General features: G+C 36.5%; 5 protein-coding genes across 12 annotated transcripts in view; 1 reads left to right on the plus strand and 4 right to left on the minus strand.

The window, feature by feature from the left end:
- Positions 1-40,213: 40,213 nt before the first annotated feature.
- Positions 40,214-80,855, minus strand: LOC113074162 (coiled-coil domain-containing protein 120-like). Of its 2 annotated transcripts, none has more exons than XM_026246914.1 (11): positions 80,593-80,855; positions 49,121-49,262; positions 48,932-49,013; positions 46,887-47,017; positions 46,587-46,703; positions 46,368-46,491; positions 44,809-44,865; positions 44,112-44,253; positions 43,009-43,110; positions 41,238-42,272; positions 40,214-40,329 (listed from the first exon to the last, which is right to left on the minus strand). In XM_026246914.1, the coding sequence occupies exons 2-11, from the start codon at positions 49,166-49,168 to the stop codon at positions 40,224-40,226; spliced, it is 1,944 nt and encodes a 647-aa protein (XP_026102699.1). In that variant the 5' UTR covers positions 49,169-49,262; positions 80,593-80,855; the 3' UTR covers positions 40,214-40,223. The 2 variants fall into 2 exon arrangements, with proteins under 2 accessions (XP_026102699.1, XP_026102700.1); XM_026246915.1 differs by lacking the exon at positions 80,593-80,855 and adding an exon at positions 62,821-63,080 and having other exon boundaries at positions 49,113-49,262.
- A 1,789-nt stretch (positions 80,856-82,644) lies between these two features.
- LOC113074163 (uncharacterized) lies at positions 82,645-102,253 on the minus strand. Of its 4 annotated transcripts, none has more exons than XM_026246917.1 (14): positions 102,131-102,253; positions 98,577-99,060; positions 96,517-96,583; positions 95,497-96,011; positions 94,972-95,048; positions 94,825-94,862; positions 93,675-93,746; positions 93,478-93,513; positions 93,212-93,265; positions 92,637-92,819; positions 92,242-92,535; positions 91,994-92,074; positions 90,582-90,830; positions 82,645-84,458 (listed from the first exon to the last, which is right to left on the minus strand). In XM_026246917.1, the coding sequence occupies exons 2-14, from the start codon at positions 98,816-98,818 to the stop codon at positions 83,997-83,999; spliced, it is 2,370 nt and encodes a 789-aa protein (XP_026102702.1). In that variant the 5' UTR covers positions 98,819-99,060; positions 102,131-102,253; the 3' UTR covers positions 82,645-83,996. The 4 variants fall into 4 exon arrangements, with proteins under 4 accessions (XP_026102702.1, XP_026102701.1, XP_026102704.1 ...); XM_026246916.1 differs by having other exon boundaries at positions 94,825-94,865; positions 102,131-102,252; XM_026246919.1 differs by lacking the exon at positions 93,675-93,746.
- A 745-nt stretch (positions 102,254-102,998) lies between these two features.
- On the minus strand, positions 102,999-109,316 carry LOC113074165 (CXXC-type zinc finger protein 1-like). The gene is made up of 15 exons (XM_026246920.1): positions 109,133-109,316; positions 108,340-108,452; positions 108,144-108,244; positions 107,829-107,956; positions 107,544-107,699; positions 107,283-107,426; positions 106,882-106,989; positions 106,202-106,389; positions 105,912-106,119; positions 105,611-105,718; positions 105,453-105,502; positions 103,944-104,040; positions 103,703-103,855; positions 103,372-103,519; positions 102,999-103,266 (listed from the first exon to the last, which is right to left on the minus strand). Exons 1-14 carry the CDS (start codon positions 109,133-109,135, stop codon positions 103,373-103,375), a joined length of 1,704 nt encoding a protein of 567 aa, XP_026102705.1. The 5' UTR covers positions 109,136-109,316; the 3' UTR covers positions 102,999-103,266; position 103,372.
- Positions 109,317-119,637: 10,321 nt separating this feature from the next.
- LOC113074166 (myoD family inhibitor-like) lies at positions 119,638-125,677 on the plus strand. Of its 2 annotated transcripts, none has more exons than XM_026246922.1 (5): positions 119,638-119,765; positions 120,805-120,955; positions 121,764-121,895; positions 122,152-122,358; positions 123,643-125,677. In XM_026246922.1, the coding sequence occupies exons 2-5, from the start codon at positions 120,826-120,828 to the stop codon at positions 123,900-123,902; spliced, it is 729 nt and encodes a 242-aa protein (XP_026102707.1). In that variant the 5' UTR covers positions 119,638-119,765; positions 120,805-120,825; the 3' UTR covers positions 123,903-125,677. The 2 variants fall into 2 exon arrangements, with proteins under 2 accessions (XP_026102707.1, XP_026102708.1); XM_026246923.1 differs by having other exon boundaries at positions 122,212-122,358.
- A 4,726-nt stretch (positions 125,678-130,403) lies between these two features.
- The window catches only part of LOC113074167 (transcription factor E3-like), an 18,782-nt gene continuing 5,006 nt past the window's right edge, over positions 130,404-144,179 (minus strand). For 2 of the 3 annotated variants that reach the window (XM_026246924.1, XM_026246926.1), the window contains 8 exons: positions 142,164-142,392; positions 141,844-142,068; positions 139,084-139,179; positions 137,345-137,462; positions 136,638-136,694; positions 136,364-136,439; positions 135,892-136,039; positions 130,404-134,279 (listed from right to left, as the gene is read on the minus strand). In XM_026246924.1, coding sequence (XP_026102709.1) covers positions 133,851-134,279; positions 135,892-136,039; positions 136,364-136,439; positions 136,638-136,694; positions 137,345-137,462; positions 139,084-139,179; positions 141,844-142,068; positions 142,164-142,392 — 1,378 coding nt within the window. In that variant the 3' untranslated portion in view covers positions 130,404-133,850. The remainder of the gene's footprint in view (positions 134,280-135,891; positions 136,040-136,363; positions 136,440-136,637; positions 136,695-137,344; positions 137,463-139,083; positions 139,180-141,843; positions 142,069-142,163; positions 142,393-144,179) is intronic. The other variant, XM_026246925.1, reaches the window with a different exon arrangement.

The raw sequence follows: 144,179 nt of genomic DNA on the forward strand, positions 1-144,179 counted from the left end.
ATAATGCCTTCCATTCTCACTCGCTCTGCAATAGCATAATGGAACGCACTGTTGACGGATTATGTCTGCGCGAACAGAGTGTGCAGAGGTATAATACATACATTGACAGGCAGGCAGGACAGCCTGTCATAGGCTTCGGATCAAGGGATATGACTGGACAAACATTTGATGGTCCCATGCCTTCCACCTACAAAATAAATTCATTTAGAGCACTTAACTTAGTGATTGAGAGAGACTTTCAACCAGCATAACAAAAATGTTTTTGAATCAAATCACCTACCCTGCCTTTAAAGTGACATTCTATTGCACTTTCCAAAGAAGGAAGTTGGAAACTCAGACTTTCCGGGCTGAAGCAGTCACTTACGACATTCCATTCGCGTTAGGATGCTCCCTAAGTGGGTAACAGACAGGAGTGCAGTTCACTAGGCAGCACAATAGAGCTGTTGAGTGAGTTGTTAAAGGGGTTCACTTGAACTTTATAGACAGAAACACAAAAGGCAAATTGCATTTGCAACCACGTGCCCTCTTGACCCTCGTTTTGTAACTAACAAGCCAAATTGCATTTCGCACCTCAAAAGGCAAACAGCCCTAACCACATGCTTGAATGCAGTAGGGATAGAGCAAACGAGTGAGTGAGACAGACAGGACGAGGGGAAAACAGGAGCAGACAATTGCAGGAAAACAACTCAGAGGCCCGGAGAGGAAGAGACCGGCAGACAAACAAAAGACGAACATACAGAGAGAGAGAGACAGCATGATGAAGGGCAGGGTTTTGCGTGGCGCACACAAACAGTCGCCGGTCTTTCCCATTTTACACAGCGGTTTCATTGTAAGCGTTCATGTGGCCACTGTAACCCAAACAAATAAAAACACTTCAAAACAACTGCGAAATCTATTCGCCAGAGTCCGTGCCCATAAACGAATGTGGGAGAGACAGAGATTATGGCCTTGTGGATTGGAAATGCATTTCTGTGCGATAAAAACAGCTCTAAGATTAGACTGCCGTGCCGTTATGGGAGACGGAGCTTTGTTAAACATTCAGAGTGGAAAAGCCCTGCCTTACCATCAGATAATATCGTGAGGTGGGAAGAAAAAGAAACAGACAGAACACAGTATGTTGTGTTCATATAAATATGAAACCTCAGAATGAATCACCACCCAAAGGGGCTTTGATGACAGAGATGACCTTTTAAAACTCGGGAGACTTCAATGAGTTCTTAGCTAAAATCAACATGAAACTATTGCATTGCAACCTACAGTATTTATCTTTTTATGATTTTATCCTTCAGTAATTGATTCATTATATACTAGATTATATACTAGAATGGAGCCAGATGGGTCGCCTATATGTGCTGTCCCGTCTTGAAACACCTCCTGCACCCACTTTTGAGGTGACTTTTTAACATTGATGTCTTGATTATCCCAACACTAGCCTGAAACCAGATATTACCATCTATATGGCTATTGATTAACATTAACCAATAAGCCACACAGCCTAGGAAAATATCATCTTTTTAACTTCAAATTGACTTTAAATGTTAATTTTGTCTTAAATGTTTCTCATTAAATATGTTTGGAGAATTGAAAATAGACCTAAATTTGATAATTGTTGGCATATCTAAAAGTATAGAGCTATAAAATATTTGATTGAAGCTCAGAACAATTTGATGATAATTTTTGTTTTAAATACTTTAGATTTTTAACTGCAGCCTTAAGCGTCTTGTTTCTTTAGCATATTGTAAGAGGACTTGTATTTTAGCTGGAAGCAATGGTTTGAAGTTAAAAATGTTTTGATGGATTTGGTTTCTTACAAACAAACAGCTTTTCACTGCACAAAAAATTAACTGATGGACTGGAGTGGTGTGGATTACTTGTGGATTATTGCAATGTTTTTATCAGCTGTTTGCACACTCATTCTGACGGCACCTATTCACTAGAGGATCGATTGGTGAGCAAGCGATGCAATGATACATTTCACCAAATCTGTTCTGATATAGAAACAAACTCAATCATCTTGGATGACCTGAGGGTACATTTTCAAGTTTACATTTTTAGGTAACCTAGCTCAATTTAACTGATTGTTTATTTGTTTATTTTCTTATTTACTGTGTGTTTTTGTAATCTTTTTTCTCTTTTTATCTACCATGTAAACCTCTAATCAGAACAAACTGTTACTGTACATACTATTATTTAAGCCAGTTTATGGCATGTGTGACTAAACTACATTTCCCATGATCCTTTGGGGCATCACAAGAATGATAAAAGCATAATTTAAACACCCAAAACATATCCTTTGCACTTTGTTTTGGGCCACAAAAGCATCCTGCCTTTGTCAGGAAGTGTAAAAGAGAGCATGAAATATTAACTTGTCTGATACATATACATATAGATACACAACAGGGGTAGTTGTGGCCTAATGGTTAGAGATTAGGACTCCTAATCCAAAGGTTGCGAGTTTGAGTCTCGGGCCGGCAGGAATTGTAGGTGGGGGGAGTGAATGTACAGCGCTCTCTCCACCCTCAATAACATGACTGAGGTGTCCTTGAGCAAGGCACCGAACCCCCAACTGCTCCCCGGGCGCCGCAGCATAAATGGCTGCCCACTGCTCCGGGTGTGTGTTCACAGTGTGTGTGTGTGTTCACTGCTCTGTGTGTGTGCACTTTGGATGGTTTAAATGCAGAGTACGAATTCAGAGTATGGGTCACCATTAGGGGTGTAACGATACGCGTATTCGTATTGAACCGTTCGGTACGAGGCTTTCGGTTCGGTACGCGGTACGCACTATGTACCGAACGGTTCGTTGGACTAATTAATTATATTTGAAAAAAAAAAAAAGTGAAATATAATGATATGCGTTCAACAGGGTAGCCCAATAACCCAAACGACGTCACAGGCAATGCCCCTGACACCCCCGAAGGAGAAAAAAACACCAACTTATATGTTTATGTTAGGCTACTCAGTCAGGCGCTCGCTCACTCAGTACGCGCTGAAGGCTCGTTTCAAAAATGGCCAATGCGTTTAACAGACCAGAAATAGAAAATCCTCCAATAACCAACAGGTCTGGTGTTTGGGAGCACTTTACCAATCGATCGGGGCATCCAAACAAGCACGGAAATCAAAATGGACTAGTACTGTACTGTGTTGGAATTTCCTGAGCAGTACGATACAATTAACAGGCCTGCACGTTATTAGATAGAAGAACTGTTATAAATAGAACGTATGCACGGGCAGTTTTGAAAACTCCACCTACTTTGCTCTTGGCATGGTGCAGCGCAAATCGCGTTGTATCTGAAGGGCAACGCTGAGCCCAGGGTCCAGCGCCGCGCGTACCGCGTCCTGTGTGAAAGACCCTTTAGCATATGCAACGAGCCTTCAGCGCGTACTGAGTGAGCGAGCGCCTATTGTGGAAAATGCAGGTTTTAAGAACATGCTTAATGTCATTGAGCTCCGTTACAATATTCCTTCACGAGCCCATTTCAGCCAGACCGTAATTCCTGCTTTGTTCCAAAAAACATAAGCCCTATAGATAACCAATTGAGTAAAAACACACTAAATATAAAGAGTTATAGAGTTCCATATAAAAGGTTACATCTTTGTATTTTTTCATAACTACTACAACAATATAACATTTTCATTTTTTTTTTTTTTTTTTTTTTATAAGGAGCTGTTTTTGTTTATACAGTATGCTGCTAAGAAAACACCATAGAATATGGGTAAAGAATAGCTCCATCATTGTTCAATGTAAAAAATAAAAAAAGCATACTTTGTTAGTTTTAATAAATAAAACATTTTTTAAAAATCAAGGAAATGTATCTGCCAATTTTTTCTTTTTGCTGTATCTAAAACGTACCGAACCGTACTGAATCGTATCGTATCGAACCGAACCGAACCGTGAATTTTGTGAACCGTTACACCCCTAGTCACCATACTTGGCTGTATGTCATTACACGTCACTTCACATTTATTTTGTTCCAACTAAAAACCACTCGAACACGCATGTCATAATTGCCCCCAATAGAAACTCTTCAGGATGACTTGAAGGGAGCAAAAGCATCCCCACTGCAAAACCAAGAAACTCAGCGCAAAATGTGTCTGTGTGCTTTTGGTGAGAGTAAATAAAGAGCCGCAGTCGGTAATGTGATGTTACAGCAGGACTGGAGAGCATTTAAAGCAGTTTCAGTTTGAAGAGCTCTCTCCATGAGAAGAGTGCTGCCATATTTCACAAGCACACAGAGAGACGGCATGAAAGAGAAGCGGCAGCTGAACGCCTCCGCCGGCTCCTACTCTAACCACATCGCAGCTATTTTGGCGACAGTGCAGAAGCCCATCAGGGGGATAAGTACCTTGTTTTTATTTCAGATTATTTCAGACTTAATCCTCAAACGGTGTGGTATCTCCCATCCTCAGATGAATGAGGGATTCTGGACAAAGCAGCCATGGGTCAATGGGTTTCTTACGTATTAAGCATAAAACAAAAACACAGAGCCTTTTGTTCTGAATATAATCTAAATAAAACTAGTGACCGCATACTCAAAGATACACTGGTATTCATCATAATTACATTTGTCTAAAATATAGTTTTGCTAACAAATTGCACCTACGACTTTGTTTACCAATGTTTGTACATTTTAGTGGTTTACTTTCATGTATGAACATATTTTTTTTTCTCTCCCTCCTCTATGTATGAAATTCATTTATTTACATTTAAATCATTTTTTCTTTTCATCCATCCTGTAAACCTCATCCAAATTATAAATACATCATAAATAATTAAAAAGGAATGTATTAACTGATAATTCATTTATGTTGCATTTATTTATTTGTTTATAACGTTTTGTTTGATCGTTACATCCAAAATTAAAGCTGAAAACATTTAACTGAAGTATATATTAACTTTTTTCCTCTGAAATAAAGCATATAAAAATATTTTTTTATTATTTAGGATTTATTTATTAACTGATTATTTATATATTATCTGATAATTCATTCATTCATTCAGTTGTTAATTCATTTATTCATTTATTTAAAAAAAAAATCATTTTAGTCTCGTTTTTGTTGTTTATTCATTCATTCATTCATATATATTTTTTTATTTTCCTCCATGGTGTAAACCTTATTAAAAAATTATAAATAATTACTAAATAATAATAAAAAAAAAGAATCTGTATTATTTTTTACAGAATACTAAATAAGATAAAAAACATATGGCTGCTGAAAAATCGAGACTCCTGATTCTAACACACACACACAAAAAAAAAACTAAAATAAATAAATGACAGATTATATGGAAATTTTGCTATGGGAAAGGTGCCCTCCCGGAAGCCCTGTTGGGAAAATGCATGGGATATCAAATAAAGTCATGCATGTTTAATGCCACCTTCAGCACACCCTCAACAGAAGTTCTGCGATTGTGCTGGGCGCATGATGACAGGCAATTGGGAAAGTAACGCAGCGGTTGGCATGATCAAGAGCCCTTCATGCAAACACACACACACACACACACACGCAAGTACACACCCCATCACCACACTTGACACGATCTGTATCTGATCCAGGAGCTTCTTAATCTGTCTGCACCCAGCGAGGAGGCCGGGCCTCTGCCTTAATCTCTCAAGGAGAAAATCCAGGTGTCCCTTTGCCTCTGAAAGACATTCCCAACTCACTGCCGCTCCTCAAATACACCGAGACACACACAGCACGCTTTGATCAGGGCTAATACATGCCACAGTTGATCAGTGAAGATAGCAAATGACCCATTATGACTCCGCAAAACAAAGACACGAGAGCTGCCACAATGACCCGTCGCAGTGCTATCAGAGAGGGGTCTGTAAATATGTCTTCATCTGAAATTCATGAGCCGTCGAGTGCCGACTTGTTCACTGAGGTTTTGTTTGTTGTCAAATTCCCGTCAAATGAATGTGTTTTGCAAACAATTATCACAAGTTTCACAAAAAAATGATAATAATAAATGTTTCTTGAACAGCAAATCAGCATATAAGAATGATTTCTGAAGGATCATGTGACACTGAAGACTGGAGTAATGATGATGAAAATTCAGCTTCACATCACAGGAATAAATTACATTTTATAATATATTCAAATAGACATCAATTATTTAAATTAAAATAATATTTTACAATATTACTGTTTTTTTTTACATGTATATTTGATCAAATAAAAGCAGCCTTGACAAGCATAAGAGCCTTTTGATTGTCACTCTATATCGGAGAAAGTCCAGGCTGCTCCATATAATGTAAGTGGATGGTGACCACAACTCTCAAGCTCCTAAAACTACCATAAAGGTTATATGAAGCTTGGTGTAAGGAACAGACTGAAAGTGCCATGTACGACACAGTTCTGATTCATTCTCATATTCAAACATGTAAAGTTCCCAATACACGTGCAATGCTGGTTTTATTTAGATACAAGTCCACAGGAGAAATATGCACATTCCATACCTTCCCCAAACTTGCATGTTTGTTTGTTAAACATTTTGGCAAATCTGATAATGCATTCAGCTACCAAAATGAGTGAAGTGATCTCTTCTCCATTTAACACACTTTACTATGCACCATTACACATTTCCCACCAAATGACTGCTGATTTCATCTGGGTCTAGTTACCAGCTGCATGGGAAGTAACTGCTACAAAAGCAGAGCGTAACTGTACTACTTGAATAAACTCTGACCAATTATCTGCGCAACTCACTGGACATCACAGAGGAGATTGTCTTATGTGCGAAACCAATTGATAGTGCGGTGTAGAAGTATTTTGGCTCTGCAGCATGAATTGATGTGCACTTTCAGCGGGTCATGCGCTCCTTCTCACGCTCACTGCAATTAGGCAGTTGGTCTGCTGTTATAGTGCTTTTGGGGAGGGGATGAGGGGATATTACTGCAAACATTATATATATACATATATATATACTTATATATATATATTAGTTTTTGATTAATACAAGAAAATACATATAGATAAATCATTAATATATATGCTTTCTATAAATATATAAAAGCACAAAAGCAAAAAGACTTCTCTGTTTAATGCACAAGAAAACAGATTTTGAGCAATGTGAGTGCGAGCAGATCATGACAGAATTTGCATCTTTCAGCAAACCAGTTGTCTAAGCTCCAGGAGATGATATCATCAAAGCCAACTCCTTCAACGCTTAACTTGCTGGATTCAAAAAGGATTATAAACCGCTGTCTGGCAGCTGCAAGTTGTGTTTTGTTCTTGCGAGGGAGCTCTGGGAAGTTTCAAACGCGTGCCATTTGTGCGCGCACACACAACACATGGTTTCCAGTAGCGCTAATCTCTAAACGGACAGAAACAAAACAAACAAAACGGCTCACGTATGCTAGCATGTTTCTAGGGAGAAGCCACTCAATAGTGAGGGTGAGTTAATCTTGTTCTGGAGCAGGTGTAGCAACACAAGCATGCCAAAATCTGCCCTCTCCTCCCTCCTCTTGCCCTTTGGCCGCTTGCTGAGTCTCGGTCTTGCGTTTTCTCTAGTGTTTGATGCACACCACCCCCATCCCCCTTCCCCGGCTGTCATTCACGACCTCTCTTAACACACACACATACACATTTGCAACATAAACACTGTCAAACACACACCGTTTGCCCGGTCAGACCTGTATTCCTGCTTCCTCTCCTAATTTGCATTCTTCATCATCACTATGGGATTTTGCATGCCTGTATGATTGTGTTATCGAATACTTCCCAAACAAACACAGTAACCAAAGCAATGTTAAAAGTGACACAAAATCACAACAATGGCAGTCAAAGACTCATTTAGCTCATCGAAAACTGGGTTATAGTCAATAAACACCCCATATCATGAGGATCTTCCTTAATTTAATTTCATGGAGTCAATTTCTGTGCCTGTGATCCTCGGGATAACCCTGAGTTTGTACATGACTGATTAACAATGCACTAACAGATGTCTTCTTTGTGCAGATACGACGGGTGTGTATGTATGCGTTCGAGCGGGGGGTGGGTAAACTGGTGTGAGCAAGCGAGTGTGTGTGTGTGTGTGTCTGTGTTTGTCTTCATTTGAAAGGAAATCCCATTATAATCCAGATTGAATGCTGAGAGCAGTCAATGTCAACCCCGTAACCTCTTCAGCAACTCCAGGTTTGGGCATTTTGAATGAAAGTAAAGCCAAATCTGAAAGGCTTTAAGAGAGGCTAAGGACACAATAGCAGCTAAATTAAATTCAGTTCAAATACATCACTCTACAAATAGATGTAATTCATTAAGCACATCATAATGACCAATTTTGTCTGTAAATCACTGCACAATTAAATTCCAAGTCTATTCTTACTCAAGTATCTTGTTATGACTTTCTACGTGGATCAATAATTTGGTTAAGGCACTTTGACACCATTCAACCAAGTCTGCAAGTTAATTTTATAAAGAATAGCAACGTTTTTGGAAATTGTTTGGAATCATTCCCTGTAAATTGCGTAAATTTTTTGTATTGATTAAAGGACGAACAAAAGCAAGCGCAAGCAGGCTAATCCATCAGCACAGACACATGGGGGTTTCTACATGCAGGATAAAGCGAACAAAAGGATTTCAGTGCTTATGTAATGCCCACATGGGCCTGAACTATGATAGAATCTGTATGGAATAAAACAAATAGATTGTATCTTAACAAAACTCCTCAGAGTAATGCATAAAAGAATTACACTTCCTATAGGGATGTAAAGATTCACTCAACTCTCGATTTGATTCGATTTACGAATCAGATTTCACGGTTCGATTCGATTCGCAAATTTTTTAACAAAATGAGATTTAAGACAAATGATAAATTAAATGTGTCCTTTTATTATTGCTTAGACAAAATGCTGCACGTTTCTTTATTAAATTGTAATATAACACTATAATAATATACTAATATAGCACTTGTATATTTTTTGATCACTTCTGTCCGCATTTGTATGTCGCTTTGGATAAAAGCATCTGCTAAATAACCAAATCTAAATATAATGTAAAATTGTAATTTTAAAACAAGCCCCAAATCAAATAAATAAGTAACACAAATAAAATAAATCTCTTCATATAAACAAAATAAGGCTTTTTCTGTGCTCTTTCTATTTAAAATGAGAGGAAACGACTGCATTTTAATCATGATCCAAACAAAGATTCTGCATACATGCAACATGAGCAGTTTTTAATCTAAATTACATTTTATAATTTTCTGAAGAAATCGGAAATTAAAAACAGAATGGTTTGACTTCAGTTTTGTGAAACTATACATAATATCTGCAGGAAACAGAAAGAGCAGACAAGCAGAATGAGATGCAGATTCACTCTCTGCCAGCAGGTGGCGCATAAAGTGTTTCTTTGGTTTCCGCTGTAAACAAAGCAGTGCTGCACTTATGAACTTTAATATGCATTATACAGAGGCAAGACAGTAAGTTCCCTTCAGACATACATTTATATGAACTATTACCCCTAATTGAATTGCAATTTGTTTAGCATCTCAACCGATTTGAATCGTCACATATTTGAATTGATTTTCAACAGGTTTGCGGTTAATCTTTACATTAAAATGTTTTTTACAGAGTAAAGAGTTACTAAACTATATGTATCCCTGTATCCACCAGTTGTAAGTCGCTTTGGATAAAAGCATCTGCAAAATAACTAAATGTAAATGTAAATGTAAACTAAATTTTTCAGACTCAATATGCTCTCAGGAATCCTTTTAATCATTAACAAAAGAACGAGCAATATAATATGTGTGGTTAAAACCGGCTGATACTGAGTCAACAACTATGTCCACATTTTTGATGAAAAAATTTTTTATTTCCTGTATCATTTGCATAATCTGATAGCCTTGTCAACTAATAATAAAAGAATGAGTCTTAAAACCCATAAACACAATGAAACAAAATAGGGGTCAAAGTTGAAAATGCTTTAGTTTCTGTTTTGTATGTCGCTTTGAATAAGCATCTGCTAAATGCATAAATGTAAATGAGAAGGTTTAACTTGACTTGGTGGGTGACACTGAGATGCATACTGTATGTACATAAATGAACAATTATTTATTTAGATATTACACATGCGTATCAGTGGGCGGGGCTAAACAGGCAGTAACGTTGATCTTACCCTGCCGAGGCGGCGCTTAGCCACACTATTACTTCATTTTCTGAGCTTGGTTTCAATAAAAGCCGTTTTTAGACTGACAAGAAGCTTTTGAGTTTTGTAACTTACAGAATGTTTTTATAGTACATTGACCTATTATATTTCAAAAGATCAAAGGAAATTTGATTGCTCAGTTCATGGCCCCTAAAAACCTATATTGGCATCAATAGTATATAGTGCACATGGGACAATAGCAGTATTGCAATGCTAAGCACATGATTGCAGTGCTACGCACATGAGAGAGGGGTGTAGATTAGAGATTATTAACACAAAACACAGACTAACCAGTTCAACAGAAAATCCCCTGAACCACAAGAAGAACCAAGGTAATGAGAGGACAAGAGAGAAACGACAGAAGGGAGAGAGATTATTTAAAGAATTAGCAAAATATTTGCAAAGAAAGAAAGAAAGAAAGCTGGACAGCTATTGAGAGAAAAAGAATCATTTCAGTGGAACAAAACAGCAATTATTCTGTTGTTATGCTGTTGACAGTTTTCATAGACAGTCATGTTACAGATGCATAATGTGCTGGAGAAGGCAATGCAAAACAGAGTGAGAGAGAGTGTTTCTGGCACTGATGAACTCTACCCGTGTTCATGCACGCTCGTGGAGTGTGAAGGACCGACCACGGTGTTGATTTGGTGAAAACGAGTCAAAATTCTTCAAGACATCCCTGTTTGATACAGCAGCACATCTGCTCAGCGATCACGAAGCCTGCTGAAATCATCTCTTAGTCTGCTGCACCAAGACACTATTATTAATATCTTTTGTCTGAGATGAAGACTGTTAAAACCTCACAGATTATAGGCTGCTACTAACTAGTCATTCAGCAGATGCTTTTATTTAAAGTGACAGTGCACTTATTACAGGTTTATCCTGCTCATATAATGTGTGCATTAACCTTTAGACCTGCTTGTCTAACATAAATGGTACTGCTATAGCGCTTTAATATGTACCACAGTTCTAAATAATTACAATGTTCCATGGTATTAACATCATATTACTACTAAGAAAACTATGGTACAGTTGCACAAAGTACCAAGTTTTGGACAGGTACTCAGTTTTTAGTCCTTTATATGATTGCGTTCACACACACTTCAGTTATATATGGCAGTGACATGTGCGTCTAGAATATTGTGAGGTTACATGTGTAGTTTCTGTAACTTACAGAGACGCAGATATGACCTAAGTGTCATCTGAAGGTTTAAATTCAGTCATCAAATTGTTTTGTGGTCTGTATATTAGTCTCTTAAATGCTCCGGTCTTTACACAGGAATCAAAGCTGTCGTCTGTCAATTAACAACTGACAGATAAAACCACACCTCAATTGAATTTCCATTGTGTGAAATGTCGGGGCATCGCCATCTTTGATATTTACTTTGGTTACAGGTAATAGTCACAAATAGAATACAGGCTTGACTTCCGTTGTACGTTCGTCCATTTTTTGCATTCTCTCTGAACCAAAGGACTCTTTCGTTATAAGGGGACTCAACTTTCCTAACTGCAGTAACACACATCTGTTGCTCACGCACTGACAGGTGGAGAGAGTCAAACGCTGACACGCCAAAGCTCACGTCTGGCTCTACTTGATTCAGAGCTTTGAAATAACAAGATCTCGCTGACTTTGATGCTGCTTAATTACTTCCACGAGAAATAGCATTTTATCATGAACGAATGAACCAGAGCTTGAAAAAACACTTGGAGCCACCGGCCATGTAAGAATTCAAACCATTCCGAATGAAGGAACCTTACAGAGCAGCCGATGGAGCATGACATATTCAATACAGCTCTACATCTGAGAGACATATACATGTAAAATGGACATAAACTAATATGGATTCAAAATTTTTTGAATGCAAGTGGATACGTAAAAGAACGTTTATATTGCAACTCACTTTCAATTGTTTTAAACGCGTAATGGAGTTATCTAAACCTCTATGGGTGATGATCTTTGACCCTTTAACATAACTCTATTTGACAGTCTTCTTTAGAGTTTTTTATACTCAAAAATGATTTAAAGTGTCAAAGCATTAAGTACTTATAGAATATTTACTCTGGTGTCTATTAAAATAGCCTGTTTTAAATAAGTATGTTGAAATACATCAGTTTGAATATCTATCTATCTATCTATCTATCTTCTTATGAATTCAGGTAAATTGGGAAACATTTGACAGGGAAACAATGCCCCAGTTACCCTATATACATGCAAAAGTCTCGCTATCAGAAATTTTCAAGCTTATCAAGCTCCTAATTTTAGAAGAAAATTTCAGAAGGCACTCAAATGCTTTTGCATCTGAACTCTTCATATATATATATATATATATATATATATATATATATATATATATATATATATATATATATGCCAAAACTACATGACACAGTAGTTTAAAGTAGTTTTAGATGTATAACATGTCAAGTTTTAACAGACAAGTCTCAAGTCACCTCGGCGCAAAGCTACAAATGCACGTAGCCTACTGTAAGGTGTAAGATATAACAATTCGCATCCATGACATGCAGTTTGTTGAGTTGAGTTTCTTTGGCTGGTTAATATGTGTTAAACTGGCTCGCTGTGAGCACTTCACTGTGATTAAACACAACAAACATCAAATGTAACCTCAACATCACAGCCATATGTTCGTCTTCTTACCTTCCGCAGTTTACAGCGTTCCTTCACTCTACCTGCCTCACAAACTCTTCAGCACAGTCTGGTCTCGGTTAATGTCTGTCAAACAGGGAAAAAACAGGTCCGCTCTCAGCTCCTGTCAGGGCTCTGCTCTGTGCTGTTATTCCCGGAGCATCGAAACTTCCCGGTGATGAAGCTACCGACAGGACGCGAGACGCGCAGCGCAACACGTGGATGACAGACAGACAGGCAGACACACAGACACACAGACAGAGGCACTGAAACACTGGAGCTGAAAGTCATTTATCTTGGGAATAAAACTGAGGCAGGGAGCGGTGCGTAACATCTTACACAGACCCACAGCGACACCCCTCGGCCAGAGATGAGATAGATAGATAGACGATCTATCGTCTCTGTATCTATCTATCTATCTGTCTATCTATCTATCTATCTATCTATCGATCGATCTATCTATCTATCTGGACACATGGATAGAAAGTCATACAAGTCACCGATCTGTCCCACTATCCATCTATTTATCTGTCTCTGTCTATGTGTGTAATAGAAAAAGAAGCTTCCTAAGCCCAAATATAACTATTATGCAATGAGGATTTCAGATTCACTATAAAATCTATTCGAGTGCAATGGACAGATTATGTTCAGAGAAAGCACAAAAGCCATCTGAAACAAATTTGCAATTTCCTTCTGAATCCATATGTTGTAAAAGAAGGCACATGAATGGAGAGTTTTTTTATTAGAGGAAATGTTTTATTAGACAACAGAGATACATTTGTTAATATTTCAGGAAAATGTGCAAAGGGTCCAATACTGAATCAATTACATTGCAATCGCTTTTTGTCATACCTAAAGGAAACACAATACAAAATAGTTTGCCTTAGCAAAGGTAATGTCACGTGCATTATTTAGGCAAAATCTCACATTATTAAATATTTTAGTAAGAAATACAGACATTGTGAAATTCAATATCATACGAATATTGTGGACAGATTTTTTTAAATGGAAATTTCTTTTAAAGCAGTAATTAAATGTTACAATCGTCAAACATCTTTCAAGTGACTGACCTTCTGAAGTCAACACACGATAAGAGAACAAAAGCACTTTGAAATGTTACAATTCCAAAGACACTGAAATGTCTCAGCTGCACGAGGTCTTGTTAATGTTCAGATCAACTCTAGTGGTCATCACAATACACATATCAGACGGCATCACCTTAGGCTAAATCTGAAATGATTTAATAATCATGTGTCCATGGGTGCTCCTTCAGGCCCTGCGCTCAGACCAACAGAATCAAGCCCCTGTTTTTATTTAATAAAAAGTCATATCACATCTACCCTCTGGCTTTTTGTACAAAATTAGAGCAAGTTTAATTATTAGAAAAACATAATCTCCTCTAATGGACATAATTAGAGATTAAAGTTCAACTGATGTCTGTCTTATGAAGATAAAAGAGAATTTGAAACTTTCCTTTTAAGGTGCTTTTTATGTAACTTGTTTTCAACACATAATGAAAGTAAATAAAAATGTGACTTTTATCTCACAATTATGACCTTTTTCTCCCTCTCAATTATGAATGTATATTTCGTGAATTGAGAGTTCAGTTTATATCTCAGTTCTGTTTTTTTTCTTTCTTGGACTTGTGAGTTTACAATTCAGAATTACTCACATTTGCAAGCTTGCATCTCGAAAATATGACTTATTTTTTCAGAAATGGGTTTATATCTTACAATTGCAAGTTAATTAATTGTAACTAATAATTTATAGAATTGCATATTTTTATCTCTCAATTCTGAGTTGATATCTTGCATTTCAGATTTTTTTGTCTCTCAGAACTGCAAGACAACAAAGATGTTAACAACATTTTATTGGGATATTCCCGTATACATGTAAATAAAGCATTCATGTGCATGGAAATTTGGACATTGTTTAAATATCTAGAACTGGATAATAACAAAAACGCATATCATCTACACTGAGGACTAATTTACCCTTTTTGATTTTGCATTAAAACATGGCACAGATTTGAACTGTAGTACTTATGGTGACTCCTACAAGTTTGAAAATACCACCGCTGAACTGATACAAAACAGCAGAGCCCTAACTCCCTTTCCCTAAAGACACACGCCGCCTGGGTCCCACAGATTTCCAGAAAATTCTTCAGAGAACAGTGATAACGAGCAAGAGGAACAGCTTTCATAGGTGCTTTCATCATTGACTGCACCTGGTGGAGTTGGCAGCTGTCTCCCACCCCCTCCAAAAAACACCCAGTTTTCAGTACTACCCTCACACACACACACATAAACAAACAAACACACACACACACACACACGCTAACTGCATTGTCTTTGTACAGCTAAAAAAAGGCTTTGAAGTGTTCTAGAGACTAATGATTGGGATCTGATTCTGATTCCTTAATGGTTCTGTTAATAGTCCTTTTAGTAATTTTGAAGCATAAAGAATTGATAATGATTGGAAAACTACTGTATTCTGCATTCTGTATACTGTATACTGCATTCGCTATTCTCAGAAGCCTATTGTCAAATTATGAAATAAAAATTAATGTATTATGCAATTCTTGGAAAAAACAACTTCACTTTTTTGGGCATTTTATCTGTTCCTTATCTCACCTAAGCTTATATAATTTATTAATTCAGAATTTAAAAACTGCCACACTCTCAAATAAGTTAAATAGAATATCTCCATGTATCTATTATTCATTCTTTTTTGTCTTTTTATTTTACATTTTTCTTTTTTGTCTGTAAGGCCTTTTAAACCTCCAAAAGTATATATATTTTTTATTTTTTATTTTTTTTTTTCAAAACTTTCTTGACAATTTCTATATAAAAATGACAGCTACATTTCTAAATTCTAAAATTCTTAATTTCAAATAATTCTAAATAAACTCTCTTGCATTCAAATTTGAATTGGATTCTGATTCAATTAGCACAGGTTTTCTTTTTCTTTTTAGAACTGATTAATTGTAGGCCATTATCTACAAATAATGCTTTTTCACTCAAAATCGGAGGTGTTTTTGCTTAGATCAAAAAGGCCTATGATCAATCAGTTTGAAGAAAGATACACATAATCTGTGCTGATTGAAAGAAAACAAGTTGACAAAAAGATTAAATCCAAGATTTGGTGAAAATACAGCATAACAAGAATTTTAAAAGCAATTATTTTAAAAATCCAGTCATTTTCTGGCCTAATAGGTAAAGGATTTTGCAGCACAAGGGTTAAAAACATTCTGAATTCAGTTCTGAATGACTCACAACCCTAAATATAATCAGTCTGTGAAAAAGGAAAGGTTATAGCTGTTTTTCACTGTCGACAATTACACACTCAACCTTTGATTGCTGATTCTCACGCAAGCTAAAAAAAAAAAAAGATGCACGTTGATCATCATGACAACAGCAAAGGTGGTTCAAGGCTGATACATTCATCTGTTTTGCATATTTTAGTGCTGTATTTCTTCTGAATCGTTGCTGGACTGCAAACATTCTAAAAACGTCAACAGAACCAAACATCCTTAAAATGATTCCCGCTGTGGTATTTCTTTTAAAAATGAAACAGGTTCTGATTAAGTTCTTGATTCCCAACCCTATTAGAAACACATTCTGATGTGGGCAGATCAGATACTGTATGCACACACACACACACACACACACACATACATGCTCACACCTGGCCTTGTATGCATCCGTCATCTGTCTGCAAATCACTCCATAAGTCACTCCTCTTTTCTACCAGATACCACATCTCTCTCCTTCTCCTCCCCCTCCTTCTGGTCATCTTCCCCTGGGTTTGTCAGACTGCTGCCGCTGCATCTTGGGAATTCCCGAGAGCTGGGTATCGAGTCAGAGCTTCTCGTCCTGCAGGGACATACGTGTGGAGGAATCCAGCTTTTCAAAGCGCCAGCCGACCTCGCCATCAAACTGCAGCAGGTGGAAGTGGTACTTCCTGTCAGCAGAGGAAGTTTAGGACAAGGTGTGTCATTCTGACTGAACTGAAAGTAACAAAGTCACTAGTAGAGAAATTTCGGGATGAAACCATGTTTAAAGCTGTACGGTGTCCTCATATGGGCTTTTCCCTGAATGTTTTATAGCACTATGAGCATATTGTACACTTCTAAAGTTTATTGTTATTTATTTGATTTCTGCAATGTCATTTTATAAGGTAATCAACATTTCTTTCATGCAAATTACCTATATTGTGTCTTGCTAAAATCTGTGTAATGACATAATTCTTTATTCATCAAAGTAAAACCAGTGGATCACCAAGGATGCATTTATCTGATCAAAAATACAGTACAAACAGTAAAACTGTGAATTATTACTCTAAATTAAATTGTCATTTGATCAATTTAATGAATCATTACTGAATGGAAGTATTATTTCTTTAAAAAATAATAAAATCTAACCAGTCTTGTGTTAGTGTGTTAATGGATGCAATGTCATGAAGGACATTTGAACGATTCACCTGCTAACTTCTGCACACCCTTTCTCCATAACCTGAAGGCATGTCATGATTCATCGTGGCTAGTTTTCAGATCAACTAAAAAAGCGTGGGCCGTTCCCTTGACTTTTTATTTTGCCTAGTGCAATCACAGTGACAGGGCATCAATTTGTGATTTTATGCCATGTATTCGGCACCTTTAACAACCCATTACTGCCTCTTTGTTGGATAACTAGTCTGTTTTTTCTTACAGTTTGTCTACTTATCAAACTCCCACTTCAAAACAGCAAGAAAAATCCTGTTTTCCATCATATGAACCCTTTAATCTTATGTCTTTATGATTCAGTGCTTGACATAAATACACTCCCACTAGTAATAAAGCAACTGCTCTTCATTTTCATATGATTGAAAACCCACCAGAGAGAAGGACGGTGTGTAATAGAGAGAAGAGCAATCCCAGCATCCTTTCCAGCTTCAAAGATTTTGCCCTCCACATCAATACTCACAGCACTCGTGCACTCATCCAGGAGGGCAAATTGAGGCCTGTAGAGATAAACCAGAGATTTATCAGCTTTGAAAACACACAAGTTGTTGGGGACTTTTAAAAAGAGAACTAAAAGCAGTATTTGGCAATAGAATTGTTACATTTTTTTTCTCCCCATTAATAAATATCTCAGTGGTTCTACAATAATCTCCCCTAAAACAGCTGCTCACTTCAAATGCAAATTGAGCTGCATAGTTTCCAAAAACACCCACTGAATCCAGTTAAATGCTAATAATGTTCAGTAATTTAATATTTATCACTTGAATGACTTCAAGGAAACCATGAGCAGCTTTCTTACATGTATCAAAATTTAGTATCTTTAAAGTGTTATTTTTATTTTAGACAGAGGAAGTCATTCTACCAATTATCTAAAGCAACTGAAAGATCATTACTGAGAAAATATCTCAGTAATATTCCTGATTATTAACTTATGGATGGATCTAAATGGATGTTAGTCCAGTATTAAGCACGGTGTAAAAAAAAGGAACTTTCATTATATATGTGTCTGCATCAAATTGTGTGTGTCATATTTAATAAAATGTCAGTCAAACAGAACAGACTTACTTATGGTAAAACATCCTGGCCATGCCCATCCGCTGCTTCTCTCCTCCAGACAACACATCCTTCCAGTTGCATCCCAACCTGACAGTATTTAATGTTTAAATACTTACAACATGTTTACTACTAATACAGTTTTGCTTCTTCCATATTACTGAATCATTTAAACATGCATTATTAATTATATGATATTAATATCTTAGCAAAAAATCAGTTGGTTCAACGCTTTACATCCAGTACAGTAAATGTGCTCTGCTTGCTTTTATCTTGCAAAACTGGTTGAAAGAAGCATTCATATATCAGATTGTGTGCACTACTGTTCAAAAGATTTGGGTTGATAAGATTGTTTTTGACGTTTGAATGATGATTTCAATATTGTCACGTCCAATAACGTAGATACTTTTATGTTAACTGCATTGTGTTTATATTGTTATAGTTTTTGTTGTTATATATTTCTGTGTGTCCTGGGGCCCATTTCAGAAAGAAGGTTAAGTGAAAACTCTGAGTATGTTAACCCTTATATGAGAGAAACTCTAGGTTTTCCATTTCAGAATAGGAGGTTTGACAAAAACCTGTTTCTGAAGGAGAGGTAACTTATACTCAGAGTCAGTTAGCATGGTAACTTACTCTATGAACCTAACCGGGGGCCTGTACCATGAAGCTGGATTAGGTGGCTAGCCAGCTATGTTTCAGCTTAGTTTCCGCCAACCCTGAGTTTTAGGTACTATGAAAGTAGCTCGGCTTTAATCGGTGTTCGTTGCCATGGTATCTTACGCTGCATGGCTAACCTGCTCCAGGGCAGGTTATGTTCTGGATTAGAGATCTCAAACTGAAGGTGAACCAATCAGATGTGAGAGAAGTGACACACGTCTGACACAAAGTAACTCCAGTTTAACTTGCTCCAAATTAAACGTCACTTATGCTTAAAAAAATAAATAAAATAGAAGTCTGGCTTTAATGATAATAACATCATTTTACGAATTATATTATTATTGTGATTCAAATTATTATTTATCTCTTACACACAAGCAATTTTAGTTTAACAGTTATTATAAATTATTTTAAATAAATATTAATGTATACAGATTATGTAATATAAATAAGCTGTAGTATCAAAAGACTGAACTATTAAAAAAATTACAAATCTGAACTTACATGTTCAAGTCTCTATCACTATATATTTTCAAATGTATAAACTAAGTTAACAAGTTCCACTTGTGACTACACTGATAGAGCAAGATCATTTATTTTATTAGTCCTCCTTCATTTTTCAGATGACATTTAAATTTGTCATATTCTTCAATCTCTTAACCTTTGGCAAAACCTATAACCTTTTGGGTCTCTCGCGAGAAGTAAATCAAACTTGCTATGTGTTGAAAGGCTCGTGATTGGCTGTTCGCCAGCGATGTCACACATTCATGTGCACGCGCTCCACAAACTCAGGATCAAAGCCTGAGTTGACAAAGAAAGTTGATGAACAGCATCATGGTACCAACAAAGCCGGATTGGAGAGGTTTGGTTTTGTCAACTCAAAACTAATCCTATAACTCTGAATTTGTTCAGCTACCATCATGGTACAGGCCCCTGGTCAGGAGCAGGTTTTCTTCAGTAAACCCAGAGTTTCTTTCGTTCCCCTCCCCCTTTTTAAAGAGCAAGTGATGTTTAAATACTTCATTCATTCATGCATGCTGCAAAAAGGCTTTTCTTACTTATTTTTGCTTACAAACAGTATTCTCGTCGCTTCATAACGTTATGGTAGAACCACTGATGGCAGATGGACTACTCTGACATCATCTTTCATACTTTGACAGTGTATTACTTGGCAGTCTATGGGACAGTCACAAGCCTCCCGGTTTCCATCCAAAATATCTTAAATTGTGTTCAGAAGACGAACAAAGCTTTTTTGGGTTTTGAACGACGTGGGGGTAAGTGATTAATGACAAAATTTTAATTTTGGGGTGGAGTATTCCTTTTAATGCAAATGGAAAACAAGATTATTCGGAGTGTCTATTACTAAGTGAAAATCTGCTGTAGTTCCGCCATCCAGTGTCACACAATGTTAATTTGACGCATGTGAATAATGGCTTCAGTGGTATAGGCAATAACATGTTGGGTGCAGAGAACTAACTTGTGTGACATGATTGATTGGGTTCAAGTCTGGCTTTTGTCGAACTTGTTCTTATCACTTTTCTCATCACATATCACTTTAGAATTTATTTTCTATAAAAATGAAGAATATGTTCTAAAAGTGGAAGTACAGTGCCTAATGAGTATTTTCATAATTATAAAAGTATTTATAATTTTAATAAATATAATAATTTACAATCTGTTATTATTGCATCCTGTTAATGTACAACAATATTGAGGTGCAAATAGTACGTATCTGCCAGTATAAAGTATAACTAGCATGTAGTTATTATTTACACTTAGCCTATTGCAAAGAACTGCTTCTTTTACATGGTAAATACAATACATCACGGTTTTAACTAAATGTAAATAGAATCTAGAGCTATTTGCACTTAGCCTACTGTAAATAGGATCTATCGATAAGAAAGTAGGTTAATTGGAAAATGACTTTTCATGGTCGTGGTGCACGGGCTAAACTCAGGGTCAACCTACTCAGAGTTGCCTGAATTTAACACAATTCAGATGTTCTGAACCTGAAAATTCAGAGTTTCTCATCTCAGAGTAAGTCAACTCAGAGTTCAAGTTTTAACTCAGAGTTGGTTGAACCTCCTTGTTGAAACAGGCCCCTGCTCCTCTGGCTCCATATTGGGATATAGTTTCAGTATGTTACACAGTTGATCCAACCACAGAAAAAGTAATTATATATGCAAAAAGGCAAGGCAAGGTACTTTTATTTATAGAGCACATTTCAAACAGCCACTGCTGACCAAAGTGCTGTACAATCAGTTCAGACAATATAAAATATATAAATATGTCAGCAGACACAATCACATTGTAACCCATAATAAAATTACATTTAACCAAAAGCCAAAGAGAAAAAATAAGTCTTTAGTGAAGATTTAAAACTATCAACAGTGGAAGACAACCTTAGGTGTTCCGGCAAATCATTCTACAGACACGGAGCAGCAACAGAAAAGGTACGATCGTAACTGAACATTGTAAGAATGCCCATGCCTTCTTTGAAGAGGATATCGGAAGAGATTCCCGTGATGTCTCTCACCTCCTTCTGTCTCCTGGATGTAGCCGTTTTGAGGATGTCCTCCTTCTGCTGGTCAGTGATGCCTTTCTCCTGCATCTCCTGAACAGAGTGAAGATAGATGACCTGATTTCTCAGCATTCCCACCGACATATAAGGCCTGAAAAGAGAAGAAAAATAATAATGAATCCAAAATGTTATTTTCTAGTTCTTTTTGCTCCAGATGAGTTCAAAGGAAACTCGAGTCCACATCTTTTTTTAGTGGATTAAAATAGCAGGATTCTTTTGATGAAAAGATATTACTTCTGAATAACACTCATATTCCTCATTGTGTATGTAATGCTGTTTTCACTTTGTCTTGTTTAATCTATCTTTGCATCCATCCTCTGTGTTTCACATTTTGCATTAATAATTCTCATAAAGGCAAAATGAGCAAAGTGTTGCAAAATGTAGTCTACTCAAAATCAGTGTGCATTAGGCACATCCTCAAAGCAGTTGAAAGTCTTATTCAATCTTTTTTTCTCTTTAACAGTCCTGATATACAGAAATGTCCAGTGAACTGCAAGTGGGCCAAATGGCAAGCAGCTGCCGTTCTGTAAGTGATGTCTGACACGTCCCATTGTGTATGCATGATCACGAAGCCATGCTGTACTCCTGTTGGGTTTGGATTGAAGCCGTCATGTAACACAGTCACAGGAGTACCATATGTGCTGACTGCTTTTTGATTGTGCTCCTCATATACTCATCAGCGCTAATTAACCTGGCACGGTGTGGAAAATTTAAATAAACACATGCACGCAAACCCACTTCTCTGATTTCTAATTGATCTTAACTCTTAAACTAAATTTAGCAGAGCGTGGCTCAGAAGTGGGTGCTGAACCGGTAAAAAGAGAAATCAACAGCCTTCTACAGTCATAGTCCTATTTATACACCACTGGCATGCACATAATATTCTGTATGCAAGGTTATTATTAGCTCATCTCAAATCATAGTACAATGACAAAAACTCATCAAAGTTGCCTGGATGACATATTGGTTTTCAAAATGTTTTGTAATGCATGTTTTTTTTTTTTTTTTTTTTTAAATGCAAGGATTACGCTGCTATGTTGCTTTTATGAAGCCAAAAATCAATCCATTTAGCCAAATGTTAACTCTTACATGACAAAAATATCTGTGTTATCAACACACAATTTTATTACATCTGTAATGTCTCCCAATTATGACAAACTCTTTTACAACTAAAGCTGGGTAATGTAGTGTAACAAGAAAAAATATATAAATATCTTAATTTTCTGTCTTTTTATGCTCAACATTTTTTTTATGTATTTCCTCCTAAATAGCTATTGTTTTCAAATTACTAGATTTTAAGATTTTGTCCCCATTGAAAGCAACTATGACACTTTGTTCCCTTTATTCTGATTTACAGAATTATTCAATATGATCAAATCAAATTGTCAATGTGATTACATCCTTCATCCTTCCAGTTACATTTCATTAAATAATGATTTTAGTTTTTAATTTTGAATAGGAACAATATTCAGACATTTTATGTACAAAGATTTAGTAAAAATAAAAATAAAAATAATAATCTAATGATATTAACAATAAACATCATTAAAAAAATTATAATAATTATCTAAAATATTTAAACACACAAATAGAAATTTGCGCATGGAAAATATACACTAAGTGATGATGCAAACAGAATCTGAATCAGATTTTTGAATCAATTCACTGAGATTTTGCTACTGAAGTTTAAATCAGAGCATTAAAAAAAAACAATGAACTGTAGATCACAATTAAAAGAGGGATTGCAAAACTTATATAGCAACTGATATTCACAAACATAGCTTCATTTAACATATAATTTGACATAATAAACCCCAGGTATAAACCCTAGTCCTACTTATTACATACATTTACCTTCTTATCACCAGTGAAGTGCATGCTTTTATTGCACACTTTTTAGGCCACAGTGTGCAGTCAGTACCATTGAGTTATGTAAAACATGCTTGGGTGATGGCTTGTAAAGCACTCCGCTGTAGACAGGCCAGAGGCTGCTCAGGATTCTGAACAGAGAGCTTTTTCCACAACCGTTGGGGCCTGTGATCAGCAGATGCATGCCTTCATCAACCTGGAGAGAAAGACCCAACATCCCCTTTATATGTTACTAAAACCGCATACATGCAGCATATCACATTACACCCCCACAGAGAGAGAGAGAGAGATTTGATTTTGAAAAAAGCTTTATTTACAAATACTCAAAACACACTGCACAAATGACTTAAAACAAAACATACGGCAAACCCATTAAAGAAAAGAGAACACAATGGGATTATAAGAAAAAACCCAACTCATCTTCAGATAATGTGCACAAAGCACCATGACTACACCAAATTTGTTCAAACGTTGAAAGATCATCCATGGCTCTATAAAAATTAAAGTCAATCAATACCCTCGATTTGACCAAAGTCAGAAAACACACATAAACATCATTACTAGACCTTTGCAGAATCTTATTTTTCCGGCTAATGTACACAGCCAGCTTTGCTTGTCCTAAAATGAAATTCAACAATTGACAAACAAACCGTTTTTTCTGGAAATATTTAAAACCCAAAATAAAAGTCTCAATTGAAAAATTTTCATTAAACCTACCAAACAATTCTTTTAGCTTCACAAATAAAGGTTGTAATCTAAAACAGTGCATGAATGCATGAAAGATAGTCTCTCTTTGGAGACAAAAAGGGCATCCAGGATCAACTTCTGGGTTCATCACGGAGATTAAAGAATTAACAGCAATTGCACCATGCAAAACTCGCCATTGTATATCACCTACCCTCTTTGACAATGGTGGCTTATACAAAGATCTCCATTCGGGTTTTACATCATTTTCCAAACTGAAAACAGAACGCCATGGTGTATCAATTCTGCTGACCAAAGACTTCTTGTTAAAAACCAAAACACAAGCTCTATACAGTTTTTTACCTTCACATGATAAGAAATCTAAAATCAAAGATTCATATGATTTTAACAGAAAATTAAGGCCTATATTCTCATCAAGAATGGGTTGCACGAATAAACAAGGAAAAGGATCCTCAGTATCAGGAACACTAACCCCTGCAAAAAAATCCTTCAACATATGTTCTTCTTCAACTGTAAAACAGAGTCTTAACTTTGTTAAAAACTGTGCGAGCAAGCGGATAGATCTAATACCCAAACGCTTAGAAGTTGCCTCCACCTGCTCAAAGTGAGGCCCAGTTATAGTCAGTAAGTGTCCCAAAGTAAAAATCCTGGATTCCCGAAGAGAGGTGCTGAATCCTTGTAGGTTAAAACGAGCAGTAATATCCAAACGGGCCCCCAGAATCAAAGGCTCCAGTAATAACCAGTGAAGAGAGCAAAAATTCTCAGTTTGCCGGACCCGAAAAAAACTCCACACTTTGAAGAGATTCTGATAAAAAATAGGCAGTTCCGATAAATCCAACTTTGTAGGATCCATTAAAAAGAGTGATTTATCCAGTCCAAAACCTCCAACAGTACGCAGAATGGTGCAGCTAGCAGAACGCCAGCTACAGTTTGTTGAACCATCCAAAAATCTTTTTAAAAATTGTAAACGAAAGGCAGCAACTCTACTTTGTAAATGGATTAACCCTTGTCCACCTTCTTCTTTGGGGAGGTATAAAATACTCTGTGGAACCCAATGTAGTTTATCCCAATAAAAATTCACAAGAGTGGCTTGAACTGCAGATAAAAACTGTGAAGAAGGGTCTACACAGGCCAATCTATGCCAAAGTGAGGAAGCAACTAGATTGTTGACAATAAGAGCCCGCCCTCTGTAGGACATATTTGGAAGTAACCATTTCCATTTATCCAAACGCCCTTTTACTTTTTCCAATAACCCCTCCCAATTTTTCTGTAAAAAACTATCATCTCCTAAATAAATTCCTAAATATTTTAAGCCTCCCCTGCCCCAACACAACCCATCAGGCAGACAAGGTATCCCATTAGACCACTGACCCAACAATAAAGCATTACTTTTTTGCCAGTTTACCTTAGCAGAAGACAATTTTCTAAAATCTTTAATTAAGTTAAGTAAAAAATGTACATCACTTTGTTCACAAATGAACACCACAACATCATCAGCATAAGCTGACAGATGAATATTATTATTACAACCCGGTAGACACAAACCACTTAACTGTATTCTTATCTGTTGGAGAAGTGGCTCAATAGCCAAAGAGTACAACATTCCAGACAAGGAACAACCTTGTCTGACACCCCTAAGAACCCGAAAAGGAGCACATAAGCCACCATTTATTTTCAGTGCACTCTCAACGTCACAATAGAGTACTTTGATCATATTTATAATTTCTTTACAGAAACCAAAAGCAGCTAATGTGTTCCACAAATAAGAATGCTCAACTCGATCGAAAGCCTTCTCCTGATCCAGAGATAACAAGCCACAATCTAGATTTAACAATTTAGAAACATGAAAAATATCTCGAATTAACGAAACATTATCAAAAATAGATCTACCTGGGATACAATACGTCTGGTCCGGCTGGATGACCTGATCCAACACTCCAGCCAACCTATTAGCCAAAACCTTGGAAAGCAGTTTGTAGTCACTGCAAAGAAGCGAGACAGGGCGCCAGTTCTTAATGTCAGTAAGGTCTCCTTTTTTTGGAATAAGGGTGATAACTGCCCTCCGGCAACTCAGCGGCAACCTACCCTCTAACAAGCTGGCACTGAGTACCTCAAGCAGATCCTCTCCCAGTTCCAACCAAAAAGCCTTATAAAAGTCAACTGGGAGGCCATCCACTCCTGGAGCCCTCCCAGACTCCATGCTTTGAAGAGCCTTAAAAAGTTCTCCCAGTGTCAACACTCCTGAAAGCTCCACATTAGCCTCCACAGAGACTTTAGGTAAGCTTTCAAAGAAGACACTTTCCACACAGCACCCTGAATCAAGCTCGCTTCTGTACAGATTTTGATAAAAAAGAACTGCTCTCCTCCGAATATCAGCAGGGTCAGATAACAAAACGCCATTTTCAGAACGCAGTGCATAAATAAAACGCCTCTGCCCATTCTTTTTTTCCAAGCTGAAGAAGTATTTGGATGGTGCATCCATCTGGTCAAGGCTTTGAAAGCGTGAACGAACCAGAGCCCCCTGCATTTTATACCCCAGTAGATCTGCTAACTGTGCTTTCTTCTTAGAGCAATCTTCCATGTGTCTAGTTTCACCAGTAGAATGAGCTAAGTTCTGAGATTCAAGTATTTCTCTTTCCAAAAGTTCTAATGACCGAGCCAACTCCTTAGTGACATTGTGAGTGTACTGTTGTGTAAACTGCTTTATCTGGATCTTACCAAAATCCCACCATTGTTGTAATGAATGGAAAGAAGACTTCATTGTTTTATAGACTTCCCAAAAAGACTTGAATGATTCCTTAAAAAAATTATCATTTAGTAGTTTAATGTTAAAATGCCAATATGCACTTTTGGGTTTAATTGAGCTTAGAATAAATTTACATTGCACCATACTGTGATCCGAAAAACTTACTGGTGTAATATAACACTTACTAAAAATGTTAAGATGAAAATTAAAGCTATAAAATCTATCCAGTCTGGCCAAAGAAATAACATTATCACGTGTGTGAACCCAAGTGTACTGCCTTTCACTGCCATTCAAAGATCTCCAGATATCACATAATTCATATTTTTTTATAATATGAATAAGACGGTTACGAGAAGATAAATGAGGCTCAATGTGATTCCTGTCTAAATTGAGCTCAGTACAATTAAAATCTCCACCTAGAAATAAAAAATCTTCAGTGCAACAATTTTGCAAAGTCGAGCACAATGTGTCTAAAAAAACCAATCGTTCAACTGGTACAGCAGGAACATACACACAAATAAAGACAAACACATAATTTTCAAAAACTGCTCGAACTTTCAAGAGCCTACCTTTAACAATTTCATCAACTACGTAAGAAACAGGACTAAAATTCTTTGCAAATAAAATGGCCACTCCCCCACTGACAGAAGTATTATGGCTTAGCACAGCAGTGCCATCAAACTCTCTTAACCAGTCAACAGCATTTTTCACATCGCTGTGGGTTTCTTGTAAATAAGCAACATCAATATTTTTCTGTTTGATTATTTCATATATTGCTGTTCTTTTTCTGATATCTCTAGCACCATTGACATTCAAAGTGGCTAAATGCACTTCACTCATGACTAATAAGAAAGAAAAAAACAAACCAAAAAGCAAAGAAAAATTAGCATTCCTGCTGTTTACGTTAGCCAGTGTCATTATTCAGGGCATTGTTAAGATTTCTCACGATTTTCTTTAATCGGTAGACCTCTTTGTTCGTGAAAGACCCCTCTGCCATTAAGCCCTTCGCTTTTTCAACAAACTGTTTTAAATCAGGAAAATATTCCTGCACTTGCACACCTCTTTTATTTTTAGTCGACCTGAGAAATAACTTTATGTCATCAAGCTCATAACTCCGTCCATCAAACTCGCATTGAGAAAGAGACACACTAGAGTCAGAAGACTCACCATCACTCTCAGTATCCTGCTCTTCATCTCTAGGCATTTCACTTTTTTTGCTTATTTTAGCATCCAGTACTTTGTCACTTTTCTTCCTTTTTTGGGGTATTTTAAAAATGGATTTCTCTTCTTCCGTTCTTACACAACTACTCTCCTCAGACATTTCTTGCAATACAGCTGAATTATTTCCTGAAGCTCTATCATTTTGCTCAACACTACAGACTGTAGAGCCTTGTGACACACCTGCTAGATCCTTCATACCCGCATCCGAAAGCGTTTCAGTGTGATCCGAAACTGAAGGCGGTTGTGACAAGGTCGATCCAGTCGCGATCTCGCTGGATATACCTGTAGCCGTCACTAGCGCGCCTTCCCCCGGGGATCCCAGCGCCGCTGCACCGGCAACATCCGCCGCATCACCACTATCAGAATTCTCCATTACACTCCTTTCATTCGCTGCAAGTTTATCTGGACAGTTGCGAACTAAGTGGCCAAAACTATTGCAAGAAAAACATTTCATCTTTGCAGTGGTGACAAAAACAACATAATCAAAATCGTCGATCCGAAAATTAAGTGACATATCCAAATCAGCGTCATCCTTAATAATCATGTACACAAAACGCCTAAAGGAAACAATATGTTTCAACCGAGGAGAAACACTGCTGATTGGGATTTTTTTGATCGGGGAAACTAATTTACCATACCGAGATAAAGCTTGGGTTAAAATATCATCGCTCACAAATGGTGGGACATTTGACAATGTAACTCGCTTAGCCGGTAGAGAAAGGGGCAAGACAGGGACAAGTTCACCGCTTATAATTATTCCGTGCTCAACTACTTCATTAGCCTTATCAATACTATCAAGAAAAACTACCATAGCACCATTCATTCTCGAGGCGGAAAGCACACTCTCGTGCCCAACCACCTCTCCAATTGCCAAACAACAATCTTCCACGCTCACCGCGGACGCCACCTTTACACCGTGTCGCCGCGTAAGTGAGCTCAACGCCTGCATGCGTGGGGCCGACATGCTTCCTCAAAAGAGCGGATAGCACGCGGCCCGAGAAAAACCCCAAAGAACCAACTATAAACACGCCGTCAGGGACAGATATAGTAGAGAGATGGAAAGAAAAGGGGGAAAAAAAGTTTGACTCACAGCACAACACTCCGCCTCTACACGCTCACGCTCGCACCGGAAATGACAGTGACAGAGAGAGAGAGAGAGAGAGAGAGAGAGAGGGAGAGAGAAAGATCCACAGAGGGACAAACCACGGGAAATAGCTAAATGTGTTTACAAATTCAGCAAAGCCACAGGGTTAAAAGGAGCCACTGTGATGGGAAACGCGTGATGGTTTTCAAAGGCCTTTCTGCAGCACAACATACAGAGAAAACAAAATCACTCCCTCTCTACACCCTGTCATTATGCTAAAGCCATCTATTCACCAGACACACATAAACACACCAGCACGGCCTCCTGCTAGAGCATCAATTACTAGACCTTCAACACAACACCAAACCAATGTGAATCATCGGGTTCAAAACATCTGGACGCGGCGCTAATGATAATTCTAAGTATAGAGACAAGCTGGTCGAGTGACTTCAGTGTATTCTGATGGCAGTCTGGAAGCAAAATATAAATTTAACCAGAGAGAGCTGACTAATGAATCTTGAAGGAACAGTTCATCAAAAAATTTAACAACCTCAAGTACCGCCACATTCCATTTGGCAGCCGTGATACGTTTTTTATCTGACATTATTGTCTACCGTGCCTTCTTCCTCTTGGCTTGGCTGCTTTTGACTGCAAAAGCGATCTGAAAAAGGATTGTGGGTAATGTTTATTGTGTCATGAACGCACCGCATGACTGCAACATCAGGGCCATATGAGGGTATTAACACCCTGCAAATCGAGGCGCTGTTGTGAAAACCCTGAGAGCACACCAACGTGTAAACAGAATATAATCAGCACATTGTCCGGGGCAGACCAGACAGGGGTCACACTGTGGTACTCATGACCCATTTCTCAGAATTTAGCAGGAAACATGAATTAATCATTCGGGAGCACATACTCAATCCAGACTTAAGAAATGTATGCAACACTGCATTCATAACTAGTGCATTCGAGATTTGTTCCATGAAATAATTCTCACTGAAATAGTAAGAAAGACAAACGATGGGTCTCATACTAAAATAATTGGGTGTAAGCTGCATACTGATGCATACAGGAATTTTCAAAAATCGCCCTGGATTTACAACAGGTGTGCAGACATACATTGTTTTGTACCCAAATTCCAAATTTACAACGCGAAGTATGATTATGAAGTTATGTGTTTGTTTTCTCCCGAGCGTCTTATCAGTATGTGTGCTGTCTGCAGCCTGTCTCTGCGCTGATCTTCATTTACAAAAACGTCATTAAAATGAAGTGTAACTCCGTGAATACTCAACAAAAAGACATGAGAGAGATATCTATAGAAAGCTTGACATGTCTACTTTAAAACTAAACAAGTGCTGCCGAAAACAGATATTCTGTGATAAAGTAATCCATATAAAAAAAAAACACAGCGATGTCTGTTTTTCATGTCTCATGAACGCGCTTCAGTTTGAATCTGAATAGCACGTTCAGCGCGGGGGCGTGGTCACATTAGATATAACGAAGGGAGACATGAAAAACAGACATCGCTGTGTTTTCATATGGATTACTTTATCACAGAATATCTGTTTTCGGCAGCACTTGTTTGCAGCTTGAATACACCCACACAGAAGAAAAAGCAGCGAGACTGTTCAAGTTTTTTATTTTACTGTTTGCTTCGCGATGAGAGGAATAAGACATAGTTCATCCCAAACAGATGCTAACGCATAGTTTACCGTGGAGGTGTGTGCGGAACAACCAATCAAAACTGACTATGTTAGTTGACCAATCAGAACACAGTATGCTACCGAAAGGTGGGGTTTAAGGAAACTGAATCTTTTGAATCTTCGCGTGAACCGTTTGGGGATCTCTGAGAATTGAGGTAATTTTAAAATGATATTTTGACAAAATGACAATGTTTTTTAATCTTGGATGGATTTAAACCTAATGTACAGGACTTATAAACAGTGATAGGAAGCTTAGAATTTTCATCTTACTGGCTCTTTAATATAGTATATATCAATCATATATTTTAGAATTCTAATTAAAAAAAGAATGCAACTGCTGCACTTATCTTGCTAGCTTTAAAGTTTTACTGTTTCAAGTCCTGCCAACATGTTTTTGATTGTACAGACTATATCTCTCAACCAGCACCATAGGTGGGGAAACCTAATTAAAAATCCATAAAGATAAGCTAATGTAATATAACAGGTAATGCAAGCAAAAATTGACACCATAAGAGTGAAAGAGCAAAATACCTAAATAGAAATTCTCTACATATAGGTCTCATAATATATCTTCAACTAAATCCACTTTAAACTGTCAAAGGTCAGGCATCGATTAGCAATGCTGTATTATCATAGAAGTACTCACAGACCTATGCTAGAGAAACAGATAACAACCTCACTGACATATTCACACTTCACAGGCACATAAATCATGCAGGGAACAGCATGTTGCATCAGACCACTGACTCATTTACTCTGCATGAGCACGAGATATTGCAGCATAGAGATAGAAATTATTTAATATATAGTCTCCTTAGCTGGAAAATGGAGAGCAGTTTTAATTGGATGTACCATGTATGCAATGCCTACAACATCCGCATACCAATTTTGCACTTGCAAAAAATAGATTATGAACTAAAATGACTCAAGAAGGGTTTAAGATGGGAATTTACCTGAATGTTCAGACTAGGGGTTATTATGGGCAGGTTTTCACATTTGATGACACAAACACACACAAACACGACAAGACAATTACGTAATGTAAATGGTCAGTATACTGTAGTATTTAAAAGTACTGATTACTATGTACTGTTCAGTATGTACTTACAATTTACTTCTGTTCAAAAGATTGGAATCTGTAAGATTTTGTATATACTGTCACTTTTGATCAATGTTCTTGCTGAATTTTTCTTAAAAAATAAAAAATCTTGCTGACCCCAAACTTTTGATGGGTTGTGTACTTTAATAAATGATGCGCCTGCTACGGTTTAAACAGTAAAATGCTATAATGTTGATACATGACAATGGCGTCCTGTAATTGCATTGAAAATTTTAAACCAATTTTGGTGAAATTCACAGTTTAAATTGCTTCTAGTTTATTTGTCACACTGGAAATGGAAGATGAAGTTGAGCACATTGCATTATGGGATACAGAATTCCATGCAGTATGTACTGACTGTATAGGATACATTTAATCAAATCTGTGCCACCTGCATATTACTTGAATATAGAAAATTGGGTCACACTTTATTTTAAGGTGCAATTCTCACTATTAACTAACCATTAACTATGACTTTTGCCTCAATTAACTCCTTATTTGCTGCTTATTAATATTTTATAAGGTAGTTGTTAAGTTTAGGGCATTGCGTAGGATTATGGATGTCATGCATTATATGTACTTTATAAGCACTAATAAACAGCCAATATGTTAATAATAGACATGCTAATAAGCAACTAGTTATTAGTGTGAATTGGACCGAAGTGTTACTGAAAATTGGTATACTGTGCAAATTAAAGATACTTTCTTAAGCTGTATATTATACACTTATATAGGAAATTATGTATTTGGATGCACAATGTTTAGGTTTGCTACATTTACATAATGCATATTGGATTCATACTGTAGACATTTTCAGATTTACCATCCCAACAGCTGCAACATCTTGATCTGCGCAGGGCACAGACGCATGCACACCAAACACACACGCAGACACGCATACACACAGATACACAAGCAACAAGATAACATCAAACTGAGGAACAAGCAAGCTCACACACAGATTCGTTTCAAATAATAACCTGTCAAATCAACTTTTTTTTACTAATAGGAAATATATATTTTTAAGCATCAAATCAGAGAATATTAAAATAATCATGAAGGTTAAGAAAATGAGTTAAGTGCAATGTGTGTGAGTGTGAGCCTCAGGTCAGAGAGGTGAATACAGACTTTTGCCCCAATTCCAGGGCTTTCTTTGTATTCAGACACATCACATGACCTCTCTCTATGAACACTTTCTCTGGCCATATGACTGTGAAGTTCAGGAACATTTCCCATTGCAGGCATGGGTGCTGTTTGTTCAGCAGGAACATTTGTTTTGTCATTGGGACACATGGACAAAATGATCCTAACCCTAACACCTGTTATAAAGGGATAATTCACCAATAAAATAAATCTCTATTATCATTTACTCACCCTCACCTCCAAACCTACAGTATCCACAGAACACAAACAAGGATAAAGCAAGGGTTTTAAAACGAATGATTATCTCAAAATATGGTATAAATATCTTTTTGCAAGCGATGCCTTTTTTAAAACATAAATTCTATTCAGGTCACCAAGGCTGAATTTATTTGATTAAAAATACAATAAAAAGGTGTGATATAGTGAAATATTATTACAATTTAAAATAACATATTTTAATTTGAATATATTTCAAAATTTAATTTATTCCTGTGATGCAATGCGGAATTTTCAAAAAGGTCATACTGTTTAATATTTTTATGAAATATTTGCTAATTTTTTTTAGATTCTTTGATAAATAGGAAGGTCAAAAGAAAAAAAAATATTTGGAATATAAATCTTCTGTAACATCATAACTGTCTTTACTGTCACTTGATAAATTTAATGCATGATTCCTAAATAAAATCTTAATTTCTTTCAAAAACAAAAATCTTACTAACCCCAAACTTTTGAACCCTAGTATATATATTTACAAAATTAAATAATTCACTTTTATATTGTCAGTGCAATAAGATCAAAAGAAGTGATTCAAACTGGAAATGCAATTCGTGATTGTTTAACACTATTTACAATGAATTATTCTCTACAAAAAAAAGTGCTCTACCAATCCTCAGCAAGCAAGCCAATTGAATTAATATAAAAAATAGATTATAATATAATTACATATGTTGTGTAAGACAATATTACATTAGTTAAATTTGTTTAAAAAATAAAAAAGCACCACAAAATTTGTTTTATTTTTCAAATCTTTTGAAGCTATAAAATAGCATTGTGTGAGAAGCAGATTGAAATGTATTTACTGAGCAACTCGCTGCTGGACAGTTTTCATGGTATGAAAAAGAGCAAGGTGAACATGCTGCTAAACATTTACTTTTGTGTTCCAAAGTTCTACACATTTGTAAAGACATGAGGGTGAGTAGGCTAAATGAAGACCGAAAACTAACCCAAGAGGCTCTTACCTTATGTCCTAGAATCTCCTCTGAATTGGCGATAATGCATGAATGCATGTATCTCAGCTACCTTTCCTCCTGGCTTCCTCGGTCACCAGTTTACCAAAGTGAGGCGAAAATGGAAAGGCTAAAATATACTAGACTCCTCACGAATCATTTGAATCAGTTCGGGAGTTCAAAGCGGGTTCGCGAATCATTTGAGTCAGTTTGGGGATCACGAATCATTTGAGTCTGTTCGGGAGTTCGTGGCGGGTTCGCGAATCATTTGAGTCAGATCGGGAGTTCGTAGCGGGATCGCGAATCATTTGAGTCAGTTTGGGGATCGCGAATCATTTCGCGAATCATTTGAGTCAGTATGGGGATCGCGAATCATTTGAATCAATTCGGGAGATCGGAGTGGTTTCGCAAATCATTTGAGTCAGTTTGGGAGTTCGATACGGGATCACGAATCATTTGAGTCAGTTCGGGAGTTCGTAGCGGGATTGTGAATCATTTGAGTCAGTTTGGGGATCGAGAATCATTTGCGAATCATTTCGCGAATCATTTGCGTCAGTTTGGGGATCGAGAATCATTTCGCAAATCATTTGAGTCAGTTTGGGCATCGCAAATCATTTGAAACATTGGGAAGACGAATCATTTGAGTCAGTTCGGGAGTTCGGAGTGGTTTCGCGAATCATTTGAGTCAGTTTGGGAGTTCGATACGGGATCACGAATCATTTGAGTCAGTTCGGGAGTTCGTAGCGGGATCGCGAATCATTTGAGTCAGTTTGGGCATCGCGAATCATTTGCGAATCATTTCGCGAATCATTTGCGTCAGTTTGCGGATCGAGAATCATTTCGCGAATCATTTGAGTCTGTTCGGGAGTTCGTAGCGGGTTCGCGAATCATTTGAGTCAGTTTGGGCTTCGCGAATCATTTCGCGAATCATTTGAGTCTGTTCGGGAGTTCAAAGCGGGTTCACGAATCATTTGAGTCAGTTTGGGGATCGCGAATCATTTCGCGAATCATTTGTGTCAGTTTGGGGGTCGCGAATAATTTCGCGAATCATTTGAGTCAGTTTGGGGATCGCGAATCATTTCGCGAATCATTTGAGTCAGTTTGGGGATCGCGAATCATTTGCGAATAATTTCGCGAATCATTTGCGTCAGTTTGGGGGTCGCGACTAATTTCGCGAATCATTTGAGTCAGTTTGGGGATCGCGAATCATTTCGCGAATCATTTGAGTCAGTTTGGGGATCGCGAATAATTTGAATCAGTTCGGGAGTTCGTAGCGGGATCGGGATCAGTTTGGGCATCGCGAATAATTTGCGAATCATTTCGCGAATCATTTGCGTCAGTTTGGGGATCGAGAATCATTTCGCGAATCATTTGAGTCTGTTCGGGAGTTCGTTGCGGGTTCGCGAATCATTTGAGTCAGTTTGGGCTTTGCGAATCATTTCGCGAATCATTTGAGTCTGTTCGGGAGTTCAAAGCGGGTTCACGAATCATTTGAGTCAGTTTGGGGATCGCGAATCATTTCGCGAATCATTTCGCGAATCATTTGTTTCAGTTTGGGGGTCGCGAATAATTTCGCGAATCATTTGAGTCAGTTTGGGGAAATCATTTCGCGAATCATTTGAGTCAGTTTGGGGATCGCGAATAATTTGAATCAGTTCGGGAGTTCGTAGCGGGATCGCGAATCATTTGAGTCAGTTTGGGCATCGCGAATCATTTGCGAATCATTTCGCGAATCATTTGCGTCAGTTTGGGGATCGAGAATCATTTCGCGAATCATTTGAGTCTGTTCGGGAGTTCGTTGCGGGTTCGCGAATCATTTGAGTCAGTTTGGGCTTCGCGAATCATTTCGCGAATCATTTGAGTCTGTTCGGGAGTTCAAAGCGGGTTCACGAATCATTTGAGTCAGTTTGGGGATCGCGAATCATTTGAATCAGTTCGGGAGTTCGTAGCGGGATCGCGAATCATTTGAGTCAGTTTGGGGATCGCGAATCATTTCGCGAATCATTTGCGTCAGTTTGGGGGTCGCGAATAATTTCGCGAATCATTTGAGTCAGTTTGGGGATCGCGAATCATTTCGCGAATCATTTGAGTCAGTTTGGGGATCGCGAATCATTTGAATCAGTTCGGGAGTTCGTAGCGGGATCGCGAATCATTTGAGTCCGTTTGGGCATCGCGAATCATTTGCGAATCATTTGAGTCAGTTTGGGGATCGCGAATCATTTCGCGAATCATTTAAGTCAGTTTGGGAATCGCGAATCATTTGAGTCTGTACGGGAGTTCGTAGCGTGGCAAGATACGTTGTATTATATCGGTCTATAATTCAGTTTAGTTTAAACAGCTTGGGCATGACTGCAGGACAGATATTACACCAAAGTAGGCCTACACCATAATATCACCAAATATGGGAATAATGCAAAAAAAAAACCAAGCAATTATTTTGATCAAACAATTAAATTAGGTCCCCATTATGCCAAAACCAAACCACTTGTCAAAATACACCCTTGTAGTACAATATCAGGAAATTATGGTAATAGCCTACTAACTCAACTGGTAATAGCTACAAGTTTAAGTTATCAAAAAGCATTGAAACGTAACTCTGGTGAGAAAAAATGTGTTTTAGCCACTTCTTTAGCTGGTCAGACTTGGAAACCAGCTAAGACCAGCCAACCAGCTTAGGCTGGTTTTTGCTTTTTTTCAAATTCTTTCATGAGCTCGGCCTCTCAGTCATTCAGTCAGTACATGTAGGCCATGATAAATAACACAGATGACTACATACTGTATGACCAAAACGCTTTATTAAAAAGACACTTTGTACAGTCTTGGATTTTTTTTCCAATAGAGATATAAAATGTTGAAAACCAAAGAGAAAACAGCAAATTAGCCTATATACAGTTGGAAAGGTTTCTTCCAAAAGTGATAAAAGATTAGCAGGAAATATCAAAGAGTTTTTGAAAAGGAATTTGGAAATGGTAACTGGGGAAATAGTGTCCACAACATGGAGGGAACATCTTCATAAAGTGTTAGCATTTGGTACCATGATGAAGACAGATATAACAAACTTCACTAGGTTTTCAACAGTTATTAAGTCTTTCATCAAAAATAAAAGGCTGTTATCCTTCATATTCATCATCCTTTAGATCTTTATGTTCTCAACAGAAATGATCATAATTCACATAAGTGTAAGATGATCTTTCAAAACATTTGATTTAGATTACCTAAATGTCCTCAGCAAGGTTTTACAAGCATCATAAACATCCGGCAACAATAATGTATTCTCACAGGTCTCTTGTGTTAAAGTCTGTGTTTATTAAAAAAAAATGAAGGAAAGAAATAATTGTATTTCTATTAGTGAAACTTCCATGCATCAATGGTGTTGGATTCAAATGGACAGATCACAATCAAGCAGCTTTCAGTGTAGTCCTGAGACAAGCACGGCAGCATTTGCTGACAAAGTATCTGAGAAAGTTTGGATTGCTTCAGTAAGTTATATTCTACAGATATATTTGTGGTGAAGGCATTTGAGATGTAGAAGCTTTTCAAGACCTACATCAAGATGCCTACATAATGAGAACACAATGAGCCAAATAAAAATCAAAGAACAATAGAGAAGAAATAAAGACAAACAGATAGCCACATGCACTGGTGTTTTTTTTCAGAAGGGAGCACGAACACTTAACATAGCAGACTATATCTATTATTTTGAGTGGATTAGCCAGAATTCCAAATGCCTGTTTTGTTCGTTTTTTTTTTTTTTGTTTTTTCGGTCATAAAGAGAGAATAAGATCTGTAGTTTAATAAGCAGAAGCCTAATTCTTTATTTAGACTGGCTGTGAGAACTACACATAGTGATAAGTCATTGTCTCTACAAGTCTTCCGCCACATTTGCTAGGCACAATGGTCAAAAGTTGGCATCATTAGTAGGCAACACCTCATTGTGAGTATCACAATTCAAATAAATTCTAAAGGAGGGTGCTGGAAAATTACTAGTCTTGGCAAAGTCCTGATTTGGTTAATTAATCCTTTTCATTTCATGCAATCTAATTATTGAGAGATACAGTAAATATTGACATCTGCAGTGAAACCGATAGGAAGAACAATGAACAATTGCAATTAAGGCGCCATACACAAGAAACTGGTGCTTCTTGAGACAAGCACTGCACCTGGCAGGACGCTGTGCATGCATCTGCAGTGGATGCTGCTGATTTGAGTGGATCCAGAACCCCCTCAAAACAGATCATGGAGCTCCCCCTAGAGCTCATCTCTAAAAATTCCTGATGGTTTTAGAAAGAGGAAACATGTAAGAGTGATATTTCAACCCCAAAATCTAAATAAAAACAAGATTATATTTTTCTCAGTATTTTTAAAAAAATCTTCTCCTTAGATATTTTTTTAAAAACCTATTATTTTTATTATTATTTTGCATTGTGGCATTATTTTCATGACAACTAAGCGCCTTTCCCTCTCAATTCTCATTATCATAACGCATCCGGTTGTTTTGCTTTTGAGTGTCTTTATATTTTTCATTATTTTTAGTGATCATGCACATTATATTTGTATTACAGTAATTAAATTTCATCCTGTCCAGAAAGGATTCTTTTAAATCAGCATAAATCCAGCAAAAAAAAGAACTATGATGATCCTTAAATCCATAAATAATGATTATTTTCTTCTTTTACAGTAATGAGAATGATAATTCTTGTCATGAAAATGTCATAATGCAAACCTTTTTTAATATATATATATATATATATATAATCCTAATCTTAATATAGACCTAAAACAATTGTTTTAAAAGACAATTTTTCCTGTGATTTAGGAGTTACATTTATTTTTGACAGAATTCTTGAGATTCAATCTTTCATTCTGGTTTAATTTTCATAAAAAAAATGCTATTTTAAAATACATCAAATGTCAGTTATCCTTTATTCTACCTGTTAATGTCTCTGTTTTCTCTGTAATTGTGGATATTAATACTGGTCTACAAATACAGCCTGAGGAGATAGAAACCATCATAAATATGAGTGATACAGATAAAGATGTTGTTGGAGCTGTGCCATTCTTAAAGTCATCGTCCTGAAGAAACACACTTATACTCCTCCACATTATGATTAGTAATAAAGATACTAACTTAATTATACATTTCATGAAATACTGCGAGTCCCTGACTCTGAAACAGTACACCAGAGTTTTAAGATTTGGCTTTTTTTTTTCTCCTACATATTTTTAAATTGCTACTCAGAATGACAAAACCAAAACTCAAATTATTAATTTTGTCTAAACACAGTCTTCTTGATTGTAATTTGCATAGAAATATTTCCATATAACATTGAGAAGATCCTGATTTGTTTTTTCAAAGGGTCTTAAATATCTAGTATGACCTATGGAAGGTCTCATGGATTCTCATGAACAACAAGAACTCTTTGTATATACTTTGTGACAAATCCGTATCAAGGAAATAGTGACAGAATGAACTCACATTGTTCCCTGATAGGAATGTGCTGACATATTGTCTCTTTTGCCAGAGCTTGCTACTACTTTTGCTGATTAAAAGGGAAACTACATAAGAAGTCTGCAGGAACCCAGATATGATCTGAAACTTGAAGACAGCTTGATTTCATGCTGAAAAGAGTCTTGAGTATGAGTATTTGTCCCATGTCAAGGGTTTCTTAGCATATGTTAGTATAACATTGATTACATTGATTTCCGTCAGAATTATTTAATTCTATAACCACTGAAAGTAGTCTCTTTAATAGTCCATCATGCATTCTCTTCACCCATTCCATACACATGTAAGCTGGTGTTTGCTGTAGTCTCTTTTTGTTTGGGTCTCTTTTCTGTTTGTGCGTCAGACCAGCGTGCCTGGCGTGGGTCTGTCATTACTGCTCTCTTTAAGTGTCATGTCCTGCATGTTAGATGAAATGGTATCTTGGTACAAAGAAAGCTCCTTCGACCTGTACGTGATAAGAAAGAAGAGGTGACAAAATCAGTTATGATAGGTAATATCTAAGAAAAGGAACTCCATATATATTTATATATATATATATATATTTTATTCAGCAAAGATGCATTCAATTGATCAAAAGTGACAGCAAAGATTATATTTTTTGTAAAATAAAATAATAATAATAATAATAATAATAATAATAATAATAATAATAATAATAATAAAATAAATGCAGTTTGAACATTCTGTTCATCAAATAATCCAGGATAATAAATTGTATGACAGTTATCACAAGCTCAACTGTTTTTTAAAATGACAATAATAAATGTTTTTTAATGATTTCTGAAGGATCATGTGACGCTGAAGTCTGGAGCAATGATGCTGAAAATTCAAGCGTTGCATCACAGAAATAAATTACAGTTTATAATGTATTCAAACAGAAAGCAGTTTTGTTAAATAATAATATCTCACAACACGGCCTATATTTTACAATGTTTTACTTTATGTGTGATCAAATAAATGCAACCTTAGTGAGCATAAAAATACTTTTTGCAAAAACTAGATTTAAGAGATTTAAATTAGATTTAGAAATGTATTCAAATAGTTTTTTATTTTCAATTTAAAAATAAAATTTCTATTAAAAATAAATAAAAGATTAATTTAGAAACATACTATTGGTCATTCAAAATATATTATTATTCATTCAAAACATTTTAATGAAAATTCATTCAATACATTTATTTGTACAACTTAAAATGTGAAATGCATAAGTATGTATAATACCTAATGCATTCATTTTATATATATATATATATACTGTATAATGCATTTACATTACATTTATTTAGTAATTTAAGATTTTACTGAAACATGGGCTTTTTTATAAATTTGTGTTTTTATTCAGTCTGCAATTACCTGCCGTGTAGAGGGAGTCCATGAAATGTGGCTGACTGGGGGACGTGTGGACAGGACGTGTCTGTTTGGAAGGACTGTGGCTGGTGTTTGAGCGGTGGATTGGGGTGTGAGTTGTGCAAAGAGGACGTGGTACGCCTGCGCTGGGTCTGCGTCCCCTCTTTGCCCTTTCCTCCGCTGGCCGTCTGTCCCAACGCATTCCGCAGATACCAGTCTCTCAAACCCTCCAGTGCCAGGGCCTTGTGCAGGCTGCGTGTGGGGTCGTCGGGGGTCGTGGAGGAGTCGAGAGGGTAATGAGGTGGCCTGTGGGGGTGGTCGATCTGCTGGTTATGTGTTGCATTGGAGGTGTTGTTTTCGGTGTAGGCAGTGAGCAGGATGGACTCTTGCTGGTGCTGCTGTAAGGGAACGATCGGGCCGCAGGATTTGGTGCGTGACACTTTGACCCTCCGTGGCTCGCCGGGCTTCCCTCTCAGCATTAGAGGACTGTAGGCCGGAGGGCCGTTGCCTAGGATAAGCTGCTGAGACTGGGCAAAGCCGTTCCTGTAAGGAGGTGGTGGAGCATTGGGACCATCCGCCCACGGCCGGGTTTTTGCATTACTTTGCACCTGCAGTCTTTGCTGTTGCTGAGCTTGCATCTTCTGCTGCTTGCCCCACACATAATCCATGAGGATCTCACTGTAACCGACACCTCCGTTCATTCCCCGACCTCCTGGGGCCAAGCGAACGTGTGCCAGTTCAGTGTGCCCGTTTACCTGCCGCTCAGGACTGCTACGCTGTACCTGTTTTAAAGTCGAGTCCATGATGGCTTCCGAGCTCTTGTACGGGCCGTTCCGTACAGGCATGCCTGACCTTTGACCTCCGTCCTCCGCTGTGGAGCCGTGCCGGTCGAGTAATGTCTCAGAGCTATTGCTACGTCTGTGCCCTTGCTCATAGGACCCTGAGGACGACCCCTCCTGAGACTGCAGAGGCACCTGATGGGACGCCTCGGGATTGTCTGACCACTGCTTCACAGCAGTAGAGCCGCTAGAGGATTCTGACCTACACAAATAAACAAGACATTACAATACATACACTACCTTTTTTTTTTTCAATTACATTTTTTTTATTAAATATTAATTCATATTTAATTTTAATATTTAATTTTATATTCAATATTTTTTTTTTTAATCCAGCAAGAATGCAACTGATTAAAAGTGACAATAAAGACATTTATACATTTTATGTATTTTTAGTCGTAATGTTGTTGTCATTGCATACTGTGTTTTTGTGTAGAGAATGATATTTATTGCAAAAAAACTAAAGTGCTAAACAAGCACATTTAATTACATGGGAATTATATACACTAGTGTTCAAAGGTTTGGAATCAGTCAAATGTTTATTTTTGAAAGAAACTAATACTTTTATTCAGCAAGGATTCATTCAATTTATCAAAAGTGACAGTAAATGATGTTACCGATTTAATTTATAATGTTAATAATAAATGGCTGTTTATAATGTTAATGTTAAAATGTTTGAAATTTAAATTTTTAATGAATGCTGTGCTTTGCCATCACATCACATAAATTACATTTTAAAATATAGGACAATAGAAAACAATTATTTTAAATTGTAAAACTATTTCACAATATAATAGCCATTATCAATTCAGGAGTTTAAACTACTATATAAACCATTAGCCAAGTGTCCACATGGTACTGATCGTAGTCAGCATTCAAGCTGATGTGTGCAGTGTTGTAACAAATATTTGTGTATGTGTGTTTTGTGCATTTGTAACCTGATGTGCACTCCTGTTATTCCATTGCGGGACAGAAGTGGAGTTGCCGGGACACTTCTACCTTCCAGATTCGACACACTCCTTGGAAGAGAGTGACTCGGGCTGGCAAAAAATTCTAAGTTTAGTCTTCTAGCACACAGTTAACAAACCTAGATTGTTGTGAAATGGTGTCAAGGACCACTGTATAAAACTGATGGACAAATAATGTTGCTGCCTTATTATTTTGAGTGTTTAGAGTGCCCCATTATGGATTTTTGAAAATTACCTTCCATGTGATGTATAACACAGCTTTAAGGGAATGAAAACACCCTGGCAAGTTTTAAATCCGAAAGTGCACCGTGTGTACAGTCACTGTCTCTCAAAAAGATTTGACTCTGAAGCCACTAGTTGCCGCTTTTGGTGCGGTAAAATAGCGTTTTCCCCGGTAATGCTGTACACGAAGCAGCACTGTGCTCACAAACTCTTGATTTATCAGGCATTACAGGCTCATGATAAAATGAAAATGAGACCAATCACCGCAGATTAGCGTCACGTAAAGGATGGGTTTGGAAAAATGTATCTATAAATTAATCATTTGGGAGTTGTCAAGCACATAGGTAAAAATAAACGCATATTATAAGACAATGAAAGTGTTTTTTGACCTTGCATGCATGTCACAATGTTGTTGGGGACTCTGAAAACCAAAATATGAACCTTTCATTACCCATAATAGGGGCACTTTAAACAATAATATTTGAATAAAAATATTTTCTACATGATGATTACAGTATATTCACAGCTGGTAACAGTTGCTAATATTTACTTATAGCTTAAAACAAGTAAAAAATTAATTTACTCAAAAAATTTACTCAATCTCATCTACAGTGGGTAAAGAAAAGAATCACCCCCTTTAAAATAATCAAGTAATTCAATAACATTTTGTTGCTTTTCAGCAAAATTAAATTTTTAATGAACTATTCCTTTACTGCTATTATTACAAACCATTTAAACTGGTTTTCATCTCAATGAGGTGATTCCAGGCCAGCTAATTAATGCTGATTCAACTTTAAGTGGAAAAACAGCTGTTCCTTGCAACATCAAAGCAAATTGTGCTGAGTGTGTACCTGGCTGAGCTGGCCACAGAGTTGCGGCGTGTTTTGATCTCGTAATAGATCTCCACTGGGGAGAGTTTTCGAGAAAACCTGTTGTCTGGGCTCCCCGAGACCAGCCGGGGCTGTGAGGCTGACAGACCGTCAGAGGCATCTTCTGATGGAGAGAGAGAGAGACTTGTGAGGTTGAGACAGAAGCATGCTTTCTACTTCACAGAGATACACTTTTAAAGGAAACTACTACAGTTCAGAGGTTCAGGGTTGGTAAAGTTTTTAAAAGAGGCTTCTTATACACACCAAAGCCACATTTATTTGATCAAAAACAGTAATATTGTATGTGTTCTTTATGAATAAATGGATTAACTTTTGAACAGTATATAATACTAAAAAAAGTTTTGTATAATTTCATTGCATTAAATAACAAAATGTAGCCAGTGTGGTCTGTGCTCAAAAGCTGCACAAGCAATATTTGTGCTACTGTATATTACTTCGTTTGACTTTTTAGCATTTTGAAATGTGTCTTAAGTGTCTAAATAGAGGTTGGGGCCATTGAACATAAACAAGTGCTTTTAAAAGAAGGTAGTTATCATTTACAGCAGAATTCATTTTTATAATGCAACACCCTCAGGAACTAAGGACAAGTCCAACTCTTTAACCATTAGGCCACAACTGCCCGTGCCCATGTAACACAATGATCCGTCCCATAACTCACCAGTGTCCTGATTGGTTGAAACAAACGTGGAGCTGCTCTCGGTCTTCACTGTGTTATCTGAAGACATAATCAGAAGACATGGCTACATGCTGCTGATAATGGATAAAGCTATATTGTTGTTATTTTGTAACATTGTTCATATCATTTTTATACGAAAAAAAAAGTCCACTAAGTCTGACTAAATCTTCCTGCAGGAAGTCCTGTCCTCAAATCTAAAAGTAATGCTTTTGAAAAGGATGTTTATACATTATTCATTTGTAAAGAATGTATTTATTTATAATAATAGTCATAAAATTCCGGAAATATTTATTCATGATTTTATTCAGGATTAATTTGTAAATAATTTCTATATACAATTGTGGAAATACTTATTCAGGATTTTAACTTTTGTAAAATATAACTGTTATTATTTAAAGAGATTTGAATAATATATATATATATATATATATATTTTGAAAGGTTAGAGTTATTAAAATCTATAGTTTGTCCAGTGTTATTTTAGTATCAGATATAGTTGATACTTTTTGTTAATATCTGAACGAGTTTTTATTTTTATTTTTATATTTTCTTTTTTAATTTTCTTATTTTTGTCATTTTATTAGTTTTTTTTTAAATGTCTATATAGTTTTCACTCTATTAAATTTTATTTAAGTTTTAGTTTTGCTTACTTTAGTACATCAGGTTAAACTAATTGAAAATAAGAAATGCTGCCTTGAAAATTAGCTGTAATAAGTTTACGTTTTTTGTATTATATTATATTTGATTTCGGTTCAAGTTTATTTTATCTTTTTTTTTTAACACTTTAACAAGGTCTCATTTGTTAACATTATTTAATGCATAAACTAACATGAACTAACAATGAACAATATATTTATTAACCTCTGTGACTGTTAGTTAATAAAAATGTTCATGTTAGTTCACAGTGCCTTAACTAATGTAACAGACACTTTTTTGAACTTTTAACTAATGTTAAAAAATAAAATGTTATTGTAAAGTGTTACCATGGTTTTAGTTGCAGTTTAAGTTAACTATAATAACCCTGGTTTGTCAGTTTATTTTTCACTGAACCCGAGTTATCATTATAGTAAAAATGTCGGGAAACAGCAAGGTTCCTCAACACTTCCTGTTGCACTTCATCACGACTGTTTTCCATGTTTGCACACATGAGAAACTCTTTTCTAAATTTTCAGCACATACACAAACACGCAAACACATTCAAATGTTCCCATGCTCCAGAGTCAGACTTCCAGCTTGACACTAAACTGGTCTGATCCGTTGTAAACCAGTCTTCACCCCGTCTCTCCCGCCAAATCTCACCAAAGACAAAAGCCCCTTTCACACTGCACGTCGGACCCGCCATATTGCCGGAACACTGCCGGGTCGGCTTCTGTGTGAAAGCAACCACATCCCAGGATAGATTCCGGGATTGAACCCGGGTCGGGGACCTAGTAACATTGCCGGGTTCAACCCGGAACGAGGTTGATAATTAAAAATATTCCCAAACACAAATTTTGGCCATGTGATTGTGTTTAGTTCATCTTTCTAATCTTGAGGCTCACCTGTGTGGCATCCTCTATGAACCGTGCGTTTGCTGTGTGGAGGATGCTGTTCAGAATCGACGTGTCTGCGGAGGGCGCCGCTGAACAGAGTTTTCTTTGTCTTGCGTTGAGAGACGTCCTCTTCCTAAGCCAGCACAAACATTGAGCAGCTTATGATATTTATCTATCACGTATTCCATATCAAATAGTGGCCACCCATCTCATCTCAAATGCACACACCTCATTTTTGGTGTTGTGTTTGGACCCGCTGCGAGACAGACCAGCCCTGCGCCGCACATGAGGGACTTTCTCTCCACTTTCCAGAGGATATTCTTGAGGAACTTCTCCTGTTAATTCCTGAAAAATTCATGAGGAGCAAACATGAACAAGTATATTTTTCCTTAAAATCTCACCGCTGTGTGGTTTGGCAGGGACACCATGGTGAAATACTAAGTCGGTCATGTCAAGCTTTCTTGCACTAGTTCTTTATAAATAGTTTCATATTCTTTATTCAATCTTAATTTCTTCTTAGATACTGACCGCCTCCTGCAGACACACACGTTTGAGTTCTGCTATCCGAGTGTTGAGCAGCGAGTGCAGACTCCTCCGGCGCTCCTGCAGCTCCACCATCCGCTCCGCACGCTGCTTACTGTCCGCAGCGGCCTGCAGCTCTGTAGAAAACACACACGTGTGTCACGTCATAGCAAGGACCACAAATCCACTTATTTAGAAGTTTGGGGTTGGTACTTTTTTCTTTTCTTTTAAGAAACCCATCTTATGCTCATTATGAATGCATTTATTTGATCAAAAATATAGTACAAATAATAAAAACTGTGAAATGCTATACACATTTTAAATAACAATTTTCTATTCGAATGTATTGTAAAATGCAATTTATTCCTGTGATGCAAAGCTGAATTGTCAGCATCATTACTCCAGTCTTCAGAGTCACATGATCTTCAGAAATCATTCTAATATGCTGATTTGCTGCTCAGGAAACATTTCTTATTTTTATCAATGTTTAAAACAGTTGTGCTGCTAATGATATTTTTGTAGACACTGTGATACATTTTTGACATACATTCTTTGATGAATATAGAAAGTTTAAAAAACAGAATTTATTTGAATTATTTAGTTAAATCATCTTAAAGGCTGCGTTTACACTGGCACGCATGCGTTTACACATGTGTAAACACAAAAATACACAAGCGATCAGATTTTCTTAGATCCGATCTGAGCCACTTCCAAATGTGGTTTAAAAATCAGATCCATATCTGATATCTGAACATCCGATCTACATCTACACACAAATATCTGATTCCCCTCAGAACTCCAAGCCACCACAATGTTAGGGCGACACGTTTGACCATAAAGATAACATTTGAATGCAGGCGTGCTGTATAATATGCACTCGCATTTTATATAGGCGGGAACTTTATATGTAAGAAACTGCAGAACATTCAGGAGCTGGTTATCAACTCCTGCCCCATGAACTTAGCTCTTTTTAGATTTTGCGCTGCAAAACATCCATGATAGCTATTGTCCAGGCTTGCAAATAATAATGTCCACTCAACGTGAATTAAATCATTTTAATGGCACGGCCATTCAAAACCTGAGGGTCTACTACGATGTGCATAGTCTAAGTGATCAAGCGGGAATTAATTTAATCAGATATCGGTCATGTCTAAAAGTGAATGTGGTAACACTAATTCACTTTTAACTACGACTTTTCCCACAGTAAACTCCTAATTTGATGGTGTTCCAGTGGCTCAGTGGTAGAGCATTGCATTAGCAGTGCAAAACGTTGTGGGTTCGGTTCCCAGGAAACACACATACTTATAAAAAAAAAAAATTAAGGCATGAATAAAATGGATAAAAGCGTCAGCTAAATGCATAAATGTAAATGTTAATAGTTATAGCTATGGGGTTGGATCTAGAATAAAGTCATGCAGAATAAGGCATTAATATGTGCTTTATAAGTACTAATAAACAGCCAATATGCATGCAAATAAGCAATAAGATCGGATCGGTACATTAAGGCTTACAGTGTAAACACAGCTCTCTAATTAATCTAATAATCAAATTGTTCCTTTATTTTTCAACTCTCCAATTTTCTTAAAAATAACTTGTTTAAAATTTTGATTTCAAGTGCTAGAAAAGTAAAGAAACCTTTTTTTCTTAAATCCTTAATAGTTTAAGTAGTTCTATAAATCTTTTTTTTTTTATTCTTACCCAGTAATCATGAATAACTGGGTATAGGTAAACATACCTATAACCTTGCATGTTTGGGCAGCTCTTGGCCTTTTTACACGTCAAATATTTAAAGATTTAAAGGTACATTTCTCCAACACTCGCATCACCAAACAGCAGATGCAAACTGCAGTTTCAAGATAACTAAGATTTATTCCCTTTATAAAGATGTTCTCAGAAACCTTGCAAATGTTCCCACAGTAAAGGTTTTATGGTGTCTCTGTGAGGACATCTGGTCGCCACAAAAGACAATTTACAAAGTACAGTTCTTATGTAAAAAGACTCGTTCTTATCAACAAACAAACACAGACAGACAGACACATGGAGGTGCTCACCGGAGCATGTTATCAGGTGACCTTTGACCTCCATATCATACGTCTTTCGCATTGCCTCACTGACCCCTGATTGTAAGTTTACCTACATAGAGACAAACAAAATATGACACTGACTCATCTTTCTGGCAGCTGGAGTCTATTAAAACAAGAAAGGCATGTAAACAGTTTATGTGTTTCTTACCTTCTCACCTTTTGGTAAGAGTCATACGTTCTGCAGAGGTTTGGTTTTGTGGCCATGAAGCAGATTTGTGGCTGGGTGTTGCTGCAGTACTCCGACTGGCCTGAGGGGGAGCCACTGTGCTGCTGCGCAACGCTTCACAAACTCAATGTCCTGAAATATAAAACAAACCACATGAGACACTGAAGACCCTCCACACGTAAGAGCTCTGATCTAGAGAGGGGCTTTGAAGACTGACTACAAAGTTGCACTTAATCTAACTGATAGGACATGTGAGGTTTTGTAGATGTAACTGATTTCTCAGTTATGTTTCTATTAAGTATCTTGTTTCAACTTGTCTCAGAAATTCTATTGAAGGATAAAAATTAGATACAGATGCAGATACAGAAGTTTGACGTTTGAGTATCTCTGCAAAATGTATAACAGTTTTGAGACACTGAGATCTCTTTAAGATTAATTCATCTCAATGTATATGAGAAACAACTGAGATATTAAAGAGATCTCAGTGTTTATTATTTTGTTATTTTAATTTCTCGGGTGCACAAAATTAAGATATTTTTAGAGCCTTCAGTTCATTGCTGTTATTTTTAGCTAAAATGAAAACGAATAAAAATGGCTTCGGTTAATTGAAATAAAGATAAAATAACTCAAATGAAATATAAATATAAATATATTTAAAAAAATATGTAAAACCTTAAATGAAAATTTGAAATGTTACCAAATGGAAATAAGCCAAAGTACTTAAACTAACTTAAAGCTAAATATTTAAATAAACAAAAACAAATCAAATGAAAAACACATAAAACAAAACTAAATTAATATAACTGAAAACGTACTATTTAAATAAAATACTGCTTAAATAGTAGAAACATGCATAAGTGATTTGAGATCTTATTTTTAGCTTATTTTCACTTTCAAGATCTTTGGTTGACCTAAGTCACATTCACATGTGATTCACAGTGCGTTTCCCCCTTTTCATATTCACATGGAACTGCCTGTGGGAACTCCGGACAGGAAGTGGACTGCGGCGTGCAGGAAGTGGCTCACGAAGCAGGAAACGAGTGCAGAAAACAGAAATGGAAGGCTCAGACTGACCTATAACAACAATGCCGTCAGAAACCCTCACACACAAAAACACTCACGAGTCACTTCCTCAGATCAGCCATAAACAAGGAGGCACGGACAATGAGGAGAAAGGTCGAAAAACCACAAATACTACAACTCACATGGTTTCCTGTCTGCAACCTAAATAAACACCAAAAAGCCCAAATGTTTTCAGCTTCGACGCCCAGTGGTGATCTATCCATCTCAATGCCGTTTTTCATGCATCAGAAAGTAGTTATTATCTCGGCTGCATAAGAGATGGGTGGCTCTCTGGATGCCCCGGAGTGGCTCTATCATTGAGAAGCTGTGAATGATGGGTGTCTCTGAAAAATGCAGAAGGTTATAATTATAAAGAAAATCAATAGACCCATTTGAGTCATATGCGGAACTAACCTGGAGAATAGAGTAGCAGATGAGTGAAGCACGAGTCCAAATTAAAAGAAAGCAACAGAACAATGTAGCTATTGTATGTTGTCATGACCTAATCGTGCCCATCACACACACTCGAGGGTCAAGGGAGGACAAATGAAAGCGAGCGGGCCGATAACGTAATTGCAAGAGCAAACACGGTGTCTATGCCTGTCTTAGTTTGCCTAGTGTTGGGTTTCAGCTAATGGAGTCACGATGTTGTCAGTTTGAGCTTGATAAGTCCCCTGATCTTGACGAACTGACGTGTTTGCCAAATTCTAAGCATTTACTGTAGAGTTTACCTAAATCTTTAAAAGTTTTGACGAAACCCTTTCGCAATATTCATCCTTTCTAAGTTGGACATGAAGTCATTTCTCATAAAAGCAGCATGATATGTTGATCTCATATACGTACTGAATAGTTTTACTCATTATAAAAGTGTTTTTTTTCCCTTTAGAGGTAATTGCTAAGGATGTACTGTAGTCACTTTAGTATTGCTCACACTTAGTGTTCAACAATAAACCATGCAAACACATTTCATAGACTTATGCTCAATGAGGGATTTGAGCCAAATCTAGAGACCAGAATATAATTTTTGGACTTGGTCACCTAGCAAACACTCAGTATTCAGCCAAAATCCTTTTAGCAAATACAATCTATAGACAATCACTCACTACTCACTACTTAGCATCATGGCTGGAAGTTCTGCACAGCCATATAGTGTTTTTTGCATTGTCTGGAAAACATAAAAATCTAGGATAAAATCAGATTTTGCAAGCCAGCATTAATTTGAAACTATAAATATGCACCAGACAAGCTGTGCATGTGTGTGTGTGTGTGTGTGTGTGATTCACCAAACGTCATGACAAATGTTCTGCGGTCTTCACAAGGTTTGCCAGCATTCCACTCTCTCATGTCGGAGCCTGTATTATCAGCTCCGTTCAGATGTTCGTGGAATTATGATCTGTCCATTTTCGAGACTTCCCGCATTTGTTCTCTATTATGTTCTCTGTAAACCTGTAGCTCAGTTCTGAACATGTAAAGGGGCCTATATATATATAGATAGATAGATAGATAGATAGATAGATAGATAGAATGCTTACACACACGTTTGTTTTTCCCATAGGCGTAATGGTTTTTATACTGTACAAACTGTATATTCTATGGCCCTACACCAACCCTACACCTAAACCTAACCCTCACAGGAAACTTTGTGCATTTTTACTTTCTCAAAAAAAAAAAAAAAAAACTCATTCTGTATGATTTATAAGCATTTTGAAAAATGGGGACATGGGTTAAGTCCTCATAAGTCACCCTCTCCTTGTAATACCTGTGTCATACCCATGTCATTATACAGAGTTGTGTCCTGATATGTCACAAAAACAAGAACACACACACACACACACACACACACACGCTGCCTGTAAAAGACAGCACATCCATCATTCTTTTTTCTTTCCTCTTTATTTTTTCTCTCAGCAAGATTCTCCTGACTGATCACTCCAATAACGACCTTGATATTTCACATAACATCAACAATTTCAATTTGAAACAGAGTGGCAACTTTTTTTCCTCAGGTCTGCAGAACAGTCTCCTCTGGGGAGCACGGTTTGTACTGAATTGTATCTTCTCGCAGACAGCGCTGAAGACAGCAGTGGGGGGGGTCAGCAGATTTCTTCATGCTCCCTGGACTCTCTGCGACCTCTCTGATCCCGGCGGATCTGACAGACGTGTTCTCCACTGTTCCGTGTCTCCGGTAATTAATCCCACACTAACAAGGAAGTGTGGACACAGCTGCGTTTCCACATCACCGGACTGCACCGAAGCCATCTTACTTTCTTCACTGCAAAATTACATGCAGTCACAAAATGTATGGGTCACACTAATGACAAACACAAGTCAAAACAGGTTTTTCTTAACCAAAATATCATAGAGAATTGGGGTGGGCTCTTTGGATGATTTGGGCCTGTAAGCAACTACCTAGCAACTACCTAGATAACCATCACTCTCATTTTCTGCATAAAACATAAAATTCTATTTATAATTATCTGCATCTTGAAAATTACACAAACTGTGGCATATTCAAAGAAAGTGAGTGCACCTAAATACAGCTGTCAAAACCATTGCCTGAAGCCATCCTGATCCGGATAATTGTGCTAAACAGATGCATGTGTGGCATTGCTCTTTCGTATAAAGGACAATTGGGACCAAATGGCATCAGGTTTCTGGATGGCCTGGAACATGCAAGTTATAAGTAAAGGTCTTAAACGAATAGTACACCCAAAACATTTAATTCAGAATATTTACTCATACTCTAGTTTTTCCAAACCTGTATGAATTTCTTTATTCTGTTGAGCACAAAAGAAAATATTTTGAAAAATGCTGGTATTAAAAGGTCCTTTCATAGGTAAGGGAAAAATTAAAGTCAATGGCTAATAGCAACTGTTTGGTTACCAAACATCCTTCAAAATATCTTTTTTGTGTTCAATAGAAGAAAGAAAATCATACAGGCTTTAAACAACTCGAGGGAGAGTAAATGATGACAGAATATCGCTTTAATGTTGTCTATTGCTCATTTGACAAAATAAAAACAAACCAACAAGTCTCTCATAAGGCTCCGGGGGTGAACAAAGTCCTCCTGTAGCGAATTGATGCATTTTAGTAAGAATAAAATACAAACATAATCACTTTAATCTAGCTTGCGCTCACTGTTGTAAAGCAGTGAAGCAGTTACGGGGGAATGACGTATGAGGTCAGCATTGCGCATGCGCAGCTCAGAAGTGACGTAGGCAGGAACGCAGGGGAGATCAAAACAAAACAATGGTCATTAATAAGAAGTACAAAACAAGGGTTTGTAAAGACGATTGTCAGAGGATTTAAATATAGGCCAAGAGGAGACTGCATTTCCTTTGCTGAAGTAAGGAAACTTTGCTTCCTTTGATCCTGTAAACAAACGTTGGTTTTCATGAGACTCACCTGCACATGCCCAACGCTTACCTCATGATGTCATCAGTCCAGAGCTGCTTCCGTGTACAACTGTTGGCGCAAGCTACATTAAAGTGATTATTACGTTTTGAATATGGATATTTTTCTTACAAAAATGCATCGATTTGCCACAGGAAGCCTTTGTTCACCCCCCGGAGCCGTGTAATGTGTAACACTTTTTAAACAATTTTTTTTTATTTTTACTTATTTTGGACTGATGCATGCAACACCCATTGAGTGGCATTAAACAATTTGAAAGATTAAAGACAATTTTTAATATAACTCCTTCTGGACTCGTCTGAAGAAGAAAGCCATATACACCTAGGATGCCTCTGGGTTGAGTAAAACACAGCCTAATTTTCAAACTTGGGTGAACTAACCCTTTAAATGGCCATCAAGTCTCTCTGAAACCAAATTCACAGTATTAGCGACTAAATTTAATCTCAAGAGACTGGGAGTTTCCTTCAAAATGAATATTAAAATGCAGTGAAATGAAATCAAACCAACTTCCGAACCCCATGAGGCTTGTAATCATTTGTCTCTGCTTTACTCATGCATTTATCAGGTCCTGGCCTTTGTGCACAGGTCAGATGATGCAGATGAACCTTTTGGTCATGCTGAATTTTTGGCACATTTTACAAAAGAAACACAGGCCGCTGAATGCTCATTGCAATGGTTACATCATGCACCATGCGGCTACAGTTCCTGGGCATGATACCAGTCCAAGGGGTCTCCCAAGGGTCCCGAAAGGAAACACTAGTTAGATCACACCTTGATCACTCTTTGCTTCTCACCACACCAGCAACTTAATGATATCCCATATCCTTCTCTTCCTCACTACTCTCAAAAATCTGCTCCATCTCCTCTCAGCAGGCTGGGCGGAGGGCACATTTCCTCTGACTGGCAGCAACAACAGCTCCAGCAGAGAGGAGTCAGGACGGCCGCAGACAGCAGATGGCCTCGACATATGAACCAGCCCCCCCCCCATTTCACAATCTCAATCTGAACCTAAAGCAAAGAGCAGACATGAAAAACAGAAATGATGCAAAGATACTGTAGAGTTACAGAAGGTGACGGTATTTTTAGGAGCTGAGATGATATTTTCTGCTGATCCATAATCATCTGCAGCCGGACACTGCAATACTCCTCTTGGGTGCTGATTTCATAACACAGCTTATACTGTACGTACACTACCGTTCAAAGGTTTTGATTTAATTCTTTTATTCAGAAAGGATGCATTAAATTGATATGAAGTGAGAGTGAAGACATTTATAATCATACAAATGATTTCTATTTTAAATGAAATGCTGTCTTTTGAACTGTCTATTCATTAAAGGATCCTGGGGGTGGTGGTGGGGGGGTGCAGCACTGTTTTCAACATTGCTAATAATAAGAAAAATGTCTATTCAAGATGAACGGCAATCTGACATCACACAACATTCAAGCAAACAAATTCTTAGCTACATATTTTTCCACAATTTAAGTGTTAATTTGCTATAGTTTACGTTTTCGAATGTGTATGTGCATCAAATTTTTGGATCTGTTATGCAATTCTTGGACACACAGAAAAGGTGTGAAGATTTAAACATGGTGTCCAAATATAGTGTGAAAACAGCCAAAGCCCAATGTGCTGGCACTATCAGGATCAGATGCATTCATGGTCAAAGGTCACGTTCGGTCATGATGCTGGTTTTTTCATACTGCCGTTCAACAGTTTAAACATGCAACAACATACTGTATTGACCTGAATATCAGACAGCCCTGATTATAAGATGACCCCACTTTTTTCAGATGTACCTTTTGGAAAAAGGCTTTTTGAAAACCAAATCTTGTTTTTTCTCTCTCTCTCTCTCTCTCTCTCGCTCTCTCTCTCTCTCTCTCTGTAAAACATTTTCATATTGCATATTTTTCCTATTTGAATACTGATTTTGAAAGTATGGTAAATACTTTGTACCAACAATAATCACATTTAAAAAATATACACTTTTTGATATACCAAAAAAATAACAGTAAAATAATACAAAATAATACAAATAAAAATAACCCATTTAAATTACATAACATTAAGTCCATCATCTCATAGTACCCTACCAAAATTGTATTAACTGCAGTAGAAGTGAAATCTTATTGTAGTCTTCAAATCTGAAGTTTTATGTTTTAAAAATACTTACAGGGAAAATTTGTTCCAATCAGGCTAATGACAGTCACGACTCATGCCGCTGTAAACATTTTCTTTTTCTTTTGTTATCACTCGCAATCTTAGAGGACACTAATATAAAATAGGGCCGAAACAACAGATTGAGGTAAAAAATGTCTTTAAAAAGACTCTTATTCTGACGGCACCCATTCACTGCAGAGGATCCATTGATGAACAAGTGATATAATGCAAAATTTCTCCAAATCTGTTCTGATGAAAAGCAAACACATCTACATATTGGATCATGGCCTGAGAAAGAGTACATTTCAGTCAATTTTAATTTTAGAGTAACAGCAGCAATTGTTTTGAGGGCAAATGACCTTGATTAGCAAAGCTACAAAACATGAAATGCCGCCATTTTGAAATGATTCATAACTAGGGAGAGAAATATAGTCATTGTACCTTCAGATAATTCAATTATTTTATATTTTGCAAACATCTATTAACTGTGATGCATGCTGGTTACCTCAAGAGAGAAAAAGAAACATACACTGGCATCCTGGCTTCACTTGCATGGATTTAATCCACCAGAGCGCTCAACACATATTTCCAGCATGCTTGTAAAAGACAACAAACAACAAGTGCACCATGACAATTACGTCCCCCACATGAGAACCTAATCATAGTCCTTTTGTTAGGCCCTGGACGATAAGTGATGCTTTTCTCTCACATTCAAAGACCTCAATGCACATAAAACTCTTTCAAGTCAGATGATAGATAGGAAATGCAGTCCCATGGGGATAGACCGCAACAACTACCTGTACATCTGGAAGACACATGTTACACAAACATTTATCTGAGGGCGTCTACAACATCCATCCACTGCTGGGCAGCACGTTACAGCGAACCACACAGGAGGCTTTCACAGCAAAAGCTCTACCTCTGAAATCTGTTCCACATTGATCCACAGCCAAAGCATATAAAATACGCATTCTAGATAACAACACAAAGACAACGGCCTTCGATGACTTCTTTCTGGCAACGATGGTAAGCACTGCTGCAGTACATAAAGACCACACAGGGATTGAGAAATCTTTCCCAACCATCAAGAGTCAAATTCAGGGGTTCATGCAGTGGTTCCAAATGCAGAAGCTGCTCAAAAAAAGAACACTGTGTGTGTGGAAAAATGTTTTGGGTGCTCCTGATGGCTAAAAAAAAAAAAACAGCTTTCTTAGAAGTCTTTGAACTCAGGCTCAGCAGTAAAGATTTGAGCAATGAATCAGGTAGAGCAGAACATTATAAATGATGACGACTACTTCAGCAACAAGTAGTACACAGAAATACACATTTTAAATAATAATTTTTAAATTGAATTACTAATTTTGAAAGAAGTCAAAATAAAAATAATATTTACAAAATAATAATATAAATAAATATTTTAAAAAAATAATATAAAAAAAAACTAATAGAAATAAGACCAATTGGACAGTCAAAGTGAGAAGTGCAGATATATCCAGAAGGAGAGAAATGAAAGCACATTGAAAACATTAGAAAATTATGAGCAGATTAGACCTCAAAGAGAAACACGTGGGTTTTAAAGAGACTGGGCTCATTCAAGCAGCTGGAATCACACTGATGCAAACTGGAACCTCGTTTGGATATTCAAAGCCAATGGGTAGGATTTTGTATGTATGTTTGTGTGTCTGTGTGTGTGTGTGCGCGCGCGCGTGTTTGCATGAGTGTGATTGAAGGTGATCTCATCCCCTTTCAGATCAATGTTCCACTTATGATAAGCTTATGCACTACTGTTTAAGCATCTGAGGCTCATGATTTGGCCATGAAATGATTCAGACTGTGATGGTGGTGAGTCAAGAAGCCAGTTGGTTAATAGTGCACTCTGAGATCATTCTGGGTTGGGTTGGACTGCAGGCGTCAGCACTTTTGTGCAATGTACATATACACCCCATTGCTAAAAGACACTCCACCCACCAGAAAACATGCTTTAATTGAGGTCTTGAATTGGTGCAAAGGTGGAAACTGTCCTATCCGGAAGAGCTACTGACAGAAATACAGTCGAATATGACCGGTGATGTTTTCAATATTAAAATACCTAATATCCTAGCCCAATATGCAGAGACAGCTATTAGTAATCCAAGTGTAGGTTGATTTAGTTAAGGACAGGACTATCTGATTGTCCAGCTAATTTGTCCAGATGAGTAGAGTGTTCAGGTCTAGCTTTAAAGTACTCATGAGACCAAGTAATTTCATGACCTATTGAGACTCAAGACTGACAAGCACATATGTGAGTCAAAAGTAAATAACAATGCACTTTTATGTTTAACTTATGATATATATTTAATTCTGATTCCGCCACTTTGCTTGTTTGTCTTCTCGGTGCTGTGCTCGCCCACGCCTCCTTGATTTTGTCCCCCCTCCCCTCGCGTGTTGTCTCATGAACATGGCGGCGTCCGCAACCAGCCCGGAGGCTACAGAACTAGTATCAGAAAAGGACAACTGGCTCCATTATAAGTAGGGGTGCTCCGATCATGATCGGCCGATCGTTAATGCGCATCTCATCAGTAAAGCCGGTTAACTAATCAGCGGTAAATTCCATCATGTGCGTGATTTCACATAGAGCAGCTGTTACTACACAGAGCCATTGTTAATAGAGAAGATGCGCAAATAAACGCTGAAAATGAACGTGGATTTGAGCATTTTCTCAGTTAACAATGGCTCTGTGTAGTAACAGATGCTCTATGTGAAATCACGCACCTGAGGGAATTAACCGCTGATTAGAGAACCAGCTTTACTGACGAGATGCGCATAACGATCGGCCGATCGTGATCGGAGCACCCCTAATAAGGAGATACCTCGGTTTTAAGGCGTCGGACGAACAGCAGGCAAATGTCTACTGTAGTGCCCTATGATGTCCGCGATGCAGAAAATGCGCACGGAATCGAGGAATACAGTCATAAAAACAGAATTTACAGTTTAACGTGGAATGTCACGGAATTTGTCAATTTTTGAATGAATTAATCAAAAGTAGGTCATTGCACTCACATCAAATCGCAATATGAATGAAGTTGCAGGAGTGCAACTTCATTCATTACACACATGGAAGCGCGCGTGAAACTCGCGGTGATTTCAGGTTCTGTCGTCTCACTAAATGAGGATGTGAACACATGAAGAACATCTCCAGAACTGCACTGAGAGTCACTTTATAAGCGAGTGTTTGATTTGAGTAAAACCAGCGTCATATCACATCATAGACTGTAGCATCACATACACAGAACTGTAAAGGTACAGTTACCCGTCAAAATAAAAGTCTGGTTTAGTTTAAAGACAAGTATTTGCCAGAAATCTATTACTATTGTTCAGCAGAATGTACATAGCCTACTACTACCACTACTATTAAAATGAAACAAACATATTTTTTTAAGGAATAATAACACAACATTTCTTCCATGTTTTATTTTTAATAGTAAATAAAAAAAAATGATTTTACCAAAAAATAAAGTTTGCTTAATTTTCAATAATTAAAAGATAAATTAAATGAATGTTTTATGCCTTCATTTGAGAACCAGAAAAATGTAAATACACAGAATTTCAGAGGGGGAAAAAATATTTCATAAGGCTATTTTAAGAAACAAAATTAACAAATTGTTAATAAAACAAAGTTGTTTTATGCATTTAAATAATTACACATGCTAAAACACAGAATTAGGTAACAATAAAAAATATGATGAAGAAGAAAAAGAAATGTATAGGCCCCTAAACGTAAAATTTGGCATATTTGTTTTTGCATTAGTTTTTGGGGGGTTATTTTTCCTGTAAAGATATGGAGATATATATTGTATATCGAGATATAGCAAAATATATCAAGATACCGTAACATTATGAAGCGACAAGAATACTTTTTGTAAGCGAAGAAAATTTTCTTTCAAATCAATGCTAAATACATGTACAAACAGCGCATCCTTGTGGCGCGGCTGATACAGAAGAGCACAGGCAGTTTGAGTGATGTGGAGAGACACAGAGGAGACTGTTGACAAAGAAGTGTTGAATAAAGTCGCTATTTTTCGTATTCTCGTTGCTTCATAACGTTACGTTTGAACTACAGATGGCAGATGGACTATTCTGACGATGTCTTTCATACTTTTCTGAACCTTAAAAATTTAACTTACTTGGCAGTCTATGGGACAGTCACAGGGCACCCAGTTTTCATTCAAAATATATCTTAAATTGTGTTCCGATTTTTAAAGAGCGAAATCAACTGTTCTGTCATGCACTGGCATTAAACATTTTTTAAAGGAAGGGAAACAAATTAAACTGTTTGTTTGTTAAATTGTTTAATTTGAAGTCATTGTGATGCCATGTGGGGCATTCCCAAAGACACTTACTTTAGTATACTGTAAAGTATGTACATATTACTAAAGTAGGTGTCTTTGGGAATGCCCCACATGGCATCACAATGACTTCAATTTGTTTCCTGGTGTCTGCATAAAGTTTAATTTGCTTCCCTTCCTTTAAAAAATGTTTTTTGAAAAGAGAAATGACAAACCACAAGCTCTACACTGCTCAAAACTCGCGTTTGAATCATCAGTGGCAAAATCTTTAAATATGAAAACGTACTTACAGGCTGTGAGTATGCCAGACTGTCCTTGCAAAGTTGGAAATGCCCCACTTTATAGAAACAACCTTTGTGCACAGTAGGCTACTCTCCCAGGTTCAGGAAACAGTCCTCCATTAAATGCACTGCACACAGCTGAATATTTGGGTTGAACTGTTCTGGAACAGTGTTGTAAATACAACTTAACCACTGATTTCTAGTTGTGTCCTCTTTTGGAATTTACTATAATATATACATACATATATATATATTTTTTTTTTTTACTAAAAATTTACATTTATATATTAGGGAAACTATTGTCAATCTCAAAACAGTCAAATATGAAATAATATATTACATACTACAGTTGAAAACAAACACCATTACTAACACTAAACAGCCTCTGATTCACATAACTGCTTTCATGAACATAAGAGCATGTCATTAAATCAGTCAGTGGTCTCGTGTGGTCACTAGACTCAAGCCCATCACAAGCGACACATTTGCTGGCGATCTAGCGAGCAGCTGATTATGGGAGGTATGGAGACAACACTGTTATCTTGGCATCCTGGTAGTGACCCATAAACCTGACAGAGCTGGGGCTCTCACAGCTGCTTCTGACACATGCACACGTGTGTTGATGGTGCCACTGAGGCACAACAGAGAATTAACAACAATTACTTTCATCTACATGCATGGGTAGTATCAACATTGGGTTATGTACTATAGGGCCGTATATTATTATTACTATTATTATTATTATTACTATTATATTATATTATTTACGTTTGCATTTGTACACATATATAAACCATATTTCAAAAATATAAAATGTAACTATTACCTTAACTATTTAGAATATTTATTTAGTGTCTATTTATTTTTTATTATTACTACTAATATATATATATATATATATATATATATAACAAAAATACAAATAATTATACAAAAATCTGACAAAGGGGAAATAAAAAATGTACTGAAATACATTGACGAAACAGTTTAATGTTAACTACAAATGATATTTAAGACACATCAATATAAGATACCAAAAAAATTTTTTTTTCTCAACATTTTGCACAGAAGTTTTATATGTCCTTCAAATCATATGGTTTATTCAAATCACTAACTCTAAGTGTAGAAATTAGAAGTTGTAATGGTTGCCTTAACAAACACTAATAATAATAATAATAATAATAATAATAATAATAATAATGTGTTGTTGGTATCATCTGTTCATGGTCAGTATGGGTTTGTGGGTTATGGGGTTATAGTCAGATCTATCTTAGAAATGTCTTTTCTTTTTTCGGACACAAAATACATTATAAATAAATCAAAATTCAGCAAAATAACATTTGCTTAAAATGAGGAAGTGAATGGGAAGTTAAATTTAACAACATAGTGGAGCAAGGTTTATTTATGTTTATTCATTAACCTGATTGATTATAAAGACCTGTATTAAACCAAGGTTTGTTTAGGTCTTCTTTTAATGAACTGACTCTTCCTGGACTCAAGAGGTTATCAGTGTTTGTGTCTGTGTGTGTGTGTGTGTGTGTGTGTGTGTGTGTGTTGGGGATGTGACACAGACGGAAGCTGGTTTCTAAGGAGCTCTACAAACACTTCAATAATCTCCTTTAGCACAAAGCAACAATAAACTTCGTCAAGCCACACTCCAGCTCAAATCAAGTCAACTCAAACTCCACTGGCAGATTTTTGCCTGAAATGATGGCTTATAGACAGACCATTTCAAAGAGGTATACTGTGTGTTTCTTAGAGCTTAGATCACCTACACCTACAGCTAAAGCACAAATGATTAAACAATATATGACTGCAATGTCAGATGCTCAGAGCAGAAGTCAATGTACTTGCAAAAAAAAGAAGACCGCTATAAATGAGCCTATTGATAAGGTAATGCTAGCTGATCAATATTTACAAAAGCTAGCAGTCTAAAGTCTATTCTTTTCTTTTTCAAGATAAATCTTCAAGGAGGTTCACTGCAAACCAAACCACACAAAGGCTTTCTGTGTGAAAATCACCACATTGAAAATAGTGAGCAAATGCTTGCATGCAAACCGAGGACTGTCATCAAACTTTGCAACATATTCATCATCTCTCTATAAATTATGCCCTATAAACTGTGATTTTTAAGTGAGAAGCAGGTGCAGTATGCAAATGCAAAATACAACAATGCTGCCTTCTCATGTGTTTAACTGCACCACAAAATTATACATTATTGAAAACAATGATCACAACAAGCTGTTATTATGACTCTGGCCATAATGTCATGATAAAACGTCATGAAATCCAACTGATATATTGCTCCCTAGTCCCCTTACAAAAATGTACTGTGGTAATACCAATTGTGCTTCCACAGTGTGTTCCAAATAAAAGGTAAGTGGTTTGGTGTTATGCGTTTGAGAATATACTAATAAGATTTCAGACTTGTTTTATACAAGAAATCTTACCTGTAACATTAAAAGTTTAGTCCTGATGTTTAGTCCTGATAGTGATGTTCTGTGTTAGTTTAAAGAAAAACCGGCAACTGCATCGCTCAATGTCGAGGTGCAATGCAACGAAAAATTCAGCTGTCAGTATAATGAAATAATTCCGCTGACGAGGTTAAAACGGATAAGTCATCGAGTTGTAATGATAAACTAGTAGTCCAAAGCAGAGCCATTCAACCCGGAGACTTTTCATTGCTGTTTTTTACTCTGAACTCAGCGCACTCCAGCGGACAGATCCATTGCAAAAACGCGCACAGGGTTAAGCTTTAAAGACTCGGCTTATGAATATTAATTAGCCAACATGACGTCCACCGGACAGGTTGAAATGATTGGCTGAAAGGTGTGTAGGTGGGCTCTAGTAAGCGGGGCGGGTGGTATTATGAATATATAATAAGATTACGTAACAGGACGCTCTAGTAGAGTTACCAGGTATTAACTGAATAATAAAATTAACCTGCAGAAAGTTTCTTTTTATTTCTTTAAATGCATCTCCGGTTCTCGTCACTGAATTAAAGGTGTTCCGCTTGAATTAAATAGCATTGCAATAAAAAAAAATGAACTTCCTTTTCTTTTAGCTCTTCATATTGCTGTTATTAAAATTTAGAATTATAATAAAATATTTTGTACAACATAAATTAATATATAAATTAAATACTGCGATCTTGGATCGTTTGGATCGTTTAATATTAAACTTCTGAATCACAGTTTCTTCATATTCTGTTCATATTGCTCATTCAATAATTTATATTTAATAACATATACATATGATAAAAATAACTTAGTAAAAATAAACATGGCTGTAATTATAGATATTTGTGAGTACTTTTTCACACTCGGCCTCCTAATAAATTTCTCCAACACAGCTGTCGTGCTTTCGATTGAATGTGTGTTTGAATATCTCATGACTCTTGAGGTTTCAAAGATGTCAAAAAAAAAGAAAAGAAAGTAGAACAGCAGCCTCATGGTAAGCTAGGTGGGGAAAACTGAGACTGTGTTTCGGCTACCTTCAGTTTCCCCAAAGGGACAGAGCTGTGCCTTCATTTGCAAACCAATTGGCTTTAAAAAGGCATTGCTATTCACATGTAAAGGATGTCATCTACATGAAACAACAGTTTGATCCTTTAAGCTGCCCACGGCTTATATTACACTGAAACAACTGCAAAAAAAAAAAAAAAAGGGTAAATAATACACAGTCATGTAAAAAAAAAAAAATAAATCTCTCTCTCTCTCTCTCTCTCTATATATATATATCTAATGCAATTTCCAAGTTGTGATTTTTTATATATATTTTTATTTTAATATGCATTGACTAGAACCTTGTCCTTGTTACAGTATTGAGAAAACAGACACAGCTCAACATGACTGCTGTTAATGTTCCTGAAATGTGATTCTCATTATATTTATATTTAAAAAATAAAAAATAAATAAATAAACTTATTTGGGAAGATTCTGATATAGCAGTGATCCATAATTAACTATTCCTAAAAGGGTTTGGAAGCAGGTTTTCTGCCTTTAATCCATTAATTAGATGGTTTGATCTTAACCAGCTAGTTTTTTTATGCTTGTCTCTCACCATATAATTAGGCATGAAGTGAGGCAGGATTACAGATGACTTCTGGGTTCTAATGGTCAGTGTGGTGTGCGAGAGCTTTACTGTACAGGAGAGCCTGTCATCTGGGATTTACATCAGTGCTGCAGTTAAATTTGAGCGCGAGGATTTCAATGAAGGGAAGTTCAGCTGGAGATCAGAACAAAGTGCATCTCCTGCCCTTCCTGGAATTCTCCGCAAGAACATTCTCACAACGAATCCTGCTGGAGGACAGAGAGACGTAGAGAAACCCTGCTGGGACCAGACCCCTCTGCCTCTTCATCAATCACTCCACAGGACGGGACAACGGTCTCCTCCTAATGAGACTGACAATCCCGCACCACCGTCTGCGCTGTCATGGTTCCAGCTTTGTGCTTATCCAATTAACCATTATCAGATGCTCCAATCAACATCATGACAATTTACAGCCTGAAAATAATGTGACACTAATGCAACATTTACAGTACACACTCTTTTAAAAAAACACACACAAAAAAAAAACTTTTCTTATCCATGTCTGTGAGCTCTGAGAAAATCTGTATGCAAGTTTACTCCTAAAAATGAACGAATTAGCATGTGCATTTCAATTGCACTCTTTTGGGAATAAAAATTACAAAATAAGTATTGATGAGCCATCCTGCACTCAGTAGATTATTCCTGTTTCCAATCATTCCATATTTTATTTTAGTATCATTGACATAGTATTATAATTTTGATTTAATATTTTGAATTATTAATATATTTTTTATTTTAGTTAAAATTTTGGTATTGTTGCATGTTTTTGTAATTTTTTTGTGTTTTATTAGTTTTTGTTTTTATAGGTCTTTAATTTCAGTTTGTCATTTTTTTATATTTTATACAATTGTATTTAAAAATCTTTTTTGTTTCAAGAACCAAAATAATTTGTTATTTTTTTATTTTTATTTTTTTTATAAATTATTTGATTTGATTTAGAGAAAATCCACCCACAGGATTTAAATAATTAATGTTCATCCACTTAATAAAAGTCCCACTTTTAAAAAGGATGATTTACCCAACTGACAGCTCAAATAAAACTTTTTGCATTGGAATATTAAAATAAGCATTTTATTAAAAAAATAAGAGGATTTCTGGAAAAAAAAATTCTAAAACCAAGACAAAAACCTCATTCACTTGCATGTGAATTACTGAAAAGATCATTTTTTGTTTGCCAAAATCATTTAATGCAAGTCCAAAAGAATTAGAAACAGTTGTCATTGTCTTGGAAAAAACAACAACATTATAAATACATAAATTTCATAAGTATAAAACAGTACCTGTATACTAACAGTATGCTAAAGTGGTATCTAGTAATTATCAACTACATTATCACCCAGTGATTCACAATACACATTATTTTAAAGCAGCTTTACAAAAAAACAAAACAAAAAAAACATTATGTTATTGTTAATAATATTTTAATAACTTCATCCCTTTTAGTCATATTTAGTCAGACTAAAAAAAAAAAATAATAATAATAATAAAGTTTACACCTTATGACAACACAAAAATGTATTTGTACTCCCAAGATGGCAGCTACAGCCTCAGTGTTTACACTGTTGTGTCTTCAGTAGATTCAGTAGGTGTTAAGTAGATCACTGGACTCTTATCTGCAGTGCTGTGACCACACAGATAAACCCTGTCCTCTCCCCACTGTGAGCGTGAAGCTGTGGATTACTGTAGAGGAGCATTTAGAGTTTGGATCTGAGGGGCTTTTTTCCCTGGATGACTCCTGGAGAGGTTTTAGAAAAGAAAGATGGAAAGGGAAGCAAGCCAACTGGCATGAAACATAAAAGAGCAGCATTAAATATGTCAAAATCAGCTGCTACCCCAAGATCTCCCTCATATGATGCCTGGCTGCTGTGAAGCTTTTGTCTTAGACTCATAAATCTCCCTTGTTCCTATGAAAACTCAGACATCAAAGAAGTGCGAGTGCATTTGTTAAAATCCGCTTAAAGTGCAGTTTGAAAACACAACTTTACATATATTCTGTTCTTAACATTTGGTGTACCAGTATATGAATAATTAAAGTCCTTTCCACATCATTATGGCTTGGGATTTAGATGTTATAATAAGCAGTTCGGCTTGCAGGCCTGGAAGCATGGTTTTGTTTCATCTCATGCCAACGCTTAAGGAAGAACCATAGAATATCCCTCTCAGTCCATTTGTTTTGGTGGATGGATGGGCACTGTAGTCGTCAGTCTGTGGTAGTGGTGATATCATTCTTTGAGCACCGCTCTGTTTTATGTTGGGGTTCTTGAATGGGCAGCTGTTGGGTTTAAGGTCACTCCCTTTGGGCAGCATTTGTGGTCTTGGCTAATGACAAACACCTGTGAGAATCAGGAGGGGGTGGAGAGCGTTTATGTCACGATTTGTTAAACAGATGGCAAACATCTCCCTTCGGGTGTCCCAATCACCACGGCTCATGCCAGATTCTCTGTCCCACCTTAAATGAACCTCATCTCCTCTTATGACGTACAAAGACATCAATGTTTTATTGTTAAATCAAGTCAAATGTATTTTCTTTTCACACTCTCAGAAAAAAGGTGCACAAGCGGTCACCAGGGTTGTATCCTTTCAAAAGGCACAAAATTGCACTATTAAGGTACTAAAATTGACTAAATATGTACCATTTAAGTTACAAATATGCATCATTTATGGATAAATAGGGTACAAATAAGCAACTTTTGAAAAGCTACTACACCAGTACAATTTTTTGTACTTTTATGCCTGATAGTGCACAATATAGTTTCAAAGCAGCTTTAAAGACTATCATGATATTAATGTTTATAATATCTTAATATCTTCATGCCATATAGTCAAATTTAGCAGATAAAGAGCTGGGTTGTAATATAGTTTATGAGTTTACAATGATACAAAAATATATTTCCATCGCTGTTATGGTGTCAGCACTCAGCACATAAAAAAATAATAATTATGTAATCAACTAACAAGTATATAATGAGTCAAATGTACCTTAGCTTGTTCAGGAGAGGTGCATTATTACTTAGAAATATTGCCACCTGGTGGACAAAAATGCATAGCAACACCTTGGCAACCATCTGCAACACTTCAACATCATTTCCATGCCTGAATACAAATAACTATTATTTTTAAAATTCTGTACATATCCTGCATAACAGTAACAGATGTATTAAATTAGTAAACTTCTACCCATAGTGTCCTGTATCTATACAGAACTACGGAGTGAAAAGTCTGTGCTCTTTCTATTCTATGGGAGTAAAAAATGTTCAGGGATTGTGGTGTTGGAGACGTGCATGCCCTCAACTGCACACCACTCCACACAGGATGACAGTAAAGCGTTCGGTCATGTGAACATCCCTGGGCAAAGCTTCCTCTACTTCCTCTTAAAGTCATGAACCACTGGATGAACTGCCTGCCCCTGCGACAAAACATAAACATACATTCATCTCTAAGCCCATAAATGACTAGTATGAGTGTCAACATCCAATAGACCGGTGGTTCTCAAATGGTCAAGATCCGCAAATGAGTCACACTTCTGTTCTGAAAGATTGCAGACACCAAGGAAAAATACATCATGTAAATGCATATAAACTGCTAATTATTATTTAAATGCAAATAATTAATATAATAATAATTTATAATTAATTATAAAATATAAGAAAATAACAAAAATATATAAATTGTGTGTATATATAGAATGCAAATTAGTCTATAAATGCAAATTATAAATATAGAAAAAATATATATATAATAATTTATAATTAATTTATAAAATAGAAAAATTAAAAATAAATATATATATATATATATATAGAGAGAGAGAGAGAGAGAGAGAGAGAGAGAAATGTAAAATGCAACTAAACAACATATAATCATTAATAATTAAGATTAATTATTATAATAAATGTGCTTATCAAACTTTTACTCAAACTACTCAAGTTACTGTAAAAACTACTGTGCAATAATATCTAATGAGAATTTATAAAGAGATAATTTTCCTATTCAGTTTATGTGAAGATAATATTAATAATTTTAAGTCTTATTATAAAGCCATTGTTGTTTATTATTAACAAGCCTGGTACTGTTCTGGGTCATAACTTCACAAAATCTGGGTCATGAGCAAAACTAGTTCTGTGCCACTGCTATAGACAATTTCTGCACAATAGAAACTTTAGTCTGTGTCCACATTGAGACTGTTTGAATATATTAAATTCCTCTGATTAAAGCTTCTGTCAGCACCATAGCAGTCTCAGCCACACAACATTTTTCATCTAAGTGTTTTGATTATTATTTCATGCAGTGCCCCACTGCCCTGGAAGAATTTCTCGCTCTGGCTCTTGGCGGTTGAGCGTGCGATCCCGTTAGGAGTCAATGTAGACTTGTGAGCAGAGCTTCAAACAGCATGCGTTACTCTTCGCTGCGCTTTGATTCCGATCGGGAGGGGCGCGAGTTACCAAGAAGAAAAATCCAAACAGTGTGTCCTCTGCTCACCCTCCTCCGCCAGCAGCTGCTGCAGTGCCAACTTATCAAGCTCACATCTGCAGACTACATAACACAACATTATCACAAAGTATTAAGGCTAAATACAACAATAAAGATATCATTTTAGAAATCGTTCAAAATTTAAAAGAATATCAGTGTCCACATCACAACTATAAAGGTGTGATATTTAGAAAACATACTTGTTCAATGCTAGAGACAGTTATTTTACTTGGAAATGTGTGTTCCATGTCAGAACACCTGTTTTTGTTTTTGTTTGTATTAGGGATGCACCGATGTATCGGCCGCCGATATTTATCGGCCAATTTTTCCTCAATTCGCAACCATCGGCATATCAGCTTTATAAGGAAAAAGCGTTGGTTTGATAAAACAAACCGTGAAGGCACTGAGCCACTTATTACAGCTGACAGTAAACAAATATATACAGATCTCTTTGTTCCTGTTGTATTTATGTAGACCTGCTGAATATTAAACGGATCCAATCCATGTTCATTAGAAATTATTTGATGGAGCAGCAATAAAACTGCTAATATAATTTAATGCAGGTGTTTTAGAACTTTGCTGATTTAAAAACATGACCAAAATACTATTTAGATGGCAAAATTTCAAATGAGAGAAGAGGTGACAAATATCGGCATTGGTATCGGCCAATAATTGTTTGTTAAAATTGGTATCGGCCCCAAAAAAATCCTATCGGTGCATCCCTATTTTGTATGATTCCATCCAATTCCAGTTAACCCAGAGATATTTGAACACCCATGGGTTGCCAGTTGGTGGAAAACACAGCATATTGCAGCCATGGTAGCCAGCAAACAACCTTGGTTAGAGATCGAAGATTATACCTGACCTAAAAAGCATTGAAAACCATCTAAAAAGCTCTGTGACCAGAGGCCTCCATTCATCATCGTACAATGTCTAAGGCTGATGATACACGGGACAACTTTTTGAGCAATTTTGCCAATGTTGCTTGGGCGCTTTCACATTGAAAATGGATAACAAATGTCTATTTGGATACTTTAGATCGGTCAATGGCCCTGTGTCTCATCAGGTTGCCCGTTGGTGACAACATTGCTCAAAAAGTTGCCCCATGTATTATCACCCATTAATAAGGCTCTTCGCCTTCCATTGTCAATTGTGCTTGTTCCTGTTGTGTGTCCTAAATCTGGCAACCTGCATGAGTGTCAAGTCTGGGGAGGAGATGGCGGGAGAATCGCCCAAACGATAAAAATGGACAGCCAATCAGAATCCATACTGCTTTAAAAGCTCGAGCATTTAAAGCGGCAGACATATATAGTTAAAGATAATAGATATTGTTATTGTTATCTTAATAGTTGTATCTCTTGGTGTGCATGTGCCTAATGTTTGGATACAATCAGCACAAAGGCTGCACATAAAGGGGTATTGGGGGTTGTTTCAACCGCATCTGGACGCTATTAGCAGACAGAGATGTTAGTCATGTTATATTTGATGAGATGAAATGGCCGAACACACCTGCTTTAATCCCAGTCTGCTAGTGTTTGTGTGCTGCAGAGGGGCTGAACAGCTGGGGCTCATGAGGGAAGCTGAGATAACTCTGAAAAATAACCCAAACACTTCACCGCTCTGTTAACTTGTCAAGACCTGTAGTTCCCTCAGCCTTCAGAAGAGCTCTCTGGGCATCAGCACGGGGAATGCAGGTAATATGGCTTCAAATCAACAGCACTGATGATTATAAGCATGAAAAACAAAGACATCAGTCAACAGAACCATAGGCATACTGTGGAGAAAAAAGAAATCCAGCTTGTTCTGCGGTATTTTATCAGAGGAAATGTCTTAGCAAGCTTTAATATTAAAACTTAGGTTTCTGATTTGGTATCAAAGAGTCTAAAAATGACAGAATGTTTGATGTAACTGAATTATCTGAATTCGGAAATTGCCAAGTCATCTGTGATGCTCCATCACTGGAGGGTGTCCAAAACTCAAGGTAGGACAGATTTTGGTAATGGGCTGTAAAGCTTTTCACACTGTGATGGATCCATGGAATTTCATCCCTGCCAAGAATGGACAGATTACAGTATATCAGCAACCTCCTGAAATACAGACACGAGCAACTACAGCCAAAGACTGAATGAAGCACTGCAGTGCAGTAAAAAGCTCAAAGTAGATAATAGTAGTTAACACTAAACATCCCAAAAGCCTGAGGCAGGTAAATATTTTATACATTACAACAATACAATATTATGACCAGAATAATATAATATTGTACCACCAAGTTCCTGCTCATTCCATTTCCTAATATTTGTATTTTAGATCTGAAATTATGCTAGTAAATCCTATCGTTTTTGATGAGTGAAAAATCAAGTCAAATGTTTGTGTGCAAATAATATTTAAAGTACAAGTGCGCCCTCTGTGGCAAGGAGCAGCACTACAACAACCTGGCTGCAGCACTTCTAGAGGTGTGAACAGTCCTAAAATTCAGAACATGCTCAGAAGGGCGTTTTATAAATAGATCACCACCTGGCTTCACTCTAACAATAATTCACACCGCAACAACGAATCTCTACAGTCTACACAACATGTGCCAACTGCCAAGAGAAATTAATTGCTTATAATTAATCTTTTACAGCAGCATGCTGCAGCTAGAGAAAAGAATTTAATTAATTTGTCATCATAATTTAAGTATGATTTTTATGCAGCAAAACAAGAGCCATTCATAACAGAAATTCAAACAGAAAGATAGACAACCCGTTTACATGAAAATATTGTTATCTAATTTCTGTATCCATTGCTGCTGTCACGAAAAACCTGAACCCGAAGACTCTTTGCGAGTTAATTGTCTTTTTTTGCTATGGTCTTCCCATATTTAACTGTTTGGATCTAACTGAAACTATACTTAATATTGCAATAAGAGGGTCATGAGGAAAATCAATCTTAAGTACCTTTGAGTAGTACCTTTGAGTGCCGTCATTGGACTTGCATTTAAGACATTTCGTAATTTGGTACAAAAGTAGTGCAATCTATGGACAACTTTATATTGAATAAATGGAAAATTAGAGTTGATGGAGCAAGACCTAATACCTTGGAGGGCCTTAGTCCAATTATCTTCTGAAATATCTATCCCTATAGCTATCCTAGTTATACTTATCTTTAAGTATTGTGTAAAAGGAGTTCTATAATCATTCAAATATTTAACATATTTAGAAACAAAACCCTTCGAGCCGAGTTCAGAGGTCATAAATGAATAAAGATATTCAGGGTATTTGTAAATGTCAAAATTAGAGATATTACTTAACATAATTTCATACTTGTAAATACCTGAAAAAAATTAGAGGATAACCCAGATGTTTGTCTAAGCTGAGCAAAAGAAGCAAATACATTGTCTATAAATAAATCTCCTATAGACAGAACTCCTTTTTCTTTCCATGATTAAAAAGCTCTGTCCGACTGTGAGACAGTGCAAGATATTCTGTCTCCAACACATTCTGCATCTGCAAACGGAGGATGCAAGGACAGGATTGTGCAAGTCAGAGCACGTGATGAAGACATAACTGCATCTGTTTGTATCTGGAGGTGCAGGAACGCTTCATGTGCTACGCTTGCTTTTGTTTAACTGAGTGCCTTGTAACTGTGCTCATTCCTTCCTTAGTTCTTGACACTATACTGCACAGCATTTGAGAGGTTTTCTTTCCCTGCTACAGTCGCACACACCGTCCTGCTCCTGCTCATCCTCTGGTTCACTCCTTCACGATGCAGCCTACGGCAAGTTAGGAAACATCTTTAAAATGTGCATGCTGGAGTAGGTTTTAATGCCTTGTAGCCAGTCTCTCTGTCTGCCTCTCTAGGTGTTTGCTTTATAATATGACCTACATTCTTCTGCCTGAGTGAAGCTTAGAGATCCGTCACAGTTCTACATCACAGCTCTGCAATGCTAAACTGCACATTGAGCAGGAGCTACACATTGAGCTGAGAGCGATCGGGAGTCTAACTGCTGCATGGCAACAACGTGAAAAATCCCCTACTAAAAATAGTGGCATATCGCAGGCTGGCAGCTCTGACTGCACAGCCAATAACCTTTCACCCCTGAGGTGCTGGCACAGGGAGGGCGGATCTGGGCCGTCACCGTCATGTTTGGGTGACTGACTCTCATCCAGATGTCGGTACTGAACCGGTGAGGTCAGATTCATTCAATGAGACACTCAAATGGCCAAAACCGCACAAAATGGCAACCTTGCAAATCTTCTCAAGGAGCATGTTCAAACAAATAAAGCCACGTTTATAGATGTCTGTCCACAAAGTTACCCGCTTTTAGAGTTCGGACAGGTCATTTTAAATTCCCCTGAGCCGTCGTAGCCATTGGCCACACTGCCTTCCAAACTGTCTCCTCTATTTGCTTCACTCGGATGATTTCTTTCAACTATGCCCTTCTTTCTATCCCATGAGGCTTTCAGGAGAGCTGCAGGAATCAGTTTGTGTCCAACACGCCCATCAGTCAAAGGATTACTCTGGAGGGACTCTTGTTGTCCTTTAAGTGCAAATACATGCATCTAATATAAACCAGTTTAACCTGCACATTACATGCATGCTAGGCTGCATTACTCATTACTCAATTAAACATAAAGTGATTTTTTTCTTTTCTCCTATCTCTATGAAGTATATATTAATGTAAGTTATGTAATTAATGTAACCACTTTTTGAGCATAGACCTAAAATATCATATATTTTTAATGCTTTGGAGCACAGACTTAAGGTCTCGTTTTAAAGAAGACACTTGCCAGATTATTGAAGTGAAAAAAAAAGTTATAGAAGTTTAAGTTTAAATGATGAAAAATTTACAAAAATACCATTTTTAAATTGAAAAATTGTTAAATTGTTATATTTAAAAATATATATTTGTATATTTTTAAAACATGATTTACTGTAAAATCATAGCTATAAATCTAAATAAGTGGTGTTCCAAATTTGAGGTTGATATCTCAACAACAACAACAACAACAACAAAAAAGAGCTTTGAGCTGGGTTCTGGGAATTTGTAAAATAATAACAAATAAAAAATAAATAAAATATTTGCACAGCAGTTTAAAATAATAATAATAAAATAAGAATAAAAATAATTAAAATGTTTATAAAATGTATTATGCATATATACAATATATATGCCCAAACACACTGTGAACTGAGATTCTACACAGCACTGAACTGCTGATATGTATTCATATGAAATTTAAATTTGCATACATATTTACATATAAATGTAATTATATATTATTATAATGGCTGTGCATTCAGGTGTGTGACTCTCATCTGTAGAACGTCAGCGTGCTTTAGCTAATGGTGGGGTGTAGAAAACCAGCTTCAAAGCTCCTGTAACCCAAACAGCTAGAGTTAAGTGGCAGGTTTTGAGGCACAGCTCTGTCCTTCCAGGAGTTAATGCTCTAGAGGACGTGGGAAAAGCCCTTGAAAGCCACTAATCTTTTAAACTCTATACCACACACATCCATCAGCTGATCCCCTAAAACAGCAGTTAGACAACAGAGACTGCGTCAGTGTTTGGGCTCTAGTAAAAAAATGCTTCTCACCTTATTAAAGCAAACCTGCAGCCAAATAGTCAATGAAACATTTATTACTGTAGTTTACAACAAAGAAAGATTCACTGATCATTATTCCCCAGAAGACAATTCCATTTCTCATGAAACTAAAATAGTTTCTTATTAGATGCAAATGAGACGAATGTTGACATAGTAATATCTATCAAATAAATGTGCATAGCAAGCAATAGCTCATAGATTTGTTCTTAAAATAATTTAATGCAATGTTTGAGGTCTCCTTTAAATGTCTTGAGAAGATAACAGGGTCTTTTTCTCAGGAGAAAAATTATTTTTACCTACAGGGAAATATTTACCACACAATATCAGCTAATAAGACTGAATATATATATGCAAGCAAGGCAAGGCAAGTGATTTAATGCTGAGTACACACTAGCCTCATTAAAAATTAATCTCACCACATTGATATTCATGTATGTTACCACAGTCTAAGAGGATCCTATGTCTGTCTGAGTCCATTTGACTTTAGTTGGTTTCAAGATCATCACACAGTTTTTTAAGATTAAGATGAGCAATCGATATCAGCAAAGATGCTTTATATCTGTTGATTGAGATTTAGTTTAAATATGAACTTTGTATCTTGATATCCACAGTGTTGACATGATGCTTAACTTAATGAGAATGAAAACAAGGCAGTGTTTAAAAATAATAATAATAATAATTCAAAGACATATTTATAACGTTTCCAGGCTGAACAATCAACACCACACAAACACAAGAGTGTCTCTCAGAGTATTTTCATTCACTTCAAAGGGATAGTTCAGCTAAAATGAAAATCATTCACCCTCATGTTATTCCAAATATGCATGAATTTCTTGAACAAAACACTACATATGAGATTTTTTAAATTGGAGCCTATTGACTTTCAATGGATGGACAAAATGTTCAAAATAAACTATTATTATTATTTTTTCTCAAACCATCTTCTTTTCAAAACTATTTTTCTAATGATTACAGAATTTTACATTTTTAGGTGTACTACCGCTTCACATGAACAAACAGAATGAATGAATGAATGAATTAAAGAATGAATAAATAGTAGAAAGAATAAACAAAAACTAACAAGATCGAAGGCATATTTAAATAAACAAATATAAATAAATAAAAATGTTTAAGGAATGAATGAATAAAGGTATAAATAAATAAATAAATATGCCCTCCATCCTGACTAAATATATAGAAAAGCAGATCTCATCCTTTTTCTAAATGAGAATCTACTTTTTGCATTTGGTTTCTTGGATCAACATGACCTGATTTCATACTGTCCGATTCCCTAGAGCTGTTTCACATTACCATGCCTCTCTCTCAAGCACACAGGAGACCAAAGGTGTATTTATTGTTCTTCGGAAGGTATGACAAATATTTGTGTAGTTCGCTTTCATGGGGTTTAGGTGTTCTTTTCTTTTGGAATCACTCATAAGCCTTCATATTTTAATAACAGCGCAGCAGCACAGCGTGAGTCTCAGCAGAATGAATTCCAGCGCTCCTTAAGTGCTCTGACACCGTCCAAGCCTCCAGGGCACCAGCATCCTTCTGACATGAGAGTGATTACAAACTCATTAAACTGAGCCCAGAGCGAGAGGCGCAGACCTGAGTGTTGACCCAGCTCTGTCACTGACACCCTGACGCTGACGCTGTGAACACCACTGCACGTCCTTATCTACCCCAAACCTCTTGAGCGGCCAAACATTACACATCTCTAAAGGGTCCACTCTGGCTGTGGGGAATAGTACCCCCAAAAATGAAAACTTGCTATATTTGTCCTCTATCCAAGATGACTGATAAATCAAGTCAAGTCATCTTTATTTGTATTGTGCTTTAGACAATACTGATAGTATCAAAGCAGCTTTACAGTGTCAAACAGGAAAATAGTTGGTCAATAATGCAAGAGGATAATAACAAAGAGTCATTTTTCTAGCTTAAGTCAGTTCTTTGATGATTAATTGATGCCATCATCCAGCTCAGCTCTCTTTCAATAGTGTCCGTGCAATCAGTCAGGCGTCCCCAACTAAGCAAGCCAAAGGGACAGTGACAAGGAACCAAAACCTTGGAGAAAAAACCTTGGGAGAAACCAGGCACAGTTGGAGGCCAGTTCTCCTCTGGCCAGATGAAACCAGCATGGCATGGCAACACAGGTCAGATTGTGCAGAGGAATTGTCTGGTTCCCGTGGTCTTATGCTGATGGGCATCAAGGTGACGAGGTCTTTGCAGGGGCATCTAGTTCACATAATCTCCGCTGACTAAGTTTGTTTCTTCATTGGAACAGAATTGGATAAAATTAGCATTACATCACTTGCCCACCAATGGATTTTATCAGCTGTTTGGACTGTTATTCTCACGGCACCCATTCACTGCAGAGATGAGCACTTCTTTGGTGAGCAAGTGATGTAATACTACATTTCTCCAAATCTGTTCCCAAGAAAGAAACATATCTACTGTACATATTGGATGGCCTGAGAATGAGTAGAGTTGTTTGGATGAACTATTCCTTTAAAAGTCTTTGCACATCCATGTAGTTTTGTCCTCCAGGGATTTCAAAAGCAAATTTTCTGAGGGCTAAGCTACGCACCTTCACTTCAGGAAACTCTTTATTATGCACAAAGCAACCCACACTCTTTCCTATAGCACATCCTGGCCTGTGTGTTGACTGAGAAAGGGATGAGACAGGGATAGAGGCCACTTTGATTTAGAGGCTGCTGAAAATATTCCCTGAGCCTCCAGTAACACAAGCCGCTCTGCTCTGAATGTCTAATTAGACAACGAGAGGTTTGACTGTTGCAATTTTTACTCTACACACAATCTCTTTCTCTCCTCATCTCTGATCTCTACTTTGGAATTTTCTTTATCTGTCTATAGCCTCTTTTTTCTGTTTCTCTTGGATCATTCGTCTTAAGGCAAACATTTATGTTGCTCTTAGGGTTAGAGATCTGAACAAACCATTAACCCTAAGTCTTAAAGGTATAGTTCACCCAAAAATATAAATGTGATGTTTACCTGCTTAGCCCAAGGGCATTCAAGATGTAGGTGACTTTGTTTCTTCAGTAGAACACAAAAAAAGATTTTTAACTAAAATTGTTGCAGTCTGTCAGTCATATAATGCAAGTCAATGGGAATCATGGCTTTGAAAGTCCATTAAATAATAAAATAGAACAATAAAAGTCAATGAAGAAAACCATACATGTTTGGAATGACACAAGGGTGAGTAAAGGATTGCAGTATTTTTATTTTTGGGAAAACTGTCACTTTAACATGCTTATGCTTAGCTAACGTGGTGGTGACTGAGTTTTAATAATATATACCATAACCACACCCTGGCAATCGCTAAGAACACTCCTAGCAATGGCAAAGCAATACCCTGGCAACACTCTAGCAACAGTGTATCAACCCCCTGGCAACCACCCAGAACACTCCCAGCAACAGCATAGCAACACACTGGCGACCACCCATAACACGTCAGCATGGTTCCTGAGAGATTTCCAAAGACAAGCCTCAATATTTTCTCCAGAGAATGAGAGGATTGTATCTATTCTTGTCTTTTCTCATTGTATCCTCACCTGACCTCTTACATCCATACAGCATCATATAAATGCCACATTTTTGAAAATCCACCTGTCCTTGAAAGCTTCCAACATCCTCTGCGCTAGATTAGCCAAACATACACCAGATAACCCATCCAGACACAAAACAGAGCTAAAACCACACCGGCACAGGTTCCTCCAGACCTCACCCATGCGTTTGGCTCACATAATCAGTTCACCAGCTCAACAGATCCACACACACCCTCTCATAAGGGCAGGAAGGGAATGATTAGTGTGAGCGCTCCTTTTAATATAGGTTAGCAGAATTATACTCAGCGAGACCGTTTCACCCCGTAGCGGCGTAACCCAGTTTGCAAATTCAGAGCTGCTCTCTTTCTCTGCAGTTCAGCGTAATCCTCTGATTACACTTATGATCTGTAAAGAGGATAATGGGCTAAGATTTTGGCTCCTCCAGCTAAAGAGCGAGTCATGATGTATTAGACGTTTAGTGATAATATTACTTTCACATGACAGCGTATTTGAGATCTGAGACACAGAGAGACTTCAAATATTTATGTTATAGTGAGTGTTTGCATCATAAAAGTGTGGCAAACTATTTAGGAGAAACATCATGTGTAACGGTGTTTCATAAATACAGCTTAGTTTTTAGTTTCATATTTACTTTCTGAAACCCTTCAACTAGATTATCACTGATATATGAGAGTGATCCAGCAAAAGAGCTTCCAGATATTTACACAAATGTGCAAATGCTTGCAAATTTGTACAAAGAACATTCACATTGAGTTTCAGTGAGGAACTCTTAGCTGGATATTCTGTTTAAAATTATATTTCCAGGAGCAAATAGCATTGCTTGCAAGGCAGCCAAAGAATAGTGGTAAGGTTAAGGTTTAGACCCACACACTCCTAGCACTCGTTCATCACTGTTCTCAAATGTTTCATGACAATACACATACTGTATGACAGTGAGGGTCACTAAATCAATCCGTGAACAGGTCTTTTTTAGTGAAAGTAACTAGCGTGAGTTAACACTCTCCACTATTATAAAACATATATATATATTATATATATATATATATATATATATATATATATATATATATATATATGTATATATATGTGTATATATATGTATATATATATATATATATATATATATATATATATATATATATATATATATGTATATATATGTATATATATATATGTATATATATATATATATATATATATATATATATATATATATATTATCAATACAAGGGCTTAGGTTTGATTTTGGCATTGGTTGGGACGTAACAGCAGCAGACATAAAATTGTTTGATCAAAATTATTGCTTAGGACAATTTAGTAGTTACTTGATATTGGTAGCATCCCTACTGAATCCTATACGCCTTTGAAAATCATAACAAGCGACATCTGATTTTGGAAAATATTAAGCAATGTGAACACAGAGAAATTTTGGTCAGATTTTTTATGTGGGTGCCATTAACTGAAATAAGCAATAACAACAAAAAAAAAGTATGATGTTTACAAATAAAATATCTATATGTCCATTCCAAAGATAACATCCAACACAAATCTATGAACAGATTCAGGTGAGGTAATATTCAGTTACCTCTAACTAGTGAAATGATGGATTTATCAATATATAGTGTAATAAATATTTGAGAAATTGCGGTTTCAGGAGAACTCTGAAATAGCCAAATGTAAAATTACTAAAATAACAAAATAAATAGCAAATATTCACAATGTCTATCTGCAATCACATAAAACTTAAATATAAAATGAGGTACGACTAAATTCATATTAAAAATAATGTTTGAATTGGGTCTGCAATAGCTAATGAGTTAAATTCTTAGCTGAGGTTTAATAACCATGGTTCGAGAAAAATCACTTCACTGTTATAAACATTAACGATGAAATTGCGCGCGGATAAAAACTGAACACGCCCAAGTTCTCCGCGCAGGAGCAACGCAACATTCCCACGCGTGTCCATGCCCAAAAACTGCACACATCGAGTTACACCTTTACTCTAAACACATTAACACAATAAGTAAACACAGTTGCTATTAATTAGCACAACAGTTAACGCGCTGAGGTGCATGTGTGACCCCATTAATATACCTGATCCTGCGCGTGGATCTGGGGCGAGGACACTCAAATCGCCAAACACTGCCAACCGCACTGAGATCAGGGGTCAGATTTTATACAGCACCATAACAATGCGCAAAAACACACATACACACTATATATATGAATTAATATTAATTCTTAAAAACCAGTCACAATATAAATGTCAATTTCAGCATCAGTACTAAACATCGATAAATTCAGACTGAAATAACGCACGCAAAATAATTAAACTTCATTTCTGCACACAGCACGTGTGTATGTAACAGCACATAGTCGCGGAATTCATTCTCAAACGTGTTTGTTTTGCACCGCGGACCATGTGCTGCATGCAAACAGAGCAGCTCCTCAATGCAACATCCGATCACAACATCTGGCCGTTCCTAAATACCTGAGAGGATGCTGGAGTCTCTGCCATCCACGTGCGTCCCTCTGCATCATCTCACGAGCATCTCCGGAGCGTCTTTAGTCCTTCACTGAGCTGCAAGATTCCAGATCATGATGATCATCGACTCTTCTTCAACACACACCCCTGTGTTTACACACACAGCCACTCTACACCCTCCATCTCCAGGGGCTGGAGATTTTTATCCTGCCTTGATCTACACACAGGAACCAAACCAATCATATTTCATCCACATTTAGTGGCTTGTGTCTCGATTAACCCGTTCAGTGCCACAGTACTGGAAACACAAATAGTGAAATATATGCGTGTGTGTGTATATATATATATATATATATATATATATATATATATATACACACACACACACACACACACACACACACACACACACAAAAAATGTACATAAAAACTTTAATTTATTGAATTTAAAAATATTTAAAGCACATCAATCTAATTGAGTAAATATACAATACTCATACTTGTAATGTAATATATATATATATATATATATAATTATACTATTATTTAAATACCGAATGTTCTCGCTCTCTCTCTCTCTATATATATAAATATATATGAAACTGTAAATTGTTATGCATCAGCTGTGTTATTAATTCTCTGATTGATGCCTGATTACTTGACCCTTCTGGCATCTCAGGGGTTAAACCACAGCCATAATCCATAAAGCCTTGTTGGAGATTAAGTATTGGTGGATAAATCAGCTTCCCATTCAATATCTCTGCTTGAGTTTGATTTGTTGATGGTTTGGTTCTCAACACAGGCCTGAAATCCTGCACAAAAAATTCAAAAGCTGTAGCCGTATCTTAAAGAGATAGCGCACCTTCACCTGCTGGTCTCCACTGACTTCCATAATATGGAGAGAAAAGACCTATGCAAGTCAGTGGAGACCAGCAACTGAAGGTGAACTAGCTCTTTAATGCAAAAGAATACACAAATGTAACAATGAAATTACTAAATTAGGTTGTTTTTTTTCTACATTTGAAAGCCTCTTTCTCTTTGTAAGTGGAATCTGGCAGATCCACTGAAAGCACACATGCTAAAATAGTGATTCACGGAGGATATGAATATCAGGCTGAGACTGAATGCAAAAGCCAGATATCAGACGGAAGGCCACTGGGGTCACTTTCTCTCACTTCCGTATGGAAACAAAGCAGCTCATTCAGGATCGATGCACAACACCATGAATGAGTCTCTCTCTCTCTCTCTCTCTCGACTCACTGTGCTCAACCCATAAGAACTGACTCCAGGTGTCTCCAAGAGTCACAGCAAATACAGGAATAACATTTTTGTCTTCCATAATGGAAATCTTTTAAGAGAGAAGTAAAGTGTCGCTTCAAAAAGATCAATTCATAAGCATCTGCTGCATCTCCATGCATTGCTAAATTAAGAGAACAAGGTCCTCTTGTGGAAAACTACTGAAATGACACTTACATCAGGGCTTTCAACATCCATATGATCCTCTTGCGAGATATGAAATATAAAGCCATCTGTATATTTTCATGCATAAAGTTCAATTTATACTGTGAGACTAAAACTGCAAGCATGATATTACACATGTAGTTGAATGCATAAACATTTTAAATTCAATCTTAATGCATTTGTATACCGCTTTTCACAGCAAATGTTGTTCAGAAGCCCCATTTGACTTAAATACAAGCTAAATTAGAGTTTTAATGTTTTACCATTACAAATGGTGTCAACTGAAAAGTCATAAAATCGGACAAGTCAAATTCAATAAATTTATTGCATGAAATCGTATTTTATTAATTGCAAGTTACCACATCAAAAAGTACATGTTGCAAAGTGTTTTTTTTTCTAGATTCTTCATGGACCAAAAAGTTCAAAAACCCCTGCATTACATCATGATGATTCAAGAGTGATTCTGATTGTCAAGGAGCAGAATTTTCTCTCTATGTAATTCATAAAAATCTTACTTTACAGTGTTTCAAAAACTGAAATCGGTGGTTAAACAGACCAAAAGAGTAAGATTTACAATACAGAGACGCTCTCAGAATCACCTCTAGCTTACATCCTCTACTTATAAATAATTTCAGGCAATTATGTATATTTTACACCTTATTTTACACAGATCTGCAGGGGTAGAGGTAAAAAAAAAAATTGCTGCCTTAAACATCAGAATTTGAATCACTCAGGAATGAAAAACAATGTTGCATTGAAATAAAAACTAGTCAAATGATAACCGCATCGATTTTTCTACTAGGAAGAATTCAAATATACCTAAACCGTATAAAGGCTGATCACTGAAATCTCCTCAGGCCGGATGTCTGCTGTAGGCTGGGAATGATACACACAACAGCAAAAATGCACACAGATGCACTGTGGATCGCAATGCCATTAGCTGCACTTTATCATACGTAACACAATTGAGTCACATGAAAGCAGGTGTGATTAACAACAGGACAAAAAAAGACCGGAGCGTATCTTCTGTTGCACACGTAATAACACACACAATGAAAGACGGTGTGCTAGCTTTGGGCTAAAAAAATATTTTAAAAGGTTGAATGACTTTGGTTTAAAATTACTTTCAAATAACTTTAGATATGAACAATTAACGCCAAATGTAGCATGACAAAGTTAGTACAGAATAAAAAAATTTTTTGCGACAGAATACTAAAAAATATGGTATGTATGGTAAATATGGTAACTGTGACTTTCTCACAATACAGATTTTTTCTCAGAACTGCGAGATATAATCTCTGATTGTTCTGATTGATCTAAATTCTGATGTTCTTTTTTGCAATTCCAAGTTCACATCTCGTGACTAAATTCTTCTCTCGAAATTCTCAGTTGAGACCTCATTATTTTTTTTTTGTTTCTGCCACAAAATAAAAAAAAGTGACAATTCAGATTATTTTCCCCCTGCAATTGTGAATTTAGTTTATATCTTGAAATTCAGATTTTATATCTTGCGATCACAAGAAAAAAAAAGTCTGTATTGTCAGATAAAAATAACTTTTTGTATTTTTTATCCTATGGCGGAAACAAGCTTCCATGCTTGTCATTGTACAACAATAAACTTGTTCATCAAACTTCTGAGTCAGTAAGGGCACGTGGGAGGTTTAAGGTTAAAAGTGGTTCATGAAAAAATGAAGAGGTAGTTTAAATGAGAGCTGAATGTATTTATGTCCTAATCCCAACTGGAAATCAATGGAAAAAAAAAGGGATTTCAGTAAAACTCAGTGTTTTGCAGGTCCTTTTTTTGAATCACTAACTTCTTTCTTCATATATATATATATATATGAAGAAGCACCATTTTTTAAGTCAGTTCATCATGAGGTCAGAAACAGTTCTGGCTGCACTATAAGCTTCAAAGCTGGTTGATTCTCGGTCGATTCTCACACAGCTGCTCAACTCTCCACAGCATGTGTGCATTTTGGACACTGTTCCTCGTCCTTGGGAATGAGTAAATCGCACAGAGCCGCTCTCACGCTCATTCTAGGCTCCCGCTGTGAGCCCATGTGGAAGTTCTGGTAGCCCTGACACACACCCAGCCCTTCCAAATCCAGCAAGAGCGACACCACGTCATCGACCGATTCGAGGCAGGTGGGGTGGCGTGAGTAGACGGCGTGCATGAGCAGGAGAGGCTGGTTCTGGACACTGACCTGGTAGAAGTAGCCCTTCTCGATCTGGACCACCGTGTCAGCCATGCTGGAGATTTTGGAGCACTGCAGGAGCTGGAGGATGGGGCCTTTGGACATGACGCCCACCCAGTGAGCGGGCAGCACGGTCTGGCCTAGGGAAGTGAACAGCTCCATCAGGCCTTGGTCTCGGTCGTTCTCTCCTCCCACCAGACTGAAGATGTGTGTGATCTATGAAAGCAGATGTGACATTTGCATGGTCTGACCTGCTTGATAGCTGCGGAAATCTCTGATTGTGCTGGAAGTATTTTAAATCAACAATCACCACAATGATTCAAAATAGGGGTTAGAGGACAAACCAGTCATATGGGACAATTTCTTAAAATTGAGATTTATACATCACTTGAAAGCTGAACAAATAAGCTCTCCATTGATGTATGGTGATGTATTGTTAGGATCAGACAATATTTGGCCGAGATACAACTATTTGAAATTTTGGAATCTGAGGGTGCAAAAAAATCTAAATACTGAGGAAAAATACCTTTAAAGTTGTCCAAATGAAGTTCATAGCAATGCATATTACTAATCAAAAAATTACGTTTTTATATATTTATGGTAGGAAATTTACTAAATATCTTCTTGGAACATGATCTTTACTTAATATACTAATGATTTTTGCCATAAAAGAAAAATCTATAATTTTGACCCACACAATGTTTTTTGGGCTATTGCTAAAAATATACCCCAGAGACTGCTTTTGTGCTCCAAAGTCACATTTTGTAATGGCTGTAAAGACTGACACATAAACATCACTGAATTTCATTGTACACAATAATACAAAAAAGTTATAAAACCAAGTAGTATCTGGAAACAAAATAAGAACTAACTTCACTTGTTTTTTAAGCCATTTTGTCTTTTAATGAATTTACGTTATGGTGATTTTTAGTGTTATATATATATATATATATATATATATATAAGGGGTGTAACGACACGCGTCTTCGTATTGAACCATTCGGTACGAGGCTTTCGGTTCGGTACGCGGTACGCATTATGTACAGAACGGTTTGTTGGACTAATTAATTATATAAAATAAAATAAAAAAGTGAAATATAATGATATGCGTTCAACAAGGCAGCCCAATAACCCAAACGACGTAACAGGCAACGCCCCTGACACCCCCGAAGAAGAAAAAAACACCAACTTATATGTTTATGTTAGGCTACTCAGTCAGGCGCTCGCTCACTCAGTACGCACTGAGTGAGCGAGCAGTTCATGCACGGTACACGGTGGCCAATGTGTTTAACAGACCAGAAATAGAAGATCCTCCAATAACCAACAGGTCTGGTGTTTGGGTGCACTTTGGATTCCCTGTAAGCTATTGAGAATGAGAAGTTTTCGTCATAGCACAAAGCCCCTCCCTCGATATCACAGTCTCTGTCATGTTGGCAGGATACCGGCGGCGAAACAGGATTGTTTACATGTGTTGTTAACTCGGTAGTAGAAGAGGTTCTCGCAATTCTGCACTGTTTTACCATGCCTGTAAGTTACTGCTGCGTTAAAAACTGCTCCAGTACCTCTCACGATACATATGGAAAACATAGAAACAATGGAATACAGTTTTGTTTTAGGTTACACCAAGCGCAAAACAGCGGTATTGGAGAAGCGCTCAAGCATCCAAAATATCGACCCATACGAGCTCCCTGCAGCAGCACAGAGACCTGGACCATTTACCTCCATGCACACATATGGACATTGGGAATTATATTGTTTTTGGTTTAAGTCACTACACAATGCAGGAGTTTAAAAGCCACAAGTCTTTGGAAAGTTACGAGGCTTTCTGCTGTGGCTGGGTCCATCTACAGCAGGTGAGGAAAACAGTGTTGTACTGGCCAAAGTAAGTTTATTCACATGAGTTTAAAGTATTGTAATTACATTGAATTTAGAATGCACTTCTTGACCAAAATGACAAAGTAATTAACTGCAACTGTTTCGTAAACACTAGATTGTAATGAGATGTTCAATGAATACGTACGTTTCCAACATGTTTTGATGTAGGCTAAAGCTGTGTATGTTTAGTTATGATTTGATTTTAACCCGATGACACATACTGTACCAGGTTTTTGTGTTGGGGGCTGCAAAGTGGACAAACCAGTTCTGGGTTAGGTAGGGTAGTTAAATGTGTGATTGCAACATGTAAATGTCCTGGTTAGATTAAAGCCATTAACAGTGTGAATGCAAGGTGACTTACATCGTAAAAAATATAATTCCCAATATCCATATGTGTGCACAGAGGTAAATTGTTCAGGTCTCTGTGCCGCTGCAGGGAGCTCGTATGGGTCGATATTTTAGATGCCTGAGAGCTTCTCCAAACACCGCTGTTTTGCGCTTGGTGTGAGCTTGTTCCTGTAAGGTCCCCTTTCTTTCGCCTTATGTTTTTGCATTGCTTTACTTTCTCCCTTTTCTTTCTCGTATTCGTAGATCCGTCTCGATCTGTTCCGCCGACAAAATAAATGCGCACAAATTAAAGAGCCCTGAAATGTTTAGTCGCGCCTCTGTGAAGTTCTGAAGGCATTGCCCCTGGCAACCGATAGCGTATCCTGCCATCATGGTCGATCGGCTCAGACCCCTCCCAAATCAACCCAAATCGGCGTGTAACTCCTCACTCTCAATGGTGATGGCAAGAGAGTGGTGGATAAAAACACAACGGTATGTCGCATCTGCAACATGACAATAGGGTACACCAGCGGGAATTAAAAAAAAAAAAACACCAGCGGGAATACTTGAAACATGTCAACTCATTTACGCCGACATCACCTTAGCTTAGTGTGTCAGTATCTGGGAAAAGACGAAAAAAAGGAGAAACATACACGCAACAAACTATCCCCGCAGCATTTAGACAGACATTTCCAACTGACTCAAACAGGGCAAAAGACATCACTGCGGCGATTGGTAGGCTACATTTACGTTACATTTACATTATAGCCGTGGATATGAGACCTTACTATTTACCATTCATTCTGTCATCACCATTATAGCTTACAGGGAATCCAAAGTGCACCCAAACACCACACCTGTTGGTTATTGGAGGATCTTCTATTTCTGGTCTGTTAAATGCATTAGACATTTTGCAACGAGCCTTCAGCGCATGCTGAGTTAGCGAGCACCGTAGGGGCCGTTCACATATCGCGCCTAAAAACTCGTGGAAAACGCTAGGTGCGTCTTTCTCCTCCTTTCCAAAGCGCTCGGGCAGTTGCGCCCCTGAGGCGTCTGCCTTTGCTAAGCAACAATGACGTGCTCTCTCCATTAAGATGCGGAAATTTCAGCAAAGGATAAATGGATTTGCAGCTCTAAAAATCGCTTGCAGTAGCTCTGCTACTAAATTTATTTCAAAATTGCAATCCATATACAACTATGATCAGCTGTTCCTTCATCTTGGCTAAGCTTTCAACGTTGTTAAGGGAAAGGATGAAGCTGATTGGTTAGTTCTTGTCACATGACCCGCGGTGCGCTTGAGGCATTCTGAAAAGTTGAGATGTTTTAAATTTTTGCTGTATCTAAAACGTACCGAACCGTACCGAACCAAACCGTGACATCGGTGTATCGTATCGAACCGAACCGTGAATTTGTGAACCGTTACACCCCTAATATATATATATATATTAGAGGTCAGTTCTGCCCAAGTATCCTAAAAGAATAACCCCAGGTGTAGAAAAATCACTTTAACTATCAACATGATTCATTAACACTTTACAAACACTGTGAAAAATGCTTAGGCCTTTTAATAAATTGATAAATAATCAATAAAACCTCCTTTTTTTGTGAAACTGTTCGCTTGAGGGCGTGCTTGTGCCACTTTAATATTTTAAAATATAATATTCTAATTAAAATTAGGCTGTAAATGCAAAGAAAGATTTTCTTTTATAAATATTATATAAATTAAATAATAAAAATAATATATACTATACTGTTAAACAATTGGAGATTTACTTACAAAATAATTTTAGAAATTGAAGTTCCCTTTCAGTCGGTCACGTTCGACGTTACGAATGGGATCTCGCCCGAGAGCCCAATCACCTTCGAGTGGTACAAAACGAGCCAATGGTACACAAAGTACCTAGGTCTGCGGAATTTGCATCGCGAGCTCCGCCCATATAAGGAGCAACGCGAGCAACTCGCATTCAAGCTTTCGCTTCGGAGCCGAGCACATCGCTTGCTGCAATCACCGGAGTGTTTACAAGCAAGAGCTGGTGTTGGTGTGACGGCGTGATTCAGCGGTTCGTCTGGGTTTCCTGCGACAGCTCCCGCGTTCCCCTGAGCACTTCAACACCAAGAGATAAAGTTTTTATCTTTGAAAACTGTGCTCCTGACGGCTTTGGCTTCGGTGAAGAGGGTCGGGGACCTGCAGGCATTTTCAGTTGACGAAGCGTGCCTGGAATTCGGGCCGGCTAACTCTCACATTATCTTGAGACCCCGGCCTGGGTACGTGCCCAAAGTTCCCACTACTCCTTTTAGGGATCAGGTGGTGAACTTGCAAGCGCTGCCCCTTGGAGGAGGCAGACCCAGCCCTGGCGCTCCTCTGTCCAGTACGTGCGCTCCGCACCTACGTGGACAGAACTCGGTGCCTTAGGACCTCAGACCAGCTCTTTGTCTGTTACGGAGGCCAGCAGAAGGGAAAGGCTGTCTCCAAGCAGAGGTTATCCCACTGGATAGTGGATGCTATTGTCCTGGCTTATCAGGCTCGAGACCTGCCATGCCCCCTAGGGGTGAGAGCTCACTCAACTAGGAGCGTAGCTTCCTCCTGGGCGCTGGCGCATGGTGCCTCGCTAGCAGACATCTGTAGAGCTGCGGGCTGGGTGACACCTAACACATTCGCGAGATTTTATAATCTCCGTGTAAAGCCCGTGTCCTCCCGGGTACTCGCCCCTTCGGGCCAGTAAGGACCAGCTCGGTGTCTATCCGCTTGCTGCGCCATTCCACTCCGCGGACTTGATGCGTGCGCTATTCCCCTCAGGTGAGTTCCTCAGTCAGAACCCTGGGTTCCTCCAGCACTGTTGATGTCCAACACTTGCGTACATGCCCCTTGGTCAGCCATGTGTAGGACTAGGTGCCTCCATGTGTCGTGATTCCCCTTTCTGGGTAATCCCATGTGTGTATGTCCACAGTAAGTCTCTCCGCAGCATGTGTCTTTCCCTTGGCAAGCCCCTTGCCAGCTCTGTCGTTGAAACTTCCACCCTGCGGGCTGGGTACCTCAGAGTTCTTACGTATCACCACCTTGGTAGATACCTGCTTTCTGTAGTCCTCCCACGGGCAGGCAGCCTGCTAGCATATGTCCAGCTGGAATATGCTACCCAGTGTATTCTGTGCGAGCTATAGGCCCTCACTCGTGCTGGCCTCACGACAGGGTGCTATCACTCACACGGGTCGCTGGAAGACAGCCATGTGGAGTTTTGTAAGGGACCCCATTCGTAACTTCGAACGTGACCGACTGAAAGGGAACGTCTTGATTACGTATGTAAACCTCGTTCCCTGAAGGAGGGAACGGAGACGTTACGTCCCCTTGCCACATCGCTGTTCCGCTGAACGGCCGGGTCACTGGCTCGGCTCCTCAGCGAAGACTTGAATGCGAGTTGCTCGCATTGCTCCTTATATACCCGCTCTGCGGGGCAGAGCTCGCGATGCAAATTCCGCAGACCAAGGTACTTTGTGTACCATTGGCTCGTTTTGTACCACTCAAAGGTGATTGGGCTCTCGGGCGAGATCCCATTCGTAACGTCTCCGTTCCCTCCCTCAGGGAACGAGGGTTACATAAGTAACCAAGACGTTATAAAATGTAATTAATATGAATTCAAATTAAATAAAAGTTTTAAAAAAATCTATTAAAATTATATTTTGTTCGGCAAGTCATGAAACTGATAAAATCTGACAGTAAAGACTTTTCTAATGTTACAAAAGATTTCTATTTAAAAAAAACGCTGTTCTTTTGAACTTTCCATTCATTAAAGAACCGTATCATGGTTTCCACAAAAATATTAACTCTTTTCAGCACTGAATCTGATAATAATACATGTTTCTTGAGCAGCAAATCAGCAGATTAGAATGATTCCTGAAGGATCATGTGACACTGAAGACTGGAGTTATGATGCTGAAAATACAGCTGCACATCACAGGAATAAATTACATTATAAAATATATTCAAATAGAAAAGACTTATTTAAATTGTAAAAACACAATATTATAGTTTTACTGTATTTTTGATCTAATAAATGCAGTCTTGAGGAGCAGAAGAGACTTCTTTCAAAAACATTCAAACATGAATAGTGCTGTATTGGGCAGCAGTGAAGACAGACTCACCACCGGAGTGGGCTCCTGCTGTGGTTCTGACACGTGTTGTTCTGTGTCCTGAGCTGCTTCTGTGTAATGTGACGGTGGTGATCCCACTCTCACCATCTCAATCTGAAGAAACCCGTTCTGAGTCCCATCGTCCGCCATCGGCAGAGAGCTGGTCACCTGACCCATCGGCGCTGGATTGCTGTTACACAGGGGTACTGATCCGAGCACGTAAGGAGCCGTCGGCACGCCTGACATGTTGTAGTATAATCCCTGTGAAACATGCAGAAATCCAGACAAACATCAGCTTTCAGCGGCCACCAACACAAACCATTCATAACTGGATGATGCAGGTTGCACTTTTAATCTGGAAAAAATACAGACTGCCTCAAAAACAAAATGAAAAACTCCTGGTGAACTACCAACAATCCTGATGCAAGATTCACCAGTCAGAGATTTTTGCAACCATCGAAGGTAATGTTAGTTACATAACTAAATAATGTTCATTATTAGATCACTAGAATAAATAAATACTCCAAATTTGTGAATGCAGCATCTACTAACCGCCTCCCAATACTTGTAATGAGAAACTCTATAAAAGAAAAGCTTTAAATGGTTACACTTTACAATAAGGTTTCTTTTGTTAACTTTAGTTAACTACATTAGTTAACATGAACTTACAATTAAATACTGGTAAAACAGTTATTAATTTCAATTCATACTGACTGCAAAATTTACTAACACATTACTAAAATCCAATGGTTTTTTTCTGTAAATATTAATGAATGGACTTGAGCTAACATGAAATAACAATGAACAACTTTACTTTTATTAATAAATACAAAGATGAATAAATACTGTAATACTGTTAATATTAATGTATTAATTAATATTAACTAATGCACCGTATTGTAAAGTGTTACCATTTTAATGGTTCCTTGCTGTTCTATATCAACATACAAATTATATAGTTTAATGTTTGAAATTAAACATTTACACATCCATTAATAGTGGTACTGTAATTTTATAGCGTTAATGAAAAAAAAAAAGTGTTTATTATATATATATATATGTGTGTGTGTGTGTGTGTGTATGCATGTATATATATATATATATATATATATATATATATATATATATATATAAATAGTTTTTTAAATTCTTGTTTTTGTTAACAGTGACATAATAGTCTGAATGCAATGTAGGACAATCTGGATAAAAAGCATCTGCCAAATGCACACAATGTTAATTTAAGTCCTCATTGTACCTTCTTTTTTTCTTTTTTAAATAAAAGAGTTACAATTCATCTCACAGCTAATATGTTTATTTCAAGGCTTAGAACTCTGTTTTATATATGTATATATTTTTTGATGCCTATGAATTAGGAAACTAATTTCAGAAGCAAGGCTGGAAACAAAAATGATGTAGAAAGTAACCTGAGCACTGAGTCCTGACGTGTTTGAGTGCATCTCATTAGACACCATCGCTGACGTCTGATTGGCCAAAATATCAGGATTCTATTATAAAAATAAAAAAAATAGTAAACAGATAATATAACACTAAATACAATCATGAAAACATTGAAGAACCTAACTGAGTGATATTGATATAGTCTAATGCTGCAATCCCATCGTATAAAAATGACTATAATTCCTGACAACTTCATGACTCAGAAACCAGAAACCTCCTCTGTGTTGGACGCTCCGTCTTCCTCAATCACGGCCTCAATGAACACGTCTTCCTCTTCTTCCTTAAAACTGTACTTCCATTTCCTCTTTCCTCCTTTCCTCCTGCCATTCATCTTATAACGCCTCAAGTCTTCTTTGTCATCCTCGTCCTTATAAGACACTTCGTCATCATCCTCCCAGGGGTTGCTTCTGAGTTTCTGTTTTTTCGACGGTCTCCCGCGCCTCTTGAGCTTCGGCTTCTCATCTCTCCTCCTCCGTGGAAGGGATGGATTTCGCTTTCCCTCCACGATCTGATAAAACAAGAAACATGTGGCTAAACTCATCTTGCATGTGTGTGTATCTGGCATACGGTCAGGCGATGCCATTAGATGCTAGTCAGATAAATACATACATTTCCTTTTTGACCATGAAGCCTTGACTGAAGCTTGCACTGACGTAAGCGGCATTTCTGCTTTTTCTTGTTGCTGCCACCAAACTTGGGCTTGTCCACGCAGAAGTCACATGTGCCACAGTCGTCTTCACGAAGGCATGCATCACACTGCTGACACATCCTGCGACTGCGCTTCTTCACAACCTGAAATCAAGAACAGACAGAGAAATTGTGCTCTTCCGGTAATAAAGGGCAGATTTTTTTGAAATGTAATAAAACCTTAATTTAGGTTTAAAGTGGTTTTATGAGCTCAGCAATAACCAGGAAAAGAATATTCCATGTCCAATTTGTAATATGCTCAAAACATGTAAAGCCTGACATATGAAATAACAGTTTCACAATTAAATGAAAGTTTATTGACACTTTAGAATTTTTTTTTTTTTTACAGTTTTTACAGGTTTTTCAGCACTTTTTGATCATGGTGATAATTTAGAGGTCTCAAATATAATGCAGAAGGCTTCATAGGGTAAAAAAACCTCCCATGCCACAATCATTAAAAACACCAAAAAAGATGCATGTGCTGCCAAATCACTCACCTCATCATCATCGTCATCATCATCATCATCATCATCACCATCAGGGACAATATCCTATAAAAACACACAATAATAACCTGGATTAGTATTTCCTGAATATATTGTGATTTCTGCACTATATGCATCACACAATGAATCAGCCAGAGTTATGAATGAGTAACCATACACTGATCCCTTTTACATTGTAAAGACTTAAAGTATGAAATATATGTAAAAAAAAAAAAAAAAAAAAAAAAGATTTAGCTCCATAAAGCATGTAGACTCACCATTTTGACAGTTTTCTTGTGTTCGGGACGTTGTTTCTGTGAGAGACAGAGTGACGTTATGTTTAGGTGTGAATTAGTTCAGCTATTGATGAATTTTTGGATGATCTTTGGCAATGCTTTTGTGTATGCTGCAGTTTCACGTTTTCACCCAAAAACATAACGAATGTGTCTATATGATGTCATGCGATTATCATTACCAGAACTTGTTTTCTTGGATGTTTTTTTGTTTTTTTTGTTGTTTTCCCAACCTCCCACTGATCCTGCCCCACCTTGAAAATAATAATAAAAAATAAAATAAAAAAAGCATAATAAAAATGAAGCAAAGGAAATATGATAACTAAGGTGTTATATTCAACAGAATCGGAAATAGAGGGAAAGTAAGTTACAAGAAAAGAATAATCAAGAGAATGAAAGAATGCTAGCAGAGAAATCAAGGATAATCTGGACCTAGCTTTTCAGCTACTTACGATAAACAAACTAGTTTGGGCTTATATATTCAGAGCAGACAAAAAAGGAAATTAGTTCAAACGCAAAAATATCGCCAAAGCCTTTTACCTCCCACAGAGCTGACATGAACACAGATGCACTGCTTCATGTCCACTTCACAACATCAAGAACACAGCACAGATGAGTAATAAAGTCCATCAATGGACGTTCTGGCAAGTACAATTAAAATAAAATAATATATACAAATGTATTTGTTTGCAGAAAGCCTTAAAAAATATTTATACAGCACTGATACATGGGGAAAATCATGTCTCAAAATACAATGACATTTCCGATTTGAAATGAACCAGAGATGATCACTAGAATATTCTTAAAAAAAAATTTATATTGTTTATTTATATATTTTTCTGTTAGCAACAATATTCCTCACTAAAAATGTAAAATAAAAAAACTTCTGAACAAAAATAAATACTTTATATAAAAAAACAAAAATTATACATATATCCTAAATATATAAAAAGTTTTATTTTTATTTAACTATAAAATATGAATATTTAAATATTACATAATATAACAATGTATTATATTTAATTAAAAAAAATTAATATAATACTTAAACTTATTAAAAATAGTCCTATAATAATATTACTAATATATAATATAAAATTATTTATTATTTAACTTAAATTAAATATAAACAATAGTAAACAAAAAACAACAACTTCTGGATAGTTAAAGAAACATTAGAAGCATGACCACAACACACATAAATAGCTGAATAACCCAAAACCATTTCTGCCACATAAACTCTTGGTTTTATCCCAGTCTCAAGAATCAGTGTCAGAAAGTACAGAAAAGCAGGAATGAGATCTCTTGCGATGCCTGTCTAATGGTACATACCTTCCTAAACACAATATTTGGAGGAGACTGCTTCTTGTCTGCTGCAGAAATGAGAAATAAAGAAATTAAACAATGCAAATCACACAATTATCATACTTATCCTCTGCTGCTTGCAGAAATGAATAGTGCAAATACAAATTCACATACATTTAGGCCTACATCCGTAGCACATTACGTCTCCGATCTTCTGAGCAGGAAAAGCGCTGCCACAGCTTTCACATTCACTGAAGAAACACAAACGACTTTATGAAGGTAAACTAAAGACTTTTTAAGACCTGCAGAAACCCTGAACTGGACACAATGTTAAAACATTTGTGAACCTAGTTAAAAATAGAGCATGCAAAATATATACCGTATTCTATAAGTCGCACTTTTTTTTCTTAGTTTGGCTGGTCCTGCGACTTATAGTCAGGGGCGACTTATTTATCAAAATTAATTTGACATGAACCGAGAGAAATGAACCAACCGCGAGAGGGCTGTAGACGGTAATGTTTTCTCTTCGTTATTGGTTCTAAATAAATGCGACTTTTAGTCCAATGCGACTTATATGTTTTTTTCCTCATCATGACGTATTTTTGGACTGATGCGACTTATACTCAGGTGCGACTTATAGTCCGAAAAATACGGTAAATAAAATTAGTCAGTGGTATGAAATGAGTCAGATTTGTTCACCTGAGCAGAGGAAGACTTTCTTTTAGGGTCACTGATCCATTAAGCGTAGTCCCCGGAAAATTTGCTGAACTTACAATCTGATCTGAGAACATATCCTGAGTTTTTGTAGGGCTAATGGGCTCCATAGGAGGACAAAGCCAGAGCTGAATAGGAAGTTCAGTGCCATCTTTCCCAGGTTCAGTAAAGGAAACACTCTGTCTGGAAACATTACCCAATTTTACAGCTGGAGTGTGAACGAAATTCTGTGTCACGGATGTGTCGATACTGAGCGGCGTGACCCTCGTGAGGCGTGGAGGGCTGTGAAATTCGGTGTTGGGGGTTGTGGAGAGGCTGCTGCCCCCTGCAGGTGAGATGGGGATGAGTCTGGGTTTTTCAGATGTTGATATCGGGTTGTGATTGATGCTCTGGGGTTTTCTGGGTAAAGCCTCAGGTGTGTGCGCTGGATCTGGGACCGGAATGGCAGTTCCTGATGCATTACTAGAACGTGTTCTTCCCAGTAAAGGAGGAATAATCGGCTAACGCCAAACAACCACATAGAAAAGAAGAAAGTGTTTTAAAAATATTGTAATAATTTCAAATAGGATTCAATTAAAAGACTGAAGAAGATAAAATGATTATGGACATTTTCCTGGATATTTAGAAAAGTAGTAACCTTAGAAAGCACGACTAGTTAAAGCATTTAAACCAAAATGCTGCTATTATATTAAATAATACAATTAAAAAAACATCCTACAAACACATTAAAAACACATTAACAAGTAATAACTGAGAACTAAGCAGCAAATCAAAGTATATTAGAATGAATGTTGAAGGATCAAGCTAAAAATTCAGCTTTGCATTTCAGGAAATAATTACATTTTAAAATATATTCCAACAGAAATGAGTTCTTTAAAACTGAAATAATATTTCACAATATTACTGTATTTTTGATTAAAACAAATAGTGCTCCCATAGTGCATACATATTATTCTCTTTAACGGAGCAAACAAACCCCAAATCAAGATAGATTGCTACACAAACCTCAGTTTTAGAGCGAACTGGGTGCGATCCTTTCCGGGGCCGACCTCTGCCTCGTTTTACTTTTGGACTGTGAGAATATGAAAAGTACGAAAGTCAGTTCAACAACTGAACATGATCAACAGGTGTGGTATAATTATCAAAAGTGATTTATCATCAAATTAATTAAAATATAAAAACTAAATTGGGTCAAAAAGTGTGAGACCAGTAATGGTCTCACACTTCTGTTTAGTATTTCTTTTTATTTAATAAATAAAACATTTAATTGCAAATAATCAGCACAGCAGTTTTAGTGGAAAAAGTCAACTAAAAAAATTTAAATACAAAGTTCTGTCATGAAACTCTAGACGGCGCAGACTGATACGTTCTAACTCAATCTGATATAATTACATCACTATTCACGTGGCACAGCTGATTTTTTCTTTTTGTATCAGCAGCCAATGAGCTTGCTGCTCAAACATTCAAATACTTGGCTAGTGCTCACTGTAGTAGTGGCAGTGCGCTTCAGAAACCCTCCACCTTCCCCAGCTCCACCTGTATAGGTTTTAAATATTTAATGTTAATGTATTAAATATTTTTTATTAAATAATGCTTTTTTTTTACTTATAAATAATAAACATCATATTTGATGCTAAATTTAATGTCTAAACTCTCACGATGTTTAGGGCTGGGTGATAAAATAATGATAATTATCACAAAATATTTTTCCTCGATTTAATGATAACATGTTCGATGTTACCCCAGGTGGCAGGACCCAGTATATGTCATAAACCCCACCCACTCCATGTAATCTAATGGGACTTGAGACAAACTAAAAAAAAAAACTAATTACACTTTAAATAATTTTTTCTAAAGATGGTTACAATCATTTTAGGTAGTTCTTTTCACACTGATGTATATTCAATTGTTCCGTTTTTCTAATAAGTTCGCTTTTAGTTATTTGATGCTATAAAAATGGGATGTGGCATCATGATTGTGAACTTTTAATTGGGTCTGTGGGAATTTGGCCGGGACTTTGATACGGTGGCTCTCACGATCAATACAGTTTAACTCTGGATCCAAATGACATAATTTTCGCAAGATAACAGTGGCCTTACGGAGATGTTTTGGCTTCACTTTATAGTGGAGGGAAGTTTTTGTTTTGAGTCTATGCTCTCAATAAGTGGCAGCACTGCTCAAAACCATAGAGTATTTATAGTAAATGTATTTAGGCTACTGTTTTTTATATAAGTACTATAAAAATCATATACATAGTTACAATTTACCACAATTATGAGGTACTGTGTGTGTTTTCAACTCAGGTTATCATGATCTAACTGTGTAATAGTGTAGATGACCAATGGTTAATTTTGATAAAACTCAAAGAGTCAGAAAATTTACTTTTTTAACATAATCTTACATATAAATTTTACCCTATAGTTTGTTACAATTTTTACAGATTATACGGTTTTTGTTAATGAACATATTTACATCGACTTCATGCCATAGGAGAAAAATAAGTTCTGACAGACTTATAACTGTTACAATCCACCAAAATATTCTTCAAAGATAATGGATTCTAGCATAAAGAACAAAAGAGGATCTTCACCCGCCAACAGAAAACTATAGGTTAGTCTGGAATGTCCTATTCGACATCTAGTGTAGACAAATGGAGTCACTTCATCTACAGTGATATCATTGACTTGATTGGAATTAAATGCACAGACACTATTTAAACTGAACAGAGATGGCATCACTGAATTCAATGATGAACGGCCTGTCATTTTGGGTTATTGACGCACTGTTTTCCTAATGAATGTTGTTCAGTTGCTTTGACCCAATGTATTTTGTTTAAAGCGCTATATAAATAAAGGTTACTTGACGATATGATCCCATCGACTGATAATTATTGATACTGACTGATATGAAAAATATTAGCACAATAATTTTTTGCCCATATCACCCAGCCCTATATACACTACAGTAGCATTGATGTACTGTGACATATTGTTGCACCTCTAACCCAAACTATAAAAAAAAATCCCACTTAATGCAAACAAAAATTAGGCATAAGCAACACATACACGTCATCATTGGTCTTCATGATGATCCATTCACTGCTCTTGACACCATCACCACCATCATCTTCATCCTCTTCCATTGGCTTCAACCAATCAGGTGGCGATTCAGACATCACCTTTCCAGGAACACTGTTCCCCACTGCATTGACCACATCGTCAGTAACAACATCTGCTCCAATCGGAGAAGTCTTTTCCGGTTTCGTCATCTCCGGTTCAGCCAAGGCCCCATTCAGCTCATCAGTCATATCTGATCCCGTTCTCTGGCCTTGAGGCCTCTGTATTACTAGTAGATTTGTGAGACCAATGGTTTTAAGCCATGCCAGGAAGAATTTGGATGTTGAAATGCCAGCTCACATTTTTAAATAGGAAAAATGACTTTGTAGTCCATATAAATTAGAAGTGATCTCAAAGCTCTGAAGAGCTTGGGTTGCATGAAATGTCAAAAATCCAATATTTCATCCATGTCTTTACTGGTTATGAATCATACCTGTAAAGAAAAAGCAGATGTGAAGAACTAAAATACTTAATTTTCAATTAATTATTTATAGATGCAGTAACATTATTATAATGGTAAGGGCTGTTTTTTAAATTTCTGCCAACATGGTCATTTTTGCTGCTTAATGGATTTCTAAAGACATACTGAATTACTATAGACATATGAATTCCAAACCAATCACACACACATACAGCTTAACATTGTCACTGATGATTTAAGAAACTGCCAAAGAGAAATAAGATTTTTTTGTACATGCATCACCATCTGCATACCAATAAAACATTTAAGCAATAGTTTCTAAGAAAGTCTTTCCCAATGAACTGAGGTAAATAAAACCCTTCTGTTAAATTAGGCTACTGCAAAAACTCAAGCTAGCAGAAACAGGATAGAGTAGCATAAAGGAAAATATTTATAGAACCATGCTGAAATGAGCGGATGCCATGGTGACAGAATTGCCAGCATACAAATGGACTGAGAACATTCGATATCTGCAATGCAGCGCAATTACTATGGCAAAGAAATGCGCTACAGTCCAGGAAGCAGCCATCGTTTGTTAAAGTTTGTTTAATGGAAAACACCTCATTTCCTCTAATTAAAACCAACTGGTTAATACAACTGCTGTTTAAGAAAACTACTGAATGGCTGAACAAGGTAATGAGCACTTTCACAACTAGAAGAACAATACAAACCTGACAAATAGATGTAATCAACATCTCAGTAATAATCAAATCTCGCTGTGGGTTTTAGCTTAATAGGGTCATATGATGCGATTTCAAGTTTTCCTTTCTCTTTGGAGTGTTACAAGCTCTTGGTGAATAAAGAAGATCTGTAAAGTTGCAAAGACTAAAGTCTCAAACCCAAAACTAAACAATATAAAATTTATGTCAACCACGCCCAACTAAATGGCTCATTCTCACACACCCCCACATGTCTACATCACGATGTGGGAAAATTTGCATAACGCCGTCAAAATGTTTATGCAAAGAAAGAAAAGGTAAATTTTATTCTCGCCGTTGCCACCAGCACCATGTTGTGGAGAAGCTGTGTTTCATTGTGAAAGCGAAGCTACTTTGTTTGGTCTTCCAAAAGAGGACACAATGTTTGGTCTTCCAAAAGAGGACACAAGTAGAAATCAGTGGTTAAGTTGTATTTACAACACTGTTCCAGAACAGTTCAACCCAAATATTCAGATGTGTGCATCGCATTTTACGGAGGACGAGGACTGTTTCCTGAACCAGTAGCCTACAATGCCGGTGTCTGTTACTATAAAGTGGGGCAATTCCAACTTTGCAAGGACAATCTGGCGCTTCTGACTCACAGCCTGTGAGTACGTTTTCATATGTAAAGGATTTGCCACTGATGATTCAAATGCGAGTTTTGAGCAGTGAAGAGTAACTGTTAAGAGCTTGTTGTTTGTGGTTTCTCTGATCACAAATGCAGACATAGTTTTATGTTTATGCAGCATGATACACAACGCTTAAAAAGACAGTATTAAGTCGTTATAATCAGTAGTTCCCAACTGGATGCAACAAATGCTTCATTTATAATGGGTTTGATTGGTTTTGTTTCGTTGTGCCGGGACATGGCATCACAGTATGTTAAGGAGTAACATTTCCGTCACACGCTTGAGGCATTCGGCCAATCACAACACACTGGATAGCTGGCCAATCAGTGCACACCTCGGTTTTCAGAACGAGTTTTGTAAAAATCGACATTTCAGAAAGGTGGGAGAAAAAAAGAATGTACAGTTTGTAGAAAATATTGGTTTTTTTTTTTTACTAGAGATCTCTCATATAGCCAAATAAAAGTAACAAATACAGCAGCTCATTATCAGCACAATTTTAGATTCTTTGTCTTTTCTAACTACTAATACGAAAATGTACCAAGCTAGTAATTTTTTGCCATTTAGTCAAAAAGTTCCTCATCTTTTCCAGCTACTAAGAATAACATGTATGATGATTTTCTAAAGATATGCAACCGTGGAACAGATTAAAAAAAATAAATAATAAAAAAAACGGTGCTTTAAACAACATTGACTGTTTTCCTTTTGATGTGATGCAACAGAAAGATGCAAAACCGCAGTGTGAAATAAAATAGTTTTTAATGGTTTAAGTTAAAAAAAAAAAAATTTAATTACTCATTTTAGTATGTCCCAAGAAGTGAACATACACTGCACCATGCATTATAACGTTATTTATTTAGATGCCTCGTGGAATATGTTAAAAGTTGACAATGCTGCTGTATCACTATAAAATATTAAAGTATCATTAAAATATTAATGTATATAATGTATCACTATATAAAATATTAGTAATGTAGTTTGATTGACATCAGTGAAGCTGACTCATTATATATATTTTTTTAAGTATGTGACCCAATAATTTAAAGTTGATTTGTTTGGACTCGTGGTCATTATTAGTAATTTACCGAGAGACCACGCAAAAAGCGATTGAACAATTCGCTGAAACTGAATTAAATTGCGCAGTCCCCCTTTTCAGCGCAAATTAACTAAACTATCTTAAAAATAAAGTTATAGTTTGAGCAATCTCTAACATTTCTACCTCTAAAAATGACCGGTGAGCGAAATAAACAGATCGTAATAAATCGACACGAGTTTCGCCAGCCTCCATTACAGATCGCAGGAGTGAGGAATGCTGTCCCGACGTGCGATCAATAACACGCCCGATTTAACGACATCACTATCAAACATCACGCGTTTTGTAAGTGCATTTTATTGACAACGTCCCTTATTAACTGTGGCAGATTTTAAAGACACGATAAGTTTATTTTGCACGACTCTTCACCGTCCATTTCGCCGTGCTGAATGAGCTCCAGCAGCCCCCCCTTCACTGTTGACCCTCCCCTTCATTGCTTTCAGCGAAGCAGCCTCGCAAACGACTTTCCGAGCGCTTTCTCCTGCACGGAACCACGCCGATCTCCCCACTCTTTTACTACAGCGATATCTCGAAATTCTGACGTTGTGTGCGTGTTATATGCAGGCGTTTTTACCGTGTACTAAAACATAGCGTATCGAAGACTTGCAGCATTTTGACATTCTTACCTCATCGAGTCTCGCGCAGTCGATCGGCTCGTTCATCTGCGCCTCGTTCTCTCCGATCAGCGATACTTTCGGCGATCTACTGCGCATGTGCTGACACGAGCATCGTAGGAAGTCGATCCTAACTGAGGTGTCGAATAAAGAAATGAAGCGGTAGATCAGCGGCCAGAGTCCTTACAATAATACTCACCATTAGTGTAAAACAATAACAAAGCTAGATCATCAGTAACTGTAGTTTTTCGGAGTTTGTCTGTTTGCTTTTTTGACGAGCGTGTACTAATATAACATTAAATAATATTGTCGACTTGCGCATCGCTACAGCAAATTATAATTTGTTTTTCTCGATGAAACGCACCATAATTTTTCATCCTTGATTAATAACACCAGATTTAAATTTTGTGAATCTAAATAAACTTAGAATCTAAATCCGAAAGGGACTTGAATTACGTTTATCAAATTTGGTCAACATAAACACTTTAACATTTGGTAATCACCATCATAATTCTTAATCATTTATGAAAAGTGAAATGCATTCACGTTACCTCAGAATCGCAGTCATAGGTCGTTGATGCAGATCAGAGATCAGATCAAAAAGCATGACATTTTTACATTTTACATGAAACCCAATAAGAATGATCCAGTTTTGAATCAATCATGCAACCCTACAAGAATAATAAATGTACCGTTTGCATGTATATGAATCTAAACTTTGGTCAAACTTTTAATTGCAATTATAACAAGTCTCAAAAATGTTAAAATAATTTGGCCACATCTGGACTATAAAAAAACAATCAGCACAACAAACCCTTAATAATGATTATTTTTTATGTAGATGCACAAGAAATGCAATGTAAACACAAATAACAGACAATTCACCAGCCAGAAAAATATTTTAATCCTTCTCCAGTTTACTTTTTTAATGCACAATACATGGGTATGAGATTCTTTAAAAATCTAAAAAATGTCTTCACAATTCAATGTTGTCACAGCACCATTCAAAAGAGTAAAGCCAAGGGTTACATGAAAGCATAATGCAGAAACACAAAGAGTGTTGTACATAAATTAGTTTCAACAAACAGCTACTAAGACACTGACTCTTCACAAACATCAGGCGACTTCACCAGCATGGTTCCTTTTCTCTGTAAGATCAAAGACAAAACTTCAGACTGTCAGGAGAGTTGCTTCATGGATGAACATTATGTGCTAATGTCATGGATAAAAGATTGAAAAGGAATGACAGTAACCTTATCTGTCCTTGTTAGTTCTCAGGTCTGTGGTAACTGGGTCGTGTTGGATTGTCTGGTGCAGCATGAGGGCCATGAGACCTGCACGATTAGTCATGGCTGTTTTTAGATTGCGCTCCTGCTCAAACAATTCATCCAACTTGTACCACTAGGGAAGGAGAAGACATAATGGGAATGACTGAAGAAATGAAAGATTAAGATTCATGAATGCAATCCTGTGGGAAAGCAAGAACATCTTAATCACTTTGAGATTATTACACAGCTATTTTCTTTGATCCAAATAAACCAATTCTTTCCTTCAAATAAACGATTCCTTTGCAAATGCACTGACCACTCTGACTCGTTCCAGGTCCACTTCGGCCCTGCGGAGCTTCTCCCAGCAGTAGTGTTTGTTACACTTGCGTTTGGACACCTTGCAATATTCTCCGGTGGGTTCAAATACATCACGAACCAATGGACAACCACAGACCTCATCAGCAGGGACCTGCATGCATATATTCACAATTCTGATTAATGTCCTTAATATCTATGCAGTTTAAATGTTTATGTATCAAATGCATGTGGTAAAGTACCTTTGGGTCTCTGGAGTGTTCTGGACAGAGAACCTGCAGTCTCTTACAGTAGGTTTTGCTTTGTGGATTGTAAACATCACAGAAGAGCCGAGTAGCACTATTATTCAAGAAGAAAAACAGCCGAAATAATGAGACTTTAAGATTGTGTGCAAATATATTATTTGTTTACTTTTTTAGACATTTTTTAGATATATATATATATATATATATATATAGAACAGTACACTGAAGAAATGCATGATATAGGCATATAGAAAACAAATATAAAATAAATATCAAAGATTTATTTTACATGAAGCAGTTATATATATGTGTGTGTGTGTATGTAGGTGTGTGTGTAAAAAAATATGTATAATGTTAAAAATATTTTTATTTCAAATACGGTAAATGCTGTTCTTCTACACTTTCTATTAATGATAGATAATGATACTGTAACTGATTTCAACATTGATAATACAAAAAAATTTTGAGCAACAAATCAGCACATTATCAGATCATGTGACACTGTTTTTCCAATATTAATGTTTTTACTGTATTTTTGATCAAATAAATGCAGCTTTGTTAAGCAGAAGAGACTTAAAAACATTAAAGGGGTCATAAACGGAGACATTTTTCACTCAAAACTTTCTCAACTAGTCTAAAAAAAGCTTATACTAAAGCCAATTTTGAAAAAAAAAAAGTGTAATAGAGTGGATAAACCCCGCCTCCGCAGAAGATCATCAACGCCTGGTTTATCATCTCTGCCTTTAGCTCCGCCCATTGGTTCTCACATGTAGTGCAAATAATGAGAGAGACGAACACATGCTCTGAAGACAAGATGCTGTGCAATGCCAAATTGAGGACAAACACAAGGTGTGTCCCAAATCGCGTACTTACGCACTATTTTAAGATGTTTTGTAGTATAAATATGTGTGAGAAGTGCGATCACACTGAAAATTCCAAAAAGAACTTTAAACACCCGGATGATGCAATTAAATAACACTTCATGCAACTGTTGCAGCTTTAATTTTGTATCGGAGGGGGAGGGGCTCGGATCATAATTCATACACTACATGGTTGAGTACATAGTGCATAAGTCCACAGTGTATGAGTGCATCGTGTATAGTGCGTCATTTGGGACGCAGCTAGTCTTTGCATTGCCTTCCGTTGGATCCCAACATTAAAGTGGATTAGCTTTATTTTTAATGAAGTTCCAGACCATGTCAGTAAAACGTTGGCAATTTGTTCACTTCATTTCACCATAGATTCGTTTGTAAACAATGCACAATTCGATGCCAGAGTGGGCGTTTACTTCAGTCTACAATCCACCACACCTATTCAATCTTGATAACATTATAAGTGGACCTTAGAGAACTGTACAAAATAATAAAAAAAAGTAGCAGTTCATGAAAAAAACAAGCAGTTCATGACCTCTAAACATTTTTTACATTTATATCACAGTGGAAGCATGTTAATCTAAAAATGAGTACTATTAATATACTGTATATATTTATATAAAATTGTACTTGCCCCTCTATGCGAGTTGGGTACATGGAGCCAAAAGACGTCTGACTCTCATACTGGTTAGAAGAAAGAGATGAAACGTGAACAGCATTTTAAAAACATAACACTAAAACATGTGACAGTGTTTTAGGTTTACACATCACAATTTGTAAAATACAACACACCTTGGCATAGCACCTTTCCATGTGACGCAGTGCCACCTTGGGGTTAACTGGGTGACTGCAGGACACACAGAAGATTTGTAAATCTGTGTCGTCATCACCCTCATTGACCTTTGGGAAAAGAAAAGCAATATCCAGCGCACTGTTAAGAGGTCTGAACGATCATTTAACACTGAAGTCTGGAGTATAGGCTTTGCATCACAGGAATGAATGACATTTAAAATATAAGATAATTATACTGGAACATATTTACAGTGTTTTCAAAGCAACAGAATGCTGAAACTATGTTTATGATGGCTCTCACCTCTTCATCTTGCTGCACAACCTGCTGTTTGGCTTTAGCAATGATGCCCTCCAGCTCATGGAAGCGTTTCTCCATATCAGTGAGTCGCGTGCGAGCTGACTGCTGCTCACGGCGGATTCGATCTAGAAGTTTCTTGCCCTGTTCTTCAGCAATGCACGGGCTCTGCTGCCACTGCTGGATACGCTGGGGCAGGATCTCATAGATTCGACTGGCAAGACAAAATAATGTTGACAGTCTGTTTAATCTCTTACATACAACTCTCTACAACTGTAAAGTGTTTCCAGGTTTACTTGGCAGCGAGCTTCATGCCGCAGTCATCAGAGCAGTATTTAGAGCTGGCGCGTGCAGCTTCGACACATCCGGGTCCGAGGCACTGTCTGGCTCCTCCGCTGTCCCGAACCTCTGCCCGCTCGCTGTGTCTCACCCGGTCACGGTGCTTCTGTTTGGGCTTGTGCTTCCGAGACTTATTCTCCTCTTTCTTATGAATGAAAACAAAGTCTTTTAATTATGTTCCATTTTAAGCACAATGATCAATTAAAGATAATGTCATATTTGATATGCAAATTTCTCTTAAGGCTTCTAAATTATAAACATGGTCAAAACGTTGTTGTGCACATTCTACTACATCTAAACTATAAACTAAGATTTTAAATATCATCTTAAGACATATTTTGGGTGATACAGAGTGACAACTTATATACTTTACTGTATACAAGCTTTCAGAATTTTTACTTTTTGGCTACCAAATATTTTTGCTGCATATATTCTTGTTCAGTTTGGGCCTCTGAATAAAATTGAGCTCTATACTCTCATCTGTCATACCATATGATTCATTAAAGCCTGATACATCAAATATGATCCTCATCCAAAAACACAGATACAAAATGTAAAATGTATATTTTTTATAAAAATAAATTTAATATCTTGTTAAAGGTTCAAGCATTTTATGCACATATTTTTAGGACTTTACCTTTTTTTCAGATCGCTTTTCTCTTCTTTTCACATGCTTGACTTTAACAGCTCTCTTTCTCATAGCAGGGTCAGCATATGAACCGTCATCATCATCACTGTTCCAACCCTGGTAAATAAAAAATAAAAAATAATAATAATTAAAAAAAAGTTTAGGCACAACCATTTCTGCAAAAAGAAGTATCGTCAATCTCATCCAAGTATAGACATTATAAAGTAATGTACTTCCTGCACATGCATTTTATTCGATTAAAATGATTTTTATCGTTTCCCATTCAAAAGCATATGAACGGTTCTTGCATTGCTGGAAATGTGTGTCCAGAAGTTTTACCAAGATATCCAGTTGGGCTTAATTCCTTTAAAAAGGTATTTTCTGTTTCTCTGAAGTGTGATGTGATGTACCGTGCTGTGATCTCCATACTTCCCGGCACAGTAGTGCTGATACAGCTCCAGCTCATTCTCACTGTAGTCTTCAGACAGTGGGCCGTCCTGATAGTCTCTGCCCCTAGACATGGACCACTCCTCATCCTTCACTCGCAACATTTTCTGAAAAATACACAGAGTCAGTAATCATTGTCATACCTTTAAATATTCCACTAAGGCATTTGATAGAAAAAGCTAAATCACTGGCAATATGACACTTTTTACGAGAGTAAAACTCACCCTAGCGCGCACTTGACACTGCCTTAGACGACACTTCTGCCGGATCTTATTTGGGCCGCCAAACTTCTTCATGTCTTTACAGAAGTCACACAGTCCACAGTCCTCTGTGCGCATGCAGGCTTCACATTCTCCACACATGCGCGCAGATCGCTTAATCTGTGGACAAATCCCAAATATTCCCCATAGCCAGTCCAAAGGTTGACACTTGACAAACAATGTTTTTTCAGCCACGGTCTTCACAAAGCTCATTGAAATAGAGCAGCTTTATAAATCAGAATTTCTCACCCGTGACCCACACCGTCCATCCGACTTGAAATCCGGTGTGTCCTGCTGGTTATCGGTCCAGTCTGGCTCCGCTTCTTTCTCTCTGCTTTTCTTAGAACGGAATTTGATCTCTAGGGATTCATTTTTACCTAGATCACAGGATGTACATATTCAAAGGGACGTTTTTGATGCTATAATAAAAAAAAAACCCTGATAAAATAATAATTATAATTATTATATAACAAAATATAATAAATTAAAATTAAAATAAATATTTAGTTTGTTTAAAAAAAATCATTAGATAAAATAAAATGAATAATTTAAAAAATGTCTTACTGCGACACTTTTCACAGTACCAAACACGGATGGTTTTTGCCATCTTCTCGGAAATATTAATGCAGTCTCCATGAAACCACTCACTGCAGCTGTCACAAGCACTGTGTACATGAAAATAATGTGACATTATGATGCAAAATATTTGGTTTGACAAAAAAAAACTGCATGCAAACATTTAAAGAGAAACTCATCTTACATCATAAAGCAGTTCATGTCTGGTTTGCGACAAAAGCAATAAACGGGTGCATTTTTCCAGTTCAGACTCGTCTCCGGTCCGGGAGGTTGCTCCAAGTCTGACAATTCGCTGTCCTATAACATGAGAGAAAAAACTGAATGTGGATTACATTTGACATTATCTGTATGTTCTGTAACTACTTCAATCCAGACATTTACATTTCAACAACGTTCCTGTTATACAGTCTACCTGTGCAGTTTAAATTCTGCAGAATGTCACTGTATATACTGTAAAGTTTTAATATGCTCCTATATGCTATATTTTATGTATTTTCTGATGCTTTGTGATGCCAAACCTCCATTTGAATGACGACACATTTTTGTAAAAGCTATTCTGACCGGTCATGGCCATTTAGATAATATATTAAATTTCTCTCTCTCTCTCTATATATACACACACACACACACTTGATATGGCTTTTTTATATTTTTAACAAAAAAGTAGCATGTTTTTGACATGAACCATGGAACTCTTTCAAATAAATTGATTAAGTATTCTGGTGTGTGTGTGTGTGTGTGTGTATATATATATACATATATATATATATACATATATATATATATATATATATATATATATATATATATATATATATATATATATACACACACACACACACACGCATATATATATATATATATATATATATATATATATATATATATATATATATATATATATATCAAAGTACCAAGGTATTACAACCTGTACATTACTAATGACAAAACCAGAAGTGCAAAAAAATTTCACTTGCCATGACAGATTTGTCCAGTTAATGTCCAAAAGGAAGGAATGTCACCACAGTCGTCTAGAACATCTGAAGCACAAAAACTAATAAGCTATCATAACCAAGGTGAACTAAACAGCTGTGCAGTTAATTGTTTAAATAGTTTAATAGTTAATGCTTTTGTTTACACCGCGGAACTCTGCACAACAACATTTACCTCCACTTCCTCTACGATTCTTCTTCTACGGTTTACATGACACACGATCTGCTGCCACCTACTGGATGTGTGTGTAAGTGTTACTTCCGACAGGCAGTAGAAATCCAGGGTTTAATCTCTAAATAATAAAAAAAAGTTTAATGAAATAAAAAGAAAATAAAGTTATAAATAAAAAAAATATATATATACACATATGTGCAGTATATATTTTTTACAAATATTTATAAAATGTATTTTTACATGTATATATTTATATTAATATAATTTATATTATAAATATAAATCTAGTTCATATATTAAAAAAACATTTTTCTTAAATACATAAATACATGCATACATACATAATAAATATAAATAGCACACTCACATATATTATGTAAACAAAAAGGTTTATTTTAGATGCATTATTTTTAAGAGTCTGTTTATATATATATATATATATATATATATATATATATATATACATACAGACGTTTAAAAATCATAATAAAAATTATAAATACACACACAAAACAATTAATATAACTATAATTAATCCTAAAATAAAAATAATAATACATAATTATAAAATAATAATAATACAAATATATTAATAAGAATAATTAGTATAAAATTAACTTTAGTAGCTGCTAACAGAGATCAAACGTTTCCTTTTTATGTTATATAGTATAAATACATAAATTAATTAAATTAATCATTTGATTAATTAATTTTAACACTTATAAAATGCCTATAATTTTATTTGATTGTTGAATAGTTTATTCAGTTTTCTACTGTTAGAATCAAATGAGAGTATTATATCATTATGAATTAATTAATGCTGATAATACTACCATTTCAGAGAGAATTCAGAGAAAAAATGTGAGTTTAATATGGTCAGTAATTTAAACAAATAATTCTGAATTAATGAACAAAAGTTAACTGACAATAGCTTACTTATTGCCAGTCATCAGTCAGTGTAGGCTATAATTAATACATGGAAAAAGAAGGTATGTTTTATAAATGCAGTAGAAAAACGAGATAAAAAAAAAAAAGATATAGTAGTATCCAGCAGGGAAATTATGTGATAAACCCCAACGAAATAAAATAAGTCGTTACTAAAGCTGTCGACAGGGGCGAACTGGCCGGTACTCCAGGACGGCAGGCGGGCCGGCCCACCACCCACCACACACACAGTCATCACCTCATTCAGACTATAAGTCACACCTTAGTATAAGTCGTATCAGTCCAAAAATAAGTCATGAAGAGGAAAAAAACATAAATCACACTGGATTGTAAGTCACATTTATTTAGAACCAAGAACCAAGAGAAAACATTACCGTCTACAGCCGCGAGAGGGCGCTCTGACTACAGGAGCACTGAGCAGCATAGAGCGCCCTCTCGCCGCTGTAGACGGTAATGTTTTCTCTTGGTTCATTTCTCTCGGTTCATGTTAAATACATTTTTATAAATAAGTCGCACCTGACTGTAAGTCGCAAGGCCCGGCCAAACTATATAAAAAAGTGCGACTTATAGTCCTGAAAATACAGTAAGTATGGAACATGAGAGGAAGAGTTACTTGCTAGGGATGATGTTAGGAAGTGACATTGAGGTTGCTACATTTTTAATGATTACAGTAGTTAAAACAGCTAAAATTCAACATTTTAGCTGTATTTTGTGCATCTACTTTTATAAATGGTGGTAACGTTACAGTTAATGCTTACAAACTTTGAAGATTTTGAATACAGAAGTTACATTTGTAATGGTGTATTTTCATTAAGATGTGGTATTATTTGTGCAGTAGGATTAATTACTGCATAAATTAATTAAGATTATTAAGTGATAAATTCATTTTAAGACAGCATGGAATAGATTGTATAATATGCTGTTATAACATATTATATAATCTATTCCATGCTATCTTAGAATAAAACCTGTTTGTTTTTTTAATCCATTTCATAATTTGTTTATTCAGGTTGAGCTTAGACCAAGAGCAGAGAAAGACACTCACTCCAGCTCAACTTTAAATGACTTTTAAGCGCCCCAAGTCAGATTTTTTTTTTTTTTTTGTCAAACCACCCTCAGAAGTAGACAAAATACCTGACAGTACAGAGAGTGTTTAAGTTGAGTGTTTAAATCAACAGTACACAAAGATGGCGCAGACAGACTGTTGTCGAGTTTCCGCGCGCCGATTGCTTTGGGCCGGGTTTTATTCCCAGTCCATCCCTGTCCATGAACATAACCAGGTGAGCAGATCACTCTCTCACTATTTGATTGCTCTAGTCTTTATCCACTCATCATCATCATCCACCAATCAGAACACACGAGAACTCTTTGACCACAGCTGCTGCACTTCAAAAGCTCTTGCAGCAGCTCAACACTGGTTTTCTCTGAGGTGGTCGGATCACATCAGATTGTGGTTAATCTTGCAGATCATGACTTATATCTACTCTTCCTCTCCCTGCAGTTTGCTAATATAAAGATTCCTCCTTTGAACTCCCACCTCTTCTGTGGGTTTTATTGTTCTGGGTCTAAATTTGGGCTCCTGGGGTATCAAAAAAAGAAAAATTTTGAATCTCCAAGGTGAACGTTATGACAATACACTGTTACAAAAAAGAGTTCATTGGGGTTCTATATAGAACCATAGGGTTCTTTACTCAACTCCAAAGAACCTTTTATGCTAAAAAGGTTCTATAATGACAAGAAAGAACCCTTTTGGCACAAGGTTCTTTAGGCTATTATTCATTCATATATTACATTATTCTGCAACATTTTGTATTTGTAATTAAATTATTGTTTGTAAAACTTATTGTTTGTGTAACTTAATATCACATTTTAATCATGCTGATTTTTGGAGAAAAAATAAAATGGCACTCTTTGTGTGATATTGATTAACTACATAAAATTATATAAATATCTAAATTTTTGAACCCCCATATTTTGAATTTTGTGATCATTGACATGCATTCATAAATGCATTTGAATACACCGAATAATGCAGTGAAAGAACACACTCAAAATGCACATGCGCACTAGTATGACTTCATCATGTAACTTACATTAGCCTAGATGCGTGCACTTTTTAGGCACGATTTGTTTAAAATGATTTTCGATCCCCAAACTGACTCAAATGATTCGCGAAACCGCTCCGAACTCCCGAACAGACTCAAATGATTCGCGATCCCCAAACTGACTGAAATGATTCGCGAATCCGCTCTGAACTGCCGAACTCACTCAAATGATTCGCGAACCCGCTATGAACTCCCGAACAGACTCAAATGATTCGCGATCCCCAAACTGACTCAAATGATTCGCGAACCCGCTTTGAACTCCCGAACTGACTCAAATGATTCGCGATCCCCAAACTGACTCGATTCGCGAAACCGCTCCGAACTTTCGAACTGACTCAAATGATTCGTGATCCCCAAACTGACTCAAATGATTCGAGATGCCGCCACGAACTCCCGAACTGATTCAAATGATTCGCGATCCCCAAACTGACTCAAATGATTTGCGATCCCGCTACGAACTCCCGAACTGATTCAAATGATTCGCGATCCCCAAACTGACTCAAATGATTTGCGATCCCGCTTTGAACTCCCGAACTGACTCAAATGATTCGCGAACCCGCTACGAACTCCCGAACAGACTCAAATGATTCGCGATCCCCAAACTGTCTCAAATGATTAGCGATCCCGCTACGAACTCCCGAACTGATTCAAATGATTCGATCCCCAAACTGACTCAAATGATTCGCGAACCCGCTCCGAACTCCCGAACTGACTCAAATGATTCGTGATCCGTATCGAACTCCCAAACTGACTCAAATGATTCGCGAACCACGAACTCCCGAACTGATTCAAATGATTTGCGATCCCCAAACTGACTCAAATGATTAGCGAAACCGCTTTGAACCACATATAAATACCTAGACGCCTCATTGGTACGTGATACGTCAACGCGTCCGCCATGTTAGTGAGGGCAAGACTGCCTTAAAACAAATGAAAGTAAACGGGGAGCTGCGGTTTTTACTGAATAAAAACACGATAACGTTCACATTTATCAACCGATTTCAAAGTTTGTGATCTATGTGCAGTTAAAAAAACTTTGCCACCAGTTATTTAGTTAAGTTTGGAAAATTATTAATTGAACGCTCACATTTGTCTCACTTGTTGATTTCGTTGATTTTTTTGGTTTACAAATCTGTTAATTTAGTATAACTGTAACATATTCATGTAATGTAATTTGAATGTACATTACATGATATGTAGTTGTTTTATTGCTTTCTCTGTGTTAGGCTAAATCTCAACATTTTTCTTTCTTTTTGTTTCTCTTTCTTGTGTCTCAGGTCAGATCGGAACTCCGAAATGCGTTTCGCGAATCATTTGATCGGGGCTTCGGAGCAAGTTCGCAAAACATTCGATTCAGATCTGGACTGCGAAGCGTGTTTCGCGAATCATTTGATCGGGGCTTCGGAGCGAGTTCGCAAAACATTTGATTCAGATCTGGACTCCGAATCGCGTTTCGCGAATCATTTGAGATCAGGTCTTTCCAGCGGATTTGCAAAGCATTTGATTATATCATGTAGGCTACTAGATCAAGTTTAAATAAAGAGAAAAGAGGTTTAGAGACAAATTTTTGTTAATAGCCTGTTAGTAATCCCACAGTCCATAGCATCAGTAACTGTATAATTTAGTAAGGGAAAATTAAAACAAAATTGGATGGGTTTCAATTTTTATTTCATTTATGTAGCAATGGTCATCTTAACCTATGTGCAGTGTTCAGGGTATTTCAGGACCCTAAATTAAATTCTAATTCTAATACTGCATCATACAAGTGTTTATTTGAGTTGAATATTTCGATATTCATGTAAGGAAACGAAGCCATAATTTGATAAGTTTACATTTACATTTATTAATTTAGCAGAGGCTTTTATCCAAATGAGGATAAAAAACAACACAACAAAAACAACAAAAAGTTTATAAGCGAGAATAAACAAGATGCATGCAAAATGAAGGCAGATATTTTCTGATATGTTAAGAAATAATATAAAATAAAAATGCTAAATAATTTTGCCAAAATATTTGACTCCAAAAGTCCAGATGATTCAAGCTGTTCGTGACTGTGAGTGTAACAGCAGCAGCAGAGATTATTAACCGTAAATGAAAACATTTAAAACTCTTTAAAAAAAAAAAAATGTAGCAAAACATTACATTCAGATGATATGATAGATGATAGAACTCTCTGTGATTATCAGTGTCAGACTGTGTGTGTTGTTTTGTCCGGGGCTCGTGGGACAGGCGTACTACTCTGGCTGTGACATCATCATCCTGGGGAGGGACTTTGAGAGGATTCAGATCATCCCAAACACGGGAACATCCAGGTGGACACACACACACACACGGTTCTGGCTTCCAAACAACATCAAGGTCTTTATAAACTGTTACAGCACTTACTCAAGAGTGACACATAGCATAGCTTTTAGCCTCATCGTTGCAGTTTGAGGTTTAGGAATTAGTTTTTTTTTTTTTTTTTTTTTTAGCCTTTATGTTTATGTCAGTTTTAATTATTTTAGCATTTTAACTTTTTTGTAAAAAGTTACTACTTTAATTTTAGTACTGTTTTCATTTAATTTATAGTGCTTTTTACTTCACAAATCATTGCAAAACAACTTTACAGAAAATTAAGTTTCTATAATATTTAGTAGTAGCTTACACGATTTATCTATATAATTTTACTTTGGCTTTATTTCAATTACAGAAAACTGTTTTAGTAGTTTCAGTCTTAGTTAACAACAATGACACATAGTTGGTTGCTTTGGGAATTACTAGTTAGGAATAAAAGTTTAACTGTGTGTGCTTATTTTAAATATAATTTTTTTTAAATAAAATGTAAAAATTATATATTTTTTGTACGAGTTTCTGTCTTCTGCTGAATGCTAAAAAGATGATGCTTTAAACACCAAACGGTTGACGGTACCCATTCACTTCCATAGTATTTCTTCCTGTAGCATATTAGTCAATGGGTGCCGTCAACTGTTCGCTCTCAAAAAAACATCTTCTTTAGTGTTCAGCAGAAAAAAAAAAACACTTTTTCAGACTGAGGAAGAGTAAACAATCGCAGTACTTGATAGTTTGATTCCTTTCACAGACAATACAGTTATATGAGTGTTAATCTAAACTGTGTTTGAATATGAAGCAGTTTGTGTGTGAAGACATTTGTGAATCAACCAATCAGCTGTCACTCGATTTCAGAGCCGCTAACTAGAATAAGATCACAGCTACTTTTATTTTCAGTATAAATATGGAGTTGAAAACACGAGGCTTGATGAAATTATACTGTGATAAATATAAAGCATATTTATAATCTTCGAGGCTCCTGCAGAAGTATGTTTTAGGAAGATTGTCCAGGGTTTATTTTTTACTCTTTTTTTTTTTTTACCTGTCACCGTTCGACTCGGACACAAACACGAGAGATTTAAATTTGATGAAGGTCATGGTGTTCTTCTTCACCACAGAGAATGATGCTCTTCCTCTTGTTTTCCAGCTCAAATATCTGAACATCCTTAAATCGAGAAGCATTTACTGAAATATAAATGAGTTCATGTTTAAAACAAGAACAAATATCTGTCAGCGGCTAAGAAAAACTATAGTTTTCACCTTTGGCAGATTTTTTTTCCCCGTTTTAAGAATTAACCAATAAAAATCTAAAAATAAATATATTGAGTAGATAATAAAAATTCATATCTGAGGTAATTATGCATCCCCTGCAAATGTCTTGGTTTCATGATGTTCATATATTAGCACTGGAATACAGAGTGTAATAATTTTTTCTTCCCCAGATTATTGCTGATGAGAGGAAGCAGTGAGGAATCCGCTGTATAGTGATCATGCTCTCTGCCTTTTAACCTCTCAAATCGGAATATATACGCCAATTAATCTAATTTTATATCGAGTATGAAGAGATCTGTAATATACTTGACTGTATGTAATGAGAAAATAAATTACTTAATGCAACATCCATTATTTCTTTGCTGGGTTTAAAAGTTTTTTTTATGAATGATTATGTCATCTTTTATTATAAACATGAGCCCAGTATTAGCATTTATATCAACATTATTAGAAATGTCTGAATGAATCAGAATCAAAAGATTAAGTGATTAATGCAGAGATTTTCTTCCTTAGTATTTCTGTCTTGTTTTCTGGTATAAATTAATGCTTTCAAATGATTAATCGCCTTAGAATATGAGCTGGGTCATTCTGTCGATTCATTCAGGGCTGCTCTGGGTTTAGTACAAACACAACACTAGTCAGGGAGGTATAGTCTTGTCCCTGAGAACAGGTTTCCTCAGCTTTCCTTAAGGCTGTCCTTGTCCTGTTTGCAAATGACTAAAAGGGAAGAAAAAAGAATACATAGAATAAGTTCACAGTTTTATGAAAAGCAATGAAATCCTTATAATCAAGTGATGATAAACTTAATCGGTAACACTTTTGAATAATGGTCCATTAGTTAATATTAGTAAACTACTTTAGTTAAAATGATCTAAGCAAGAACAATCCTTCTACAGCATTTATTAATCTTAGTTGATGTTCAATTCAACATTTACTAATGCATTATTTAAATCAAAAGTTGTGCTAACAATGAAAAACTGTATTTTCATTAACTAACATGAACAAAGATTAATAAAGACAGTAATACATGTATTGTTCATTGTTTGTTCATGTTCGTTAATGAATTGACTAACATTAACTAAAGGACTAGTATTCTAAAGTGTTACCACTTCATCTTTGTAAATAAGTAACGGTAGTGAAATTAAAGAGAGAAGATTTAGCTCCATCATTAATCTAGACAGTCAAAGGGCTCACCTCTGTATATTGTGCTCATAACACCATTTAGTTTATTATATAAACGGCAATATAAGTTAAAACGTAATAAGAATTCGTTTAAACTTTGAATTCTTATGAAGTCTCCGCTTTCACTGCTAACTGCGTTAGCGATATCGCTAGCTATTTATTAATAGTCTGACACTGGCTGTCAACATAATGTTAAAAATGACCAAAAAACATCGAGAAATAACAGCTGAGTCTTACCTGTGAAAGATAACACCCCGAGATCTGTTTTTATTATCGTGTTACGGTTTGTAGGTGTCCCAATCTGTCGATGAGTCTGGTATGTTTTCTTTTTTCCTGATGTGAGAGTTATGAGAGTTGCCCGCTCCAATATGGCGGCGTTGACGTGCGGTCGAGCGGCCAATGGGGCGTCTAGGTTTATTTATTTATTTATATATGTCTATGGTTCTAACAGTTCGGACATTGCATGTCTATGCTTTGAACTCCCGAACTGACTCAAATGATTCGTGGACCCGCTTTGAACTCCCGAACAGACTCAGATGATTTGCAAACCTGCTTTGAACTCTCAAAGCAGGTTGTTAACTCTGTTGTTAACAAATAAAATATCAATATTTCCATTCCGAACTGCTTTCCACGTCGAAACATCCACGAACAAATGATTCGCGAACCCGCTCCGAACTCCCGAACTGATTCAAATGATTTGCGACCCTCGAACTGACTCAAATGATTCGCGAACCCGCTACGAACTCCCGAACTGATTCAAATGATTTGCGATCCCCGAACTGACTCAATTGATTCGCGAACCCGCTCCGAACTGCCGAAGTGAATCAAATGATTTGCGATCCTCGAACTGATTCAAATGATTCGCGATCCCCGAACTGACTCAAATGATTCGCGAACCCGCTACGAACTCTCGAACTGACTCAAATGATTCGCGAACCCGCTACGAACTCCCGAACTGATTCAAATGATTTGCGATCCCCGAACTGACTCAATTGATTCGCGAACCCGCTCCGAACTGCCGAACTGAATCAAATGATTTGCGATCCTCGAACTGACTCAAATGATTCGCGAACCCACTAAGAACTCCCGAACTGATTCAAATGATTTGCGATCCCCGAACTGACTCAAATGATTTGCGATCCCCGAACTGACTCAAATGATTCGCGAACCCGCTACGAACTCCCGAACTGACTCAAATGATTCGCGAACCTGCTATGAACTCCCGAACTGACTCAAATGATTCGCGAACCCGCTACGAACTCCCGAACTGACTCAAATGATTCGCGAACCCGAACAGACTCAGAAGATTTGCAAACCTGCTTTGAACTCTCAAAGCAGGTTGTTAACTCTGTTGTTAACAAATAAAATATCAATATTTCCATTCCGAACTGCTTTCCACGTCGAAACATCCACGAACAAATGATTCGCGAACCCGCTCCGAACTCCCGAACTGATTCAAATGATTTGCGATCCTCGAACTGACTCAAATGATTCGCGAACCCGCTACGAACTCCCAAACTGATTAAAATGATTTGCGATCCCCGAACTGACTCAATTGATTCGCGAACCCGCTCCGAACTGCCGAACTGAATCAAATGATTTGCGATCCTCGAACTGACTCAAATGATTCGCGAACCCGCTAAGAACTCCCGAACTGATTCAAATGATTTGCGATCCCCGAACTGACTCAAATGATTCGCGATCCCCGAACTGACTCAAATGATTCGCGAACCCGCTACGAACTCCCGAACTGACTCAAATGATTCGCGAACCCGCTTTGAACTCTCGAACTGACTCAAATGATTCGCGATCCCCAAGTGCATTTATTTAGAACCAAGAGAAAACATTACAGTCTACAGCCCTCTCGCCCTCTCGTTCATTTCTCTCGGTTCATGTTAAATTAGTTTTTATAAATAAGTTGCACGCACTGACTATAAGTCGCAGGACCAGCCAAACTATGAAAAAAAGTGCAACTTATAGTCCGGAAAATACAGTAAGTATGGAACATGAGAGGAGAAAGAGTTACTTGCTAGGGATGATGTAAGGAAGTGATATTCAGGTAGCTACATTTTTAATGATTACAGTAGTTAAAGCAGCTAAACACATTTTAGCTGTAAAATGCCACATGCAGTAGCTAATATTAAGAAATATTTTTTGCTTTTACTTTTAAAAATGTTGGTAACGTTACAGTTAATGCTTACAAACTTTGAAGATTTTGAATAGGCCTATAGAAGTTACATTTGTAATGGTGTATTTTCATTTAAATGTGGTATTATTATTTGTGCAGTAAGATTAATTACTGCATAAATTAATTAAGATTATTAAGTAATAAATTCATTTTAAGACATCATGGAATAGACTGTGTAATATGCTGTTATAACGCGCCGATTGCTTTGGACCGGGTTTAGTCAAAATCCAGGGCCGTTTTTTATTCCCAGTCCTTCCCTGGTTTGTAGATACCCTGCAGTTCAGGAAGGATGTCGTGCACGCGCACACGCGCTTGTCAGCAGAACAGATACAGCTCGCGCTCGCAGACGAACATCACGCGCTCATTCTGAATTAAAGTGAATAAAAACGTCCTCGGTACAAGACTGGAGTTATTCGAGTTAAGGTGAGACTTCGATTCAATCTTGTTTCTTCATGCAATGGTCATCTACTTCATCTTTAGTCAGTAAACAATGAGAAGTTTACTTCTGTTTACTTGTTTCAAGTACAAAGTACACTTCTTAATTTTCAAAATGATGTATGGTCAATTTGGACAAACAATATTTTGACATTTATGACACTGTTGAGGTGACACCCTACAACTAATTATAATTTGTCATTGCTTGTGTTCAATACTTTACTAAGTCTATATATTATTTAATGTCTAACATCTAAAATATGCATCAGTCATCTATATGATAAATTCTATAACGTTTGTTCATGTTTAGGGTTAAGTACATTGAAAAATCAATAAAGCAAGTAATAGTAAGTTTTAAAGTGATCTGAAGGAGAGCACATATGTCTTTTATTATCTTTAAGACAAGTATGTACATACAAAATAAATCTATTCTGCGTTGGATTTACCTTATTCAAATAACTTCGTATATAGATACTATAAAGTATGAAATAACTTAGTGAAAATAGTAAAATTGATTTTACTCTTAATCAGGGTCAGATAGGGACTAGTATTTAACTTGAGATGTTTGCTTCATGAATGCTCTGTAGGTAAAAGTAGGCAGATTTTTAAAACAGCAAACACTTGTCAAAAATGTTTATTATGGCTCCTGGACATTCGCTTGAGGCTTTGATAATTTTGTCAGTTCTGTCGGACTCAGCAGGATTTTAAAATTAGACACTTTCCCAAATCACTTTCAGAGCAGCTGCACAAATATATTTCATGAACTCAAGTCACATTTTGAAATGTTTCTCAGGGCTCTGTCTTAGGGGACAAAAGTCATCATATTTACATTTACATTAATGCATTTAGCAGACGCTTTTATCCAAAGCGACTTACAGTGCATTCAGGCTATACATTTTTATTTATTTAATAGTATGATAATAGTATATTAGATGTTTCCATTAAGATCCCTTACCCCACAAACACCCAGACTGACTCCGTACAGTCCATCTATGCTAAATGTTTCTCTTTATGGATTTTTTCTCAGAGTTAGAGCCAAGCGTCTCAAATGGAGACAGAAGCCCTGGATGTCCAACAGCGGGACGGAGGGCAGGGCAGCGCACCGGACAAGTTCATGCCCCAGGAGAGTCATGTCCACACGACACAACCACAGGCCACCCGCAAACCTGACATCACAGGTGAGAGGGATGCTTATGAAGCAAATATTTTTAAGCTTAATGGGAGAAATATCATTTAAAATTGTAATTACATTTATACGCCAACATTTTTTTAAAGCTTTTAGACAAACATAAAGGAATAGTTCACCCAAAAATGAAAATTTGCTAAACATTTACTCACTCCTGGGCCATCCAAGATCTAGATGAGTTTGTTTCTTCATGAGAAATGGATCATTTAGCATCAGTTGCTCACCAATGGATCCACTGCAGTGAATGGGTGCCGCCAGAGTTCAAACAGATGATAAAGACATCACAGTAATCCACACCACTCCAGTCTATCAGTTAACGTCTATCCATAATATTGCTTTCTCCAGTGAAAAAGTCATTTAATCTGAATCAAGATAGAAATATGTACAGATTACGCACTCTTTACCAGTGAAATACATTTAAAACGAGTGTGTTGATGTGAGAAGACAACAGAGGATGGACTTTTTTTTATGGACTGAAATGTGACAGTTTATGCTTAAACCTCTTAATGATAGATTTGTTTCTTACAAGCACACCGCTTCTCCTTTCACAAGATTGGTGTGGATTACTTGTGGATTAGTTTGATGTTTTTATCATCTGTTTTGACTCTCGTTCTGACGGCACCCATTCACTACAGAGGATCCATTGCTGAGCAAGTGATCTAATGCTACATATCTCCAAATCTGTTCTGAAGAAGAAACAAACTCCTCTACATCTTGGATGGCCTGTGAGTAAGTACATTTTAGGCAAACTTAAATTTTGGGGTGAACTTTTCCTTTAAATAATTGTTTGTGACTGACAGGTCCTGTCCCAGCTGAGATTGTTGTCAACGGAAGAAATGAGTCCCTGACAGACAGTGTCTCAACCAATGATGATGCTTTACTGCTTCCTGACCACATACCTACAGTTTCACGCAAAATAGAGAAAGGCAACGGTATTTACGTTTTTATGCATCAGAAGGCAATGAATAATTGAAACAAATAATTCTAACAAAAATTTAAATCACTTGCTAGTTCCGATCATGTATTTTTCTTTTCTGTGAACTATTCCTTAACACAAGGCATAGAATGCAAACATAGTTATAAAACTGACTATGCAGTTAATTTATGATAATTTGTTGCAAGTGAATATATATTTTATAAACTGTAATGTATTCAAATGTCTTATTATCTGAACTGAACACATTTCAGTGAAGCCCAGTATTCCCAGTGGCTCTGCTATAATTCGTACTCCTCCGGCTTCTTCATCAGGAGGATCGACGCCTCGCCCGACAACACAACAGAAATGCAACGGACATGCAAAGTGCAATGGACACAGAAAACACACACCCTCCACCTCCAAGAGCAAGCAGCGCTTCAAGGCTGATGCCTCGCAGATACAGAGAGTAGCTGGAGATGGTAAGAGTAAAACTATTTGCCCTTTTAAAAATTATATCTATTGGTTCAACCCATAGTCAAACCACATATTTTTATGTATTTTTAGAGCACGTGGGACATGTTTGAAAAGAGGCCTCCACCCACAGGGCGATTCGTAAATATAGGGCCTGGTCTTATCTTTCAGTGACACTAGAACGGGCTTATGGCTTTATCTTCATGTGTTTAATGGTCTCTTCATGTCAGCACTTGATAATTCTTTCCATTAGGTCAAATGTCTTTGTTTGATCACTAACTCACATTTTAAATACTCAGAGGGCTTGATGTTTTGATAACTCCATGAGTTTGTGGCATTATTTCACATGTTGTGAAGGAATTCATTTAGGATTAAATAGATAAAATAAGCAGTCTATATTTTTTAATGTAGAAAAGAAAATTGTTTGGAATTTTCAGAGGGTAATGTAAGTGTAAACTTATACTTGTAAAATGCTAATTAGGCCAGTAGACACTTAAGTTTGATTACTATGATCAAGAAATTATAATGTCACTCTCTTGATTATAATAACATCAAGTTAAAACCACCACAAAAAAAGAGAAGAAGAAAAAATATCAGCATAACAAGGTTGGGGGAAAAAACTGGAGAGAATAATACACACTTTTCTCTGATGCATAAAACATAAACAAAAATAACTGGATATTCTAATTTCAATAACAGCATTTTGTATTCTAAATTAAAGCTAATACTTGATACATTTATAGCTATTTCTCAGTATAAATGATCAGAAGTGACATTGAAGACATTTATAATCTTACAAAATATTTGTATTTAAAATAAATGCTTTTTTATTTCTATTCAAGAATCCTGAAAAAAAGGTATCACTGTTTCCACAAAAACTGTTTTCATCGCTGATAATAATCAGAAATGTTTCTTAAGCAGAAAATCAGCATATTAAAATGATTTCTGAAGGATCATGTGACACTGAAGACTGGAGTATGATGCTGAAAATACAGCTGCACATCACAGAGATAAATTACAATTCAAAATATATTCAAATATAAAACTTAATTTAAATTGAATTATATTTTTGGTTTTATTGCATTTTTGATCAAATAAATGCAGCCTTGTGGAACAGAAGAGACTTTTCTCAAAAACATCATAAATTCCTTTGCGTTTCATTTAAGACAGGGTTTAAATCTTTCAAATGATCTGACACAGCCTGATGAATTATATCGTCATTATAGTCACAAAAAGGGCACGGATGGTTTTGAATACTGTGGTAATCAGAGTATGTGTGTGGCTGGTTTCAGACTGCTGTGCACACTGCATCCTAGCGTGTCTGTTCTGCGAGGTGCTGTCGTGGTGTTCGGCCGTGGCTCAGTGTTTGGCCTGCGGTCTGGAGTGTGACGCTCTCTGCTGCTGTGGGGAAGCGGCCACCGGAGGTCTGGCCTGCTGTACTGAGGACACCTGCTCTGCCCTGCTGGATTGTGGGATACTGGAGGACTGTTGCCAGTCTTCAGACTGTCTGGAGATCTGTGTGGAATGCTGCTCCATCTGTTTCACTGCCTAACTGGACTCTCAACAGACTGATATCAACTGCTCAATAGACTGTAAGCGTTGGGTATATATATCATTGTTATCCCACATTTTGTATTTATTTAGAATGAAAATGAAGTTGTTGCATCAGTCAAAGTTGGCCGTTTCTGTACGAGGCTACTCTCTGAATTCTGACAGGCTTTAAATCTAAAGTGTGTTATTTTTTAAATACCTACAGAATCCATTTTTTTTTATGTTAAATATTGCTTCGCTTATTGGTAAAATCGACCATTGGCGTTAGTTCAGGAAATCTTTTTCATTATTGCAATTCTGTTTGGTGACACTAGTGGCACAGGAATGACACACTTCATCTTTACCGGGGAAGAGCAAAAGATTTAGACCACCGTTTGGAAGTTGGTAGGATTGTGCAGCAAAACATGATTTTTGTCTTGTTTTCCAGTACAAATATCTAAACAATGTTAAATCAAGTTATATTTATTTGAGATGCAAAATTACTTAAGGTATTAGGTCTTAAGGTTATTGTATTTACCCCACTGGCAGATTATATTTTCTTGTTTTTGATGATTTCAGACAAGACTTAATATCTTGGGTTGCTTCTCAAGTAAATGTTCATGATTTAAGAATTGTTAGATATTTGTAATTGAAAACAACATCAAAATGACTATTTGTAATATGGATGTTTCAAGTTTTTACTTGGTCACAAAATACAGTAAAAACTGTAAAAAAAATTGTGAAATATTATTACAGTTTTCTATTTGAATATATTTCAAAATATAATTTATTCCTGTGATACAACGCTGAATTTTCAGCATCATTCCTTCAGTCTTCAGGCACATGATCTTCAGAAATTATTCTGATATTCTGATTTGCTGCTTAAGAAACATTTTGTTATTATCAATGCTGAAAACAGTTGTGCTGCTTAACATGTATATGTTTGAAGCCCTGACACTTGTTTTAGGATTATTTGATGAATAGAACTTTTTAAAACAACAGCATTTATATAGCAATTGAGTCTTTACTGTCACTTTTGATACATTTTATGCATCTTTGCTGAGTAAAAGTAATTTCTTTCTTACTGACCCCAGACTTTTTAACAGTAGTGTAAATGTTTGTCGCCTATAACAAGGGGGTTATTCAGATAAAGTAGTTAATATTCTGCTGGTCATCTGATCACAACATGAGAGCAAATCGACCTTTATGTGGAATAATACTTTTTTCATTTTATAGTGCTTAGAAAAACAATCTAGTAAGTCATTTATTCTAAAGAATCAATTTGATCCTAATAGTCATTCTCTGTTTTAAAGTTTAGTATGGCAGCTGAGATTGAGGCATGAGGATCTTTGTTCTCAGCATTCTTAACTAAAGCTGGGTGATGCAAATCACCAGTCAGGATGACTATTAAAGCACTCGCATATTCCTCTGGGCATGTTGAATTTCACAGACTTTCTCCAGATGACTCTGGCCAGTGTTTGTACAGCAGGCACTGCTCTAGAGAGAGCTGATGTTGAGTCTGGCACAAGCTGGACAAGCTTTACTGACACCACCTCCCTCCCTCTCTTCATCCCGCTGTGGCTTACACATTATAAACATCAACTGAAAATGCTGCTCTCCATCACTGATTTATTGATTATATAATAAGCAATTAACGATTTGCAATATTTGAAAGTTTTGTTCAAGCATAATTTTTCATGTAGGATTAATAAAGTATCTGCCTATCGTTTAATGCTATCATTCAATCTGTTTAGTTAAAAGATCAAAAAGAAAATAAATTATTAGAATGCTAATTATCGTCACTCTAATAATCATATAACATATGCATATGCATATATATGTAAACTATATAATTTACTATACTATTATTTTTTATCATAAAAAAAAATATTTCTCAAGCATATATATTTATTTATTTATTCAAACATGCTCAAGAAACATTTATTATAACTGTATATTTGGGTCAAAGCTTAACAGGGTTTTTATGCATCAAAACAATAAAATAAATATTTATCCGCAAGAAGTTTTTAATCATTTAAAATTATAACATTTTATATTTTTATTACGTACAGGTTAGAATAATTTTACATAAATATGTTTGTAACACTGAATGATGAAGAAACATTATTTCATTCACATTTTGACAAGTTATTTGAAACATTAAAATAAACACTTGCATTTAAATTGCTTTGTATGTATATACAATCACTTTATAAAATGAATTTGATGCAGACACCAAAATAGGATTATCTTTAACAGTTTCGTTTATATGCTGTAAACCAATCAAGTCGAGTGCATGTGGAGATGACTCTTACCTCCTGAACCAAAGACTGCAGGAAGACAGTGTTTATTGTACAGATGTGCCAAGCGACGTCAACAGGAAGTGGAGGAAGTGACTGGGACGACAGGATATAGGCCACATGGCCATAAACCAGGTCTGGTTCTGACCCAGCGCTCCTGCCCACTGTTTCAAAGAGTCACTGTCACTCTGTGTCTGCAGGAAACAGGACAGGAAGCAGCTTTCAGCATCACTGCACCAAAAAAGACAAAACACGGTTTTATACAACAAAGCCCAAATGTCACGCTACAGTTGAAGAAGTCAGTATGATAGTGGGTCTGCTCTGCTTAGATTTGACACTAGTACCCAGAAATCAAACTGAAGAGAAATTTAGTTCACTTGTTCATTTCGTAGATGCTTTTGTTTTAGTGCCTAACAAATGAAGAACAGCAAACGCAGTGTAACTGAGCATCTGGTGAGTCTCCTGTAGTCTGTGACGTCTTTGCCTCCGGGGCTGCATGAAGGGTTTGCTAGACGACTGACCACAATCCTCCTTTTGTTCATTCAAGGTTTTGGAGAAGAAAGAGTGCTGACGTCGTGAAGACTCTCACCCATGAAGAACAACAAACTCTGCAGATTCCTCATGTCTGAAGAGCACCGCAACATTCAAACGGGGTGAAGAAATAATCATAACTTCCTTTATGTGGCCCTTGAAGGTTGAACGTCACACGTATAACAAGTTTAATTATATTAGTGGTGTTCCTCTTATTGCATTTTTATATATATATATATATATATATATATATATATATATATATATATATATATATATATATATATATATATATATATATATATATATATATTAAATCTTATTATATAATAAAATGTTATATTACAATCTAAAATATAATTAAGGTAAGCAACATTAAATTAAAATAATGTATTATAATTACAACATTCATATTATATAAATATAAGTTTGTATATAAATAGATATATTCATAAATAAAAAAATATAAATTATACATATATTTAAACAAATATACAGGTGCTATTCATATAATTAGAAGATCATCAAAAAGTTGATTTATTTTACTAATTATATTCAAAAAGTGAAACTTTTATATTATATTCATTCATTACACATTGTTTATTTCTTTTAATTTTGATGATTATAAGTGACAACTAAGGAAAATCCCAAGTTCAGTATCTCAGAAAATTTAAATATTAGTTAAGACCAATACAAAGAAAGGATATTTTTTTTATCTTGGCCAACTGAAAAGTTTGAACATGAAAAGTAGGAGTATGTACAGCACTCAATACTTAGTTGGGACTCCTTTTGCCTCAATTACTGCAGAAAAGCATTGTTGGGTCTGGCATTTCACATCTTTCTCTTCACAATACTCCATAGATTTCCTATGGGGTTAAGGTCAGGCAAGTTTGCTGGCCGATTAAGAACAGTGATACCATGGTCCTTAAACCAGGTACTGGTAGCTTTGACACTGTGTGCAGGTGCCAAGTCCTGTTGGAAAATGAAATCTGCATCTCCATAAAGTTAGTCAGCAGCAGGAAGCATGAAATGCTCTGAAACTTCCTGGAATATGGCTGTGTTAACCTTGGACCTAAGAAAACACAGTGGATCAACAAGATGACTTGGCACCCCAAACCATCACTGACTGTGGAAACTTTACACTGGACCTCAAGCAACGTGGATTGTGTGCCTCTCATCTCTTCGTCCAGACTCTGGGACCCTGATTTCCAAAGGAAATGCAAAATTTACTTTCATCAGAGCACATAACTTTGGACCACTCAGCAGCAGTCCAGTCCTTTTTGTCTTTACCCCAGGCGAGATGCTTCTGACGCTGTCTGTTGTTCAAGAGTTGCTTGACACAAGGAATGTGAAGCTGAAACCCATGTCTTACATACGTCTGTGTTTAGTGGTTCTTGTAGCACTGACTCCAGCTGCAGTCCACTCTTTGTGAATCTCACCCACAATTTGAATGGGTTTTGTTTCACAATCCTCTCCAGGGGTTTGATATCCCTATTGTTTGAAAACTTTTTTTCTACCACATATTTTCCTTCCCTTCGCCTCTCTATTAATGTGCTTGGACACAGAGCTCTGTGAACAGCCAGCCTCTTTTGCAATGACCTTTTGTGTTTTGCCCTACTTCTGCAAGGTGTCAATGGTCGTCTTTTGGACAACTGTCAAGTCAGCAGTCTTCCCCATGATTGTGTAGCCTACAGAACTAGACTGAGAGACCATTTAAAGGCCTTTGCAGGTGTTTTGAGTTAATTAGCTGATTGGAGTATGGCACCAGGTGTCTTCAATATTGAACCTTTTCACAATATTCTAATTTTCTGAGATACTGAATCTGGGATTTTCCTTAGTTGTCAGTTATAAACATCAAAATTAAAAGAAATAAACATTTGAAATATATCAGTTTGTTTGTAATGAAAGAATATAACATACAAGTTTCACTTTTTGAATGGAATTAGTGAAATAAATCAACTTTTTGATGAGATTCTAACTATATGACCAGCACCTGTATTAAATAAGTAGATTTAAATATAAAAACATAACATATAACATTAAAGTTATTAACAAGTATAAATAACATGATATTTTGACTTAAAATTGAACAAATAATATTTCTTTAAATATATAAATCTTTAATCCATAAACACCTAGATAAACAAGACAGATGAGAGATACAACACACTGACCACAGGAAAAGGAAGAGCTGATACAAACAAGCTTAATTAATGACACACAGCTGAACCAAAGAACTAATCAAATCAGAAACCATGACAACAAAGGACAAGCAGAAAAAAGGCAGACAGGAACTAAAGAATACAAACTAAAAGTCCAAGAAAATGAAACTGAGACTAATATATATATATATATATATATATATATATATATATATATATATATATATATATATATATGGTTTAGTTTAGTTTGAATTAAATGCAATAAACAGCTTGAGCTCCATTTCATTACAGGCAACTTCTTTATTATTTAGGTTTCAATTACTCTGGGAATCTGGGAATTTTTTTTCACACATGGAAAATAATTTCGGCCTGCTAAGTGCTAATAAAAACAGCCCAGTTGGCATCTCCTCTCAGAACACAGCAGACACTTCCCATCCGAGTGTTTTATATCCACACTCCCGCTCCCTGATGAAGGATCAAGTGAACTATTAAAACACAATCGAGAAGATCTGCCCAGAATGCACTGCAGCACGGACAGGTCTGAGGCTGGGCGCGAGGCTTCATCCAAAACTAACACAGCTGATATGAGGTTACAGAAGAAACAGACACATGAGGAGAGCTGGAATAACAAAGATATCGCTGTCAGGCAAACAACAGCACGCAGAACAGACACACAACCGGAACCCGCAGGGCGTTTGACAGTTAAACAGCATTCCCTGTAGTCTTACTAACAAGACCAAACCAATTAAGTAACAGGTTTGGTTTATGAAGATACGAGAGTTATTAAGGAATGCGGTGATGTAAGTGACGCACAAAGACGATGTTACCGCACTCTGCTGGACAAACAATTGACATGACATGATCAACTTCTGCCCGTCTGTTTGAACGGTTTTAACATTAAAAATACGGTTAAATAAAACAGTGCACACATGGTATTAGGTGAAGTTCTCAAGAGCACACTCAAACAACAAAAAAAAAAAAAAAAAAAAAACGCGTGAAATCGATTTTCATGTGTGAATAGATTTGTATGTGTGGGTCATATTTCACTCAAAATAATAATTTATATACACACACATATATATATATATATATAAATTATTATTTAATGAAAAAACGAATTGCTTCAAGAAAATGAAGACTTTTTCCATAAACAGTCTTATTATACAAGGTCTTATTAAAATACTAATTAAGTCCTGACAGGATATTATTTACTGTATTACAGTAAAGAGAATCTGATGAGAATCATTAATGAGAAAATAAATAATAAACAATAAAATAAAAAAATATAAATAAAAGCACATTAGAAAACAAATACATAAACAGACCTGGGCTTGTTCAACTTATATTCTGGGGGGCTAAACTCAATGGTCCTGAAAAGTGGAAACCATATTTAGCATTTTACTTTTGCACGTTTCTGTCATTTTTTCAGCCATTTTCTTCCTCAGATGTATGCAAAAAAAAAAAAAAAAAAAAAAAATATATATATATATATATATATATATATAAATACATACTCCTACAAATGCATAGCTGTTTTACAACTTTATTCATATTTTTACAAAAAAGAAAAGAATATATTGAAGAGTACAAAAAGAAATCTGCAAAACTGTTGCTTGTTTTAATGTTGTAGAGAATACAGGAATAAACATCCACAGGCACGCTGGACCTACTGAAATACAGAATAAACGACAAACACGTTCCCTTTGCTCAAGTCTGACCGGACAGTGGACATCTACAGGACATTATCAAGTATGAGATTAATGTAAACTCGGTCTAATTCTTCTCTAGTCTCCTGAAGTACAGTTATACAGGTATATATACGTTATTTTTTGTAGCTCTCCACAGCACCGACCACAGAACTGATGGCAAGTTTGAGGACATTTCATGAGGCAGAAACTGCACGGTAACCTCCAAAAACACAAGAAATGCCCAAATCCCATCACTGGACATCCAACATGGAGGCGTCAAAGAAATATATACAAAAGTACTTCATTTATCTATTGTGATTCCCAATGGTTACTGATCTTTAGCAGTGATCATGCAATCACACGGTGGCTGAACACGACCTGTAGAGATTTTTAAGACAACCGATGTCTTTACCAGAGATAAAACCATCTTAAAGTGACGTGATGTACACACTGACATAGCATTGCTCCAAAATCTAAACCAGCTCATTTTTATATTTTCTTTTCCACAAAAATGCTAGTTAATGTTATTGCATTTAATTAAAATCTACAGATTTTCCCAATTTATATTTTTATATATTTTTTTCTCCCACCTTGTTACACTTGCGGTGTTCCCAGTCAAAAATGAGCGCCCTAAAAATAGTTATGCTATTTCATTAACAAATACTGTATCACGTTTTTTAATCAACTTGTTTTCTTTCAGTTAGCACAGGTTTTGTATTTCTTATTGGTCCTGATTGATTGTAGGCCTCACTGATTGAACGAATGCACTTCAGTTTTTAAGAGAACACTGAAAGAAAACATGTTGACAAAAAGATTGAATCCAGTATTTGGTGATAATATAGCAGAATGAAAGATTTACAAGCTATTTTTTTAAACGATGGCCATTTTTGTCCAGAAACACCAAAATTGGCCTGTTTTGTGATTTTCTAGAATGTATTAGTTTTAAAACATAAATCTTTCCCTCTTCACCAGCAAGGTACTAAAACTATCCATCACTGTGGATAGAAATGTCTTTCGGTTAGAATTTTTCAGGAAATAGCAGTGAAAATATATAGTTTAATCTTAAATATATAACATAAGTTGATATATGTAGTAAAAACTATAAACTCTTTTTCAAATACATGTAAGCCATTGTGCTAAATCAGCTTATAATGTATAGATATTGGGGTTTAAGAGGACACATCAACACATATGAACTGTAATGTTGCAAAACTACAGTAGTTTCACAAGCTGCTATTGCTAATGTACATGATAGAACTAAAACTACTCCTCCTTTTTTTATATCGGTGTATAAAAAAAAAAAAAAAAAAATCAATGCCAAAATCTTAAAAAAGCTAATTTTTAACATGGTCATCCAGAAGTAAATTCAACTTTGAAGTAATTCAATAAACATTCATCTGACTATAAGCATGTAAGAAACGCATTTATAGCAAAACGAGTCTCTGTAGAAATAAAAACAGAACTTGTGAATGTCATGATAATCCTAATAAGGGATGTTGGATTGAAGTAAGAAATTCACGATAATGAAGGTTTGATGATTCATTGATATGATTCATTGCTCTCTGGCAGAGAACAAGAACAATATTCTGAGCTGGAAGGTCTTTGAATGTCAAAGGAAACATGACGGTCATCTGCTACTTCACTATGAAAGTACTTGCATAGACAGTCTGACATCGGTGCATGAAACTCAAATCAAAGTTAGAGAGGTCGAGATGCGCTGCAAATCAATGGCACAAATACAGTAGGTACATTGTAAACTAATTCCACCCACTTCATCTTAAAGACTTAAGTTCAGATGCTTATAGCAAATTGGCTGTAAAAGTCATTTCAGCTTCAATTATATTAAACTGACTTTAACAATCAAGTTGAATGTTATAACTTACAAAATTAAGCTGAAGTTATGTTGCTATGACTTGTTGATCTCATATTGGTTTATAATAGAAAGACTCTTTTGACTTTCTTCGTGCCGTTTGGGATCCCTGTAAATCTTTCAGACCCTCGATGTGAAGCTGGTTTTAATTTGCTCAATAATCAAACAGAAGAAGTTTCACAGAAGAACACAAAAATGCCAGCAGGAAATGAAAGCCGAGCTGAACAGGATGTTCTGTTTTCTGTCTGTTGCTTTTTCCTGAGGACATTAAAAGCAGGTTTAGGAACAGGTTTACTGCCACCGTTATCAAATGCATGGATGTGCGACGTGCAGATACACACACTCACACATTTAAAAAAAAGAAAAGAAAAACTGTCCCTTTATATTTGATGAGCTAGTACTGTAAACACCAACATACAGTCAGCTCCAAACGTCTGAGACTTTTATAATTTAATATTATCTTCTTTTTTTTATTACACTATTGTTCAAAAGTTTGGGTTTGGTAAGATTTTTTTTTTTCAAGTCATTTATTTAAAAAAAAACAAACAGTAAAAATAGTAATATTGTGAAATATTATTTATATTTAAAATAACTGTTTTCAATTCAAATATATTCAAATATACATGTGACTTCAGGGTCACATGTTGCTTCAGAAATCCTTCTAATATTCTGATTTGGTGCTGAAGAAATTTTTTTTTTATTATTAGCAAAAAAGTTATATTTCTTACTTTTGCAACATTATAAATTTCTACACTGTCACTTTTGATCAATTTAATGCATCTTTTAAAGTATTCATTTATTTCAAAATTTTACTGACTGAATCAAACTTTTAAACAATAGTGTATATTATTAGCTTCACACCTGTAAATTAATTTAATTGAAAAACGAGAATCTAAAAATTGTCTCTTTTTAAGTGCATAATCTAAAATATTTGTTCTTTATTTACGATTCCAAATCTTGCATATCGCCAGGTTTGAAGTCTCAAACTTTTGGAGCCCACTATATATGAGTGAGATCTGAAACTAAAAATAATCATTTATTTTGCTATTCAACCAACTTTTTGAATAAATTCATGTGGCGAGTGTCCACGAGTTAATATGACAGTGCTACTTTTCATACAACTGCAAATTAAAAACACAGAATTTGTGTTGAGCACTAAATCTACTCTATGTACATATATCCTTCTATATATTATCAGAGGTCCAGACAATAAATGAGGCTCTAAATGTCAGCGTCTGGTCCCAAAGTCTTTCTACACTTGTGTCACCTCTAGAAAAAAAGTCTTGAGGATCTCGGACTTCTACAGTACGGCGATTGCTAAAGACTTTAGGATTACACTGCCCTCTACTGGCCGACCATGGAGTGCGCAAGCAGGATTTGCATCGTAAAGCAATACTATCGTCCGAATTGAAGGCATCACAAGTCTTCTTCCATGCTGAAGCTACTTCTACGACTACTCGTTTTGGATGCTCCCGGAGAAACAGAGGAAAGCAGGGGATCGGCGCCCCCTACAGGCGACAGAGCACCAACGTCATCCATCAAAATATCTTCTAATCCCATCTCTGCCATCAGGGCTGGATTAAACACGGAGGCTGTGGGGTCGTCCAGCTCGCTGAAGTTGAGTGTCCCGAGGTCCAGGGGGCTGGTGACCGTCCCACCCACTGAGGAAGTGGAAGAAGGTGGAGATAAGAAAGAAGAGGGCGTGGTCTGGTTGAGGGACAGGAGGGTCTTGGAGAGATCGTTGCTGGGGTTGTGATCCAGAGTTAAAGTCTGCGTCTGGGTCAGCGTGGAGTCAGATTTCTGAGATGATGAGACGCCGTGGAGACGAGTTTGCATTTCCAGCTCCTGTCGATCACACAGGCTCAATCATTAAACTGCAAGAGGGGCATTTACACATGCACGACATGCATTTCAAATCACAACTTAACTTTTAATAAGAGTTGAACAAAGGTCATCTTTATGCAAATGAGCGATGGTGTGATGTGGTGATTAGCAGATTATAGGCATTTATCTGCTGCCTGATCCTGCCTGATTTGTTTAAAACAAACGCTTACTAGAAAGCAACAGACTCACCGACCTCCAGAGATTTAATTGCTGTCGATTGCCGCGTTTCCACCGAAATTATCCGGCACATTTGTACAAGCAACTTTTTTCCTCAGGAACTACTAATAAACAGCAGATTTGAGTTAACTAAACTAAACTAAATTCTCGCCTGAAATACTTTTCAAATTACATTTCATGACACAATAACAGTTATATTTTGAAAATGATCCGAATAAATGGTGGTTGAACTCAGGATGAACTCAGGAACCAATCAGGATGTTTAGCGCCCAAGTCCCGCCCCCGAAAGTTCCGGAACTTTAAAAAAGTACTACCTCGCCAGCAGGGACTTTCTGAGGGGCATTTTTTTAACTGGAACTTTATTTAGTTCCTGGTTCATACGGAGGAAACACACCGAGTACCGGCCCAAAGTCCCTAGTTCCTGGGTAAAGTTCCTGCGGTGGAAACGCGGCAAATGTCTCTTAAATCCATCTATCTTTTTGACAGTAAGGTTAAAGAAATTGCATGGATGAAAGTGGGCATGGACACAATTCAAATTGGACTCAAATTAGAGTCTATTTAGAATATTAAAATATGAGAGTCTAAATTAAATGTGAATTAGCACTAGAGCTCATTGTGTCTGGAATGACTAAATTAATATTAAAATAATATATAAAATAAAATAAACCAAAATGATTACTCAAATTTCAAATTTTCTGTGTGGTGTTATTATTATTTACAAAAATTTTAAATATTAAAAATGACCTATTTTTTCTAAAACTAAAAATATTAAAAACAATTTTCCCTAATTGAAACTGAACTGAAATAAAATTTAAATATCAGATGAAAATTAGAAATGTTGCCTTGGCAACTAACTGTCATAAAATAAGTTTAATTTTGAGTACTAATATTAACTGAAACTGAAATAAAACTAGATTCAAGCTAAACAGAAATATAAAATAATAACAATAAAAAAATGACAAAAACTATAATAATAATAATATTACTATAATTAAAATGAAAGAATAAAAGCTCATTCAAAATATTAAAAAAAAAAAAACTAAAATAATAGTACATAAATACTATTAATTCCATGGTGATGTGGTGAAACGTTTGTGAAATTAAATATAGTAAAAAACAATAAAAATTTTTTTAATTATTTAAAAAGAATTAATGGAAATTACGAAAACAAAAACAAAACTGCTAAATACAAATGAAAACTGAAAGTATAAAAACAAAAGCTTAATCAAAATATTGATAAATAGTGCAATAATAAATTATAAGTAATACTATTATTACTAATAATAATTCTGTGGTGATTTGGGGGAAATTTTTTAGATAGGATTTAAATATAGGAAGTGTTTTTAAGTATAGTAAACAAGTTTTTTTGTGGTGAAATCTGTTGTATGCAGCATACCTGAATGCGCAGCAGCAGGCTGCGGTTGGCGTGTTCCAGTTTCTTCTGTCTCATCTCCATGTCTTTGGCTCTCTGCTGCTCTTTCTGTAGCTTACGGATGTAGTCGACGGATGCCTTTAAGATGGTGCCCTTGTTCCAGCGCATCTCGCTGTTGAGAAAACACATGCAGACACACTTACAGACACATGTACTGAACAAAATCATTACTAATTATTCAGAAAACAAATACAGTGGGGCAAAATTAGTCTAAAACCACTTCGATTTTTTTTAATTACCACTCAAATCTAAAAACAAACTTTTAGAATTAAAAAATAAATAAAATGAGAAGTTAGCCAATGACATTAAAATCATATTTTTAAAATTTCGATATAACAAAATAATACTCAGTCTAATGAACTGTCATAACTATAAAATTGAAATCTTTCAGCTCTGGAAACCAGAGAGAAGTGAGAACGAGAGCAGTGATACTTACGGGTCAGAAGACTTTGGAATGAGAGCTCCTAGTTCCTTAATGCGGTCGTTAATGTTGAACCTTCTTCTTCTCTCAACTACAAAACGCACACACAAACACACACATACTTGAAATTGATGGGAATGACCAAACAGGCAAGATGTTTGTTTCAGATTAACTGAAATGTAATTCATTTCCTTATACTCTACCAAGGACGATTAACCTTCAGGTTTTTGTGCACATAGTGGTTACAGATCTCAGAGATAAAAAAGAAACTGCAAGAAATCAAACTCACTCAAGTTATGGTTGTCTTTTTTCTGTCTCTCCTTCATAATAGCTTTCACCTCTGCATCTATAAAACAACAGTTAAAATGACAACTTGTATTTAATTTTACAAGGGAAGTGTGAATTTCTATGTCACTTGCATCACTAGAAAGAAATGCCAAAATAATGACTGTTTTCAAACAGGTATCCCCAATACTTTCTCTATGGGACTAGTGGGACTTTTCGTCAGAATCAACTAACAAATATATTATTTATAGTGGTTTCAGATAGTAAAATGAGATACAAGGAAGTACATCACTATTATGTTAGCTAAATAACATCCACAAACAATATCTGCACTTCTATTATTCCAAATGTCTCATAAAACACAGCTAATATATTGCAATTGCTACTAAAACATCAGTTTTATTTATTTTTAAATGCACACTGGGCAATGACTGATGAATGGTGGGTATTTACATTAATCACTTAGTCCCAAGTTCCGCAAAAGCATAAATATCCACTGATTCGTTAATGAATCATAAGCAACAATGACTGTATTCGAATATTGTGTATGTTAGAACAGATCTGCAAAATTGGGAAATGGCAAATGTGGTGTGGAAGTCTGCTGATACAGTCAGACTGACTCGACTGGCCGGTGAAGGATCGGTGCCAGAGAAATGAGGAAGAGGAAGCAGCGAAATAAAGAGATGGAAGACCACAGACAGAGATACACACCGGTCAACTCACTCTTGACGTTTTGGAGGTCTGCAGGGCAGGAGCTGCTGACGGTGATGGTGGGTGCCGCCATGCCCTGACTGCTGTACACATCCAGGAGGTTTCCTGAGACTGGCAGCTGTCAAAAAAATCAATCGCAATGAATTAAACCAGGACTGACCCCGCCCACTGCATTATCTGGTCAGCGGCCCCCTTATTGCCACATGGTGCACCGTATGGATAACCTTCATTCAGTTCAAGATAACCACAAACATGAACGTTAATATCTGAAGGGCGACATCCTTAACAATGGCCAAACGGCTCTGTGTGCACGCTTATTTGTAAAGTGAAACAATCTAGACAAGGCAAGGACTATTATATACAGAAAATCTGCAAAAATGCAAATATAAAAAGCAATTTGAAGGGGGAAAAAATAGAAAAACATAAACTTTCCTCTGTTAGTGCTTCCTGATACCTTTGAGAACATAAAGAGAGCACATTTAACCACAGATTTGTTTAATTTCTTAATAAAAACACTCATGTAAATTTCCACACAATAGTCAAGTTATTCTGCTTGCGTTTCAGTAATGAGGTTCAACGAGGCAGCAGATGCATTAAGTACGCTGAAAACATTGATAACCTTAACATCAGACATTTTTTGAATATTTAAACCAGCTACAGAAGATGCATAAACATGCTTGAAGTTTGAAACACGCAGGTTTACCCGAAGACGCATTTCATTCATCATGTCAAACAGAGCCAGCCTGAATGGTGGCTTTTAATTCGGCGAAACCGATAAAGTGACACCTGTGCAGAAATCAGTAACATATAATCCATCCAAGCTATGAAATCTGAGGCATTAATGTGCACTAATAAACCTAAAAGACTGTTTGCAACATGCTTAGATTATTTAAAACGTCATACAACACATCACTCTGTCTTTAAAGCACAAATAAAACACAAACCTACCATGATCTTCCCATGGCATTTACACAGAAAGTCACAGGACAAGCAACCCGAGAGTTGAAAATGCCTTCAAATTTACCTCAATCTTGCCTTTTTTCTTCTCATTCTCTGGCAGTAAAACCAGAATCCTCATCTTCTCTCACACACCCACAAAGTGCTTCCTCTTTCTGTGCGTCTCTCCGTAAAAAGGGACGTTTAGAAATGGGGAAATATCTTTTGGAGTCTCAAAAAAAAAAAAAAAGGCAAGCTTGCCACAGAATCCAGCTTGTGTGTGTGGCAACTCTCTGTCACTCCTCTGTGGCGTGCTGACCCCACCCATTGTGAGCCATGTGTCAGAAGTTTATATTTGCTTCCAGTGTTTCAAGCCCTGATTCAACCCAAACTTCCTGAATGCAAACACTACACTGACAAAATGTAAGCATTTGAATCTAATCATAACTGGTTACACAAGCGCCTCTATCTACCTGAGCTCCTCCCAGACTCAAATGAAAATTACTGATTTGAAAACCGAAATTGTATTTCCAAAGCAATGGCATGTCAGAACAGGATTCGCTTTTTCTTGCAAAAGACTAATGCAGAATTGTGGGCTTTAATTAACTACCGCTAATTATGACAAATGGCTGTTGTGTCACCATCATCATGTCAATCCCGGAATAAAAAAAAAAAAGCTGTTTCAAAAAGTCGTGCAAAACAAGTTCAACAAACTTTTCTTAATCAGTTCTTAAGAAATAGATGACAAAAGCACTTGAGTTGCTCAATTGATCCTTAATAGAGTTGAGGATGTTGCCACATACCGTGCTGGGAAGCTGCAAACCGGAGTCGATCAGTGTCATGAATTCATCGTTTAAACTCGATTCCAGGCTGATGATGTCATCAATGACGTCTTCGATCTGTGCATTTAAAACCAAGAGAAAGAACAGCTTGCAGATCATTTTTTAGATTCCTTGCGAGACAAAAACAAACAAAAAAACAGCTTTACTGTGCATTTCCGCCATGAGTCATGAAGCAGACGGATGTTTAAATAACACACTATACACTGATTTCCCGAGTGACACACCGGCCACATGGAGATGAGAAATACAGACATCCAAGTCAAAGTCCGATAAAAGTCTCGAACCTTAGCCAGCTTGTATTTCATCGTAGGGTTTTCCAGTCAGTGTTTATGATTGAGAAGGCTCCTTCAGTATGTACAGTACACAGGAGAAATACAGGACTGAAAGACTTTAATAGCCAAGCCCACACAAAGTGCAAAGTGTGCTGGGGTCATTGAGCCCTGAGTGTGATATTTACCAGCACAATGTGGTACCAAAAGCAAAGTGCCCAAAGAGAGTCTGGCCGACTTTCACGCAGACTTGACAAAGCGCGCTATTGTATTTAGCAAATGCGAGATGCATTCTTCAAAAGGATCTTTCAGAGTCTCAGAGCCAAACATTTAATTAGTTGTCTAGCATACTCTAAATGGCCTAAGCCTTGAGATTATTAGGACAATAATTACTGGTTAGTACAGTTTTGTAAGCATGTGGAATTCACAGAAAATAAGCTGGCTGGAGAATAAAACCTTTTCCTGTTTGATACAATAATACTAAAGTTTGACTTCTCTCACAAGTTATGTATCATATACTGAATGTGCTGTTATCTTACTTGGGCAGATCTGGGGCAGATTTAAGATACTGTATGTTGAAGAATTCCTTAAATCTATATAATACTATCTCAGGGCAGGGATTGTAAAGGATATCTTGCAATTGTGCATGTGAAAGTAGGCCAAAGCATACATATACATATATATATATATATATATATATACACACACACACACTATGCAAGTAATATTTTTTTTTGTAAAGAAACTAATACTTGTATTCCACAAGCAAGGATGCATTAAATTGATCAAAGCTGACAGTAAAGTCATTTATAACGCTAAAAAAGTTTCAGTTTCAAATGCACACCATTCTTTTAAGCTTTCTATTCATCAAATAATCCTGAAAATATGCATTACAGTTTCCTCAAAAATATTAGGTTGTACAGCTGTTTTAATAATAATAATAAAAGTTTATAATAAAAGAATATTAGAGTGATTTCTGAAGGATCATGTGACACTGAAGACTGGAGTAATGATGCTGTAAATTCAGCTTTACAATACAACAATAAATTACATTTTAACATATATTCCCATAGAAATCAGTTATTTTAAACTGTAGTCATTTTTTGGTAATGTATATAAATAAAACAAAATGACACCATTTACTTTCTAAAGAAATGTTCCTGGTCTGTTATCAATGATTCATCAGTGCACCTTATGTAAATGTTTGTATTCATAATCTTCATAAAAATCATGTCTAGAGATGAAGAAAGCCACTGCTATTTTAAGAGTGATTTATCTGCTGATGTAACCAAGGACAAACAGCAGGAGGGAAATAAAATTAACCTATAATAATTCTTATTATTTTAGTCAAACGTTTTCTGATCCAATAAAATCCCATCATAAATAATCAAGCCCCCTTACATTATTTCCTGCACCACAAAAGCCATTTCATGTTGAAATATAAATTTTCAAAGTAAGAATCCCTATTTTTAAAGCTCATATTCAGGGTTGGATTTGAAGCACTAACGCTAAGGTTAACATGCCAAAGTCATAGCTTCAATTTCATGCAATATTAAAACATATACCTCAAATTCAATACAGGTCACTATGGATAAATGCTTCTGAAAAATGCATAAATTTAAATGTTTGTGCCATGGGTACTTTTTCAACCGATTAAATATTATGATTTTTGCCAGGTAGACAATAAAACATGCACAAATACTGCTAGAATTACATTGAAGGGCCCAGAGCCTAGAATCATGGCATCAAGTAACAGTAAAATCTAGTTATTGAGCAGAGATAGTAAAGGTTATATTGTAATTGTGCATGTAAAAGTAGGTCAGAGCACAGAAGATTAAGTTATGCTGTCACTGTTTGTGTAAATGGGTCATCTTTTGTTATGGCATTGGCTCAAGGACTCTTTATCTTTACAATTTTTATAACTTTATGGCCATGATGCAGTACTGCTAAAATTACATAATGTGGAGACTGAGATAGGATAAACTACCATTCAAATGTTTGGGTTTTAAATATTTTAAAAGAAGTGTCTTTATGCCTTTTTTAATACAAATGAAAATAATGGTTTTCTATTTGGATATATTTTAAAATGAAATTTATTCCTATGCTGCAAAACTGAATTTTCAGCATCATTACTCCAGTCTTCCTTCGGAAATCATTCTCATATGCTGATTTGCTGCTCAAGAATTATTTCTTATTATCAGTGTTGAAAATATGCTCATTCATATTTTAGGTCAAACTGTAATTCTTCTTTTCCCCAGGATTCTGTAATGAATAGAACAGCATTTACTTGAAATTGATTTTTATTTTTCAGACTGTTAAATTTAATGCATGTTTGATGAACACAAGTAAAAAAAAAACAAAAGCTTGGCTTCAAACCCATCACTTTTACTGAGCACATTCTTGGCTATATAAATGCTAAACCAGAAACATCTGATCTTGGTTCAGTTCGTACCTCTTCTTTGTTTGATCCCAGGCTGAGCACCGCCAGTGGGCTGCTGGGAGTGCTACTGGCGGCAGGAGCCAGCACAGGAGCGGAGGTGGGCTGGGGCGAGGGCGATGTCACCAGCGTCTGATTGGCTATTTTATTGCCAAGGGTGTGAGAAAGGTATTGCTTCACTTGCTGCCTCTGAGCTTGTTGGATGTGGTACTTTGTTGGGTTTTCCAAGTGAGTTTGAACCTGGGATTCAAACACAGGACAACTCATGTTGTAAACAGTATTTCAACATCCAAATCATCAACATTCATGTTTATATGTTACCCATACGGTCATACCTTCAGCACTTCCACAGGCACCTGGGTCGGTGTAGCCGGGAGGGTGGATGTGACGGAGATGGCAGGGGTGGCGTCATTGGGCCGCTGCTGAGCGCTGGAGGCCTGTTTCTGGGCCTCCCGTCTCTCCTGGTCCTGAGCCTGTTGGCGCATCAGCTCCTGCCTCATCAACACACGTGACGTCATCACGGAGCCGGCTGGGGTCACAGGGTCAGCAGGGGTCACAGAGCCACTATGAGGGCAGACGATGAGAATGTAAATCGGCTTATAGTACCACGCTACACCCCGTGCTGTAATCACATTACCACATGCTATTTTTGAAACACAGGGCTGAGAGTTCACCACAGAGACAGCGTGAGAACAGCAACTTAAAACACAAGACGGTCAAAAATAATGAGCTCTTATTCAACATATCATGACATTTTACTTTTCATGTCAAACTCAAAAACTGCATTTCTCATAAACCCAAAAACTTTTGATTAAAAATTTTAAATTTCTTATTTATAAGGTCTTGTTTTGCATGCTACTTCGAAGAAAAATATCAAATGTAATGACTTTTTCTGCCTGAGGCAAACCGGGAGAATATAGTTGACCAACTGCCTAGTTCCTGATGATACAATCAAATCCTGCTCTGCATTATTTAGCAGAATATTGTGTTTCACTTGGAAATACATCACACTGTGGATGTTAAACGCAGTGCTAATGCTATTTTATGTTGTCAGTATGAAATCAAAACTGATGCATTTACTTTAATATATATCCCTGGTGTAATTGTCATCAGTGCATGATATTCCAAAGAAACAAAATATTTGTGCTCATAATATTTCATAAAAAAAAAAAAAAAAAAAAAAAAATTATATATATATATAAAACTTGTGAAAACAAACTATACATAAATAAACAAATAAAAATTAAATAATATATAAACATCACCTCTGAAACTACTTTCCCCTTCTGCTGACATCTTTTTCAATTCTCTCGTCCAATCATGTCAAATGACCAAATCTCAAAATCTAATCAACTGACGGGGAAAATAAAGTTATCCCACATATTTTTCTAACTGATTCACACTGACTTTAAAAACAGTGTTTAAAATATATACAACCATCAACATTTTATTCATTTAGCATACACTTATGTCCTTGGTAACATTATCAAGTTGTGCTATCAATGACCACTACTTACATAACAACTGCAGAGCAAAATAAATCAAATCTCTCTGTACAGTCTTGCATTTCCAACAATACGGCCTTCACATTCCCTTCACACAGACTTGTTTTTTTCTGATGAGTCATTCTGGGAAGTCCCAGAGCGAATGGAAAACAAGCAGCTAAGACCACGTTGCCTCACACACAGTGTTTGCAACAAGCACATCCAAAGAAAACTATGTCAGGCAGATCATCCGGTCAGATAAAGCTGAGAGACTGTGGGAGACAGCAGAGTGTGTGAACTTTGAAACACTGGTGTAATTGATTTATCTTGAAAAACACTCGGCTATGTAATTCTGAAACTCTTCAGAGTACTCAAGAGTACCACTATCCTGAACTTATTACTCATTAATCAATTGTATTTGTATTTTTTTCTAAGAAGTACAGTGGAAAGAAGTATTATGACTGTGCGGGGGGTTTAGATTTGTGCTGAATCACTGTGAAGTCACTGGAAACAGACACTGGGAAGTTCTGTCAACAGAAACCCAACGCCCGTCTAAACACCTTCAGGACAGCATGCCCTGACCTGCCTCATCGCAGAAAAAACAAAGGGCACTCACACAAATGGGCACAAAAACAGTGTTTAATTCCACATAAAACAAGCAATGTAATGAATATGAAAAACAAGAAGAATGTAAAAGATCTCAACAATTTAGAAGCACAGTAACTGCCGGTAAATTCCCAAGAGGTAGAGCTGATTATACCGTCCACCAAATCAATGTCACAGGTATGCATCAAAATATGATCAAAAACTTCTAGGCATCTAACACGGAGTATGCAGGAAGTAGATCAGATACGACCTCGGCTCTCT

This window comes from Carassius auratus, unplaced genomic scaffold (assembly GCF_003368295.1).
Source record: "Carassius auratus strain Wakin unplaced genomic scaffold, ASM336829v1 scaf_tig00013767, whole genome shotgun sequence".
Lineage (NCBI taxonomy): Eukaryota > Metazoa > Chordata > Actinopteri > Cypriniformes > Cyprinidae > Carassius > Carassius auratus.

Coding starts and splice junctions, on each gene's coding strand:
- LOC113074162 (XM_026246914.1), bottom strand. CDS start 49,168: ATGGCCACAAAACCAAACCTCTGCAGAACGTATGACTCTTACCAAAAG. Junction 46,704..46,886: donor GTGTGTGTCTGCAGGAGGCG/GTCAGTATCTAA, acceptor TGAATTTTTCAG/GAATTAACAGGAGAAGTTCC. Junction 46,492..46,586: donor AACACAACACCAAAAATGAG/GTGTGTGCATTT, acceptor GTGCTGGCTTAG/GAAGAGGACGTCTCTCAACG.
- LOC113074166 (XM_026246922.1), top strand. CDS start 120,826: ATGGAGACAGAAGCCCTGGATGTCCAACAGCGGGACGGAGGGCAGGGC. Junction 120,956..121,763: donor CCGCAAACCTGACATCACAG/GTGAGAGGGATG, acceptor TGTGACTGACAG/GTCCTGTCCCAGCTGAGATT. Junction 121,896..122,151: donor CAAAATAGAGAAAGGCAACG/GTATTTACGTTT, acceptor AACACATTTCAG/TGAAGCCCAGTATTCCCAGT.
- LOC113074165 (XM_026246920.1), bottom strand. Junction 106,990..107,282: donor AGTATGGAGATCACAGCACG/GTACATCACATC, acceptor TTTATTTACCAG/GGTTGGAACAGTGATGATGA. Junction 103,856..103,943: donor AACACTCCAGAGACCCAAAG/GTACTTTACCAC, acceptor ATATGCATGCAG/GTCCCTGCTGATGAGGTCTG.
- LOC113074163 (XM_026246916.1), bottom strand. CDS start 98,818: ATGACTGATGAGCTGAATGGGGCCTTGGCTGAACCGGAGATGACGAAA. Junction 92,820..93,211: donor ATGATGACGATGATGATGAG/GTGAGTGATTTG, acceptor TCTTGATTTCAG/GTTGTGAAGAAGCGCAGTCG. Junction 84,459..90,581: donor AGCAGGAGCCCACTCCGGTG/GTGAGTCTGTCT, acceptor CTGCTTTCATAG/ATCACACACATCTTCAGTCT.